Raw genomic sequence first — 140079 nt, forward strand, 5'->3', positions numbered from 1 at the left:
AGTTCTCAGGCCAGGGATCAAACTTGGGGCCTTGTGGTACCCGGTATGTGTTCTAGCCCTCTGAGCCATCTCCCCTGTCCAGTAACGAAAATCTTAAGAGACTCTCTTGAGAGTGCTGTGTTCAAAGAATACAGAATCTTGAAGTTGATTTCATCAAGTCTATTTATTAATGCATTTCAAGTTTCAAAAAACCTTACATCTTTGCACAATACTTTATTTTTTGCAATTTTTAGTAAAAATTTTCAAAGTGAACAAAAAGATACTGTATAAAACACAGTGGACATTAAACTGACAGTAGTATTAGATCTCATTTGTCTTGATCCATTGTTTAACCACACCTTGATTTGCAGTGGAAAGAGTTCAGTGCATGTATCTCTTTTCAGAAAACATTTAACTTAGACTCAAAATAAAATAAGGCAGTGTGTGACTGCCAAAACCCTACCACAGGATAACATTACAAGCAAAAAAATGTACATGGTTCAAAGTCTACCACACTCAAGAAGTTACTAAGAACTCTTGCGGAATAAAAGTCACCATTTTAGAAAGGCAAACCCACTTCCAACCTTTGCACAGTCCAAAAACAAAGGCATTAAAATGATTTAAAAGCAATTTACATACGTAGCTACCTACTTGTTTGTTTAGATTTATAGTCTATCTGGGATTTCATGTACAAAATTTGTCTTTAAATCATGTACAAAAAGCTGTATTTTGAAAAAAGTCACCACATACTGTACAAGTTTACAAGGAAGAGATCCCATTATTTTCTCTAGCATTTTTGGCCTTGCTGGCTTGCGTCACATTATGAGAATGATTGTGTAAACCTTATACTCTTTAAAAAAAATAAAGGAAAAAAAGTCAAAACACAAATCTAATCGGCTTTCCCTAAATTGCCTCCGATGTGAGGCCAGGAAAATCATAGCTGTTTATTTCTAATGTAAGTGATGTCATTGGAAAACAGAAGCAATAAATACATCATAAGCTTAAAAATGTTTCTATAATGCCCCATTCCATTCCTGCATAGCAATAAGCCTATTAATACATTAAATGCATTTGCTTTCTTTCTTTAAAATGCCAATTATTTACATCTGTTTAAAAAATAAATTTGGAATGGGACATTGTGCTGTTTCACCTTCGTTGCTGTTAAAATATTTTAGGGGAAAAATATCAGAAGGCCTACCTATAATGTTAACTACTAGTTGAGCAAATCACTCTTCTTTAGTGGTTACAAACGATCAGTGATGATACGGTGAAAGAAACTGCTTAAATTTTCATTTAAGTAAAAAAAGGACAAAGCTTTTCTTTCCATGTCAGACAGAAGGAAAACATAATTAGCAAACTTGAGATATATGGAGAACATGAATAAGGGGCTACAGGGACAAAGAATCACTTCAATGACATAATTCTACCAAAGCATAAATAGGAGTTCACCTATCAATTCAAACTGGAATTGAATGAGAAAATCTAAAATAAGTAAGCAAAATCCAGACACAGACGAAAGAGTGAACTCTAAAGTAGTATATGCTGCATATGTCCACAACACTGCCGTGTCCTTCAGCGCAGTCAACTCCTGTGCTCTTAGCAGCCATTGGATAAAGACAAAATGAAGATCAGAACCAACTCCATCTTAAGAAAAAGGTACATTGATTCTTGTTTCAAAACTGCCTGTGTAAAGCATTTTAGAATCCTGGACCACTGAATACCACCATTCTCTGTTATCCTGAGTATGTCAATTAAACAGTAATTTTTCATTAAGAGCGGAAAAAATTTTTATAATACAAAGAAACATCCATATTGCAATTTCTGTTTACAATTGCACACAGAAGTACAGTGTATGTAAGAAATACATGTCTGCATATAACAATGTATGTACATTGGCAAGTGATGTCTCCAATGTTGAGGTGGTTGCGCCTCCTAGCCTTGATTGGCAGTTGAAAAAAATATATATTTATATTTCAATTTATGATCAAAGTTTTTCGAGTTTGCCTGCATGTGAAGAAAATGCAGCAACAAAGAACAGGGAACACAGGGCACATAATATTCTAAGACTTTGTGCCATTAGGTTAAAAATATCTGTCCATAAGAAAATTGGGTTCCTTTTCCACCCCCACCCCCAAATTGGAATTTTCAGGCTTTAAAATTTAAGTAATTCCACCTGGTCTGAGGACATGATCTCTTGCCATTTTTGTCTTCGACAGTTGTCTGTGAGGGTTTAGTTTGGGGATGATGATTTGATAGGTTTCTCTTTGGAGTGAAGTTTTCCCATTGTAGGCACTAGGAAGAACCAAGGCAAAAGCTGCAATCAACGTCTCATGTGTCCCATCTGATAACTCTCCCGAGGCCTCTGCCGCTGCGGCTGCTGGATGGGCTGTGGAGGCCGCCTCCTCTTTAAAGTGCCTGCAAGTCACCAGCAAAAGAGAACATTTTACTAGGAGCTTTTCATTCATTTGTTATTTGGGGGTTCTATCTGCTAATGCTCAGGAGCCATCCTACCAGTGCCAGAGAAGGAACCTGGCCCTCCTGCATGCAAAGCAGCACTCCAGTCTGCTGACCTTACTCTTGGGCCTCACCAGAAACTGTTTAACCTTCAAAAACAAAACTGTTGTTTCTTTCTATCTGTTTTTTGGGCCACACACAGTGGTGCTCAGGTCTTACTCCTGACTCTGCATTCAGGTATCACTCCTGAGGGACTTAGGGTTCCATATGAGGTGCCATGTGCAAGGCAAATGCACTATGCACTGTATTATCACTCCAGCCTCAAAGCTGTTGTTTCAATAAGAAAGATTCTAGATGAAAAGTGTTAAACAGAAACACCATAGGTATCATTAAAAATTTTTGGTGGCCATACTAAGAAAAGTAAATAAAGAACTAGGCCATAGCATTTTAATAATTGGGGGTAGAGATGAGAGATGGCTCAAAGTGCCAGAGCATTTTTTGCATGCAGAAACTCTGAGATCAATCCCCAAGACGATATATATGTATGTTTTATTTCTCTTTACCCAATATAAACAAAGTGGCATTGTTAAAGATTTCTTTATTTAATACTAATTCTTCAAAGTCTGTATGTATTTCGTATTTGTAACACATCTCAACTGACACTTCACATTCAAAATGCTGAAGAATCTAATATTATGATTCTGAGAAAAATAATATGGGTTCCATGAAAAGACTCTATGATGAGAAAATTAGTGTCATTTAGCAAATGATTAACCAATCTAAAACTCATATACCTAGTTTATAAAACAAGGCTGATAACTAATTTAATAGACATGTAAAGGTGCATACCACTTTTTGAGAAGACTCAACAGATGCCAGCTTGGATTTCAAAAGGTTTTAAAGGTGAAATCATCGTAAAGTAAAAGCAATTTTACTAAGAAATTTACTAAGTATTTACTAAGAACTGGCCCCTCCCATGAGAACTGCCCCTTCCCAATGAGACCAGAATTTATAATGTACCTATAAAAAAAAAAAAACCTTAAGGCGTTTGAAAATTCCTAAAAGAGACAAATTCCAAGTGCTAACACTGTGAATTTATGAAAATCATTATGATATTAGATATCAAAATCAAGTTAGTTAGGATGTGCCCCAACATGCTATGTCCCAATCTAATTATAGGGCTTGGCCCAAAGAAACATAAAGGCAGAGGCAAAATACCTATGGGGAAACAGAAATTTCAAAAACATTCCTAGTTTTAGGTAACATGTAAAGGAGAGTTGACTTAGTTTGTAAAGAGGCTTCTGGATAAGTCTGTGAGAAATGGAAGAGGGAAAGAGGAAAAAAAAAAAAAAAAACCTCTCCCTGCCTTAGACAAAGCCACATATTAAGTCACAGAGGCTGTTCAGGGCATCCTGAGGGCAACACATACCACAGACAGGGAAGAAACTCCCTAAACTCTTGATATTCCAGGAGCTGGCTTAAAAAACGGCTCCACCCAGCAACCCTATCTCACAGAGAGGTACAAGCTGAGACTGCCTTGAGGAAATGTTTGTGGGGATGGAGAGTGGTGAGTTGGTGATTTCTCCACCCACCATAAGACTCTCACAGACTACAGTCTGCATTACCTGATAAACATTACCACACACACACACACACACACACACACACACACACACACACACACACACATACACGTGTAAAAAAAAAGCCTATTGAGAAAAAAAAATGAAAATGACAGAATGTAAAAGAAAAATGAGAAAATAAGTATCCAGTATTCTGGATAGATTTCACTTACACGGGCAGGCATTATTTTATTGGATTGATTTATATATTAAAAAAAGAATCAACTAAATATTCCATTCCAGTAATCCCAAACTCAACGAGAAAGTAACAAAATCGTTCACTAAAGGTTCACTTATACTTGAATCATACTTGAACAACTGTGAGTTAAAAGAACAAAGGCTTTATCTAAATTAGCTTACCTGGAAGAGGTTTAGGAGGAGGCAACTTTGGATTACTACTTGGAGTGTGAACACTGCATATCTTAATAAATCCAGCCATCAACATAATTAGGGCAATCCCCATCAGTAGTACTGCCCACCAGTGAGCCTAGAAATAAACAGACATTTCCACGGAAAGAACTGTGAAATATCACATGCTATAAAATTAGAGAATATATTTGTACTCTACTAAACAACACAGTTTCACGAATATTGCTTTAACTTTCAAAAATAATCATTAATACGCATTTGTATAGACATTACATTTCATTTCTTTAAATGTCAGAAAATGTAAATGAGTGAACAAAATTAAAAATACCCATAATTTTATATCTTAAAAAAGCATCTTATTTTCCTTTGTCACATTTGCGTATACATTTATAAAAACATAGAGGTAAAACTACATGCAATCTAGGACCATCATACCTAAAGTTGATATTTGCACTTATTATTATTATCATTCAATATTTTCTGGTCTAAGTACTACTCTCACTCTTCACTTTGTTACTCCTATTAAGAATGTGTGGTTTGGGGGCCGGGAAGGTGGCGCTAGAGGTAAGGTGTCTGCCTTGCAAGAGCTAGCATAGGACGAACCGCAGTTCGATCCCCCGGCGTCCCATATGGTACCCCCAAGCCAGGGGCGATTTCTGAGCACATAGCCAGGAGTAACCCCTCAGCGTCAAACAGGTGTGGCCCAAAAACCAAAAACCGAAAAAAAAAAAGAAGAAGAAGAAGAAGAAGAAGAGGAGGAGGAGGAGGAGGAGGAGGAGGAGGAGGAGGAGGAGGAGGAGGAGGAGGAGGAGGAGGAGGAGGAGGAGGAGGAGGAGGAGGAGGAGGAGGAGGAGGAGGAGGAGGAGGAGGAGGAGGAGGAGGAGGAGGAGGAGGAGGAGGAGGAGGAGGAGGAGGAGGAGGAGAAGAAGAAGAAGAAGAAGAAGAAGAAGAAGAAGAAGAAGAAGAAGAAGAAGAAGAAGAAGAAGAAGAAGAAGAAGAAGAAGAAGAAGAAGAAGAAGAAGAAGAAAAAGAATGTGTGGTTTGCTTTTATAGTCTGCAGTGGCTTAACTTGCATTAAATTCTACCACTGAAAAGGGTTTTAAATTACTCTTTAGCCTATATGTTTCTAATTATCAAAGTTAAACTGAATGTCTGAGGTCTTATTTCTTGTTCTTCCATACTTCATCTGAAATTTAAGATTCACAGTACAGCTTGAAATTATTTTATGTGACATATCTTAGTTCTGCAGGCAGATACATTTAAAGGTTAATTATCATCTTTAATATGGAAAATATACATATTCAAAAAATGGGCAAAGTTTACCTAATATTTAAAATGTTTCCTTCTGAGGCTGAAGTAATAAATAGTAAGTAGGGCATTGCCTTTCACTCAGCAGAATGGGGTTTAATTCCCAGCACCACTAAGAGTAAGCCCTGAGCATAGCCAAGTATGGCACCAAAGAAATTTTTAAAAAGTTTTACTTCTTCTGATTTAAATCATATTGATAAAATAAATTTATCACATGAAAAATACTTAAGAAATTGGGATGTGCCCTGTGAGCCAGAGTGTGTCATTACACAGTTTAGACCAGTACCTAGGAAAACAAAACAGAGGCGAGGTCCATACAATGCTGGGAATGACATTGGAAAATTCCCCCCAGGTCTCTGGGAGGGAAGAGACATGACACAACAAACAATAAATAAAAAAGTAACCAAGATGCCTGGCTTTATCTAACATCTGCTTTGCTTATATGTGCCTTGAATACGCAGGCTGAAAATGTATAAATTGTGTGTCTACCCCATGCTTGGGGCTCCAAGTCTCTGACTTGCAGCCCTTAGCACTGAGTCTTTTTTTTTTTTAATACCTTTATTTAAGCACCATGATTACAAACATGTTTTTAGTTGGGTTTCAGTCATAAGAAGAACACTCCCAGGCTGGAATGGTGGCACAGTACTAGTGGAAGTGGCACTAGTTGTGCACACTAGCCTAGGACCGATGGTGGTTCAATCACCCTGTGTCCCATATGGTCCCCCAAGCCAGGAGCAATTTCTGAGCGCATTGTCAGGAGTAACCCCTGAACGTCACGCTTGTGGACACCCCCCCAAAAAAGAAGAACACTCCCTTCACCAGTGCAACATTCTCACCACCAATAAATAACCCCCATTTCCCCCACCTCCTGCCTATATTCAAGGCAGGCATTCTATTTCTCTCTTACTACCATTATCATGACAGCACTGAGTCTTAATAAACCTGTCTCTGTCCCCTTCACTATGTCCTCTGTTCTACACAGTACTGGCTACCTAATATTCCAGTGGTGGAATGGAAACCATGCAGAGTGGAGGCCCATGTTTGAGCTTATATACATACATAAAAACAACCCTTTAGTATAATCTTGGGGGGGAAATATAATGTTCCTTATAGAAAAATAATAGTTTCCATTTTTATAAACTGTAAGTCTATTATGCAATTTAAACATAGATTTTCATTAAAATAGCATGATTAAAACATCAAATAATCTAGCAACATTTTCAAGTTACAAACATTAAATTAGCTACCACATTATTATAATATATGCAGTTATTGTTAATTATTACAAGTAAAACTCCCATTAACAAGACTTTCTATGATTTCATAACAAGGAGACCATTGGTTCAATGTTTTCTTGAAAACAGAACAGGAAGCATTTGAGAATACACCTGGGACTCCACAAGAAACCACACCAAGAACAGAATTAAATACAGGGCAACTGGGAACCAGAAAAATGACAGAAGGTACAACATTCTCGCTTGCACACACTGCCCCATTTGACCCCAGAAGCCCCAGTTCCCCAAGTCCACTCGGAGCGATCCCTGAGTACAGACTCAGGAATACTTCCTGAGCACCAGTGGGTGTGGCCCCAACAAACAAACAAACAAACAAGCAAACAAGAGGGCACGAGTCTCTCTTCTCTCCAGGAACTTCTCTGCTTTGGCACTACTCATAGGTGAAGTGAGAGTAGTACTTAAACCGAAAAATATTGAATAATATAAAAAATGCAATATAAACTTCAGGTAGGATGATCCTAGACTGCATGTATTTGTACTCTGCTAACCAACACAGTTACATGAATATTGTTGGCTGACTTGAAACTAAGAAGAGTCCCGCTGAATCACAGCAGAAAATGTCAGATCTCCACTCCTAGTGGAGTCAGCAGAAATGTCAGATCTCCAATCCTAGTTCTCTCATGGTAGCATCAGACATAATGAAGAAATGGAAGACTTCCCCCACACTGGTGGGGACAAAAGTCTAGAAACATCCAGACTTTCCTAAACACCCTAAGGAACATTTCCAAGCAAAATATAAGGTCAAAGAAATAAGGTCAGAGAAAGAGTGAAAAAAATCCAAACAGAAATAAAAATGTTAAAGAGGTAAAGAAGTTAAACTAGAGGCCAGAATATCTGATAGCAAAGGGGGCAGGGTATGCCTTGCACGAAGCTGACCTGGGTTAGATTTCCAGCATTCTATAGCATCCCCTGAGCCTGCCAGAAGTGATTTCAGAGCAGAGCCAGGAGTAAACCTGAGCATTGCCTCTGAATATGACTCAAAAACAAAACAAAAAAGTTTTACTATATTTTTGCACGACAGAAAAACCTTAAACACTTCATCAAAAACATCTAACAACAACAATAAAAACTACCATGTGGGCGGAGCAATAGCTAATCAGGTAGGGTATTTGCCTTGCTCATGGCTGACCAGGGTTCATTCCCCAGCATCCCATATGGTCCCTTGAGTGATTCCTGAGCACTGCTAGATATAGAACCCCCCCAAAAAAGACAATAAAGTAAAGCAACAGGCTACACAAAATACACAAATTATCTGTAGAATATTTTTAGAAAACCCATTTACAACTGTGTACAAAAGCATTATGTTCCTAGGTTTCCACTTAACAAGAGGTTACTTACAAAAAAAAAAAAAAGAGGTTACTTATATGTCAAATACTATTATGAAAAAGGAATAAGAGGGGCTGTAGCAGTGGTGCAAGCAGTAAGGGGTTTGCCTTGCCCACGCTAGCCTAGGACAGACTGTGGTTCAATTCCTCAGCGCCTCATATGGTTTCCCAAGCCAGGAGTGATTTCTGAACGCATAGCCAGGAGTAACCCCCAAGCATCACCAGATGTGGCCCAAAAACCACAAGGGGGGGGGGAATAAGCATAAAACTAGATTTGACGCATGGTCTGTAATTTTTTGTTTGTTTGTTTTTCGAGCCACACCGTTTGATGCTCAGGGGTTACTCCTGGCTAAGTGCTCAGAAATTGCCCCTGGCTTGGGGGGACCACATGGGGTGCCGGGGGATGGAACCACGGTCCTTCCTTGGCTAGCGCTTGCAAGGCAGACACCTTACCTCTAGCGCCACCGCACTGGCCCCTGGTGGTATGTAATTTTTGTGTTTTTTTTTTTGTTTTTTGTTTTTTGTTTTTTGTTTTTTGAGAGGAGGATCATACCCGGTAGCGCTCAGGGGTTACTCCTGGTTCTACGTTCAGAAATCGCTTCTGGCAGGCTCAGGGGACCATATGGGACACCGGAATTCGAACCACCCCCCTTCTGTATGCAAGACAAACGCCCTACCTCCATGCTATCTCTCCGGCCTCCATGGTCTGTAATTAAGCTATCCTTATCCTTATCATTTATTATTATTATTATTATTATTATTATTATTATTATTATTTTGGTTTTGGGTCACACCCCGCAGCGCTCAGGGGTTACTCCTGGCTCTACGCTCAGAAATCGCCCTTGGCAGGCCGGGGGACCATATGGGATGCCGGGATTCAAACCACCATCCTTCTGAATGGAAGGCAGACACCTTATCTCCAGGCTATCTCTCAGCCCCTATCCTTATTATTTTTGTTTGTTTGGATACCACACCCAATAGAACTGAATCCAGGTCCTCACACCTTCAATGTGTACGATCACCTATGCATTATCTAAAAGTAAATTAGATACAGGTTCAATTTTTATTATAATAATAGTAATATTAAAAAATCCTGAAAAATCTGAATGAAAAACAAAAAATAGGAGCAGGAGCGACAGCACAGTGGTAAGGCGTTTGCCTTGCACACAACTGACCCAGGACAGACCTAAGTTTAATCCCTGGAGTTTCATATGGTCCTCCCGAGCAGGAGCAATTTCTGAGCACATAGCCAGGAGTAACCTGTGATAATTACTGGATGTGACACAAAAACAAAACAAAACAAAATAATCATGCCAATCAATTACCATATATACTCGAATATAAGCTGAGTTTATATGGCTCAAAATTTGTGCCAAAAAAAAAACAAAACCCAAACTCAGCTTATACTCAGGTCATACAGGTTATTTCATTTGGTGGACACACACCAAATCAAATGCACGTAGTCTCCAATCACCTTCTGCCGTCTGCTGGAGGGAGCAGTGCTTCAGCTCAGTCCACAAGTCTCGGCTGAGCTGAAGCAGTAGGCGGCTGAACTGAACTGGATGCCACTGAACTATTTAACCCACAATATTCAATGGCACATTTAATTAAGTGAAAAACCCATTTAAAGCAGTAAAGTCATGTAAATAAATGTTTATAAATCCCAAATCCTTATAATCAGGGGTTTACTGGAGTATAAGGATTCACGATTTTTAACCATTGATTTACAATCCTTTACTGTCTTAAATGGTTTATTCACTTTATTCAAGTTGCCATTGAAGACGATAGGTAATGTGGTATGTTAATGATACAGTATATTAAACAATCGTGTATTGTAAATGTATTTATTAATTTACTTATTTTTTTTACTGATTCCTCAATTATTGTAATTTTTTTTATTTTTCAGTGGCTGCTGCATTTGCCACCTCGGCTTATACTAGAATCACTAAGTTTTCCCAGTTTTTAGGTTAAAATGGGGGGGGGGGGGGGCTGGCTTATACTCAAGTATATACAATATATGAGGAGGAATTTCAATACAGTACATTTGGGAAAGAAAAAGCATGCTTTTCTACTACCTCAAACCTAACATGAAAAAAGTAAAACATCAACATGGAAGAATATGAAACAGTTACTAATGCCTTTAGCCCTCACTCAAAAAAACAGGAAGAAGATAATGGTACATGGTCCTCAACAGATTCACTAGAATTCTCAAATGTTTCAAGAATTAAATGATAAATCAAACCTTTTTTTGTCCTTTTTTAGAGTGCCAGGTTTAAAGCCCAAGGCCTCACATATTTAAGGTCAAGTGCTCTACCACTGAGCCAGGTCAAACCATTTCTTTACAAATAAAAACTGTACTTACCACAATCCATTCAGCAATGTTTTCATAGAGTTCTGGACTAAATATTGCCTTTTTAAGTCTTGCAAGAGGACCATCAGCATCTACTAATCTACATCGCATGAAAACATCACAGTAGCCTCTAAAATCATTGCAAGGGGATCCAGGTTGCAGGGTGATAGTTCGGCCAATGAAGTGTTTGCTCCACTGTAGTGACCCAGTACTGGCACATGTGGATGGCTCCACTGAGAAAGAAATATCAAAGGTATATGGAGGTCAGACTAGCTGGGGGAAGAGGCAGGAAAGAAGGCACTACTTGAAATGAACATGACACGTATCAAATTTCATTACAATTAGGCTATTCTGTATACCACTAGTAATTTGTAACGTTAACTGTTACACATTAAGTACAAACAAACAAGAAATTCAACTTATGGCATACAACAGCTTTAAGCTCTTCTAATAATATTTATATTGATAACTGTCTAAAGTTGCAAGTTCTTTTATTTAGCACATCATTTTAAAGACACTGCAGGGACCAAATGATAGGAACACAATGTTAAGGTACTTCTAAATTTTTCTCAAGAAGATTAGACAAACTGGGAACAAAGTGTCCAATTTCTGCTAAAGTTCAGCAGAACTTTAGTGTCCAAACAAAAGTGTCCAAGTTCTGTTAAAGTTTCTGCTAAAGAAACTATGGTGCATGGAATATGCAGCTGTTAGGAAAAATGAAGTCATGAAACTTGCTTATACATGAATAGACATGGAGACTGTCATGCTGAGTGAGTGAAGTGAGCCAGTGGAAGAGGGAGATATATTTGCGAGATACATTTAAAAAATTACAGTGAAAATAAAACCCAAACACAACAGAAATTGGAGGGGGGTGCAGTTAGAATAGAGAAGGAATCACTACGAAAATAATAGTTGAAATGATCACTGTGGACAAGAACTCGGTGCTGAAAGGAGTTAAACTGATATGCAGAATACGCTTTCAGTAGCAGTACTACAGTGTCTAAAAGAGAAAGAGAGAAGAGGGATGAACACTGAGGCAACTGAGAACAGAAAATGAACACTAAAGAAGGGATGGGGGTGTTGGATTATTAAATGACTGAAACTCAACCATCAGCAGATTTTGAAGTGTACCTCAAGGTGATTCAATTAAAAAATTGTATTTTACGTTGAACACTCTGTATTTAGGAAGGAAATAGGTTTTTGAGATAGATTTTTTTTAAGTGAAACAAGACAGTTTTTATTGAAAACAATATTTAGATATAAGATGATAGGCTAAAAAAAAAAAGGCCAACTGGGATTCCATCCCTGGCATCCCATATGGTCTCCAAGAATCACTAGGATTAATTCCTGAGCACAGAGCCAGAAATAGTTTCTGACCATCACAGGTATGAAACCCACTCCCCCGCCTCTACCTCCGCCAAATTGCTGGGACTGAAGAGATAGTACAGTAGATAGGGCACTTGCCTTGCATGCAAATGAACCTGGCTCAAACCACAACACCCAATATGGTCTCCTGAGCCCTGCCAGGAGTAATTCCTGAGCACAGAAACAAGAGTAACCTCTAAGCATCACTAAGTACACCCCCCTCAAAAAAAAAAAGGGGGGGGGGGGAAAGAGACATGTGAGGTGAAAGAAACAGAATAATACATGTTCAAGAACAAAACACGGAGCTCCTGCCCACAGCTGCCACCTTCATGACAGAAAAAAGGTCTGGGAGTTGGAGAAATAGCATGGAGGTAAGGTGTTTGCTTTGCATGCAGAAGGACGGTGGTTCGAATCCCAGCATCCCATATGGTCCCCCATGCCTGCCAGGGGCGATTTCTGAGCGTAGAGCCAGGAAGTAACCCCTGAGCACTGTGACCCAAAAACCAAAAATAAATAAATAAAAAGAAAATAAAAAGAAAAAAGGTCTGGCTCCCCCATCAAAATCTAAAAGAAAATAATAGCCACCTACACTCCCCAAGTATTCTCATACCTCTGTGACATTCTCAGAAAATATATGTAAGGGGGAGGGGGCGCAGATTCCCTTTCTGCATGAATTACAACAGCCCAGCACCACACCTTACGCCTTCCAACAGAACAGGCCCAGCTCTGAGATGGAAATAAAATAATATGAGCAGCTAAATCGTCTCAGAAGAGATTAAACTACAGGACTGAAAACTGCGTCTTTCCTCGTGAAATGGGATCGGTCCAAGCTCTTCTGCACCTTATCCTGCCATGGGAAAAACCCAGCAGCCCTGCCCATAGCTGCTATCTCAACAGAAAATCACCCTGGCAATTTCACCAAGCTCCAACAGAAAATAATGGTTGCCAACACTTACTTCCCAGGTAGTTCGGTCCTGACTGATATCTCTGCAGCATTCTTAGAGATAAGGTGGGGGTAGGGTACATATATATCCCCCTTTCTGTATGAGTCATAGCAACCAAATGCCACCCCCCCACACACACACATCCTCCTACAGAAATGGTCCTGCTCCACAACTTAACCTTATCAAACTTCCAAGCCACCAAACTGGGTTTAGACCTATAAATCCTGGATACCTCAATATTTTATCAGAATGCCAGTCCAGTAGTATCATAGGAAATCAGATGGGAAAGTTACATAGTAAACTACCAATCTCAGTGCACTTAAACAGTAGCACAGAAAGCTCAAACAGACCAACCATAGTCCAGTAAATCTTTTGGTACTGACTTTAGTAACACCAAGGAGTGATAAAACAATTATTTCAAAATGACTCTTGTCCATCTAAGTTTTGCTGAGAGAGAGAGAGAGAGAGAGAGAGAGAGAGAGAGAGAGAGAAAACAATGAGTTGAGAGAGAGAGAGAGAGAGAGAGAGAGAGAGAGAGAGAGAGAGAGAGAGAGAGAGAGAGAGAGAGAGAGAGAGAGAGAGAGAGAACAATGAGTTCTCCAGAATAGAAAAAACTGAGAGCTACTCAAAGGGAGAATGGGGCTTGACAAAGCAAGCCTAGATTTTGGATTTGTAAAGACTTACTCTTCTTCATACAGCAAACATGGCATAATTCCTTATCATCTTTGCCGTCAGAGCTGGCACAGGTACATTCCTCTAAGCCATATTTCTCACATATAGAACCTGCACATTGCTAAAAGAGAAAAGAAAAATTAATCTCTACATAGGCAAGCCCATTACTCATAGTAATGCATAAATTTCCAATGTCGAACGTAACTAAGTAGAAATGGGAGGGGGCAATAAACAGAGATTAATAATAACTAGATCATATAAAATACATGTGAAAAAGAATAAACACAAATAAGATAGGAAATCTTATGTTTTGTCTTTGGACCACATCCAGCATGCTCAGGGCTTATTCCCGGCTCTATACAGAGGACCATATATGATGTCATGGAACAAACCCAGATTGGCCACATGCAAAGCAAGCACCCTACCCATTGTACATCACCCCAGCCCAAAACAGTACATGCCTGAAAAGGTATTCTTTTTTTTTTTTTTGGTTTTTTGGGCCACACCCGTTTGATGCTCAGGGGTTACTCCTGGCTAAGCATTCAGAAATTGCCACTGGCTTGGAGGGACCATATGGGATGCCGGAGGATCGAACCGCGGTCCTTCCTTGGCTAGCGCTTGCAAGGCAGACACCTTACCTCTAGCGCCACCTCGCCGGCCCCTGAAAAGGCATTCTTTTTTTTTTTTTTGGTTTTTGGGCCACACCCGTTTGACGCTCAGGGGTTACTCCTGGCTATGTGCTCAGAAATCGCCCCTGGCTTGGGGGGACCATATGGGACGCCGGGGGATCGAACCACGGTCCGTTCCTTGGTAGAGCTTACAAGGCAGACACCTTATCTCTAGCGCCACCTTCCCGGCCCCTGAAAAGGCATTCTTGATCTCACAGGGATGTGAGTTCAGAGCCCCAGGGTAATGTGTCCCTCATGTGCCAAGGGCAAACCTGGCAGCTCTGGTATGCAGCCAGCTGTGTACAAGCATTTCCCCAAAAAAAGAGAGAGAGGCCCATGGCAAGCATGACTAAAAAGATGTGGCCCAGTCAGATGATGCAACTGGCCAAAACAACTGTTAGCACCACAATTATGATTTCCTAATCTGTGCACCTTCATTAAGAGTGTGCCCCGCGGTGAAGTCAGGCACTGCACCAAAAAGGAGCACAGCGCATGGTGAGCATCGGCTGCTGAGTTCACACACTCTGCAACCTGCTGTGATTTGCTGTACAAGCTTCAGCAAGCTCTGCAGCTAGGCATGTGCATGGCCCCTAGTCATTACCACAATGATGAAGGGAAGGGGGTAAAAATTAAACAATGCATGAAAATAAAGCAGATGGCCCACAGTGTTAGACTATAGACTGTGTGTGCAGTGCTCAAGTTTAAACCCCAGCACTATGTGGTTCTCTGAGCACCATTAAGAGGAACCCTCAAGTCAGGAATAAGTAGCCCATGACTACTACTGGTGAGTCCCCAAAACTCAAAAGAAAAAAACAAACAAACTAACAGAAAAAAAGAGACTATACGGTTTTCTCTATTAGATTGGCTATTATGGCTCTTTTTTGTTGTTGTTTTGGTTTGGTTTTCGTAGGGCCACACCCAACGGTGCTCAAGAGTTACTCCTGAATCTAAACTCAAAGATCACTCCTAGAAGTGAAGTTCAGGGAGACATGTGGGATGCCTGGGATCAGCCACATGCAAGGCAAGCACCCTATCCCCAATACATCTCTCCAGCCCCTATAACAGTTCTTTAATGATATATTAAAAATGAAAATTGCCTTAGATAAGAAAGCTTTCAAAGCTTCAATTCACAAAAAAAGCTTCTATTCACATTTAGAGAAAATGGAAACAGAGAGCTCTTTTACCGAGATATGAATTTATAAAACTTAAAATCAGCATAAAGTCACATGTATCATTGTACAACTATTTTTTTCTAGAGAATATCAAACACATGGGCTGGCAAAATAAGACAAGCCAGTAACTACTCAAATGCTACCAGGCATGTATGCACATAATATAGTCACTGTTCTGAGGGGAGAAAGCTGGGTCAACTATTTTACAGTTTTAGGAGTCAGCAAACAATTAAAACAAAAAACAGCTTTATAAAGGGGCTGGAGTGATAGCACAGTAGGAGGGTGTTTGCCTTGCACATGACCAATCCAGGTTTGATCACCAGTACCCAAAACAGTTCCAGGAGCATTGCCAGGAATGACCCCAGAGCGCAGAGCCAGGAGTGACGACTCCTGATCACTGCCGGGGATGGTCCATTAACCAAAGTGAAACAGAAAAGGTTCCTGTAGAAAAAAGCAGCTTTACAAAATGAAGTGGGATACATACAACCTAAATGCTTACCCCATTAATGCACACTTGTGTATTCCTATTACAGTCTGTAAAGTTTGGCTTAGGGTCGGATGCTGGACAGAGTGCTGTGACTCCATTACATATTCCTTCCTTTGCACAGTCAGAATCATCGCGGCACTTCTCAGTTTTTGACTTGAATGTACACAGTGCTGTACAACAGGGTCCTTGACTTGGACTAGAAGAAACATTGAATGATTAAACTAAGTTGCAAGAGTATCTCTTATTTACTTAGACATGGTCCTGATTTTAAAATCCTAAATCTCATTTGATAAACAAGTATGTTATTGACATATAATTTGAAAAATGGAATTAAGAGGATACTGACTGTCAACATTCTAACAAGTGCAAAAAAAGACAAACAAACAAACAAAAAAAAAAAAAAAAAAAAAACTCGGGGCCGGGTAGGTGGCGCTGGAGGTAAGGTGTCTGCCTTGCAAGCGCTAGCCAAGGAAGGACCGCGGTTCGATCCCCCGGCGTCCCATATGGTCCCCCCAAGCCAGGGGCGATTTCTGAGCGCTTAGCCAGGAGTAACCCCTGAGCGTCACAGGGTGTGGCCCAAAAACCAAAAAAAAAAAAAAAAAAAAAAAACTCCCATTAGTGAAAGACTACTATGGAAAACAGATTTAATAAGAGGCAAGTTACCCATTTCTCAATTATATTATACATTTGTCAACTTATGTTTCTCTCATATTCATATACTAAAATCAAATAAGGGACACAAAATTAACATTGAAAAAGTATTACATTGAAAAATAAACTACTTTAGGGGCCGAAACAATAGCATAGCAGGTAAGAGTGTTTGCCTTGCACGCAGCCAATCAGGGTTCAATTCCCTTGCATACCATATGGTCCCCTGAGCCTGACAGGAATGATTTCTAAGTGCAGAGCCAGGAGTTACCCATGAGCATCACCAGATATGTCCCAAAAAACAAACTTAAAAAATACTAAAAAAATAAAATAAACTATTTAGTTATTATATCTGTCATTACCAAACTAATCAGACCAAGATCAAAAACTTATGTAATACTCAGAGAGATAGCACAACGGCGTTTGCCTTGCAAGCAGCCGTTCGAGAACCAAAGGTGGTTGGTTCGAATCCCGGTGTCCCATATGGTCCCCTGTGCCTGCCAGGAGCTATTTCTGAGCAGACAGCCAGGAGTAACCCCTGAGCACTGCGGGGTGTGGCCCAAAAACCAAAAAAAAAACAAAAAACAAAAACAAAAACAAACAAACAAACAAAAAACCTTATGTAATACTAATGCACAAGAGTGTGTGAACTCTATATTACCTAAATAGTTGAGGACTCTAAAAATATGGGAAAATAATAGCCATTTTAAAATATAGTAACTAGGGGCTGGAGAGATAGCACAGTGAGTAGAGCACTTGCCTTGCATGTGCTCAATCTCCAACATCCCAGCTGATCTCCAGAGTCTGCCAGGAGTAATTCCTGAGGGCAGAGCTAGGAGTAACCTCTGTGTAGCCCAAACCCCCCAAAAAATCAATAAGTAAATAAAATATAGCGAATAAATAATATGCATTTGACTGAATATCCTTTACATATCCTTTTATAAGACCCAGAGCAAAGATTAAAATAAATAATTCTAGCTCTCAACCACTATGTATTATAGAATATTATTCCAGACAAACAAACAGAACAAAAATAAAGTTTCAAAAACATTTGCATATCATAATCTCAGTTTTAAATAGGTTTGAACTGCACTTGGATGGCTTTATATGGAACATTAATGCTATTACTTGAAGTAGCATGGTACCTGCACTGTTTTCCAGGTTTCAGCTTGCATTTTTTCCCTTCTGGCTGGTTTGCATCGTAGCAACATTCATCTTTACACTGATCACTATAGCCACAATCACACTCTTCACCTTCCTCTACCATTCCATTTCCACAAATAGGTTGACCAGATTCTGCAAAAAATAAACCAGACAAAGTAAATACAGTATGCATACATTTCTTTTACTTAAAATTCACAAACTGCTGGATCAATAGTTGAGCAGGTAGGACACTTGCCTTCTACATAGTTGAATGGGGTTCGACCTCTGGCACCAACACATATGGTACCCTGAGCAAGGAGCTAGGAATAAACCCTAAGCACCACTGGGTATGGGCCCAAACCAAAATAATTTTTTTTTCAAAATAATTTTTGTTTTTATTTATTTTTTAAATTTTTATTTTATTATTTTATTTATTTGTTTGTGTTTTTGTTTTTGGGTCACACCTGGCTATGCTCAGGGGTTACTCCTGGCTATCTGCTCAGAAATAGCTCCTGGCAGGCACAGGGGACCATATGGGATGCCGGGATTCGAACCAACCACCTTGGGTCCTGGATCGGCTGCTTGCAAGGCAAACACCGCTGTGCTATCTCTCCAGCCCCACAAAATAATTTTTTAAATAAAACTCACAAATTCTTTTAAAACTCATAGCACAGGGAGAAAGGAAAACTAATGCATAAAAGAACAGAACAAACCAGGGATCTGAAAACTTTTTAAGTCTTTGATTTTTTTTCATCTACACATTAAGAGAATTAAAACTGATGTTCCTATCTAGAAGTGCTATTCTATTTAAGGTATGCCATATTAAGCATTATTAAGCAATGACTATAGTTTGGATATAATACAAAAACAAAGGGATTCATCAATTGGGGGGGAAAAATCCTTTTATGTCATATAAATTTCCTAGTGGGTCCTAGAAGAACAGCTCAATCCTGATTGCCCTACTTGCAAGCATATGGAATTCAAGTCCCCAGTAAGCACAATCCTGGCAGCTCTGCTGTCTGTGATCCCTGTAATGTATCAATTTCCATCACACTCAGAATGGCTGTGTATGTGTGAGAACCACAGAAAAGGAATACAACCCTTCAAGGGCACCTCAATTAAAAAAAAAACGCACAAAAATCACAGCCACTCTTGGTAATAAGCACAACTTGGGTGCCTTGATTAAATTCAAGACCTGGTCAAATCCAGCAACATTTAAAGAACACAACTTTGGTGAGCACCACAACCAAGTGTGCAAGTACCACAACCTGATGTGTGAACACAGCAAACATCATGGCTAAAAACATCCACACACCACATGTCTACAAACCAGACATATCAACTTTTTTTTTTTTTGGGCCACACCTGGCGGTGCTCAGGGGTTACTCCTGGCTGTCTGCTCAGAAATAGCTCCTGGCAGGCACGGGGTACCATATGGGACACCGGGATTTGAACCAACCACCTTAGGTCCTGGATCGGCTGCTTGCAAGGCAAACGCCGCTGTGCTATCTCTCCTGGCCCACATATCAACATTTAACAACAAAAAGAAAGGGATAAGAGAAAGTAATTGAAATTTGAACTACACAGAGAAGTAATAAAAGCGATGAATTCTCACAAAGGAATCACTTATTTAACTTTAAAACTATTAATGACGTAAAGAGCTCCATTAAGCATATTAAATAGTCCAGGTCAAATTTAAAAATTAAGAAATTTTCTTCTTAAAATCTAAACATAATACCATTATCACATCTAATAAAATCAACAATATGCCTAACAGTATCTAATAAATAATAGCATCTAAGAAACACATTTTTCTTTAAAATTGATTTATTTAAACCAAGCCAACTAAAGCTTCCCAAAGCTACTCCCAGGGCCCATCGTTGTTTGTTGGTAGATTTGTGTTTTTAAGTTCTTTTAATATACAACAGATTTCCTCTTCTTTATTTTGATACTATTTATTATAGAAATTGGGTCATTTTATCCTTAGAATTTCCCAAATTCTATTTGATTCATCTTAATCAATCAGTTTTTTTTTTATCTCAATCGATTTTTTTTTAAATGTACATTGGTTTTGCTCCTCCTCAAGATCAATTCCCTTAAGAGCCCATGTATTGTGTGTATCTTTTGTATTCCCACAAAGCTTATCCATGCTGGATAATTTTAGAATTAAAAAAAGAAGGGGGTGGGGGGGCGGTGAGGTGGCACTAGAGGTAAGGTGTCTGCCTTGCAAACGCTAGCCAAGGAAGGACCGAGGTTCGATCCCCCGGTGTCCCATATGGTCCCCCCAAGCCAGGGGCAATTTCTGAGCGCTTAGCCAGGAGCTGAGTATCAAACGGGTGTGACCCAAAAAAACAAAAACAAAAACAAACAAAAAAATACAAAGTACAAGCTGGAAAAAATCTATATAAAATGAAGGAAGTCAGATACTAAAGGACAAATACTGAATGATCCCATTTATATAAGGTACCTAGAATAAGTAAATTCCGAAATAGAAGATGAACTAGAGGCTATCAGAGGCTGTGAAAAGGAGAGCAAGAATTACTGCCTTAATACCTACAGGATTTGTTTGGAGTGATAAAAAAAGACTGGAAATACATAGGGATGATGGCAAAATATTGCCTATATACCATGTTACATATTTAAAATTATCTACAATATAAACTATGTTATATTTCTTTTACAAAAATAAGGAAAATATACCATAACAACTTTATTCATATTAGCATATACCTGAAAACCATGGCAATCACCAACAGCAGAGAGGCCCCACAAAGACATCCATAAATGGTATAATTGTGCAACATATACAATGTAATACACTACTCAGCAAGAAATAGGATCAAAACACCAATGATGAATCTCTAATTTTTATGCCTTCTACAAATCATATGATTCTATTTGTGTGTGGTTCAATAAAAACTTGAATAAAGTTTAAATAAATAAAAAACATTTTAAATAAAGGTGAAATAAATCATAATAGTGGTTGCCTCTGGGAACAAGTTGTGGGTAGTTTTGTTGGGAAGGGAACCAGAATTTTCTGGAGTTATATAAATACTCTATATCTTGATAAGTGTTTAAGTTAAAATTATAAATGTACTTGTGAAAGTTCATATGATTCATACATATTACATATGTAAATACATAATTCCTTTTATAATACGCACATTTGAACTGTTTAAGAATAATGTGTAGGGGCCGGGCGGTGGCGCTGGAGGTAAGGTGCCTGCCTTACCTGCGCTAGCCTAGGAGACGGACCGCGGTTCGATCCCCCAGCGTCCCATATGGTCCCCCAAGCCAGGAGCGACTTCTGAGCGCATAGCCAGGAGTAACCCCTGAGCGTTACCGGGTGTGGCCCAAAAACCAAAAAAAAAAAAAAAAAAAAAGAATAATGTGTAAATCCATATCATGTGAAATAAAAAATATATGTGAGGGACAGACATACAAATAAATATGTGATAAAACAAATATGTCAAAGTATTAACAATTATGAAACACAGATACATGATTTATTCACTACATAATTCTTTTAAACTTTCTGGATGTTTGATAATTTCCATAACATAATATGTTGGAAAGATATACATACCAACAAAACAGTTGTTTCTCTTCTTCTCAAGAACTTGACTTATATTTCTAATACTACAAAGTGAAAATTTATTGTTGTTAAGTTTGTCCCCAGATGTTGCTCTTGCATACATGATGTAATTGCCGTTTTCTTTTTGGCCTAAATTCTTAGATTCTCCTGGAGTGCACTCTGTTCCAGAATCATGCTGTCAAACAGAATTTAGAGTTATTTAAACAGGAAGGAAAATAAGGTTTTCAGGTCATCTGATTAAATATAATTTTCTCATCAAATGAACAATGGAAGTTTGTGAATTCTCCTGCAGAAAGGATATTTCAATTGAGGGGGAAAATAATTTGATGTTACAGCATGAAGAAAACCAATTTGCTCTATGAGTACCACTGTCTTTGAAGAAACAAAAAAATAAACATCAGTCACAACAATATTTTTTGCAAGTAGAAAGCAAAAGAAAACAAATAACCATGACAGTCTATTAAAAGTAAGCTCACTCACATGGGGAAAAGGGGCACATACCAGATGGCGCTCACAGGGGTTATTCCTCACTGTGCTCAGAAATCACTCTTGGCAGGCTCAGGGGACCATATGGAATACCAGGGATTGAACCCGGGTCAGCTAAATGCAAGGCAAACACTCTGCCCGTAATGCTATGGTTCTAACCTCACACCCACATGGGGGGTGAGGGGAATATGCCACACTCAACCAAACTCAGCCAAAGGAAGTCACACTCAGCCAACCTCAGTGCTCAGGGGCTACCTCATGTTCAGAATTTAGAACATAAGGTACAAGGGGTTGAACCTAGGCCTAATGCACAAAGAATATCAATAAATCCAAAGTCACATATACCTTGGAGGTGGATTGACAGCATAGCGGGTAGAGCATATTTGCCTTGCACGTGACCAACCTAGGGTCAATCCTCAGCATCCTAGGCATCCCATATGTTGCCCAGAGCCTGCCAAGAATAATTTCTGAGCATAGCTGGGTGTGACCCCCCAAAACAAAAAAAAAAACAAAATAAAAGGGGGGGGATTCTCAAAAGTGTACTTGGATAAATCATGTACCAGGCACTATTCTAGGATTAAGAAATTCAGAAGTGAATAAAATAGATAAAATTTCAAGCCTTTACAATTTCTGGCATTGTTGCCTATTTTTCTTTTCCAATCACAAACATTCTTTATCCATTTCACTGTGATCCAGTAATTACTGTATTTTCACATATAAAGCTAAATATTCAATACTATATGCCTGAAAATGTATTTATAAGCCCATATTCAATTAAAATTGTTTTCAACCATAATCATTTACTTTCATTACAGACAACGACAAAAAATGATGAAATTACACTACTTTTTTAAAAGCTAAAAGTTAGGCAATACTTACTGGTGATCCAAAATTATGTCCAACTTCATGAGCAAAAGTAATGTGAGAAACTTTCGGAGGTACATGAGACCCGTAGTTCTGAACAGTAATGATCCCAGTATTCAAGGACTTCCTTTTACCATCGGAATAGAGCTTACTTTTTTCACAGATTCCTCCAGAGCTTCCTAATTCAGAACAAAAGATGGCTAAGTTAACAACTACTTTCCTCCAAAATCAATATTCATCTTGTATTTAAAGTTCAAAATACAACAGGTATCCATATAAACCAAGCATTTTAAAATGACTTGGAATAAGATTTGGGAGTCACATAAAATAAAATGACTTTATTTTACACATACACATAAAGTTTCTTTTACAAATCAAAGTATCCCCTAATTTTCACTACAGCTAACTGAGCATAGTATTTAAATATGTTAAATTTTTACATACCAGTATTTCACTGAATAAATGTCTATCTACCTATAAATACACAGCCGTCAGTGTCTGGGAGGATAGTGATGAGGAAGGAAAAGGGGGAGGCGGACAAAAGGGCATAAACTTTCAGCTAGTAAAATAAATAAGGTCTGAGCATCTAGAATTTCCTGGAGGGTTATTCTGTTTAAAGAGAGATTTTAGACTTCACATCTAGAGTTTTTGAATTAGCAGATCTGGGATGGATTGGTGGTTACATTTCTATCAAATTTCGAGGTGATGCTGATACCTCTAGTCCAAAGAGCACACTCTGTGGACTCGCTATATTAATAGTACATATGTAGATATATGTATTTTTTAATCAAATGAACCCACCAGAAGAAGAAATGGGGCCAGAAAGTTAATAGAGTTAATACAAAGTGGGGTTAAAGAACATATATTGTAAACCACCAATCCGTTTGATCCCCAGTATCACATAGGGTCCCCCAAGCAACAATGTTGATTCCAGAGCACAGACCCAAAAGTTCTGAGTTGGAAGAAGAATATTATAAACATGTTTGAAAACCATCCAACTATTCAAAGGGGAAAGTTTTGTAATACAAAGTTATAAAATATGAACTATCAGAGAAGATAGATAATTCAATGGGATGAATGCAAGCTCTGCATAGGGGAAGCCCTGGCAGCACAAAGTCACCTGAGCAGTGCCAGGAATGACTCTCAAGCACAGAGCCAGGAATAGCCTGAGTTCTCCCACACGTGCTACCTCGCCATCCAAAAAAAGAAATATAAGAAAAGAAATCAAGGGACAAACGTGCCAAAATACTAAACTATGATATATTCAGCCCATTGTTGGATGCCCTCTGTGATGCTGTTCTGAACTGCCTGGCAGACAGCACTCCAATAGAACCATCTGTTCCGAGCTGCCCTATACAGTGATTGCACCAGGGATTCCCCTTGAGGCCAAAAGCTTTAAAGACACCCAACACACCAGAGTTGCCATGGGGGCAAGATGGCATAAAGAGAGGCCTCATCTTTCCTCACCCAGGATCAAGATTCTTAATGGTGCTTGACCTTGGGCCATCCCTCTTCCCTCAGAGATTTCTGGTTATAATACCTATCAATACTGCCTTGCTTCAGGGCACTCTTAAGCCCCATTGTTCAGACAGAGCTTCTCCCCAGTGCCTCACCTACCCCCACCATGTCCAGTTACTCTTCAGATTTTCCAGTTCCTCTTTTGGTCTTATATAACCACTGTTATAAGAGAATAAACTGTCTCAGATCATCAGTCTGGGACCCGTTCTCTACCAGGCATGAGATGGGGAAGCATCCTCGGTCCTTGAATGCATCCTGAACACACCAGGAGGAAGAAGTTGACCCTTGTGGCCAACAGGGTCAGCACAGCCCATGACATAAAACATGCACATTAAGAATACCAGGAAATTAAACCCAACCACAAACATGTTTGTAATCATGGTGCTTAAATTTTGTTTGTTTGGTTTTTTGGCCACACCCTGTGATGCTCAGGGGTTACTCCTGGCTATGCGCTCAGAAATCACTCCTGGTTTGGGGGACCATATAGGACTCTGGGGGATAGAACCATAGTCTGTCTTAGGCTAGTGCGCACAAGACAGATGCCTTACCGCTTACGCCACTGCTCCAGCCCCTAAAGATATTATTTTTTTTAAAGAGAAAAAATAAAACATGAAAGAAAAACGTTTTGGGTACTGTAAAATAGATACTGTTGGGATTTTAATGGGGAAACTCCCAAAAGGTGGTCAGGGTACCTGAGGACCACACCTGGCAGTACTTTCACTAAGACCCAAAGAACTAACTCTGTGGTGCTGGGAACCACTAGGGTCAATCCCACAAGGGGTAGAACCTAGGCCAGGTGTCTTAACCCTTTTCTAACTCCCTGGTTCATATATTCAAGGTAAGTGTTTTTTTTGGTAGTGAAATTGCACCCCTTACACTCCTACTATTGATTATTAAAAGAAAACAAGTCATTGAGGATGTGGCTCAAGTGGTGGGAGTACATGCCAGGTAGGTGTAAAACCCTGGACTTGATCTCCCTATTAGGCAAAACAAGGTGTGACCGTAGAGGCCTTAAGCAGGCCTTATGACAAAATAAAAAGAAAGGAGAGGGGGAGAGAAACACCACAAAAAAACATGAAACACAGAAGCGCACAATCAAGTACAGTACAATTAATGTCAAAGTGTACAGAGAAAGCCAAAGAATAAATGGGTACCAGAAACAGAAACACCTATCTCACCTTGGATAAAGCAGAAACTAATTATTATAAAGACAGAAATAATGCCAAAGAAGAAATTACTGCATGTAGCTCAAATGAAAGACTAGACCACCAAACTCTGTGACAAATTTTAAAGTCAAAGAACCTGGTTTTCACAATTCAAACAGTAGGCTTCTATTTCTCTAACCAGGCTATTATCCATTTCTCACCCCCTTGCTATAATGAAAAGGGTATCAGCCTATCCCAGTTACCCAAGATAGCTCAGGACCAAGATTGATACTCCAGCAGGGAATAGGCACAGGCAATATAATCAATGAAGCTTTGGGCTGGGCTACTTCACTTCCTTCCCACTGCTGCTCCAGTGCAGGTTTCCTTGGCTCTTTTTCTTACTTAATCTTACTTCATAACAAAAGCAAGACACAAGTCTCCCACCAGCAAGACTATCTTTAAATTTTTATTTTAATTGATGTTTACTTTTTGCGTAAAATATTTGGTGTTTGGGGTTCGGAGAGATAGCACAGTGGTAGGGTGTTTGCCTTGCACGCCAGGAGACCTGACATCCCATAAGGTCCCCGAGCCTGCCAGGGGCAATTTCTGAACACCAAGTCAAGTGTAACTCCTGAATGCAGCCAGATGTGACACCCCCCTCCAAAAAAAAATGGTGTTTTAGGTTTAAAACAAGTACCAGATTTGTCACAAATATTTCAGCTACAAAATAAAAAAAAAATTTTTTTTTGGTTTTTGGGCCACACCCGTTTGATGCTCAGGGGTTGCTCCTGGCTATGCACTCAGAAATCGCTCCTGGCTTGGGGGAGCATATGGGACTCCGGGATATAGAACCAAGGTCCGTCCTAGGCTAGCACAGACAAGGTAGATGCCTTACCCCTTGCACCACCACTCCGGCCCCTCAGCTACAAAATTTAAAAAATTTTTAAATGTAAAATTTTAATTTTAATTTTAAAAAATTTTAAAATGTAGAAATATATGGCTATCTCTCCATTAGCACTCATCTATTTTCCCAGTTATGTTATGATCCAAATCTTGCCTAATCCTGATCATATAAATTAAGATAGTGTACATTTATCGCTCTCTCCTGTGTTTTATAAAAGTCTCTCTGCCCTGAAAATTACTTGTATTTCAAATGCTTGGTCAAGATATAGTTAGTTAAGCTAGCTACCTGAAGGTGCTCCAACCCATGCCAGACCAAGAACACCATCATCAAAATCTCGGTCTGTGAAGACATAGGCCAAACAGTAGTCATCATGATTCTGTTCTGAATTCAATTCCAGAAACTTCTCCACACCAATGTTTGGGAAACGAAAGGGATTTGTAGAGTCCTTCTCATCAGCAGTTGTGTTGATCTAAAATCCAAACAATAATTTAAATAAGTTAGCATCTTAATATTAAGCTTCTGCTGATCTTCATCTGTCAAAATGTTTGAGTCCAAAGGAAATGATGCCTGAGTTAAGGTTTCTTTCTAGTATTGTTCTCACTACCCCATTCCTTAGTTGATCACAAGAAAGGGGAAGAGAGGGGAAAGAAGGATGAAAGACGGGGAGGGAGGAAAATAAGAGGGAAAGGAAACTTCATGTTAAATTTCAGAGCAAGTGTTCTTTGAATTCACAAACACTGAATGCTTGGGAAAGAAAAACATGTTCTTTCAAAACTTCTAATAAAGTAGTTTCTTAAATTTAATTATCTAAGCAAGTCTTCTTTAGAGCAAGTCTCCACATATGGTAACAATTATAAATGCTATAAATGCTAGATTTTTGCAATTAAAGAACATAAACTAGATAATGAACACAAAACTATCAGTTGAGCAAACAAATAATTTCCTTGATTCTCTTGCCTAAAGAAAGAGTCACAAGTTAAGCCAAAAAAAAAAAATTCAAGATCAAATTTCTTTCCCTGGATAAAGCACAAATTTTATTTTCTTTTAACAGCCAATTTATGTCTCTTACTTTCAAGTTGAGTTCCTCTAAAATATTTCTTTGGCTACTTAGCTACTATGCTCCTGGTACAAGTTCCTACTTCATAATATAAAAAATAATCAGCTTTGAGATTAAATTTATACTAAACAAAAAAACTCTTTTATTAACCCTATCTCTCCTTTCAGAGATATTCTATCCTTTGAGACCCCAGGACAATTTGATTCTCCCTAAGTAAGACAAAATGACATACAAGACTGCTGATTTTCTTAGAAGAGAGTTTTTATAAGCATCAGCAATCTTCATTCTATTGGTTAAAAGGAGAGGGTATAAATGTTGATAAAATGAAAGCTACAGATCTTGGGATCTACATCCTTCAGTAAAATCAAGGGGCTTAAGTAAAACCCCAAATTATTGTTAAGGAGCAACTGCCTATGGCCAGATTTCACAACTAACTTATTCATTAACAATCTGTCCAAAATATCTTAGTTATAGTTATCTAACAAGCATCGTATATACTATAATCTCTGAGATACACCAAACATAAAACTCCCTGACACTTACGTAATATTGCCTACAAGTAAAATTAAACTTTTAGTTACCTATGTTAAAAATAAGATGGTTAATGTTTAAATATTTTGCTGATATAACTAAAATTTCAAATCATTTAGTTGATCACAATCTCCAACAAATACTGAATTTTTAATCTCAGTTAAAAACCTAAAAACAACTCTACATACATTTCTTTATAATGCAAATAAACTACTCAAAACACTGCTTTCACTATCATAAATTTACTACTTTCGCCACTTTACCTTTTACTGTTCTGCCTACTAAACAGCAACACTGACATCACTAACAACTTCTACATGCCCTTTTAGATAAAGGCTTATATTACTCTTAAGATACAGGAACATAAATGATTATGAGTTACAAACAGTATTTCACCTGAAAACACATATTCCTTCATACTTCTAAAAGTAAGAGACGCCATTTCAGCTGTGTAATTAAATATATGTGCTAAATTGTAGTCAATAATATTTTAAGAATAAAATAGGAACACAAGTTTCAAACTCCTAAAAGCTAATATATACTAAAAATTCACATTTAGAAAATGTTTCAATTAGTCCTATTTTGTAGGTAGGACAATTTACACCATTAAAATGAAACTGTGGGTCTGGAACACACAAAACGCAATCTAAAGTTCTCTGAAGTTTCAGTTGATAGTAATACATGTAATAAAGATTTCAAGGTGGGCCCGGAGAGATAGCACAGTGGCGTTTGCTTTGCAAGCAGCCGATCCAGGACCAAAGATGGTTGGTTCGAATCCCGGTGTCCCATATGGTCCCCCGTGCCTGCCAGGAGCTATTTCTGAGCAGACAGCCAGGAGTGACCCCTGAGCATTGCCGGGTGTGGCCCAAAAACCAAAAAAAAAAAACAAAAGATTTCAAGGTCAAATTAGTTTTTTAAATTATGAGTTCTCTCCTGAAGAACTTTCAAAGCTAGAGATGTTAGTATACACTATGAATTTTCAGGAGCTTTTCTAAATTCTTATTTTATGTAAAAACTATCAACTCCTCCCAATCCTAAAACACTAAACAGAGCACATCCTGGCATGAGAAAAATCTTAAGAAATAGAAAAGTAATAGCAAGGTGGTTGAGATGTCAAGCAGGGAAGATGTAGTGTTACTGAAAATAAGGGCTTTTCTACTGGCACGTGAATCAAATCCATACTAAGTAGTACTACTCTGCCTCTCTACTTTACAGTTCAGTCAAATGGACTTAAGAGTTCATTCCCCAACACCATCACACCATTTTTAAATCATCAAATATACATGTTCATGTGTAAAAGAGTTAAAGATAACTAGACCAGTTTAATTTAATGTAACCTATGCATATTTTAATGTAAACAACTTGATTTCTTTAAAATGAAGTATATGAAATGCAAACATTTTTCTTTGGTAAATATGATGCTTATTGTCCCTTCCCCCCTTTATAACTTCAATCATTCAAATTCCTTACTCTTATGCGTTTCACCATAAAACTGATGTTACGAATTCCAGAGAAGTCTGTGGTCTGGTAAATTGTGTCAATCGCTTTAACATGACTGGAAATCTATCGATTTAAAAAGAGAAGAACATTTTAGAGGCAATGTTGAAATGCAAAAGAAAAAAAAAACTAAAAAAAGGTTTTGCTGTTTTCCAAATCAAGAACTTATCATCTTCCACCACTTCAAACTTAAAAATGTTTATGTCATAAACCAGAAACAAGTATGAAAAAGATGAGCATACTGGAGCTGAACAGAGACTCTATATAACTTTTCCACACTCTTTTCTGACAGAAACCAAACATGCAGAGTGTTCTATCATATAAAACTTGACTCAATCCATCCTACAATATCATACATTATATCACACTCTATTTATCCTGTGACTTCTCTAAGAGTTTCCCTGACTGTTCCTAGAAGAACAGTGCAGTGCCTGCAAGTATGTGGCCATGTGACTTAATTTCCAGTGTTGCCAAATGTTCCACATGTGATCCTGCAGCGCTGCTATTTAAGCCTACTATGTCTGCAATCCTTGCAGTACAAAGGATTCTGGCAACAGTATATCTAGGTTTGGATGAGCATCACAAAGGAGGACAACCCCTGGCAAGCACAACTAAAAAAAGATGCACGAGTGACAAAGCCAGGAAGTATGGCACTTTGTGAGCACATTTGTGAGCTCTTCAGCAAGGAGGACCAAGCAGGACAGTCAGAACACACATGTGTCAACTGAAGAGTAACCTTCAGTGAGACTTGCAGTGCAAGCATCACAACTAAAGGAGTGCAGGTGTTAGGGAGCAGTCGCAAGGTCCAGTATGTGAGCACCACAACTTTGACCCCCAGCAAACACATCTTTAAAAAAAAAAAAAAATGTGTGAGCATCCACAGTAATATCCACAACAAGAAAGTGGGAGGGGAAGGTGGCGCTAGAGGTAAGGTGTCTGCCTTGCAAGCCCTAGCCCGGAGTCCCATATGCCCCCCACCCCAAGCCAGGAGCAATTTCTGAGCACATAGCCAGGAGTAATCCCTGAGCGTCAAACGGTGTGGCCCCCCCCCCCAAAAAAAAAGTGGGAGGGAATGAAACTAAAAATAAGGCTGGGAGAGAGCTCCATGGATTAATTCACATGCTTTGTGTGTGGGAAGCCCAAACCTGGCACTGCAAGGAAACTAGAGAGCCCCTAGAGTGGCATATAGGGAGCCAATGTTGATACAGGGAGTGAGTGGCCACTGAGCACCACCTAGGTGGTGGTCAAAAACAAACCAAAATGTCCTGAAACGTTTAAAAATAATTTCCCTCATAATATGATAAAACTCATTCTCCAATTTCTTCTGCTGTACTAGTAAACATCTGCAAGTTTTGCTGAACACTTGTTACATACTATTTTAGGTGCTAGGGAAATGGCAGTAAGATAGAAAAGTTACCTATAAGTTTACAGATTTATTCTTGAGGAGAAAGGAGAAATATTGATATTAATAAAATGTTTCATTTTTGTTGGATTCTAGGAGATAAACATAATGCCAAAATACAAAACACTTTTTACCTCACTGACTCCCAATTAAACTATGCTTCTAAATCATTAAACAGAATAGAACCTTTCTAACTTTTAATATACAAGACTCCTGAAACCAATTATGGGAATACATATATATGTTTTAAAAAAGTACTTTCAAAGAAACTACACACATATAAAAATAATAATTATGATCTCAAAAGTAAACCTCAACCTTCCTTCCTTCCTTTCCCTCCCCTCCTCTCCTCTCCTTTTCCTTTCCCACATCCAGCTGTACTCAGTAAAAGAAGGAAAAAAAAAAAAAGTAAACCTCAAAAGTAAAAGTAAATATCAAAATTGACAAACACTAGCAAATAAAGTTCAAATAGTGCTGATTAGATCCATCATAAGAATACGAGGTCTAATCCCAGGCTGGCCTAGAATTCTTAATTAATCCTCATTGCTTCTACTACATGCTAAATGGTTTACATATTTTCCCTCAGGTGATTATCTTTGTACTCAGTGTTCACCTTGACTTTGCTCTCTCTTTACCTCTTTTATATCTTTACCCATTTTTACCTTCCTCAAGTTTTAGGTCTTCTTTAAACTTTAAAGTTTAAAGGCATCTCTTCTTTACTCCTGACTGGATCTTTAAGAACACTACTTCTTACCAATTTTTCTTTACCTTATACCAAATTGCTACTCATTTTCCTCTTCACATCAACTTAAATTTATTTTATATAATATTTTAATCTCCAAATACATTATGTTGTTTTGTTTGTCATCGTCCCCCCCCCCATATCCCCTGGGACCACATCCAGCAGGGCTAAGGGCTGACTCCTGGTTCTGTGCTCAGCAATCATTCTAGGGCTGAACTGATAGCACAACAGGTAGGGCATTTGCCTTGCACACAGCCAACCGGGGTTCAATCCCCAGCATCCCATATGTGCCCCATAAGCCTGCCAGGCATAACTACTGAGCACAGAGCCAGAAGTAACCTGAGCACCACCAGATGTGGCCCCAAAATTAAATCATTCTAGGCAGTGCTTGGGGGACCACATGTGGTGCTGAACATTCAGCGAAGATCAGTCATGCACAAGACAAACACTTCACTTGCTTTACTATCTCTCTCTAGCCCCCCTCTATATTATTTCTAAGTTGAATCCCATCCCATTCCCCCATCTCTTAAAACACATTCTGCTTCTGTCAATCTAGTCAATGTTTTAACCCTTATAAAACTATTCAAAGCTTGCTGAAAGATTATAAAATGTGGAGCCTAATACAGGAATTAAGGCATTTGCCTTGCATGCAGTTGACCCTACTTTGTACCTCAATACTCTACATAGTCCCTGAGCACCTCCAGGAGTGCTCCCTGAGCACAGAGCCATGAGTAGCTCCTAAGTACGGTCTAAACACTGTTCCAGTACCCACCTGGCCAAATAAATAATATGTATTATCAAATGTTCTAATAACTAAAAATCAACTATGCTTTGTGGTCTTTTTTTTTTTTCTTCCAGAACTGAGGCATAACTGACATTCTAAATGGCATTATTCTAGTAAAAATCAATACTTTTCATGGTCCTTTTTTCTACAATTAGGCATAATTGAAGAAAGGTATTTTAAATGTACATTATGACAATCTGATATACAGACACCATGAAAGGATTTCTCTCATCTGCTTAATTTCTTGTAGTCATACTCCTTGATAACTTTGTTTTTTTTTTTGTTTTTTGGGCCACACCCGTTTGACGCTCAGGGGTTACTCCTGGCTATGTGCTCAGAAATCGCCCCTGGCTTGGGGGGACCATATGGGACGCCGGGGGATCGAACCGCGGTCCCTTCCTTGGCTAGCGCTTGTAAGGCAGACACCTTACCTCTAGCGCCACCTTCCCGGCCCCCCTTGATAACTTTGTAACATAACTATTAGCTACACATTTTTTTCTTTTCTTTTTTTTTTTTGGGGGGGGGGTCCACACCCGGCAGTGCTCAGGGGTTACTCCTGGCTCTACGCTTCAGACATTTTTCTTTAAAACATGTTTTTTCCTCGGTTAATCCTCTATTAACTTTTCTTATACCTTGGTAACTGTTTTTTCCCCCCATTCTCCTCACTAGGAAGTAATAGTATTCCCTAATATTTTAGGGAGGGAGAACTTTTTTGGGTCACATCCAATGACACTCAGGTCTTTTTTTTTTTTTTTTTTTTTTGGGTTTTTGGGCCACACCCGGTAACGCTCAGGGGTTACTCCTGGCTATGTGCTCAGAAGTTGCTCCTGGCTTGGGGGACCATATGGGACACCAGGGGATCGAACCGCGGTCCGTCCAAGGCTAGCGCAGGCAAGGCAGGCACCTTACCTTTAGCGCCACCGCCCGGCCCCGACACTCAGGTCTTATTCCTGGCTCTGTATTCAGGAATCATTCCTGGTGGGGGCCCAAAGGACCATGAGTTGCCAGAGATTAAAACCAGGTCACCCAAGAAATAGGCAAGCACCCTGATCACTATAGTATCTCTCCAGCCTCTGTTATTCCCCAATTTATTCCACTTTGATTTCCTTCTCTTCCTTTATTCTCTTCTCTGATTTTGACTATGTTTCTTCTACCTTTCATTTCCATGGAAAGTCAAAGACTAACCTCTCATAAATTCCTGTTCTATACTTTCAATAGCCCAAAGGAATGACCATCTCATATATGTCTAAAAGTATGCTTCCACACCACCATCAAAATGAGCTCATCATTTATACTAGCGGAACCGCCAATACTTTTATTCTCATCCTTTAAATCAAACTCTCACATGTTATCTTCAATGTGACAAACATTTTGAAAATGCAGACTTTAAAAAGGGTTGAGAAGATAAAATGCAGTAATTAAGTGACTTAGAAAGTGCTAACTAAAATGGTAATACAGAATAAGAAATACTTCTTGAAGAAAGAATCAACTATTCATCTCTCCTTAAATTAACAAGTGTTGGGTTACTGATCCTACCCTAATCAATAATTGTGCCCTACCCTAGGGTGTGACCTGGTAATAGTGTATTGAATTATTTCTTACTTGGCATTCTGCTCCCACCCTAGGGTGGTACCTGATTCTTGTGTATAAAAGCAAGGGTTTGTGGAAGGCTAGGGCTTTTTCTGGGGTTGATTTTGGGGCTTTTGCTTCAGCCTTATCCACTGAATAAAGCTAATATCTCCTGAAGCCTGACTGCCTGTGAGTTTTCTACCTGCCGCTATCACCTCAGAACCGCTGGCTGAACAGGGTGACAGACGCGTGGTCCGAGCTAGAGAAGAAAGACCTCATCCTCCATCCCACCATCATCCAGCCCCATCCAGGGCTGACTTGTAACATAAGTAAAATTTTTAATTAAGAAAAATAAATTGGGGCCGGGCGGTGGCGCTAAAGGTAAGGTGACTGCCTTGCCTGCGCTAACCTTGGACGGACCGCGGTTCGATCCCCCGGTATCCCATATGGTCCCCCAAGCCAGGAGCAACTTCTGAGCACATAGCCAGGAGTAACCCCTGAGCATTACTGGGTGTGGCCCAAAAACCAAAAAAAAAAAAAAAAGAAAAAGAAAAAAAAAGAAAAAGAAATTAAAGAAATTAACAAGTAAAATTAACCCCTATTTCAAAGCTATAGCACCATTCATTCTTTCACGAAATTATTTCCTTTGCATGTTATGAATGACAATAACCTAATATTACATTTTTATCAGATCACAATTCAAAATACGCATTCCTTCCAAAAAGAAAGATATGTACTAACTTTATAGATTTTAAAAGAAAATAGAGCTTACATATTTCAGTGCATGAGAATTATTAAAATGGTAGAAAATTAAAAATACCTGAGCAATCACAGCTTCTCGTGTTCCGTAGTACTTATAAAACAGGTGATCAGTCTGAATATATAGTTGGCAAGTATTCTTTTCAGCTAAAGTGGTACGTTTTTTCCTCAGGAGTTCAGGGCCATTACTGGCATTTTCTTCTTGTGATTTCTATATGTCAAAAATAAATTCATTTCTGATCATTGCCGTATTTCATTAATAGAATTTTTATAGTTAAACTATATATTATAGACAATTTCATGTCCTGCTTTATTATGCAACATCATACAGTAAAAAATATTTGTCTTCAGAGATTGGAGAAGTTGTACAATGTGTACTTGCCTTGTAAACAGTCTGGTGTACCATAGGCCAAGTTGGTCCTAACACACACACACACACACACACACACACACACACACACACACACACACACACACACACACACACACTTCAAAAAGCTCATATTTAGTCTTTTAAAATTTTACCAGACAGATGAGTATGCGGTGAGGTGGGCAGGAGGAATGCCTGATGGAATTAAGGAACCACAACTACCAGGGATTGAACCTGGAAATCCCATATATGCATTTCAGAGCACTGTCTTATCTCCCTGGCCCCAGATCTTTTTTAATTCAAACAATTCTTAAACTTTTAAACATTTTTAAAACATATCTTTCAATAAGAAAATATTCCATAATAGTTTAATTATTTTTACACCTTATCTCTAATAGATAAATACTTACCCAAAATTTATCTCTGAATTTGGAGCCTGGCAGACATGTCAGCAACCCCCCAGTAAGCAGACCCAGCCCACAGGAAAGAGCCAGAGGAGCGTGCCACAACTGAGCACTCTACCTAGTCAATGAATCCCAGCAAGAAATGTAGAAAATACCACACTGCAACCATGACAATGGTAAAACAATGCAGTCCTCCACCATGCTTAGACAATAAAGATGGTAGCACCGATGACCAAAATAATACCAACTACGTATTAGCCTCTCAGATAAGGACTTTAGAGAAGAAATATGGAGGATGTTCAAAGAACTCAAAGAAAACATAGAACAAAATGAACGTGCTGGGCCCGGAGAGATAGCACAGCGGCGTTTGCCTTGCAAGCAGCCGATCCAGGACCAAAGGTGGTTGGTTCGAATCCCGGTGTCCCATATGGTCCCCGTGCCTGCCAGGAGTTATTTCTGAGCAGACAGCCAGGAGTAACCCCTGAGCACCACCGAGTGTGGCCCAAAAACCAAAAAAAAAAAAAAAAAAAAAAAAAAATGAACGTGCCACAAATAAAAATCAAGAGGACATGAAAGTAGAAATGAGAAAACTTCAAACTAAAAGAATAGGGCTGAAAAACTTGGTATGTGAAAATCTCACTGGAAATCCTCTCCAACAGTCACAAGGGTGGGAACAGAAGAATCAGTGAGCTGAAAGATGAGATGCATAACAACTCCATATAACAGAAGAAGTTGGAAAAGGAACCTCAAATTAAATGAGCAAACAATAGAACCATCCTCAAAGAATGTGAACAGACAAAAATAGAAGTCTTTGATGAACTCAATAGAAACAATATAAGAATAATTGGAGTCCCAAAGACACAGGAAGAAACCCCCCATGAAGTATCAACAGTCGAGGACATCATTGCAGAGAAACTCCCAAAGCTAATGAGTGCATTCAACCAAATCCTGCATGCCTGAAGAGTACCAGCCAAGGGATCAAAGGAAAGCAGCCCAAGACACATCTTAGTCATAATGACAACCCTAGAGATAGGAATACTGAGAGCAGCAAGATCAATACAGGAAGTTATATTCAAAAAGGCATCACTAAGATTTACAGCAGAGGGCCTGGAGAGATAGCACAGCGGTGTTTGCCTTACAAACAGCTGATCCAGGACCAAAGGTGGTTGGTTCAAATCCCGGTGTCCCATATGGTCCCCCGTGCCTGCCAGGAGCTATTTCTGAGCAGACAGCCAGGAGTAACCCCTGAGCAAAGCCGGGTGTGGCCCAAAAACCAAAAAAAAAAAAAAAAAAAAAAAAGATTTACAGCAGAGGGGCCGGAGAGAGAGCAGAGTGGTAGGGTGTTTGCCTTGCACATAGCTGACCCAGGACAGACCTTGGTTCAATTCCCAGTGTCCCATATGTTCCCCAAAGCCAGGAGTGATTTCTGAGCGCATAGCCAGGAACGTCACCAGGTATGGTCAAAAAAAAAAAACAAAAACAAAACAAACAAACAAACAAAAAAAAAAGACAGCAGATTTGTCACAAGAAATCCTCACGGCCTGAAGGCACTGGTGGGATATAGTGGCAAAACTCTTTTCTTTTCTTTTCTTTTTTATTTTTTTAGTGACGAATCTCAATGAAATTAATGCATCGCCAAGAATACTTCACCCAGCCAGACATAGATTAAGGTTTGAAGAAAGAATAGTTTCATGAAAAAACAACAGCTCAGAAACTTTACAGACTCAAAACCAGCCTTAAAGGACAAACTAAAAGGTCTACTTTAAGCCAAAACAGAGTAACAGACACACTAAACTCCTACTAAAGGGATAATACTAACATCCATGGCAATTATCTCTATCAACATCAATGGACTAAATGCACCAGTTAAGAGACACAGAGTAGGAGCTGGAGTGGGGCACAGCAGTAGGTCCTTTGCCTTGCATGCGGCTGACCCAGGAAAGACCGCAGTTCAATCACCCATCATCTCATATGGTTCCCCAAGCCAGGAGTGATTTCTGAGTGCACAGCCAGGAGTAACCCCTGAGCATCACCGAATATAGCCAAAAAAAAATCAAGAGAAAAAGACAGAGAGACAGAGAGACAAAAAGAGAGAGAGAGACAGAGACAGGGTCAGAGATAGAGTGGCAAAATGGATTGCTGTCTACAAGAAACACATCTGAATAGTCAGGACAAACATAGACTCAAAGTCAAAAGTTGGAGGACAATTATTCAAGCAAACAACTCCCTTAAAAAGGCTGGAGTGGCCATACTTATTTCAGAAAACACAAACTATAGACTTTAAAAAAAGTTATAAGGGGGGCCAGAGAGGTGGCGCTAGAGGTAAGGTGTCTGCCTTGCAAGCAATAGCGTAGGACGGACCGTGGTTCAATTTCCCGGCGTCCCATATGGTACCCCCAAGCCAGGAGCAATTTCTGAGCACATAGCCAGGAGTAACCCCTGAGTGTCAAACGGGTGTGGTCCAAAAACCAAAAAAAAAAAAAGTTATAAGGGACAGAATGGACATTTCTTTTTTGTTTTTTTGTTTGTTTGTTTTGGGGTCACACCCAATGACGCTTAGGGGTTACTCCTGGCTAGCACTCAGAATTCACTCCTGGCTTGGGGACCATATGGGCACTGGGGGATCAAACCACAGTCTGTCCTAGGTTAGCGCATGCAAAGCAAACACCCTACCACTTGCACCACCGCTCCAGCCCCAGAAATAAACATTTTTAATAATCAAAGGATATGTACAGCATTAAGAAGTCATATTCCTAAACATATATGTACCCAATGAGGGACCAGAAAAATATAGGAAGGAAAACATCAATAGCAACAGAATAATAGTGAGAGACATCAACACTACCATTTGACCCCTTGATAGGACAACGAGAATAAAACCTAACAAGAATATATTAGCTCTGAAAGAAGCAATGAAAGAAAATGGACCTATGGGGCTGGAGTGGTGGCGCTAGAGGTAAGGCGTCTGCCTTGCAAGCGCTAGCCTAGGACAGACCGCAATTCAATCCCCCAGCATCCCATATGGCCCCACCAAGCAAGGACCGATTTCTGAGCGCATAGCCAGGAATAACCCCTGAGCGTCAATAGGTGTGGCCCAAAATCAAAAACAAATAAACAACAACAACAAAGAAAATGGGGCTCTAAATCCCCAGAAAAATGAATATGCATTCTTCTCCAATGCGCATGGACCATTCTTCAAAATAGACCACATGCCATCCCATAAAAAATATCTCTATAAAATAAAGAGGATGGAAATTGTACGAACTACCTTCTCCAATCATAATGCACTTTAATTAGAAGTGAATAAAAAACAGAAAGAGGAAAAAAATTAACACCTGGAAATTAAACAGCTCACTACTGAACACTGGTGGATCAAAGACAAAATCAAAGAGAAAAATCAAAAGATTACTGGAAACAAACAAGAATAAAATACAAATTAGCAAAATTTGTGGGACACAGCTAAAGCAGTATTAAGAGTTAAATTTATAGCTTCACAAGCATCCATCAAGAAGGGGCGTACATAAAAAATTTAGTGGCAGAGCTCATAAAATTGGAAAGTGAATGACAAAATGAACCAAAAATAGAAAGACAGTATGAAATAATAAAGCTTAGAGCAGAAATTAATTAATTGGGGCTGGAGAGATAGCGTGGAGGTAAGGCATTTGCCTTTCATGCAGGAGGTCATCGGTTCGAATCCCAGCGTCCCATATGGTCCCCCGTGCCTGCCGGGAGCAATTTCTGAGCCTGGAGCCAGGCATAACCCCTGAGCACTGCCGGGTATGACCCAAAAACCACACACACACACACACACACACACACAAAATGAAGTGAAAATCCAAAAATATCTGAAAGATCAATGAAAGCAAGAGTTGGTTCTTTGAGAGGTAAACAAGACTGATAAACCACTAGCCAAACTCACAAAGAAAGGAAAAGAGAGAAACATAATAAACTGAATAGGAAATAAAAAGGGAAAAATCATTAAGATACTACAGGAATTCAAGGGTAATCAAAGACTACTTTGAAAAACTTTATGCCACAAAACAAGAGAACTTGAAAGTAATAGATAAATTATTGAACTCTTATACCCTACCAAGGTTAAAACAAGACCCATCACTATTGAGGAAATTAAAATGGTAATCAAGGGGTCAGAGCAGTGGCGCAGCGGTAAAGCATCTTTCTTGCCCGCGCTAGCCTAGGACAGACCGCGGTTCAATCCCCCAGTGTTCCATATGATCCCCCAAGCCAGGAACTATTTCTGAGCACATAGCAAGGAGTAACCCATGTGTCACCGGGTGTGGCCCAAAAGACAAACAAAAAAAATATATGGTAATCACCGTCTTACCAAAAACAAAAGCCTAAACTCAGATGGATTCACTAATGAATTCTTTCAAACCTTTCAAGAGGCTCTTCCAGGAAACTGAAGAAACGAAAAAACTCCCAAATAGTTTTTATGAAGCTAACATGGATACCAAGAACAGACAAAGATGCCACCAAAAATTAGAATTACAAGCATATATCACTGATGAATACAGATGCAAAGATACTCAACAAAATCCTAGCAAATAAGATCCAACACCTCATCAAGAAGGTCATAAACCATGACCAAGTAGGATTCATTCCAGAGATGCAAGGACAATTTAATATATACAAGTCAATCAACTAGTTATACACCATATCAACAAAAGTAAAATTAAAAACCACAAATATGGGGGCCAGAGAGATAGCATGGAGGTAGGGCAATTGCCTCCCATGCAGAAGGACGCATCCCATATGGTCCCCCGAGCCTGCCAGGAGCGATTTCTGAGCACAGAGCCAGGAGTAACTCCTGAGCACTGCCGGGTGTGACCCAAAAACCAAAACCAAAACAAACGAAGGAACAAAACCACAAACATATCAATAGATGCAGAGAAAGCATTTGATAAAGTCCAACACCCATTATGATAAAAACACTGAACAACATTGGAATGGACAGAACTTTTCTCAATATAGTCAAAACCATTTACCACAAGCCCATGGCAAATATACTCAATGGAGAAAAACTGAAAGTCTTTTCCCTAAGATCTGGCACAATATAAGACTGTACCCTCTCACCACTCCAAATCAATATAGTATTGGAAGTACTTGCCATAGCAATTAGGCAAGAAAAAGATACAAGGGAATCCAGAAACGAAAGAAAAAAGGCAAGCTCTCATTGTTTACAGATGACATGATACTGTATTCAGAAAATCCTAACGACTCTACCAAAAAGCTTCTAGAAACAATAGATTCATACAGCAAAGTGGCAGACTACAAAATTAACACGCAAAAATCAATGGCCTTCTTATACACTAATAATAATGAGAAGAGATATTTAAAATTCCAATCACAAAAGTCCTACAAAAATTCAAATGTCTTTCAGTCAACTTAACTTTTAAAAAGGTGAAGGACCTAAACAAAGAAAACTACAAAACACTTCTTCAAGAAATAAAAGAGGACACAAGAAAATGTAGACATAAACCCCTGGGTTGGGAGGATTAAAATCATTAAAATGCCAATACTCCCCAAAGCATTATACAGATTTAATGCATGCCCTCCAGAAATATCCATGACATTCTTCAAATAAATAGATCAAACACTCCTGAAATTCATTTGAAACAATAAATGCCCACAAATAAATAAGCAACCCTTAGGAAAAAGATGGGAGTCATCACTTTCTTTAATTTTATATTGCAATACTAAGCAATAGTCATTAAACCACATAGTATTGGAATAAAGACAGACCCACAGATCAATGGAATAAACTTGAGTATTCAGAGAATGACCCCAGACATACAATCAACTGATATAGGGGCAAGAAACGAAAAATGGAGTAAGGAAAGCCTCTTCAACAGTGGTGTTGGGACAACTGGTGTCAGCCACGTGCAAAAAAAGTGAACTCAGATCTCTATCAACACCATGCACAAAGATCAAATCACAATGGATTAAAGATTTTGATATCAGACATGAAACTATTAGGTAAATAAAAGAAAACGTAGGCAAAACATCCCAAAACATTGAGATGAAAGGGATCTTCAAGGAGGAAACACCACTGTCTAAAAAAAGGGGAAGCAGAGCTAAACAAATGGGACTACATTAAACTGAGAAGCTTCTGCTATTCAAAGAAAACAGTGACTAGGGGCCAGAGTAGGTTATTTGCCTTGCATGCTGAACCAGGACGGACCTGGGTTCGATCCAGTATCCCAAATGGTCCACTGAACCTTCCAGGAGCAATTCCTGAGTGCAGGGCCCCTGTGGCCCAAAAAGGAAAAAGAAAACAGCAACTAGGTTTCTCCCACAGAATGGGAGAAACTTTTCACCCAATACTCATCAGATAAGGGGCTAATCTAAGATATACAAGTTACTTAACAACAGCACACAAAAAAAAAAACAAAACAAACAAAAAAAAAAAAACCACCAACATCTAACCCCATCCAAAAAATGGGAAGAAATGAATAGACATTTCCTCAAAGAAGAAATATAGATGGCCAAAAGACACATGAAAAATGTTCCACATCACTAATAATCAGGAAAAGGGAAATCAAAACAGCAATGAGATATTATCTCATGCCACATATCACAAAATCAAGAACAACCAGTGCTGGCATGGATGTGGTGAGAAAGGAAAACAATATGGATATTCCTCAAAAACTGGAAATTGAGCTCCTGTATCATCCAGGCAGACCACTCTTAGGAATAAACCCTAGGAACACAATAAACACAGTACAAAGATGTCCTCTGCATTTCTATGTTCATTTCAGCGCTGTTTACAGTGACCAGAGTCTGGAAGCAACCTGGATGACTTACAACAGCTGGGAAAGTGATGCACCTATATACAGTGGAGTGCAGCACAACTGTTGATGCCATGTGGTTGGATGGATATGAATAGACATGGAGACTATCGTTCTGAGTGAGTGAGTCAGAGGAAGAGGGATGGATGTGGAATGGTCTCACTCATCTGTGGGAATTAAGAGAAGTAAGGGAAGGTATGGTAGTAATACCCAGAGATGGTGGAGATGCAGGCCAGAAAAACCAAGCCATAATATTAAGACTTCCATTAAGAGTGGTGAGACAGTTAGAGAAATAACTACACTAACAACTGCCATGACAATAATAGTGAGAGAGAAATAGAAATGCTTATCCTTAAAGCAGGCAGGGTGGGAGAGGAAGGAAATAGGAACACTGGTGCTGGGAGGGTTACACTGGTGAAGGGTGGTATACGTTCAATGACTATGAAACTATGAACATTTTTGCAACCATATTGCTTAAATAAAGAAATTACAAAAAAATAAAATAGTATCTCGAAATACCTAGGTAATCTGTGTAATGTTCCCGGTTAAACCAAGTCTGGGTTCACCTAAGTTACTATCACTTATAACCTCAATAAGCTCAATATAGTCTTAGTTCATTATAGATCAACAATCTGTTTTCCATACCACAACCTTTAAAATGCAAATCAGAAAATATCTACCTTCCTGAACAATATTTTCAAGTAACTTCTTACTGTCTAAAAATAAAGCCCTAATTCTATATATTCACCACCAAATGAGCTTGATGGCCTCAACCTATCTGTTTGTTCAATTTCCTGTCATTCTGCATTACTTACTAGACCAACTCTATATCTTTGTGTGATTTGTGTGACAGCTACCCACACCTTCTTTTAATACTCCACCAGTTTCTTCTGTCTCTTCTAACCTACTTAACTACTGTATTTTTCGCTCTATAAGACACACCTGACCAGAAGATGCAGTTTTTAGATGCTCTCCTCCCCTGCACTCAGGCTTCAGCTCCAGGCAGCATTCGCTCCATAAGAAACTTTTAGGGAAAAAGAAGTGCATCTTATGGTATAAAAAATACAGTACTTCCTACATATTTGGCAAAGATTAATTAAAACCATTATACCATATCACAAAATCATGGACCCATTTTCCTTTTATCATCTAATTTTGCAATTTCTTCTTATAGTTATTTGTTTCACCTACATTACTTTACTACAGTATAAACTCAAAAAGAAAAACTATTTCTGTGCTTGCTTCTCATGATAGCTATCACAGATGTGTCAGGCACTCTACATTTTATAAAACAATATTTTACATTTTAATATTTTAAAAATTACCACTGCAGTTGAATCCAAGAAAATAAATATTTTTGACATCTAAAAGTACCATTTTACAGGCCTGAGTTGGGGCACAAGCTGTAGGGTGTTCGCCTTGCCCACGCTAGCCTAGGAGGGACTGTGGTTCAATCCCCCTGCATCCCTTATGGTCCCCCCAGCCAGGAGTCATTTCTGAGCACACAGCCAGAAGTAATCCCTGAGCATCACAGGGTGTTGCCCAAAAAGCAAAAAAAAAAAAAAAAAAAAAAAGCACCATTTTATGTGAATTCTGATAACACAGTATTAAATTTATAAACCTGAATAGATTATACAATAAAATGTAAAGGGCAGGAGAGGTGGCACTAGAGTAAGATGTCTCTGCCTTGCAAGTGCTAGCCAAGGAAGGACCAAGGTTCGATCCCCCAGCATCCCATATGGTCCCCCCAAGCCAGGGGCAATTTCTAAGCGCTTAGCCAGGAGTAACCCCTGAGCATCAAATGGGTGTGGCCCGAAAAAAAAAATAACTTAAAGCTACAGGCCGGAGAGATAGCACAGCGGTCAGGTGTTTTCCTTGCACACAAACGGCCCAGGACCGACAGTGGTTAGATCCTGAGCCTACCAGGGACAATTTCTGAGTGCAGAGATAGGTGTAACCCCTGAGCATTGCAGGTATGACCCAAAAACAAAACAAACAAACAAACAAACAAAAAACCTTAAAGCCACAATTTCAAATTTTCACATATAGTTTATAGTTTCCTTTCTCCCTAATAACCATCATGTTTTATTGCTGGTTTATCTATTTATTTCATTCCATTTTTCTAATTATTTTTAGCAGAAAGAAAGTAATTTCAATACCAGTTACTCCATCACTGGATGGAAAAGGTAATCTCCACTACTGGTTTTTTTGGGGGGTGGGGCTCATTGTTGTTGTCTGTTTTGGGGCCACACACAGTGGTGTTCTGCCCCCAGGAATCACTACTATCAAGTTCAGGGGACTATTTGGGTTGACAGGAATCAAATCCAGGTTGGCTGTATACAAAGCAAGTGCCTTATCTACTATACTATAACTCCAGCCCCTCCACTTAAATTTTTTATTAAAGTTTCAAATTTTCTGTTTTGAACATGTAATACTTTAAATCCATCTAAGTTTGTTGAAGTATGTGTGAGATTGAGCTATAGCTTTATCTACTTCTAAACTAATGGGGCCATCAAACTCCACACCCAACCAAACTCCTCTACCCCTGCAGACAGGCACATTTAAGTTTAGTGGTTGCAGCTTAGATCTCATGTTTTTAGTGTTGCTGAGTCTATTCTTTCAGTTTGTCATTATCTCTCTCCTACATCACCAATATAACAGAAGCCCAGGCCCCTCTTTACCCAGTCTTCCTTTTCTCATCTTCTTTCCCGTCTTGATTTATTTTCTTCTCTGTCCTTTTCATTCCTAGGCTCTAGGGTCAAGGATGACAGAGGCATCCCCCGTTTATGACATTACCTCTCCTAATATAATCATTTAATATACCACAGATAAGGAAGATCATCCTGTGTTTGTCTTTCTTCTGGCCTATTTCCTGCATAGCTTCCAGTTCCAAACAAATTACAGCAAATTGTATGATTTCTTTTTTTTTTTGGGGGGGGGGGGCCACACCCAGCAGTGCTCAGGGGTTACTCCTGGCTGTCTGCTCAGAAATAGCTCCTGGCAGGCACGGGGGACCATATGGGACACCGGGATTCGAACCAACCACCTCTGGTCCTGGATTGGCTGCTTGCAAGGCAAACACCGCTATGCTATCTCTCCGGGCCCAAATTGCATGATTTCATCGTTCCTTGCAGCTGCATAGTATTCTGTTATGTATATGTACCATGTCTTCCTAATTCATTCATCTGTTGTTGGACACCTAAGTTGATTCTATATCTTAGCCAAGGTAAGATAAGAATTCTATCTTGGGGGCCGGGCGGTGGCGCTCGAGGTAAGGTGCCTGCCTTACCTGCGCTAGCCTAGGAGACGGACCGCGGTTCGATCCCCCGGCGTCCCATATGGTCCCCCAAGCCAGGAGCGACTTCTGAGCGCATAGCCAGGAGTAACCCCTGAGCGTCACCGGGTGTGGCCCAAAAACCAAAAAAAAAAACAAAAAAAAAAAAAAGAATTCTATCTTGTGATAGGATTTTTGAAATTTGTTTTATCTTTGCTAATAATAAACATATAACCTGGATAGAAGCCCCTTATCTAAGTGTACACCTTGAGGTCCAAATCTTGGAGCTTTGTAATTATATTTTCTTCAGTGTATTTTATAGTTTCTGGTCAGATCACTAGATCTTTAAACTGATTTCTGCATAAGGTCTAAGATATGGCTCAAGTTTTAATTTCTTATATGTAGTTATCCAGTTTTCCCAACATAATTTGTTGAAGAGCCTATCTTTATTCCCTATCATGTTCTCAGCTTTTTTTTTTTTTGGGGGGGGGGTCATACCCAGTGGCACTCAGGAGTTACTCCTGGCAGGTTCATCATACGGGATGCCAAGATTCGAAACGGGTCTGTCCTGTGTTAGCCGTGTGCAAGGCAAACGCCTTACTGCTGTGCTATTACTCCGGCCCCTGTTCTCCACTCTTTAATCAAAAATTAATTGTTTTATATATAAGGTTAAAAGCTTTTTATATTTTTCCTTATATATATCTTACATCTCTGCTATATTTATTCTCCATTGTATTTGTTCTCTTTTCTTTTCTTTTTTTTTTTTTTTTTTTTTTTGAGAGAGGCCTGATTGGGGGGGGGGGGCGCACAACTAGTATTGCTCTGAATTTACTTTTGTGTAAGTGATCAGGGGTCATTCCTGAAGGTTTGAAGGGACCATATGGAGTATCAGGGGTCAAATCTGGGTTGGTACAAGGCAATACCTCTGCTGTGTTATTGCTCTGGTCCCTCTGATGCAATTCTTAATATTATTAATGTTCTTATTTCTCACTATGTTTCCTTTTTTATGGAGGTGTTGAGGCCCCACATCTAGCTGTACTCCTGGCTCTACACTCAGAAAACACTCCTGGTAGGACCAAAGGACCATATGGGATGCCAAGGATTAAACTTTGGCCAGCTACAGGCAAGGCAAGCGCCTTACCTGCTATAACTATCACTCTGGCCCATATCACATTTCTGAATAACTGCTGAGATAAGAAACAAAACCTACTTGTGTCTAAATATTATATCTAGTCACTATTAAATTCTATTATATATAGCTATCTAAATGCTACTGCATCAGCAATCTGTGTTATTGATACCTTAGTATAACTATTACTTCATGCTAGAATAACCATATCAATGGTTTTCCTTTTGCTGTGGTGGTAATAATGCTGGTGGAGTGGTGCTTGGGGACTAGAGTTATGTCCAATATTCTATGCCCAATGCATTATGGTTTTATGGCCCTAAGGAGCTGGAGATCAAACTCAAGGATCAAACATATGCAAAGCATGTTCTCTACCGTTGTGTCAAATCCCAGGACCCACAACAACTTCTAATTTGTCCCCCATTCTCTGTGTGTGTAACTTAGCAAAGGTTGTAAGAAAGATAAAAATGCTTGCTCTCAGGGCCAGAGCAATAGCACAGCAGCAGGGCATTTGCCTTGCACACAACACAGCTACCCAGGATGGACCTGAGTCCCATATGGTCCCACAAAGCAGGAGCGATTTCTGAGTGTAGAGTCAGGAATAACCCCTGAGTGTCACTGGGTGTGGGCTCCACCCACAAAAAAAAAAAAACAAAAAAACCTTGCTCTCTCTTTTTCTAGCCTTCGTATATATTAACCCTCTTGTCCTTTTTATCAACCTAATGACTGCTCATTCTTTCCATTTCTTTTCTTTATTTTTTTTTGGGGGGGGAAGGGTTAGAGTCACACCCAGCAGTGCTCAGGGGTTACTCCTGGCTCAATGCTCAGAAATCACCCCTGGCAGGCACAGGGGACCATATGGGATGCTGGGATTCGAACCACCATCCTTCCACATGAAAGGCAAATGCCTTACCTCAGTGCTATCTCTCCGGCCCCTATTCTTTCTATTTCTAATTACTATTTTAACTACTACTCAGAGTGCTAAATCCTCCCTATCTCATACTACGCTCAACTGTTTTTCTCAATTTATATAATTTTTATTAGTTTTAATATTATGGGCCACATATTTCCAGACCCTAACAAGGTATCTGACATTAGCAAAAAATCATGAATATAAGTACCCAGTCTCATTAACATTGAGTCACTATTTTTCAGATCAAGGAACATACAAAACTCTACCTGCGGTTGAATAAATGCAAGACACCCACCCACCACCACCACTACCCACTACCACCACCACCACCACCACCACCACCACCATAAAGAAGAAAAAAAAAAAAGAAATGCAAGACACATTACTCGCCCATGCTATTTTTTAGAAGACAACCAAAATACATACTTATAGTTTAACGTTTTGTTTTTATAAGCATTTTGAATAACTATAAGCCTATAAAAAAAAGGAAAAATACAAAGCATAATAGAAATATAAAGTACTATGATTTTTATTCAAATGAATGATAAACTATCTTCTTTTGCCAAAGAACTTGGAAAAGTCTCAGGAAAGTCAAGCAATTTGGTCAATTTAATGTTTATATTTATATTATAAATACTTGCATTTATTCAAAGCACATGTTCACACTAAAGTTTTTTTATCATGTTTATACTGAAATTTTATTTTAGTGAGATGGGGGCCTCCAAAGCAGTGTTCAGAAAGCCCTTCAGGATTCTGAGTCAACCAGGCCTACAATGCAATGAAAATGTCGGGAGTGCAGTACTGCCTTGCAGTGCCAAAAATCACTCAGATCACTTAATGGTGCCCTGGAACCTCTAGAGCTACACCCATCAATGCCTGGAGACTAATGTGTACTGGAGATCAAACTGGAATCGACCACGTGTGTGTTATGCCTTAAACACTCTGCGATCTCTTCAGGCCTCTTAAATTAACTTTTTGTTTTTCCTATGAAGCAGGAAAACAGTATATTTGGGACATAAACTGTTTTATTGAGTCATGTAGGTATGTTCCGATCTCAGCACCATATTTAAAGACAAACCACCAAGCACCTTTCAGAATTAAAAAAAAAAAAAAAAGAATGCTGGGACCAGAGCACTAGCACATCAAGTAGGGCATTTGCCTTGCACACAGAAGACCTAAGTTAGTTCCCCAGCATCCTATATGGTACCTGAGCCTGCCAAGAGTAATTTCTCAGCACAGAGCCCTGAGCGCCAGCTGGATATGACCCAAAAACAAAAAAACAAAAAACAAAAAACTTTTTTTTTGTTTGTTTGTTTTTGGGCCACACCCAGCGGTGCTCAGGGGTTTCTCCTGGCTGTTCGCTCAAAAATAGCCCCTGGCAGGCACGGGGGACCATATGGGACACCGGGGTTCGAACCAACCACCTTTGGTCCTGGATCGGCTGCTTGCAAGGCAAACGCCGCTGTGCTATCTCTCCAGGCCCCAAAAAACTTTTTTTAAAAAAGGAATGTTGGGGCCAGAGAGAGAGAGCACAGTGATAAGGCGTTTGCCTTAGACGCAGAAGGACGGTGGTTCGAATCCCGGCATCCCATATGGTCCCCTGAGCCTGCCAGGAGCGATTTCTGAGCATGGAGCCAGGAGTGACCCAAGCGCTGCCAGGTATGACCCAAAACAAAACAAAATAAATAAAAATAAAAAAGGAATGTTACCCACAGTAGTATATATCTTTTGGCAATTCTAGAGCAGCCATTTTTAATGCAACAACTTCTGAGTGCACAGAACAAAAAACAGATAATGAAACCCTTACCTGTGTTGTCTCCTGTACCCCAGTCATTTGGTATCTCCTCATCCTTTCAAATACCGAGTGATCTGCACAGCCTCCCTGTGGCCCATATTTGTGGGGATAGTCTAAAACACAAAAGACAAAATACCACCGCTGTCACATATTTAGATATTTAAAAGACCTTCTAAATAAAATGTTAGCTGTCATAACTAATGAGCACCATCAGAAAGGCAATTATGCTATGTACTATAATTTTAAAACATGGTCGGCTCCTAAATTCTTCCTCAATAAAACATCACTAATCTCTAGATTTTGTCATAGAGATGATTTGTGGATTCTAAAAATGGACAATCAGCATTCTTTATTCCAAGTTTAACTTTACCAACCAGTTCTGCTTGAAATTATAAAGCATCTAACACTGCAATTTACTTCATTTTGTAATTAAGAACTTTCACTTCTAACACATTAAATATCCTATGCTACTAATGCACAAATCTACCCCTTAAGTTAAGCTAGCAGAGTAAGGAATTTGGCTTTCGTTCCTTTCAATGAACATCAGTTGCACTGAAGAAAATGTGCCCTAGAAACATGTTCTATGGAACAATGAAAATCAAATAAGTTTAGATTTAGTCAATGATAATTCAAGTGAATGCTTTCAACCAATAACTATTTCATTATCATTTGTTTTTATAATAAAAGAAATTTCTTATCCTTAACTAAATTATATTTCCAGATAGCTATTCAATTTAGTCAATAAAAAGTTCATTCTGCTCTGAGTTTACATACGTCTCTCTTGTTAAGACCTTCCTTATTTTGTGAACATATTCTAGAATTCAATCAAGTAATCATAATTAAGAGAACTCTGAAAATAAAAAATTGAGAAATAGGGGCCGGCGAGGTGACGCTAGAGGTAAGGTGTCTGCCTTGCAAGCGCTAGCCAAGGAAGGACGGAGGTCCCCCCAAGCCAGGGGCGATTTCTGAGTGCTTAGCCAGGAGTAATCCCTGAGCATCAAACGGGTGTGGCCTGAAAAAAAAATTGAGACATAGCTGGGAAGCACTGAAATATCCCTTTTATTTATGGATATAAAACAAAGAATTAGGGCTGGAGTGGTGGCGCAAGCGGTAAGGCATCTATCTGCCTTGCATGCACTAATCTACGACGGACCATGGTTCGCTCCCCCAGCTTCACATATGATCCACCAACCCAGGAGCAATTTCTGAGACCATAGCTAGGAGTAACCCCTGAGCATCACCGGGTGTGACCCAAAAAACAAAAAACAAACAAAAAGACATAGAATTAGAAATCAAAGAGATAGCACAGCAGGTATGGTGTCTGCCTTGCACACAGCCGACCTAGGTTCAATCCCTGATACCACATTTGTCTCCTGAACCGAACCAGGAGTGATCCCTGAGAGCAGAGTAGTCAGGAGTAAACCCTGAGCACTGCTGGGTGTGGAACCACAAATTAACAATACACAAATAAAATTAAATAAACCAAATTGTCAAAAATTCTACTTGCAGTTTTTTGTTTGTTTTGTTTTAGGGCGACACTCGGCAGTGCTTAGGGGTTACTCCTGGCTCTGCAAACAAGAATCACTCCCAGCAGGCTCAGGGAACCATATGGGATGCTAGGGACCGAAAATGGGTCAATTGCCTACAAGACAAATGCCCTACCCAGCGTGCTATCTGCTCAGGCCTCTACAGTTTCTTTAGATAATATAGAACCAAGGGTCCAGAGATAGATCAGCAGGTAACCACCTGAGTTACAAGTATGAGGTCATGAGCACAAGACCCAATATACCACAACTAGTGTATATGAGAATTGTAGCTCCTGGAAAGCGGAAAGCACTGCAGCCAAAATGTGCATGAGCAGCGCAAGTGTGCCAATCTGATACAAAGAAAAACAAGAGAAAAAACTATTTTTAATCAAGAATATAAATCTAAATAGGCTAGGGGGTGTAAGCAATCAATCTATACTGATACCTTTAAAGGTTTTTTCCTTATTTTTTTGTGAGAATTTTTTCTTATTTTTTGTGAGGACCATACAGTGCTTGGAGGAACATGTGATGCCTATAACCAAATGCCTGGTCTCTTCCATGCAAGGTACTTGAGTCAAAATCCCAATCTCTGTGTTAAATTAGTTTTTCTCAGAGTTCAAGATTACAAAAACTTGGGCCCGGAGAGATAGCACAGCGGCATTTGTCTTGCAAGCAGCCGATCCAGGACCAAAGGTGGTTGGTTCGAATCCCGGTGTCCCATATGGTCCCCCATGCCTGCCAGGAGCTGTTTCTGAGCAGACAGCCAGGAGTAACCCCTGAGCACCGCTGGGTGTGGCCCAAAAACCAAAAACAAAAAAAAAAAAAAAAAAAAAAAAAGATTACAAAAACTTGGAGCCAGAGCAGTGGCACAAGTGGTAGGGCATTTGCCTTGCATGAGTTAACCTAGGATGGACTGCAGTTTGTCATTCTCCCCCCCCCCCGAGTCCCATATGGCCCCCCAAGCCAGGAGTGATTTCTAAGCACATAGCCAGGAGTAACCCTGAGCGTCACTGAGTGTGGCCCAAAAAAATAAATAAAAGATTACCAAAATTGTAAAATTTCAATCAATAAAGGATGGCTTAAGTTTTGCGTGTATACATTTATTTAGGCAATTAGCAGTCAAGCATTATTACTAAGTAGGACAACCTTGCATAAGTGATTTCTGTTGTAATATAACAATAAAACACAATGCATTATTCTTTTCAAAATATTCTTTTCATAAATAATGAGACATACTAAAAAAGTGAGAAATTCCACAAGTTACTTGACCTAGATATGTGGTTAAAAAAAAAAAAGAGAGAGAAAGGCCAAGAGATAATACAGTGGTTAAAGTACATGCCAGGCACACACCAACCAAAGTTCAATTTCCGTCACTACCTAACACTAAAATGAGCATCTCAAAGTATTCAGGAATAAAACAAAAATATTTGTGTAATAAATAAAAGTACCACTTCTTGTAATCTAGTGAGGAAAGCCAAAACAGAATAGATATCTCTTTCATATATTTGAGCAACTCTAGAATAGATATCTCTTTCATATATTTGAGCAATTCCTATTGCATAACACCTGAATAAAATATATTTTCCAAATATTCATAATACTACACATGTCCTTTATTGCATCAATGCATTGGTACTGATGCTAGGCATGTGATTACTGATATTAAGGCTCCATACAAATAAGCACTGAATAACAAGCATCTCATCTACCTAATAAAATATAGAGCTGATATATTTATAAAAATAAACAAACACAAATAAACATACATATATTTTTGCTATATATATGTGTAATTTATATTAGATCTCTACCTTTTCTCTATAAGATTAACAGCTACACAAGCACATGTATACATACCAAGCAACTACTACTGAAAAGAAACCACCATCTAACAGACCTCTACTGGGAAAATAATGGCCTATCAAGAATACTGAATATGGGCCGGGTGGTGGCGCTGGAGGTAAGTGCCTGCCTTGCCTGCGCTAGCCTAGGACGGACCGCGGTTCGATCCCCCGGCGCCCCATATGGTCCCCCAAGAAGCCAGGAGCAACTTCTGAGCGCATAGCCAGGAGTAACCCCTGAGCGTCACAGGGTGTGGCCCAAAAACCAAAAAAAAAAAAAAAAGAATACTGAATATACTCTCCCACCCTCTGGTTACTTTGGCTTGAATCATGGGTCCAATATCAGTAGCTATGTTTCAGGTAACTACCTCTTTTAATACATTATCTGGAGAGATCACAAGACTCTTTCTATTGTGTTCCTCATCTCCACCAGAAGGATGTAGCAGGAATCAGAGCACTTCTTATTCATAGGAAGACAGTTCCTTGCCCCTCACTCATCAAACATTATAAATTTACCACTTTCTGCCTTGGATCCATCAAGACTATTTCCATTATGGTAAAGTTTTACATTCCTAAGTTTATGTCATCAAACAGTCTAAACTTCAGGCAGTTGCTATACTCAAAAATAAAGAAATACTCTCTATTTCTTTATTCTTAGATTCCAGCTTACTGTCACTCTCTCTGACACTACCCTATAATAATTCTTAATGATTGTAACATGGAGATTGATAACTTATCACAGCACTCTTTTTTTCCTAACAATCTTCTACCTCATAGCTCCATGATTGTGAATCTATAATAGCTGATCACAAATCTTTTCATCATCTCAACTTTCACATCATACTTTCTTTCTACCACTCCTCCTTTTTGAACATTTCCTCTAGTCTCCAATCCAATTTAAGTTTCTTTCTCTCCGTTTCTTTGTGAGTTTTGCTAGTGGTTTATCAATCTTGTTTATTATTTCAAAGAACCAACTTTTGCTTTCATTGATTTTTCAGATTGATTGATTTCCACTTCATTGATTTCTGTTCTAAGCATTGTTATTTCCTCTGTCTATCTATTTATGGCTCCTTTTATTGATCATTTTCTAATTTTATAAGCTGTGTCTCCTCTAGTCTCCAATAATCATTTCAACACAACCAGTAAGAGACTTCAGTTCCCCAATGCTACCAATTACTTTTCTACTCTCTCACTAATTACACTTACTCCCCTCCTTATTCATCTTATTATTATAATAATTATTTTTTATAATATATATAATTATTATTTATAATAATAATCAATTATTATTATAATTACTCCACTTCATTTGCCTTGTCCTCTCCTTGCCACCTCCTCCCAACTCCAGCCTGCACTCTATTTAAATTTAACTCTCCATCTGCAGTTGAAAGTAACTTTGAGGAAAACTTCTGATTGACTAGTCTCATTCAAAAAATCAATCATGCAATTCTTTAAATAAATTTTAGAAATAATCCATCATGTCCTAACATGGTTGCTTGATATCACCAGGCAATATTATTATACTTACAGTCCTATTTCAATCAAACATAATCACATTGGGAAGGGCAGTAAATGTGACATATGAAACTATGAAAAGTAAAAAGTGATCCTACAAAGCAATTGGGAGGACTACAATTCTTCCTGGTCATTTAAATATTATTCAAATGTCTAGAAAAGATAACTCAATAGGATGGATATACACTTTGTATGCAAAAGGCCCAGGTTTGATCCCTGTAACACATGGTGTCCTGAGAACAGAGCCAGGAGTAGTGTCCAAATACCACCAATTGTGTGATCAAAACAACAACAAATATTGGTCAAAATATTATTTTATTAACCGGCCAGACAGATAGTACAATATTGATAGTGCTGGCTAAAGGTACCTGACATACATCTGACCAGTTTGGTGCCCAGCATTGTATGGTCCTGAGCATCAACACAGACAGCACTGGGAGGGAGATTCACATAATTGCAGCCCCATAAGGCAAGTATGGTATCATATCCATGTCGATGCATTGAAACACCAGTTTGGTTGGCCAATTGGCTCTCGGGTTAACTCTAGGGGGCTCCTGAGCTTAACTTGAACAGGCTCCCTGACACTCAAATAAATAGTAGCAAGACCTGATTATTTGTAAAACATTAGAAATAACAAAATTATAATATTTTAAATCATACGTTTTCCTTTATAAATTATATTTCACATATGATAAATTAAAGACACACATTCTTGGGACCGGGGCAGTGTCTCAAAGGGCTGGAGCACACCTGGAAGCTCAGGGGATCCCAGTACTTCAAGGCTTCCCTGTACCCAAGGGTATAAGTTCCCTACTTCCTAACACATACTGTTTCTTCTAGAAAGCTCCAGATTTAGGGTTTAAAAAGAAATTTCCCAAAGACACAAAATAATATTGACATATACATCGAATTATGCCAATGCATGACTCTTTCAAAACAAAAGTATAAATTTTCCTGTATTATATTTTTCAAAACTTCTAAAAGAATTGATTACCCAGGTCACCTAGTAATGAAGAAAATGAACATTTTCTCTCCAAAATTACCAACGATATTAAGCCCCATTTCTAGAAAATGTCTTTGTTCTTCTAATGAATAAGCCCTCATTGAGATGCTAAATCATAGGCCACACTGTAGCTGCCCTGAAAAGGCCAAACAACATATTCTTTCACAAAGAATGACTCATTGCTGTAAAGACTCAGACCATTGAAAACAAAGATCAGCTTTAAAGCCATTGCCTTTCTTCCAGTTCCTCTGCATGCCAAACTCCAGCTTTTGTTGTAGAAGGCAACAAATATAAATTATGCATATACTGTGATACCACCTCAGACAGGAAATAGCTCTCAATTCTCCATTCCAAGAAAGGGGAATATTTTCAGTTGAGATTCCCTGTCCTATAGAACCAGGAATGAAACACTTCTCACACAGAAATGATAGCCCACTAAGGCTCACTACTCCCAGTAAAGTATTCCTCCTGTAATTGGCAGATTAGAAAAATTTGCCTTAGCTATGACAAGACTATGAAGTCTAAACTTGGTATAACTGCTCCAATAACATGTCACCAAACACTAATTTCAGACTGTCTCTCTTTTAGTATATCAATTGTACTCACAAAGTATAACTGGTTTAGTAAATATCTAAAGGAAAGACACACAATGAACATGGAGGTAGAAAAAAAGAATGTGCTTCCCCTTTGTTACTCCCACATCATTTTTCTCTAGTACTCCCTACTTCATCTCTTATTCAAATGTCTATTTCTGTTGGAAATGTCTATTTCTGGGGCCGGTGAGGTGGCGCTAGAGGTAAGGTATCTGTCTTGCAAGCGCTAGCTAAGGAAGGACCAAGGTTCAATCCCCCGGTGTCCCATATGGTCCCCCAAGCCAGGGGCAATTTCTGAGCACTTAGTCAGGAGTAACCCCTGAGCATCAAACGGGTGTGGCCTGAAAAACCAAAAAAAAAAAAAATGTCTATTTTTATTTCTTGTAAAGTGGGGAATATAGTTTAATGGTCCTTGGAAAGGAGTGTGGTCTCCTACAAACCAGAGATAAGAAAATAGCCAGTCATGGTCCTTCCTAATCATGGTTTTTAAATGAAAGTGCAAGTGCGTGCGTGTGTGTGTGTGTGTGTGTGTGTGTGTGTGTGTGTGTGTGAGAGAGAGAGAGAGAGAGAGAGAGAGAGAGAGAGAGAGAGAGAGAGAGAGAGAGAGAGAGAAGTAGAACATGAGATCATTAGCTCAATAGGAAATATGTTGTCCTATTATTCTGATCAATTAAAATATAATCTCTATACTCTAAAGTGCACTGAAATAGAACCTTTGTGGAGACAAGATGGCTCCATTCACAAGCCCAGAAGTTCAGTAGAAGGTATGAAGGACAGCTGTCTCATAAAAGAAAATACCCTTATTTGCTAGCTGGGTACAAAGAAACAATGTTCCATGTCCCCTACTGCCAATCCTCCTTTTGAAATGCTCAAGTTTGATTATGACTGTTCAAATTCTGGCTAAGGAGAAAGTTCAGTGATAGAACAGCCGTCACATGTATTAGGTATGCATTTCCAGCACTACAAAATAAAAAAAATTTTCTTCACATTCTTTTTTTGGCAGGGAGACACACGGCAGCGCTCAGGGGTTACTCCTGGCTCTGTACTCAGAAACTGCTCTTAGCAGGCTTAGGAGGGACCATATGGAATGCCAGAAACTGAACCCAGGTTTGTACCAGGTCCACTGCGTGCAAGGCAAACACTTCTGAAATAATGGTCATGTAGCTAAAATATTATATTATATTATATATATATTATATTATATTATATATATATTATATATATTATATTATATATATATTATATATATTATATATATATATTATATTCCTAAATTTATTCATTTATTTGGCGGGTTAGTCACACTCAGTATGCTCAGGTAACACCTGAGCATACTGAGTGTGACTAACCCGCCAAATAAATGAATAAATTTAGGAATAAACCTGAGCACTGACAGGTGTGACTCAAATAAATAAATAAATAAATAAATACTTTAAAAATTAATGCTCAGTGACGAACTTAGGAGCTAATCATGACACTGCATTTCAAAATACTCAACAATTTAGTCCTTAACAGCACTAAACTACAGTGCTAGTTGTTTCATTTGTTTTGTTTTGTTTTGTTTCTGGGCCACATCCTGTAGCGCTCAGGGGCTCTGTGCTCAGAAATCGATCCTGGCAGACTTGGAGGACCAGGGTTCGAAACCAGGTCTGACCCAGTTCTGCCGCGTGCAAATAAATAAATATATATATGCAATATACATATATATAAGTATGTGTGATCACCAATTTATAAGATCTTGATATATCAATTTGACAACTTTCTTTTTCAGGAACTTCCACAGGTGGAAGGTCTAGGAGGAGAAGGAGTTCTGGAGAGTGGTGCAGTGTCCACAATCTAACCAGGTCTTGCACATGCAAGGCATAAACCAGTAATCTCTGCTCTAACTACCCAGCTCCTAATCAGAATTTATATAAATAACAATAAGGCTTCTTACTAAGGAATGGGAAAATACTAAAAATAGTTTCTCTAAATACTGCCCAAAAAATAAGTCCTTCTCTGGCGGGGATGTGGAGAGAAAGGAACTCTTTTTCACTGCTGGTGGGAATGCCGTCTAGTACAACCTTTATGGAAAGCGATATGGAGATTCCTTCACAAACTGGAAATTGAGCTTCCATATGATCCAGCTATACCACTCCTAGGAATATACCCAAGAAACACAAAAATACAATACAAAAATCCATTCCTTACTCCTATATTCATTGCAGCGCTATTTACAATAGCCAGACTCTGGAAACAACCAAGATGCCCTTCAACAGATGAGTGGCTGAAGAAACTGTGGTACATATACACAATGGAATACTATGCAGCCATCAGGAGAGATGAAGTCATGAAATTTTCCTATACATGGATGTACATGGAATCTATTATGCTGAGTGAAGTCAGAGGGAGAGAGAAAGACGCAGAATGGTTTCACTCATCTATGGGCTTTAAGAAAAATGAAGGACATTTTTAACAGTATCTCAGAGACAAGAGAGATGAGGGCTGGTAGGTGCAGCTCAGGACATGCAGCTCATCACATAGAGTGATGAGTGCAGTTGCAGAGATGACTACACTGAAAACTATCATAACAATGTGAATGAATGAGGGAAGTAGAAAGCCTGTCTCGAGTACAGGTGTAGGGGGGTGGGGAGGAGGGAGATCTGGGAAATTGGTGGTGGGAATGTTGCACCGGTGAAGGGGGGTGCTCTTTACATGACTGTAATCATACAACTATAATCATGTTTGTAATCACGGTGTTTAAATAAAGATAAAGGGGGCCCGGAGAGATAGCACAGCGGTGTTTGCCTTGCAAGCAGCCGATCCAGGACCAAAGGTGGTTGGTTCGAATCCCGGTGTCCCATATGGTCCCCCGTGCCTGCCAGGAGCTATTTCTGAGCAGACAGCCAGGAGTATCCCCTGAGCACCGCCGGGTGTGGCCCAAAAACAAAAAAAAACAAACAAACAAAATAAATAAAGATAAAGGAAAAAAAAAATAAGTCCTTCTCTCCTTGAGCTGATATTGTTCATTTGTTTCAGTTTCGTACCATGGGACACCCCACAGTGCTCAGAGTTTATAACTGGCTCTGTGTCAGATTAGTATTCAATTTTTCAATCCACCAGTATTTGTCACAACTTTGGTCTCTCAAAAGTAAGAGACTCTGGACAGTGCTTGGGGGAACCTGTTAGGCAGGGGTCTCAAACTCGCGGCCTGCAGGCCATTTGTGGCCCTCCATACAACATTTTGTGGCCCGCAGCCAGCCTTCAAATATCGCAGTATTCGCGATTATTCACTTACCGAATAATCGCAATAAAAATCGCATTAAATATTCGCATACCCCAAGCAGTTCCGTTCGGGGTATGCGAATGTTTAATGCGATTTTTTTCTTACTAATGCAATTTTTATTGCGAATATTTGGTAAGGGAATAATTGTGAATACTTTGTGCCTAGCGCAAACGTCATTTCCACTGCTCCTGTCCCTTGCATTATCAGAGGCCGAAGGGAGAGAAGTTTATTACAGAATTAGATTTTGTCATACCTTCATCATGACTTCATCAAAGCCTGCAGTGAAGAGAAAGATTGATGACAAGCACAGACAATTTCAGGAAAAGTGGGAGATGCAGTATTTCTTTGTTGAGCACAGGAGCATCCCCACATGTCTTATTTGCTCAGAGAAAGTTGCAGTGCACAAGATATACAACTTGAAATGTCATTATTCAACTAAACATGCTGAAGAATGTGCAAAATATCAAGGAAATGAAAGAGCCAAGCGAGTTGCCAGTCTTAAAGCATGTCTAATGAGGCAACAAGATTTCTTCAAGAAAGCAACCACAGAGAATGTTGCATCAGTCGAAGCTAATTACATGTAATTAGCTTCGACTGATGCAACATCCTCTTTGATTGCTAAGGCAGGGAAACCATTCACAGAAGGAGAGTTTGTTAAAAAATGCATGTTACAGGCTGCAAGTATTATCTGTCCAGAAAAGAAAGGTCAGTTTAGCAAAATCAGCCTTTCTGCCAACACTGTGGCAGAGCGCATTTCTGACATATCAAGTGACATTTATCACCAACTGTGTGAGAAAGCCAAATGTTTTGATGCATACTCAGTTGCTCTTGATGAGGGCACAGATATAACAGACACTGCGCAGCTCACAATTTATGTCCGTGGTGTTGATTGCAATTATGAATTGACAGAGGAGCTGCTCACAATAATTCCAATGCATGGCCAGACCACCGCTAATGAGATATTTCGGCATCCGTGTGATGCCATTGAGAATGCAGGTTTGCCATGGAAGAGGTTTGTTGGAATAATAACCAATGGAGCGCCATCGATGACAGGGAGGAAAAACGGACTGGTGGCACTTGTTCAAAAAAAATTTGAAGAGGAGGGTGTAGAGAAGGCCATTGCTCTTCACCGCATTATCCATCAAGCAGGCCCTTTGCAGTAAATGCCTGCCGTGTGACAATGTGATGTCTGTTGTTTTGAAATGCTTCAACTAAATCAGATCCAGGGGCTTAAAGCACAGGAAGTTCCGTGCTTTTTTAGAGGAAATGGAGTCAAAATATGGACATGTGCTCTATTTCACCGAGGTACATTGGCTCAGCAGGGGAAATGTCCTGAAAAGATTTTTTGAGTTGAGAGAAATGAAAGCTTTCATGGAGAAGGATGGGAATGCTGTTTCTGAGTTGAGTGATTAAATGGCTCATGGATTTAGCTTTTCTTGTTGACATCACACATAAGCTGAATGTACTAAACAAGATGTTACCAGGCCCAGGGCAGCTTATCAGTGCTGCCTATGACAATGTGAGAGCATTCTCCACAAAACTTGTGTGATGGAAAACCCAGCTCTCTCAGACAAACCTTTGCCATTTCCCAGCATGCAAGGAACTTGTGGATGCAGGCATACCATTCAGTGGTGAGAAATATGTTGATGCTATTTTTAAGCTAGAGAAAAAATTTGATCACAGATTTGCAGACTTTAAAGAGCACAGAGCCACTTTCCAAATTTTTGTGGACCCCTTTTCCTTTGATGTGCAAGATGCCCCTCCTGTGCTTCAAATGGAGCTCATTGACCTGCAATGCAACTCTGATCTCAAAGCCAAGTTCAGGGAGATTAGTGGAAAAGCAGACATGCATGGGCAATTTTTAAGAGAATTGCCCCCCAGCTTCCCTGATCTTTCCCGAATGTTCAAGCGCACCATGTGCCTTTTTGGGAGCATATATTTGTGTGAAAAGTTATTCTCCACGTTGAACTTCAATAAGTCAAAGACAGGTCTAGACCTTTTTTTTGGGGGGGGGGGCCACACCCAGCGGTGCTCAGGGGTTACTCCTGGCTGTATGCTCAGAAATAGCTCCTGGCAGGCTTGGGGGACCATATGGGACACCGGGATTCAAACCGATCACCTTGGATCCACTGTGCTATCTCTCCGGGCCCACAGGTCTAGACTTAATGATGATTATCTTCAAGCCATATTGAGGGTCTCAACTGCTTCCTCTCTAAAGCCAAATATGGTTCAGATTTGTGAGAAGAAGCACTGTCAAGTCTCTGATAGTACGGAATAGGCAAAAGATGCCATGTTCAGAAGAACTGTTCATGATCTTCCCTCAATGTTCTATTCATGTTCAAAAGAAATAATTACAACTGTTAATAATGACGTTTGAGGACGCGTTTTTTTATGAAATCCCTTATGTGGCCCTGCCTCACCCCAACTTTGCCTCCTACGGCCCCCAGGTAAATTGAGTTTGAGACCCCTGCTGTAAGGGATAGGGAAACAAACAGGGGCCAGCCTTATGCAAGACAAAGGGCCTAGATTCTTAGTTATCTCTCTGGACCTTTATCTGATTTTAAAAATACATATTCCCAATTTAGTATCTTATACTTCTAATCAAATTATTATTTTAAATAGTTATTATTTTCATAGTCTCAATATATCAGCATTCATGACTAAGAATTAAAGAAATCAATTTATATTTTCCTAAAGATTAACTGGGGTGCAAAAACAGAGTCAATTATATGTTTAAATTTTGATGTTTCTTCCAAATACATTTTAGTTAGAGAATGCAATAGTAAAGATCAATGCTAAGTATGAAAGCAAAACAGTGAAGAGATCAACCAACACTTGACTATACCATAGGACCTCAAATTTATAGGCCTTTTAAATCATACTCTCAAACCATTCTGCAACTCAATTAAGTAAAGATGAGAGCATTCCATTTCTTGAGTTTTCCAATTATCTACCAGCATTATCATAACTCATTATGCATAGGAACATTTCCAAGCTCCACTCTTTCAAAAGCTAGAACATTGAAACAGAATTTACTGTTGAAAAAAGTCATTATCAGATTTCTTTAAACCACAAACTTTTCCAAGTATTCAACTAAACCACAAACACAAATTTGAATAATGCTAGCTATTATCAATACTTTCTGGTTCAATTCTTTGCCTTTTTTCCTTTGTTTCAACCTCTCACTACTAGTGACAGAAAAATGTTGGAAATCTTAAGTGCCTATTACAAAATTTTTCTATGTCAACTTCAAAAACCTAAGGAGGTGAAAAAGAGTAGAGCATATGTTGTACATGAAAACAGCCGAAATCAATCCCCAGAACTACATAGTCCTCAAGAATCACCAGGAGCAACTCATCCACCCAGCACTAAATCCAAAATAGCCTCAGAGTACCACCAGGTGTGATCCAAAAATAAAAATAAAGAATTAACAGTCTACAATAAGTAACTAATTTCTCTTTTTTGTTTTTTGGGGCCACACCCGGTGATGCTTAGGGATGACTCCTGGCTGTGCGTTCAGAAATCGCCCCTGGCTTGGGGGACCATATGGGATGCCTGGGGATCGAACCACGGTCCATCCTAGATTAGCTCAAGTAAGGCAAATGCCTTACCACTTGTGCCACCACTCCGACCCCTAATTTGGTTTTGTTTTGTTTTGTTTTGGGGTCACACCCAGAGGTGCTACTCTTGGCAGGCAAGAGGGACTATATGGGATGCCAGGATCCAAACCACCATCTGTTCAAATCAGCTGCGTACAAGGCAAACACCCTACCACTGTGCTTCTCTCTGGCCCCAAGTAATTAATTTTTTTATGTGTTAGAAAAAAATGATTGGGCACCAAACCCATAGTCAACGACAACAGAATCGATACCCAATTTACAACAAGCTGTACAAGTGGGGAACGGTTACACTAGCACTATGGGGGGTAAGGAGGGAAATATGGGATGCATGCTGGGTACAGGGGTGGAGGGAAAACAATGCTGGGGGGGGGTGGGAATGGCCTTCATTCATTGTCACTATGTACCTTAAATATTTCTGTCAAACAATTGTAATTCACCTTGACCACAATAAAAATTTAAAAAAAGAGAAAAAAGAAAAAGTGATTGGGCTCAGAATGATAGTATAATGGTAAGGCATTTGAACCATACATCGTTGACCTGGGTTTGATACCCAACATCCCACATGGTCCCCAATGCACCAGCAGAAGTAATTTCTGAGAGCAGAGCCAAGAGTGACCTTCTGAGCACTGCCAGGTGTGGTAAGAAAATGAGGAAGGCATTTTTAAAATCACTGAGTCCTTCACCTTCAAAGGGTCAAATATAACGCTTAATAATCTCAGTGAATAGAAATAAGGGGTCTTTCTCAATGAAGCAACAAAGTGAGTTATAGCTAACATACAGAAACTAGAAGGACCTGAGAAACTGCCAAGTTTAAGCTCACTGGACTTTGCCTTTCCTTTATCAGACATAGGGTGAAGCTCTGAAAACAATCCAGACCCTGATATTCTGGAGTTCATATAATTACACAAAAGTTTCTGAGCCCAGGTTCAGTCCCCAGCATCCCATATGGTCTCCGACACCATCAAGAGTAATCTCTGGGGCCCGGAGAGATAGCACAGCGGCGTTTGCCTTGCAAGCAGCTGATCCAGGACCAAAGGTGGTTGGTTCGAATCCCGGTGTCCCATATGGTCCCCCGTGCTTGCCAGGAGCTATTTCTGAGCAGACAGCCAGGAGTAACCCCTGAGCACCGCCGGATGTGGCCCAAAAACAAAAAAAAAAAAAAAAAAAGAGTAATCTCTGAGCTCAGGTCAAGAGTAACCCCAAATAAAGTTTCTGATACAGAGAGAGATAGTACAGGGATATGGTGCTTTCCTTACATGTGGCTGTCGGCACAGCATATGATTCACAGAACACACTGCTAAGGGTCATGCTCGAGCACAGAATAGTCCTGAACACCACCAAGTGTCACCCAAATCATTCCATACCCTCTCCAATGAAACGTTTAATTCAAATGAAATCCCTGCCCACTATGAAAATTTTACATAGACCTTTGCTTCTTGGAGCAAATACCCTTATACACTAAAGAGTATAAGGGTGTGGGGAGAGGGCAGGTAGAGAGGGGGGCACATTAGCAATTAATTATTTCAAACAACCAGATAATCAAACAAACATGGCTAATTTAGTAACATTGAGGTTATAGTTTACAGGACAATGGCTACCCTACACTCTTTAAATTATGACATTGTAGGGTTGGGGAGCAAGTTCAATGGTTTGGATCATACACTTTGCATTTCAGAGGCCTGGAATCCCTCACTATGAAGCACTTGCTGGGAAGGGCCTGAGTATCACCAGGCATGGCCCCAAAGTAAATACAGACAAACGGACGGACGGACAACAGACAAGAGAGCAGGCGGGCAGGCAGGCAAGAATGCACGCACATACATACAAGAGGACAAATAACATTCCTATCTGACATAAATTTTAACACTTCTATATCCATTGCTTTCTTACTATGTACAGAAATGAACAAGTATGAAGCTTAAACTGCTTGGTATATATAATTATCATCAAAGCCTAAAGATATCATTAAATATTTTCCCTGAAAACTGTTTCTGACCTGATAAAATTTTAAAAGACATTCCCTAAGGTTCTTCAGAAGAGCAATAGTTTTTCCATAGTTGTTTCATACATTCATACCTATAGTTGCAACATTAGCATTGAAAGCAGGATAGCCAAATTATCATCAGAACTTCTACTCAAATTGGGTGTGCTTTGATGCATTTGCTTTTACTGAAAATAGCACACAGTACAACAAATTCACTCAAGCACGTATGCAGTGATCTAAGCAATCATGGAGTGCTTTCGTTATGTAAATGAATTACTGACATTTTAGCAAAATGTAAAAGATTTGTTTGAATTAAAGGCAACATCTATCACTCCCTTTTAATTACAAAATATTCGTTATTGGCAGGCTATGGGGGTAGGATGGGACTTGGGAACACTGATTGAGCAGACGAATCTGCTATCATTAAGAACCTATGAAGAACATTCACCAAAAAACATTAAAGAAATAAAAGATACAGAATTTACAGTTGGAGAGTTGATATATCCTGACAGGAAAAATAAACCTGCACAACCATTTTAAACTACCAAGAAAATGGAGGGAGGGAGGGAGGGAGGGAGGGAGGGAGGGAGGGAGGGAGGGAGGGAGGGAGGGAGGGAGGGAGGGTTAGTTATTCTAATTTGTAAAGGAATGTGGCTGCATGAAATTTGGAGTACCAGGAAGAATAATCAAATAGATAAATAAGGGCAAATTGCATTTATGAAAATATGATTGACCCATATGTCTGAAATCATAAGCATATCAAATCTAAAATAATTATGCCCTTGTTGGGGGTAGAAAGAGAGCCACATCAGGCAGTCCTCGGGGGTTATTTATAGCTCTGTATCCAGAAATCACTCATAGTACACTCAGGGAACTATATGGGATGCCGGGCATTGAGCCCAGGTATGATGCATATAAGTCATTCCCTGCCTACTATACTATTTCATTGGCCCCATTATGCTATTTTCTATACTACAGAATCTGTAGTAGGATCTTTAATACAGAAACATGATACCAACAACAGAGACTGTGTGAAAAGTGTGTTGGTACTACGGACAATGTCTTGGATTGGACAATCTAACTTGCCTGGAGCCTAGAGTTGGTCTTATGCCAGGAAACTTCAGGGGTAGGGTCTCTTTGTATTTAGGCCAAGGTTATTCCTTTCCATGCCCCTCATATTTTAGTGGGCCTATGCAAACAACAATTGCCACTCTAACATCGTTTTTACTGTGCTCCTTTGACTCTAATCCTTTAAAAAAAAAAAAACCCACTTAAAATTTGAGGTTAACTTAAGCTAATATGCATGTACATGGAAATGTAAAAAATACTATTCCGGGCCCGGAGAGATAGCACAGCAGCGTTTGCCTTGCAAGCCGCCAATCCAGGACCAAAAGTGGTTGGTTCGAATCCTGGTGTCCCATATGGTCCCCCGTGCCTGCCAGGAGCTATTTCTGAGCAGACAGCCAGGAGTAACCCCTAAGCACCGCCGGGTGTGGCCCAAAAAACAAAAAACAAACAAACAAAAAAAAAAACTATGCCTCTAATGTTTAAGGAGTTACGAAACTTTTATGGTTTTAGATTGCCTTGTGTGCTGTTAAGAAATATTATAATGTGTTACAATCTGGGGACTTGAGGGACAAAGTAATTGTACATGGATTCTGTTTTATTTATCTTAATGTTCTTTGGCTGAAAGTTCAAACTTAAGATATCAGCAAGGGGACTTCTTCTGAGAATTATGTTATGAGTGATTGTCCGTCCACTGTAACTTTACCTTGTCCTCTTTCTTTGCATCTTTGTTCTCATAAATAAAAATAAAAACTAAAAAATTTTTAAAGAATCTATAGTAATCCAAATTGAATATAACAAGCTCTGGGACAAATTAAGTATACAAAAACAGAGCTAATGAAGAAAAAAAGTCAGAATGGTTAAGGTTTTTCAGTAAATTACTAGGGCTAAGAAAGAAATTACTGACAATATATGTCTAGCTATACAAAGAAAATTGAAGCCAGGAGGAAGCTGTAAACTTGGGCGAAATGGCAAAAATTGAGGTAGATTTTTTTGGGTCACACCCGGCAGTGCTCAGGGGTTATTTCTGGCTCCAGGCTCAGAAATTGCTCCTGGCAGGCACAGGGGACTATATGGGGCGCCGGGATTCGAACCAAAGACCTCCTGCATGAAAGGCAAACGCCTTACCTCCATGCTATCTCTCCGGCCCCGAGGTAGATTTCTTTTTTTTTTTTTTTGGTTTTTGGTTTTTGGTTTTTGGGTCACACCCAGCGGTGCTCAGGGGTTACTCCTGGCTGTCTGCTCAGAAATAGCTCCTGGCAGGCACAGGGGACCATATGGGACACCGGGATTTGAACCAACCACCTTTGGTCCTGGATCAGCTGCTTGCAAGGCAAACACCGCTGTGCTATCTCTCTGGGCCCCCGAGGTAGATTTCTTATAGCCATAAATAAAATATTAGTCAAGCAATATAGTATATAAATTAAAGAAATGTATTTCTATATTTAAGTAAAGCATCTGTGATTATAATACTATGGATATTTAGACGATCACAGAATTTAAAAATGAGGTCTGAATACACTTTCTACCTTTACAACACAGAAAAAGAATTCTGCAACCAAATCGCCAACATATAGACACCAGTAAAGACAAAATTCATAGTAAACTGTCAGTCTTACCAAGTAAAAGTCATTGCTTCAAAACTAACACAGGACGAACCCCAATTCAAATGCCGGCATCCCCTATGCTCCCCTACCCTGCCCCGAGCCTGCCAGGAGCAACTTCTAAACACAGAGCCAGGAGTAACTCCTGAGCATCATCAGGTGTGGACCACCACACACACCACCACCACACCCTCCACACCCCCGGCAAAAAAAGACTAGCTAGTACAAGAATACAGATTTTTCCAGTTCAATTGGTTAACCCACAGTTCAAATAAAAGTGGCTATACTACTTTAACAAAGTAGGACTGGCATGGATTAACAGAAAATTGCCTCACTCTACAGATCTATTCACCAAATGAAGACTTGAAATTAAATGTAATTCAAACTATTTTCTAGCCAGCTTAATAACTTAGGAAACAAACCAGTTAAGCTTAGTTTCATTTATCTCCACAAAGTTTTATTTTGAATGCCTTTTTATAAAAATTTACTTGACAACTTTTAAATACTTACTAATATCATCTTCATGATAAATAACTGAGTGAAAGGGAAGAACTCGATCTTTGATATATCTTTCTGCTGGTTCAACATAAAATGTGCCACCACGAGTCCGAATGAATCCTTCAAATCTTCCATCAATAACAGATCCATGGCTGAAAGTTCCTTCTTCACCTATTAATGAAAGCAACAAACTTTAAAATTTAATTTGCACATAAATGTTAAATTCGTTCTCCTTTAAAACCCCTTTTAGTTTTTTTTTCCTGAATATACAAATGTGCTAGGGAAATTAATTCTCACACAATATATGGCAAGCTGAATTTGTGAACAGCAACTAGTACTTAGCTTAGACACGTAAGATTACTAGTAACAGTGAAAAACTGAACTTCTGTTCTCACTAAGAGAATGCTAGAATTTGGGGTGCTGCAATAGTGATTCAATAAATAACTGTTAGGCCAGAGAGAGAATACAGCAGAGAAGGTGCTTGCTTTCCATGCAGCCAGTCTGGGTTTGATACCTGGCCCCATTATTGGCCCCTGGAGCACCACCAGAAGTGAATCTGAGCACTGTTGGGTATGACTCCCCAAAAATCAATCAACAAATAGTTCTAATAAACTTTTTGTCTTTTTTTGTTTTGGGGTCACACCCAGTGGCTTTCAGGAGTTATTCCTGGCTCTGTGCTTAGAAATCACTCCTGGCAGGCTCAGGGGTGCCATATGGGATGCCAGGAAACGAACCCAGATCTGTCCTGAGCTGGCTGCATGCAAGGCAAATGCCCTACCACTGTGCTATATCGCTCCAGCCCCTAGTTCTATTAACTTAGAAAGGACTGGAGAGACAGCTCAATGGGCTAGAGTACATGCTTAGGAAGCAAGAGTCTTGGATTTGATGCCAAAACTTTATGGTCTCCAGAGCATCTCTGAAATCCCTGAGCATAGTGTCAGGAATAGCAAGCACCACAAGTGTGACAAAAGCCAAAAAATAAACCACCTTAGGTGGGACTAATAGGACAATGAGTTGCACCTGGCCAACCAGGTTCAATTAGAGACCCCAAATGGTCCCCTAAGCCAACCAGAAATGATTCCTGACTGCAAAGCCAGGAGTAATTCCTGAGCACCAACCACCAGGTGTGGCCCAAAAACAAACAAAAACAAAAACAAAAAATCAAAACAAAAACATAAAAAGGGGCCGGAGCAATAGTCTTACACATGGCAAGCCTGGGTTAAATTCCTGGCATCCCATATGGTCCCAAACCTGCCAGGAAAGATTCCTGAACACAGAGCCAGGGGTAACCCCTGAGTGCTGCCAGGTGTGGCCCAAAAACAAACAAAAAAGTTAGAAGCAAATAGATCCATTGATAAAAATACATATTTTCAAACAAAAGACTTAAAGAATCTTCTGAAATTTTGCTCTAGAAGACAAATGTGCTTTAATAGTAGATCCAAACCTTCTTGCTGTGAGAGATTGACTCAATACCCCCCCCCTTAACAAACATACACAAAAAATTTTTTTTGCTTTAATAACTGTTAAAAGTTCATTTCACAAGGCTGGAGCAATAGCACAGCGGTATGACGTTTGCTTTGCATGCGGCCAATACAGGACGGACACCAGTTCAAATCCCAGCATCCCATATGGTTCCCTGAGCCTGCCAGGAGTGACTTCTGAGCGCAGAGCCATAAGTGACCCCTGAGCACCACCAGGTGTGACCAAAACAAAAAACAAAAAAAGAAAAGTTCATTTCACATCTGACATTCTAGATAAACTCTATGGGTACCTTACCACTGCTATGTTTTAAGTGTCAAATATTTCAAAAACAATTAGAATAAAAATATACCAACAAGCCTTTTAAATAGAAGCCAGCAATATGCAGCAACAGAGCACTCACCTTATATGTGTGAAGCCCTGAGTTCAGGTTCTGTCACCATAAAAAGAAAACCAAACAAAACAAAACAAAACAAAACAAAAAAAACACAAACAGGGAGATAGCTCAAAAATAGGAGTGCATGATTTAAGTGTACGAAGTATGGGAGCCCCAGATTCAATTCCTGGACCATACTTTGATCCCAAGCACCACCAAAAGTGGTTCCACCCAAGAGAAGTTTCTGGTGGAATGATAAAAAAAATTATTTTTAATTATATATATAGATATAAAGATAGAAATATGCAGTAATGCTCTAGCAATTGTAGTTCTCCAAGACCAACAAACATTCTTAACATTCTTAGCAGGAATGTACTTTGATACAACCTCTATGGAAAATAGTAACAATTCATTTAAAAAAAAGAAGAACAATATCGTATGATCCCTCAATACCACTTCCAGTAGGCATTTATCCAAAGGACATAAAAGCATTAATTCAAAAAGCTATTTGTATCACTATGTTCACAGCAGCCTATCCACATTAGCCAAAACATAAAAATCATACTGCATCCCCATAGACAGAGGGCTGAATAAAGAGGCGGTGGTGTGCATATACCCAATGGAATTCTATTCTGTCCTTAAAGGAGTAAAATAGGGTTCAGAGCAATAGTACAGAAGAGGATGGGACTGCCTTCCACATAACCAATTTGAGTTGGATCTCTGGCATCCCATAAGGTTCCTCAATCCTGCCAGGAGTGATCCCTGAGCACAGAGCCAGGAGTAAGCCCTAAGTATTGCTGAATGTGACCCAGAAAACAAAGCAAAACTAAAAGAAAGGGCCAGGGATGAAATAGTACCATTAGAGCCTACATGGATGAAAGCAGAGGTGGTTATAACTAAGGGAAGTAGGGAAGTAAAGGATAATTGTGGAAGCTGTTATTCATATGTCAAACATTAGTAACAACTGGAAAAATGCAAAATTAATTCCTACATTAAATAAAAACTAAAGTAAGTAAACTCCTTATTAAGTAACAGTGGTTACCAGCAAAATGGGTCTGATGAGAGTATGGGGTATCTTTCTTTCTGTTGAGAATGGTGCTAGATTTTTGTGGCAGGAACAGTGAACCCCATACACATACAGAGATGTTAAGCTATACACCTGAGAGTCTACAATACTACAATCAAAAGAAAAAGGGGCAAATATGAAGAAAAGTGGGAAATTATACTTCTCCAACGAAAATAACAAAAAAGGAGGGCAATATTCTGGGAAATAGTACAGCAACAGGTCACTTTCTTACACACAGCTGACCCAGGTCCAACCTCCAGCCTGCCACATGGTCCGCCGAACCTGCCAGGAACAATTCATGAGTGCAGAGCCAGTAGTAAGCTCTGCACAATCAGAGGCACAATCAGTGTAGCCCCAAAACCAAAAAACATACAAAATAAAAAAGAGGAAGAAACAAAAGAGATATTGATTCTTAGTATAAACACAAAGAAAAGATAAGCACCAAATATGAAAAAATAGGAAGATTCAGCAAGTATGAGAAACTTTCAAAGTTCAATTTACCTGCAAAAACATTACTTTTCAAAATAAAAATCTCAAGGTCAAGAGGTATGCTGTGCTATTGCCAACCACTACTCTGGTGTTCTGTTGTCTATGATCAGCATCACAGCAATTGCAGGATAACCTGCAACTGATGTTTGCAAGCACCTCAAATAGAAGTCTATGGCTCTTTTCAGAACCAAAGTCAACTGTATGAGTAAGCATCATAACAAGTATGAATGCAACCCCCCATGATCAAAGGATCATCAAGAGTTGAAAAGGAAGAGGGGGATAAAACCAGTCTTTCAGTATCTCTCAGATGTATATTAACATTAACTGGCTATGTTTGAATGAATCATGGACTGTTATGCAATACTTTAAATAACAATATTTATTTGTAGATTTTCTTTGCCTTATACTTTCCTTAGCATTGCCTAGCCAGGAAGGACGGAAGGAAGGAAGGACGGAAGGAAGGACGGAAGGAAGGGAGGGAGGGAGGAAGGGAGGGAGGGAGGTAGGAAGGGAGGGAGGGAGGAAGGAAGAGAGGAGTAAGGGCGGGTGGGAGGGAGGGAGGAAGGAAGGAAGGAAGGAAGGAAGGAAGGAAGGAAGGAAGGAAGGAAGGAAGGAAGGAAGGAAGGAAGGAAGGAAGGAAGGAAGGAAGGAAGGAAGGAAGGAAGGAAGGAAGGAAGGAAGGAAGGAAGGAAGGAAGGAAGGAAGGAAGGAAGGAAGGGAGAAAGAGAAAAAAGAAAGAGAAAGAAAGAGAGAAAGAGAAAAAGAAAGTAGATAAAGATAGGGGGCTGGGTCAGCAATATGCCCAAAAAGCTAGATCAAGAAGATAATATGGAGGAGCTGGGTAGTTTAGCAGATAGGGCACGTACCTTGCACACAGCCAACCACAGTCTAATTATTGGCATCACATACAGTCCCCCAAGCCATACCAAGAGTGATCCCTGAACACAGAGCCAGGAATAAGCTCTGAGCTTATTCTGTTAGATATGCCCTCAAATTTCAAAAAAAAAAAAAAAAAGAAAGAAAGAAAATGAGGATGTGGAGATAGCTCAAAAGGCAAATGTGCAGTAAAAGCATCTTTTTCTTTGCATAAAGAAAGCCCAGGTTTAATCCCCAGCACCCTGAGCATTAACAGATCTATCCTTGTGCACGGAGCCAGGAATAGCCACTAAAAACCCCCAGGTGTGGCATTAAACAAACAACTAAGAGGGCTGCAGAGATAGTACAGAGGTTAAGGCACTCAACTTGCATGCCACCCTCCCTGGCTCAATCCCTAATATACAAGAAGATTCTCTTGAGTACCACCATGATGAGCACCAAGTGGGCCAAGTACCAAAAAAAAAGAAAAAAAGAAAAATATGTAACAACAAAAAGCAAAAATAATTAAATAAAATAACATGAAACTATAGTTCGATATTAAAAGTCCAGTCCTTGGGCACAGCGCGATAGCACAGTGGTAAGGCAGTTTGCCTTGCACATGGCCAACCCAGGACAGACCCCAGTTTAATTCCTGGCATCCCATATGGTCCCCCAATCCTGCCAGGAGTGATTTCTGGGCACAGAGCCAGGAGTAATCCCTGAGCGCCACCAGGTAGGACCAATAAATAAATAAAGTCCAGTTAGATTATGAGATAATTCAAAGGGCTGGGTACATGCCTAGCTAGCAGGGCCCCAAATTCAATCCCTAGATGCCACTTGCTGTCCTATACCACCTGCTACCCTCTGTCAAACACTGCCAGGTGTAGCCCTAGAGGCTCCTGAACATTACTGGAGTCGAGCCTGCCAGGCCCCTGCTCTAATGGATCTTGAGAGAAGACAATCCAAGGCAAAGCACAAAGGATGGAGCAGTAAGGGTACATACATGTCTAGTATGTATCTGACTCAAGTTCAGTCCTAACCCCCAGCATTGCAAAGGATAGCACTAAAGACCCTGGAATAGTGCTGGATTGGCCCAGAGGATCCCAACCAAAGTCCCAAGCAACACAACATCATCAGTCCTTGTACTAAACCACTCACTCAACAGAGAATTCACACTGGGAGTCCCTGGTACTTAACAGGCAAGGGGGAAAGGGAAGGGAGAGGTATAAAAATAAAATAAACTGGGGCTGGAGAGATAGCATGGAGGTAGGGCGTTTGCCTTTCATGCAGAAAGAGAGTGGTTCGAATTCTGACGCCCCTTATGGTCTCCTGAGCCTGCTAGGAGTGATTTCTAAGTGCAGAGCCAGGAGCTGCTGGATGTGACACAAAAACCAAAATAAATAAATTAAATTAAATTAAAATAAAATAAAATAAAATAAACTTACAAGAACCAAGCTTAATATATAGATGAAAAACTTAATTTTGTGTCTGTTTTTTTGTTTTGGTTTATTGGGCTTCAGTGCTCAGGGGTTACTCCTAGCTCTGCCTTACAAATCACCTCTGGCAGGCGAGGGGGACCATATGGGATGCTAGGAATGGGAATCAAATCCAGGTCATGTGTGTGCACGGCAAATGAACTGCCCTATTGCTGTGTTATTGTTCCGGCACCTATGAATGAGAATTTTTTTTTTTTTTTTGGTTTTGGGTCATACCCGGCAGCTCTCAGGGGTTACTCCTGGCTACACGCTCAGAAATCGCTCCTGGCAGGCTCGGGGGACCATATGGGATGCTGAGATTCGACCAATGACCTACTGCATGAAAGGCAAACACATTACCTCCATGCTATCTCTCCGGCCCCTGAATGCGAAATTTTTAACGTAGCAATTCTATCATATATTTGATGAAGGAGAAATAAAAAAGAGCATTCCTAGGTTGGGAAGTAGTATGGAGGGCACAAGACATGCTGAATCCAGCACTGCAGACTCCTGGAGAAGCACTACTGCAGAAGTGGTGTGGCCTGCAAACAAACATAAGCACACAACTCTCTCTTCAAGTGGACCATGGCCAGTGGAACCACGGTTGAGTGTAGCCTATAGCTATTCACCAGCCTAAGTGTAGGCCAGATGCTCAATCCCAGTGGCACTCTATGGCATCATGCTGTGCTGCGGTTTGAAATCAGAGCTTCACACATGCTAAGCATGTGCTCTTACTTAACTATCTCAACTTAGCTATCTCTCGGGCCCATAATTATTTCTTCAAACATTTAATTTTTCAGGGCTGTGGATGTAGCTCAGCAATAGAGCACTTGCCTTGCTATGGGAAGCTGTGGAACTACACACACACACACACACACACACACACACACACACACACACACACACACACACACACACAAAAGACACTTGATTTTGTTTTTACTAAGTTAAGATACCAAGTCATTCATATAAAACTGAAATTTCAGGGGGATGGAGTGATAGCACAGTGATAAGATGTTTGCCTTGCACACAGCCAACACAGGACAGACCCCAATTCGAATCCTGGCATCCCATATGGTTCCACAAGCCTGCCTGAGCACAGGCTCTGAGCACAGAGCCAGGAGTAACTCCTGAGCACTGCCAGGTGTGACCCAAAAACCAAAAAAAAAGAAATTTCAATGTATACCTGGCATAATAACTCATCTAATTATGCACAGGAAGACAGAGACAGTACAGCACATAGGGTACTTGGCTTATACAGAGCCAACCTTGGTTCATCCCCAGCATTCCATATGGCTCCCCCAACTGTAAAGTGATACCTAGCTATTAACCCGAAACAAAGGCATTCCCCCATCTTCTTCTTCACCTGGGGTTGAAAATATGATGGTAGGGGTGATTTCACAATACATGGGAATATATTTTACAGCTTGCACTCAAATAGTGACCTGAAGATCCAAGAAGATCCCAACAATGGTGAGTGACTTGATCTTTTTGTGGATAATCACCATAATGGCCTCCTTGAACTGGACATTGTGCAGAGTCCTTCACCAGAACATTAGTGCATAAGGCCTCTGTTCTGAATGTGGGCGAAGCCCCCTCAGGCTGGACAGAAGCAGGCAGTGAAGGGGAGAGAGATGAAGACTCTGAGCAGCATCCCAGAGGCCAATGCCCTCCACCTTTCTTCTACCAAAGGTACTTTGTACAAGGACCTTAGCCTCCAACCTACAGCAATTTTTCGAGGTCACTAATGGGGTAAAAGCCAAAGAAAAAGCCCCACTGGAGGGGGACCAATAGTAGGGAGATGAGCGAGTCGCCCCACCCAGATTCCAAACCAGGTACTGAAGGCCTTTCCCTCCCAGAAGACCAAAGCAGTCTACCACAGAAGGAGAATTCAAGCCCAGGAGAAGCCCAACTAAGAAGAAGCTACTTTCAGAAAGAACCTCCTCCAACTTTCTTCTAGGTTACTCTCTTGATCCTATTTGAATTGGTCACTATATTGCTGGTTAAACTGTGTTCTACCTGTATAGATTTTAATAACTACTCTTTGGTTCTTTGCCCCACTGCAAACAGAAAATTCTGTATCCAATTCTAGTGGTTTAATATGAGTTTGCACAATTTCAGGGAAATGCATAATGTTGTTAGGTTTCTAATAGTTCTCAGCTATCCTAGTGAATACTTCCCTATTGCTATGATGCTTGACTGTATATTATTTAGCAACTTATTCTCAAATTATATCTGCAAAATTGTTCTAACGTCTTTGTCCACAGACGTTGATGGAGAAGGAACTTGGATACTATACTCCTATTCAAGTGCTCACTATGTTTTAAAAACTTGTTTTCAGGGGCTGAAGAGATAGCACAGTGGTAGAGCATTTGTCTTGCACGCAGCCAACACAGGAAGAACGGTGGTTCAAACCCCGGCATCCCATATGGTCCCCCGAGCCTGCCAGGAGCGATTTCTGAGCATAGAGCCAGGAGTAACCCCTGAGCACCGCCGAGTGCAATCCAAACCTCCCCCCCCCAAAATAAGAAAAAGAAACTTGGTTTCAAACTATATATATATATATATATATATATATATATATATATATATACACACACACACACACACACACACACACACACACACACAGAAATGTTTTTTGTTTGTTTGTTTGTTTTTGGGCCACACCCGGCGGTGCTCAGGGGTTACTCCTGGCTGCCTGCTCAGAAAAAAATGTTTTTTATGATTTTGTTTAGAGAAGTTTATGAAAAACTCAGATGTTTTAGAATATTATTATAGTGCTCAGTGTTAGAATGTTTAAGGATTTTCAAATTAAGTATATCTGTAGAATGTTCTAACGTTTATGTTCTGAGAAGTCTATGATCAAATTTGTGGTATATATGAGAAAAAATCTGATTGTTTTGAAAATAATATATGCACAAATGAACCTTGGACACTTTACTACAGCTAACTTTTACTGTTCCTATGCAAAATAATAATCACTATTATAAGTTCTGATCTGGGGTTCCTGCCTCTTGTGGAGAACAAAACTTTTGTAGCCTTTCTCAATTTTTGTTGTTTTGTTTTAACAGGGTGAAATTGTAAAATGGCGCCCAGCTATTAGCACAAAACAAAGGCATTCCATCTTCCTCTTCCCTTTAAATGTATCCTTTTGATGTCTAAAAGACCTAGATCTCACTCTACCCTCCCCCCATACTAAATTGGTGCTGGTTTAATAAAGAACGTTCTATCTGCCTTGGCATGCAGACAGAGTCACTTGGTGAGAAGCCAGTGACTTCATGACTCTTCTCCTGATTGGGTTGGTTTATTAATTTTTCTTTTTTTTTTTTTTTTTTTTTTGTGGTTTTTGGGTCACACCCGGCAGTGCTCAGGGGTTATTCCTGGCTTCACGCTCAGAAATTGCTCCTGGCAGGCACGGGGGACCATATGGGACGCCGGGATTCGAACTGATGACCTCCTGCATGAAAGGCAAACACCTTACCTCCATGCTATCTCTCCGGCCCCGGTTTATTAATTTTTCACTGCTACCCTGCTTCAGACCCATTCACCTGGGGTTGGAAATACAGTGGTTGGGGTAATTCCAAACGTGGGGATTTATTCTACACCCAACCACTGCCACAAGTGATTCCTGAGTGAGGAGTTAAGAGTAAGCCCTGGACACCATCACTGTAGCCCCTAAACCAAAAAATATACAATAAAAGAGATGGGGACAAAAGAGATACTGATTCTTAGTATAGTTACTAAGATCACTGGATAAACAAAAACAAAACAAGAAAGTTTAAGGCTTTGGGATTAGAGCACTAATACAGTGGGTAGGGTGCTTGCATTGCACATAGTCAAGATATGGTACCTGGAGCACCACCAAAAATGACCCTTGATCACTGCTGAGCACATCTGTGTGTGAACCAAACCCCCCCCCATAAGTAATAAAGTTATAGCATAATATTTTGCAGGACACCTCTCCAAAACCTACAAAGATTTTGTTTGTTTTGTTTTGGGTCCACAGCCAGCTATTCTTAGGGGATACTACTGGCTTTGCACTCAGAAATTAGTATTGGTGCTGCCTGGCAGACCATATGAGATGCTAGGTACAGAACCAGGTTCAACAGAATGTAAGGCAAGCACCCTGCCCACTGACTGTACTATCACACCAACCCAAGAAAATTATTCTTAAAGCATTTTTAAAATTTCTGCAATTGTTCTAATATTCTAACACAATTAAACAGCCAAATATAACCATGTATTGAGTAAAGTGTGCCCCCAAGATGCCTAGCAGCATTTTTAGGCTTTTTTTTAGGGGGGGGCACACCCAGTGACACGCAGGGGTTACTCCTGGCTATGTGCTCAGAAACTGCTCCTGGCTTGGGGGACCGGGTGATCGAACCTCATTCTGTCCTGGGTCAGCCTCGTGCTAGGAAGCGTCCTACTGTTCCGCCATCGCTCCAGCTCCCCAAATAGCATTTTTATCTGCTGTACTAAAACATTATAGATAGCATAGCGGCATTTGCCTTGCAAACAGCCAATCCAGAACCAAAGGTGGTTGGTTCAAATCCCGGTGTCCCATATGGTCCCCCCGTGCCTGCCAGGAGCTATTTCTGAGCAGACAGCCAGGAGTAACCCCTGAGCACCACCGGGTGTGGCCCAAAACACCAAAAAAACACATTATAGCATGGAGGTAAGACATTTGCCTTGCATGCAGAAGGATAGTGGTTCAAATCCCAGCATCCCATATAGTCCCCCGAGCCTGCCAGGAGCAACTTCTGAGCAGAGAGCCAGGAGTATCCTCTGAGTGTTGCCGGATGTGACCAAAAAAAAAAAAAAAAAAAAAAAAGACAAAAAAAAATTATACTGTAAAGCAAAGTATATAAATTTACTGAGGAAAAAAAAGCCATAGAATTTTCCTATGAATGATTTCTGTCACATTACTGTACCTGTTAAGATGATCTTTACTTCTTTCTTTTAGTCACTCTTTTCAAATAAAATGTAGCAGTTACCAATTTATTATTTGGAATATCAGAACACTATAGAAGTCATTAATTTTTTTGTTGTTGTTACTATTGTTTATGAGTCAGACCTGGTGGCGCTCAGGGGATACTCCTGGCTCTGCACCTAGAAATCACCCCTGGAAGGCTCAGGGGACAATATGGGATGCTGGAAATTGAACCACCATCTCCTGGGTTGGCCACGTGCAAGGCAAATGCCCTACCGATGTGCTATCTCTCTGGCCCACCATTTTATTTTATTTTATTTTATTTTATTTTTTGTTTTGTTTTGTTTTGGGGTCATACCCAGCAGCGCTCAAGGGTTCCTCCTGACTCTACACTCAGAAATCACTCCTGGCAGGCTCAGGGAACCATATGGGATGCCAGGATTCGAACCACTGATCTTCTGCATGTAAGGCAAATGCCTTGCCTCCATGCTATCTTTCCAGCCCCACCATTAATTTTTTTAAGTCGAACAATTTCGAAGTATTACATCAAAACTGCATATTTTTTAAAAACTATAGATACTTCATACTCATAATTTATAAACTAGACTCATAATTTATACACTATTTTAACACGCTTAAAGATAGGTACAAATTGAATAGGGAAATTGGTGGTGGGAATGTTGCACTGGTGAAGGGGGGTGTTCTTTACATGACTGTAATCATACAACTATAATCATGTTTGTAATCACGGTGTTTAAATAAAGATAATTATTAAAAAAAAATAGGTACAAAGATCACTCAATTCTTTCTCCATAATATATCAAATCTCCTAAGAGTTTTTTATCCAACCTTTAAACACTCTTCAAATATAACCAAATTTTGTTTTTAATGGTTCAACTTACCATAAATATGCCCAGTGTAAATATGAGAGGTATCATAATCAAGTACTTTATTTGATGTTTCTACTTTAAAATCATCACTAAAAAGGGAAGTGTCCCTCTTCATTCGCAGGTTGAAATGTCTGTAAAACAGGATGGGAAAAGAGGAAGGTGAAATTTTAAAGATCCAAATTTTAAATCATTTTTTAAATCAACAATGAAAAACATGGACTATTTCATACAATTTATCTATTTGAAATAGACTGACCACGATTTTCCTATAAAATGTCTGCTCTCAAATTAAATGTAGGAGCTATGATACAATTCTAAATTATAGACAACAAATCAGTAACTGTGACATATTTAAAAAATCAATGTCTATAGTCTGATTACCACATGGAAAATAAAAGATCATTATAATAGCAACCAAGATGCTTGAAAATTAAAAACAAACTTTTTAACTATTATGATGCAACACTGTCTGCAGCAACACTGTTTTTTCTTTTTTGGTGATACTGGCCAACTACATGATGGTTCAGGCAGGACCCTGGATGCAGTGTTGTTCAGTGCCTTCCTGCAGTACTGGGGACCACCAGGGTCATTCCCCTGAGTGGCTCAGGGGGGCAGGTGGTGTCGAGAATCACAGCACATCAGGTACTCTGGCATACGCCAGGTAGATATCCTAACTGCTCCACTATCTCTCAGACCAGAATTGACATTTTCCTACTTTTCATCACTCAAAGATGAAAGTGATCACTCATTAAATTTTCTATCTCCCCTCATCTAAATAAGCTATTTTCTTATATGCTCACAACCTTTCCAATTCTTTGTGTCTCTTGTGAGCTTCTACTTCTTCTAATTTTCTATGAACCTTCTCTGTTCATCTCAGAGCCTCAAAAAGAAAAAAAGAAATAAAACACGGACTGGAGCAATAGCAATGCAGTAGGGTGTTTGCCTTACATGCAGCCGACCGGAATAGACCTGGGTTCAAACCCCTGCATCCTATATGACCCTGCCACGAGCTTTTTATTTATTTTTTTTTAAATCTCAGAGCCAGAAGCAACCTCTGAGTGCTGCCAAGTGTGGCCCAAAAAATCACTCACACACACACACAAACACAAAACGAACATTATACTGGGCCTAGGGATGTGACACAGTAGCAGAACACTTGCCTCAGATAAAGGAAGCCCAGGGCTTGCACACACACATGTGCACAATCACACACAGAACTAACCAGAATCATACTCATTCTATCATCTATTTTTTTTTCTAGCTTTTATAAAGGAGGGGGAAAGACTAAATTATTTAGGTAACTAAGTTAAAAAATTTTAAAAAGGCTTAAGATTTAAACTCAACCTTGGAAATTAAATTTTTGTAGGGCAAGGGGAATCCTAATGGATCAGGGGTTGTCAGGGATGCTGTGCCCAGCAGTTCTGAGGATGGAATTTATGATCCCATGTAAATCCAGCCCATCGCACCCTCTCACCAGCAACCGGCTATCTCCTCCCCATACCTACTGCTATGTGCCAGAGATTAAACCCAGGGATTCACTCATATAAAGCAAGGACTCTATCAATGAGCTATATTCCCAGCCCCTCAAATCAAATTTAAGTCTAAAATTTATACAGTCAGAATTCCTTTTTGGGAGAGAAGATAAATAGCGCACTTTACAGAGTCATTTTAAGATCAGATAATATAATACATATTTTTAAAAAGGCATTAAAATAATACCTGGTATAACAAATGACAGCTGTTAGTAATATATGGAATATATTAGAAATATATGAAGAAGGGGCTGGAGAGATAGTATGGAGGTAGGGCATTTGCCTTGCATGCAAAAGGACAGTGGTTCAAATCCTGGCATCCCATATGGTCCCACAAGCCTGCCAGGAGCGATTTCTGAGTGTAGAGCCAGAAGTACCGGAGCGCTGCCGGGTGTGACCCAAAAACCAAAAACCAAAAGTCTTAAAAAAGACAGTCCCCAAATGTTAATGGGAAATAGAGTAACCAAAAGAATCACCCATTGATATTGAAGGTATAATATGGCACAATCACTTTAGAAATTTATAAATGGGGGGGCAGAGATAGCACAGCGGTAGGGCCTTTGCCTTACATGCAGCCAATCCAGGACAACAGTGGTTCGAATCCTGGCATCCCATATGGTCCCCCGTGCTTGCCAGGAGCAATTTCTGAGTGCATAGCCAAGAGTAACCTATGAGCGCCGCCAGGTGTGACCCAAAAAACAATGAATGAATAAATAAAAAAAATTTTAATAATAATTTTAAAAATTTCCTTCCTATTTTTTTCTATTTTAGAATTTTTAGTTTTGTTTTTGAGTCATACCCAGTGGAGCCTATATAAGGATCACTCTCCTGGTAAAGCTCAGAACTATATGCAGTGCTAAGAACCAAGTCGAGATGGGACACATGCAAAGCAAGTCTATTAGACCTATACTATCTTATACTGCTGGTCCCAAAATAATTGGCAATTTTGGGAGGTGTTTTTTGTTTGGTTGGTTGGTTGATTGGTTTTTGGGTCATACCCGGTGGTGCTTAGGGATTACTCCTGGCTCTGCACTCAGAAATCGCTCCCAGAAGGCACGGGGGACCATATGTAATGCCAGGATTCAAACCAGGATCAGCTGCGTGCAAGGCAAAGACCCTACTGCTGTGCTATCTCTCTGGCCTCAAAACTGGCGATTTTTATATAGCTATGATATAGAAACCATTTAATCAATTTCTGCCAGAAAGAGAAATGAAAACATAAAACTTATGTCACACAGTGAAGACAAATGTCCACTTCTGCTTTATTTATAATAGCCCAAAACTAAGAATATCTGAAATTTGGGCCCGGAGAGATAGCACAGTTTGCCTTGCAAGCAGCTGATCCAGGACCAAAAGGTGGTTGATTCGAATCCCAGTGTCCCATATGGTCCCCCGTGCCTGCCAGGAGCTATTTCTGAGCAGCCAGCCAGGAGTAACCCCTGCGCAATGCCGGGTGTGGCCAAAAAAAAAAAAAAAAAAAAAGAATATCTGAAATATCAACAATCAAAGAAATTATTCAAAAAATAGAAAGATTGTGGCTTATATCATGGAAAACTACTCAGCAATAAAAGAGTAAAAAAATACTAAGCTACTAAAAACACAAAGTTTTATAAAAACAAAATGAATACGTACAGTAAAATTCCACAGTAATGTAATTCTAGAATAGTCAAAAATCTATCAGCTGTGATTGCAAGCAGGTCAACTACTTCCAGCATGAGAAAGACTAGGAACAAAGAGGCATGACTGCTTTTTTTGATGTCGTAGAAATGTCTCACGTTTAGCCTAAATGGTGATACTACTATTCCCTCAATGACTTGGAAAAGGTACAAATAAACCCTAGTTTATATTTTCTGTAAGTTTGCTTCAATAAACTTTGAGTTTGAAGAAAAAACAACATTTTTCTTTTTAAATGGATTTTGGGGAGTTGGGAGCTTGGGAAGCCACAGCAGCGGCACTCAGAGGTACTCAGGGATTACCCTGCACTCAGAAATCACCCTGGTAGGCTATGGGGACCATATGGAATGCCAGGGATTGAACCTGGTTGGCTGCAATGCAAGGCAAATGTCATATTCACTGTGCATCACTCCAGCCCCAAAAAACATCATTTTTTCAAGTGAATAGGAGTGAAGCAGCTACAAAAATTGGCTTCAGAAAACATGGGGCCGGAGAGAGAGCATGAAGGTAAGGCGTTTGCCTTGCATGCAGAAGGACGGTGGTTCAAATCCCAGCATCCCATATGCTCCCCCAAGCCTGCCAGGAGGAATTTCTGAGCACAGAGCCAGGAGTAACCCCTGAGCGCTGCCGGATTTGACCCAAAAAAAAAAAAAAAAAGGCAAAGAAAAGGGCCCGGAGAGATAGCACAGCGGCGTTTGCCTTGCAAGCAGCCGATCCAGGACCTAAGGTGGTTGGTTCGAATCCTGGTGTCCCTTATGGTCCCCCGTGCCTGCCAGGAGCTATTTCTGAGCAGACAGCCAGGAGTAACCCCTGAGCACCGCTGGGTGTGGCCCAAAAAACAAAAAAAAGGGCAAAAAAAATGTCCCTTTTTTATTTTTTTTAACTGAATCGCCAAGAGATACAGTTACAATGTTGTTCATGACTGAGCTTCAGTCATACAATGTTCCAACACCCAGGTCGGAGAGATAGCACAGCAGCACAGCAGCGTTTGCCTTGCAAGCAGCCGATCCAGGACCTAAGGTGGCTGGTTCGAATCCCAGCATCCCATATGGTCCCCCGTGTCTACCAGGAGCTATTTCTGAGCAGATAGCCAGGAGTAAACCCTGAGAACTGCCAGGTATGGCCCAAAAACCCAAAATTAATTAATTAATTAATTAATTAAATAAAAAAAGAGAGACAAATCATGTTTCTCCCCCATCTTGCCAGAGAGATAGCATGGAGGTAAGGCATTTGCCTTGCATGTAGAAGGACGGTGGTTCAAATCCCGGCATCCCATATGGTCCCCTGAGCCTGCCAGGAGGGATTTCTGAGCGTAGAACCAGGAGTAAACCCCTGAGTGCTGCCGGGTGTGACCCCCCCCCCAAAAAAAAAAAAAAACAATGTTCCAATACCATCCCTTCACCAGTACACATTTCCCACCACCAAAATCCTCAATTTCCCTCAAGGGAGCCCAGCCTGCCTCAATGACACATCTTTTCTTCTCTTCCTCTCTCCCTTTGACTCCCCATCCATCTCCCTTTTAGGCACTATAGTTTGCAATGCACTGAATGAAAATCAAAAGCATGTCCCTCTTGAGCATACTAGTATACTTTTTTGTTTTTGGTTTTAGGGTCACACCCAGCTACTTTCTTTCTTTTTTAACTCGATTGATTGATTGATTGATTGGTTTCTGGGCTACACTCAGCAGTGCTCAGGGGTTACTCCTGGCTCTGCACTCAGAAATCACCCCTGGCAGGCTGGACAACCATGTGGAATGCCAGGAATCGAACCAGGTCCCTCCAGTTGGCTCATGCAATGCAAACACAAGCCCCACCACTAAGCCATCTCTCCGCCCCACTCAGCTACTTTCTAGCTCTGGGCTCTGTGATCACTCCTGGCAGGCTTGGAGACCAAATGGGATGCCAGTGATTAAACCTGGGTCAGTGTGTGCAAGGCAAAAAGCTCTACCCACTGTACTAACACTCCAACCCCTTATCCATACTTCTTTTCCTTCTTTTTTTTTTTTTTTTTTTTTTTTGGTTCTTGGTTTTTGGGTCACACCAGGCCACACTCAGGGGTTACTCCTGGCTTTACACTCAGAAATCGCCCCCCCCCCCCCCCCGCAGGCACGGGGAACCATATGGAATGCCGGGATTCGAACCACCGTCCTTCTACATGAAAGGCAAACGCCTTACCTCCATGCTATCTCTCTGGCCCCCTTTTCTTTAATTTCTGCCAATTCTGGCATCCTCTGATTTTGAGACTGGAGGGGGGGGGTGATTCATGGTTTGGGGGCCACACCCAGCTACTTTCTTTTTACTTGATTGATTGGTTGATTGATTGGTTTCTGAGCCACATTCAGCAGTGCTCAGGAGTTATTCTTGGTTCTACACTCAGGAATTACTCCTGGGGGTGCTCAAGGGACCATATGAGATGCTGGGGTCAAACCTGGGTTGGCCGCAAAAAAGGACATGCCCTACCAACTGTCCTATGGCTCCAGTCCCTGTATTCATCTGCTAACTAGGGCTCCTGTGGTACTATTAAGAGGAATATGGGCTAGGAAAGACCACCAAGATTTTTAAAGCTTTTTTTTTTTTTTCATTTCTTTATTTTGGGTTTTTGGGCCACACTCAGCAGCAGCGCTCAGAGATTACTCCTGGCTCAGAAGTTGCTCCTGGCAGGCTTAGGGGACCATATGGGATGCTGGGAACAAACCCAGGTCCACCTGGGCCCCCAGGGTGCAAGGCAAAAGCCCTACCGCTGTGCAATCACCTCGGCCCCAAAACTCAATTTCTTTTAAAGCTTTTTAAAGTTCCCCAATTAAATAATACACAAATTAAGAAACATCCCTAAATGGGAATCCACAAAGTTAAAAATAGGCTACAGTGACCAAACAGGAAGCCTACTGAATTCTTGCTGTACATCCTGACTTTTCATAAAAGTCACATTAGTCAATTAATAGGCAGGAAATTCTTGATTATAAATGCAGTATAATTTCATACATTATTCTTTTAAAATGACAATATTCTAAATTTTCTTTTTTATGTATTTCATGTATTTTTATTTCTGGTTAATACCTCTAAAAATCATTTTTGTTAAAAAGAATAAGCAATAACTCCAAGTACTTTATCTATAACTCAGGATACTTAAAGTACTCTGTATTCCACCTGCCCCCCAAAAAAAAATCTTATACAAAAATAAACAGAACCATTTATATATAGGAGAGGGAAGGAGAGGGAAAAGGGGAGGAGATCTATGGTAAAAGAAAGGGGGGAGAAAGGGTGGGGAGGGAAGGGCAATAGAAAAGAAGAGAAGGGGGAGGAAAGAGAGTAAGGGAAGAATCAAGATTCAAGATCTTCTTTTGCACACCACAAGCTAGTGTGAGCCCCAAAGCCAAGTTAGCACAATCTCTGGTCATCATGGCAGCAGCAACAAGGAAGAGAATTTTATTTTAATCTTTTAACAAAATAAAAGATCAGAGAGAGGGGAAATGACTAAATAGGCTGGAATGCTTGTTTCACATGAAGGAGCCCTGAATTCAATTCCCCAGCTGCAAGGTCCCCAGAGAACCAAAAGGAATAACTCACACTCATAATACTAAGGCAGAAATAGCTCCCAAGTATCACTGGGAATGCTGCCTCTCCCTCCAAAAAAGGTCCAAAAATAATAACAAAATGATTGTTCAAAGCTATTTATTAAAAAGGTACATAGGACAAGATTTTAAAGTTCATGCATAAACCCAAACAAAAAAAAGGAAAAACATGTAACAGTATTTATTTTCATGTATTATTTCTACTATTTTTTTCAAATGCCACTATGAAGCAGTATTTAAGAAAATCTATGCCTCTCTTCAATGACAATCACCAAGAAAAGAAATAAATGAAAACAATACAAACTTTCATTATTATACACACAGAAGAATCTCACTAGGTGGCGGGACACAGGCTCTGCATGCTAGAGGCATGGAGTCAATTCCTAACACCACAGAGCAAGCACCACTGACATGTCACCTCCTCCCACAAAAAAAAAAAAAACAGAACAATAGCTAGGGGCTGGAGATAGTGCAACAATAGCTAGGGGGTGGGGATAGTGCAGCAGGTAGGATGCTTGCCTTGCATTAGGCTAACCTGGGAAGGATTCCCACTACCCATATAGTCCCCACAACACACACCACCAGGAGTAATTCCTGAGCACAGAGCCAGAAGTTACCCCTGAATGAACACCTACAGGTGTGATCCAAACACATTCCCTTCTCCCCTCAAAAAAATGTGCTAAAGTTAAATAGAATATTCCGGACTATTCAATATTTAAGCTGAAAACTATATTCCTAATAGTTTAGTATACTGCATTATCTAACAAGTTATTGTTAGATAACAAATAACAGGCAAATAATTTTTTTCTGACAACCTGATTAGGGACAATCCTATACAGAAGTATTAATTATTGGGCGGAAGGAAAAATACATGACACTGCTAAACACACACACTTTCACATCCCAACCTAGCACAGAATAAAGATTAGCACCTAGAGACTGTGGGAATATGACCGAAACACCCTCCCACAAAAAAAAAAAAAAAAGTAAAAGTACAAATTACATATTTCACCTGGCAACTCTTTAATCCTATAATGTTGTGTGTCCTTTGTAATGCTTCGTTCATTCATTCAACATAATTTAAATGACCTCCATCTGTGTGAAACATGAATGAACTCAGGCTTAGCCCTTCATGCTCACAGAGAGCAAAGGACATGTGCATGTAAGCACAGTAACAATAAGATGTTATGACAAATGCTATGATTCACATATGCAGAGCTAAGTGAGCTGAGAGGGAAAAGTAGTATTCTAGGGGCCTATCACTAAGGCATCTTATTGATCAGAAGTTTCCAAGTGAAAGCAATGTTTAAAATCATGAAAATTCTTAAATTTCAAATTAAAGCACAGAGATGTACTTTATCCTACTATTTATTATCCGAAAACAAAATGTTAGAGGCGGGTAGTGGGGCCACATCCACTCAGGGGCAGTGTCTACTGCTCTGGTATTGGGAATCAGTTCTGGCTGTTTGATAATATGGTTCCAGGCTCCTTCATGTAAGCTTCCACTCCAGCCTTTCAAGGTATCTCTGAGACTACAAGTATATCAACAGTCAATGAATATGCTAAAAGGTGTTTCAAAGCATGTCTTTCCTTAACAACCAGCTCAATAGTTTGGATAACACTTGGGGGGGGGGGGGTTGGGTTTTCTTGTTGTTGTTTTTTCCCCCAACCCTCCAACACTTTTGTTTTGAAAGAACTTTATTTCAAGGGCAATAGTTTAGGGTTCAAGAATCTTGGCATTTGGGGGCTGAAGTGATGACACAGCGGTAGGGCATTTACCTTGCACACAGCAGACCCAGGATGGACCTGGGTTCTATCTCCAGCGTTCCATAAGGTCCCCCAAGTCAGGAGCAATTTCTGAGTGCATAGCCAGGAGTAACCCCTGAGCAGCACCGGTACCATACCAAAAAAAAGAGGCGCCAGAGCAGTGGCACGGAGCAGTAAGGTGTTCGCCTTGCCAGCACTAGCCTAGGACGGACTGCAGTTCAATCCCCCAGCATCCCATAGGTTCCCCTAACCAGGAGCAATTTCTGAGTGCATAGCCAGGAGTAACCCCTGAGAATCACTGGGTGTGCCAAAAAAATAATAATAATCTTGGCATTTCTTCATTTAACATGGAATGCAATTTTAAAATGGAATCCATTTTATTAGAAAAATCAGATATCAGTTGAATGTTCATGAGCAGATATATATATTTTTAAAAAAAGCAGGTCTGGGAGATAAAGCTTGATGAAAATGCACATGATCTCATTCCATACCCAGCACCACAGTATCTTCCAAGGTCTCCCAGATGTGACCTTGGAGGGCTCCATAATCGATTACTGGAGTGGTCTGGGTAACCCCAGCACTATAGAACCTTTTCCAGCCCTTGCACTGACACACTATTCTACACAACAAAACAATACTCCTAGTCAAGCTGGATCTTTCAGTCAATGCAATGCTGCCTTTTCAAAATCACCTTTATTCTCAACTGTATTAAACTATCGTTAACTGGGGACAGAGAGATAGCACAGAGAGATAGTGGTAAGACATTTGCCTTGCATGTGGCTGACCCAGACGAACCTGGTTTGATTTCTGGCATCCCATATGGTTCCCCACACTGCCATGGGAAATTTCTTTTTTTTTTTTTTAAATAATCCTTTAATTTGCTAGAAAGTATACTAATTTTTTAATATATTTTATTTAAACACCTTAATACATACATGATTGTGTTTGGGTTTCAGTCATGTAAAGAATTCCACCCATCACCAGTGCAACATTCACATAACCAATGTCCCAAATCTCCCTCCTTAACACCCAAACCCCGCCTGTACTCTAGACATGCTTTTCATTTCCCTCATACATTCTCATTATTAGGACAGTTCAGAATGTAGTTATTTCTCTAACTAAACTTATCACTCTTTGTGGTGAGCTTCATGAGGTGAGCTGGAACTTCCAGCTCTTTTTTCTTTTGTGTCTGAAAATTATTATTGCAAGAATATCTTTCATTTTCCTTAAAACCCATAGATGAGTGAGACCATTCTGCGTTTTTCTCTCTCTGACTTATTTCATTCAGCATAATAAATTCCATGTACATCCATGTATAGGAAAATTTCATGACTTCATCTCTCCTGACAGCTGCATAATATTCCATTGTGTATATGTACCACAGTTTCTTTAGCCATTCGTCTGTTGAAGGGTATCTTGGTTGTTTCCAGAGTCTTGCTATGGTAAATAGTGCTGCTATGAATATAGGTGTAAGGAAGGGATTTTTGTATTGTATTTTTGTGTTCCTAGGGTATACTCCTAGGAGTGGTATAGCTAGATCGTATGGGAGCTCGATTTCCAATATCATGTCATCTGCAAACAGCGAGAGCTTGACGTCTCCCTTTCCTATCTGGATTCCCTTGGTATCTTTTTCTTGCCTAATCGCTATAGCGAGTACTTCCAGTGCTATGTTGAATAGAAGTGGTGAGAGAGGACAGCCTTGTCTTGTGCCAGAATTTAGAGGGAAGGCTTTTAGTTTTTCTCCATTGAGGATAATATTTGCCACTGGCTTGTGGTAGACGGCCTTAACTATATTGAGAAAGGTTCCTTTCATTCCCATTTTGCTGAGAGTTTTGATCAAGAATGGGTGTTGGGCCTTATCAAATTCTTTCTCTGCATCTATTGATTTGGCCACACACATCATTTAGCCAATGAATACCACCACAACACATAGAAAAACCCACAATACAAGTGTGACAATGGGGAAACAACGCAGGCCAGCATCAAACATAGAGAATGAAGATGACAATTCTGATGACCAGAAAACGACCAACCAACTAATCAATCTCTCAGATAAGGAGTTTAGACAAGAAATATGAAAGATGCTCAAAGAACTCAAAGAAACCATGGATCGAGTTGAACAAAACACTAATAAGAACCAAGAAAACATGAAGACAGAAATCACAAAATTCCAAACTAAAATAACAGGTCAAATAACAGGCCTGAAAAACTCAGGAAACGAATTGAATAACAAAATGGATAAGCTCTACACCAGGGTAACAGAAGCTGAGAATAGAATTGGTGCTGTGGAAGATGAGATAAATAACAACTCCATACAGCAAGAGAGATTGGAAAAAATACTTAAAGCAAATGAACAATGGAAAAATTAGTCAAAGAATGGGAACAGATGAAAATAGAAGTTTATGATAAGCTCAACAGAAACAACTTAAGAATCATTGGAGGGACCGGGCGGTGGCGCTAAAGGTAAGGTGCCTGCCTTGCCAGCGCTAGCCTTGGACGGACCGCGGTTCGATCCCCCGGTGTCCCATATGGTCCCCCAAGCCAGGAGCAACTTCTGAGCGCATAGCCAGGAGTAACCCCTGAGCGTTACTGGGTGTGGCCCAAAAACCAAAAAAAAAAAAAAAAAAAAAAAAGAATCATTGGAGTCCCAGAAACCCAGGAAGAAAATTTCCAGGAAGAATCAATGGTCAAGAACATCATTAAAGGGCCCGGAGAGATAGCATAGCGGTGTTTGCCTTGCAAGCAGCTGATCCAGGACCAAAGGTGGTTGGTTAGAATCCTGGTGTCCCATATGGTCCCCAGTGCCTGCCAGGAGCTATTTCTGAGCAGACAGCCAGGAGTAACCCCTGAGCACCGCTGGGTGTGGCCCAAAAAAAAAAAATCATTAAAGAGAAACTTCCAGAGCTAAAGAATATATGCAATCAAATCCTGCATGCCCCAAGAGTACCAACCAAAAGAGAATCCAGAAAAAATACCCCAAGACACATCCTAGTCACAATGACGAATCCCACAGATAAAGACAGAATTCTGAAAACAGCAAGTTCAAAATGGGAAATTATATTCAAGGGAGCATCCTTGAGATTTATAGCAGACCTGTCACCAGAAACACTCAAGACCAGAAAGCAGTGGTGGGACATAGTGACAAAACTCAATTAAATGAATGCTTCACCTAGAATACTGTACCCAGCAAAACTCACTTTCTGGTTTGACGGAAGAATACATGGTTTCACAGACAAAAAACAGCTCAGAAACTTTACAAACTCAAAACTAGTCTTAAGAGAAAAACTGAAAGACCTTATTTAAGACAAGACTGACCAAAAGACACACCAAATTTAGATATAAAGATGACATTAAATCCCAGGACAATTCTTTCTCTCAATGTCAATGGACTAAATGTACCAGTTAAGAGACACAGAGTGGCTAAATGAATCAAAAAAACTCAGTCCAACCTTCTGCTGCCTACAAGAAACACACCTGAATAGTCAGAACAAACATAGACTCAAAATAAAAGGCTGGAGGAAAATTATCCAAGCAAACAACACCCATAAAAAAGCTGGAGTGGCCATACTAATATCAGATAATGCAAACTTTATACTCAGGAAGGTTGTAAGGGACAAAGATGGACATTTTATATTAATCAAGGGGTATGTAGAGCAGGAAGAAATCACTCTCCTAAACATATGTGCACCGAATGAGGGTCCAGCAAAATATTCAATACAATTGTTGACAAATCTGAAAAATAGTATCAATAACAACACAATAATTGTGGGGACTTCAACACGGCTTTGTCAACACTGGATAGGTCAACCAGACTGAAACCCAACAAGAATATACTAGACCTGAAAAGAGAAATGGAAGAAAGAGGCCTAGTAGATATATATAGGACACTCCACCCCCAGAAACCTGGATATACATTCTTCTCCAATGTACATGGGACATTCTCCAGGATAGACTACATGCTGGCACATAAAACATACCTCCATAATATCAAGAGGTTAGAAATCTTGCAGGCTACCTTCGCTGACCACAAGGCTATGAAATTATATGTGAATTCTAAAGGGACACAGAAGAAAAACTTTAACACCTGGAAGTTAAACAGCCTCATACTGAATAACCAGTGGGTCCGAGAGGAAATCAAAACTTTCCTGGAAACAAATGATAATAAAGACACAAACTATCAGAACTCATGGGACACAGCAAAAGCAGTACTGAGAGGAAAATTTATAGCTTTGCAAGCACACATCAGGAAGGAAGAAGGGACTTACCTGAGTAGCTTAAGGATGCAGCTCATAGAACTAGAAAGTGCTCAACCAAAGGATCCAAAAATAGGGAGACAGAAGGAAATAACAAAGCTGAGAGCAGAAATCAACGAAGTGGAAACCCAAAAAACAATCCGAAAGATCAACGAAAGCAGAAGTTGATTCTTTGAAAAGATAAACAAGATTGATAGACCACTGGCAAAACTAACAGAGAGAGAGAGAGAGAGAGAGAGAGAGAGAGAGAGAGAGAGAGAGAGAGAGAGAGAGAGAGAGAAACTTGATAACGCGTATTAGGAATGAAAAAGGAAAGATCACTACTGATATGGCAGAGATTCAAAGGGTAATCAGGGGAGATTTCTGAGCCAGGAGTAACCCCTGAGCATACCAGGTGTCATTCAAATAAATAATAAATAATAAACAACAAATAAATAATAAATAAATAATAAACAAACAAACAAGCTGCTTTTAAAAATCTATCATTGAGGCCGGAGAGATAGCACAGTGGTAGGGCATTTGCCTTGCATGCAGTAGATCTGGGATAGGTGGTGGTTCAAATCCTGGCATCCCATATGTCCCTATGCCAGAAGTGATTTCTGAGCACAGAGCCAGGAGTAACCCCTGAGTGCACTGGTACGACCCAAAACAAACAAACAAACAAACAAACAAAACTATCATTAATCAAGTTTGAATACAAATGAAAAATACCATTAGGGGTCTGAGAGGTCATACAACAGGCAGGGTGCTTGCCTTCAATGCAGCAGATCTGGGTTCATCCCTGGCATTCCTTATGGTCATGACCCCCACACCCAAGTCCACTGAGAGTGATTCTTGAGCATAAAGTCGGAGTAAATCCTGAGCAAGTATGCCACTTTAAAAAAGGGGGGAGGGTTGGATTTTGGGATTGGTTTGAGTTTTTGTTTGGTTTTGGAGCCACACCTGGTGGTGTTCAGGGCTTATCCTAATTCTGCCCTTAGGGATCACTGCCATCAGGACTTGGGAGACCAAATAGGATACCAAGGATCAAACACAGGCTGGCTCCATGCAAGAGTTTTGCCCTAATATCTGTACTATTGCTCTGGCTGCTACCCTTTGGTAGTTTTAACAGAAAATCTATTATACTATACAGGTCATTTGTAGACCTATGGTATTTCAAGGAAAGAAAAATAAAATATCGAATCATTTTATGCAAAGCTTATCAAAAGTTGTTACAATGACTGTATTTGGGGGGCACAAGTTCTCATATAATGTGAGTATGTTAATATTAAGACTTACACAACAGGGGCTACAGAGGAGTACAGGTAGGGTCCTTGCTTTGCATGCAGCTTACCTATGTTCCATCCCCAGCACTGCATATGGTCTCCTGAGGTGATCCCAGAGCAGAATCAGGAGTAAGCCCTGAGTATTTGAATTTAGATATACTCTAAAAATGTAATTTTTATTCAGTTGTTTAAACAGTCTCTTGGGGGCTGGAGAGATAGTACAATGGCTAGGGCACTTGCTCTGCACATGGCCAACCCAAGTTCAATACCCGGCATCCCATATGGTCCTCTGAGCCTGCTGGGAGTAATTCCTGAGCGCAGAATTAGGAGTAAGCCCTGGCATTCTCAGATGTGACCAAAATAAAAAGAGTTTCTATTATAAGCAGCTTTATGACTACTTATGAACCTGGTTCTAAATCTTTGGTGAGATTCTCTACCAGATAAATTCTGAGTATCACGTCTTATTACCTCCTGTGAATATCAATATCACTTTATAAATATGGAGCTCTCTAAGGCCACATCTGGGAGAGCTTGGAGGATACTGTGGTGCTAGGTATGGAATGAGGTCATGTGCACTTTCATCAAGCACTCTCTCCCAGCCCTGCTTTTTTTTAATATATCCGCTCATGTACATCTTGCTATCCCAGTTAGTTATATTTGATTTACATTTTTATTACACAAGCCTAAAGAAAGGAACTTTATAACTCATTGCCTAATATCTTTGCAATACCTAAATAGTAGCTAAATTACTAAATACAAGAATAGCATGTAAAGTCTCTTTCTCCTCCCTCACATACGTCCCTCAATTATACACACATGCTCACAAGCAAATATGAAAGGTGCTAGGTGTTTGCTTTTGAGATATACTCAACAGAAATCATGTGACAGGTGTAATAAAAATCTAATGATGTAATGAGAATGTAAAGATTAAAACCAAAGGCAACTTTAAAAATCTCAACTTTGGTGGGCCAGAGAGATAGCATGGAGGTAGGGCATTTGCCTTGCATGCAGAAGGACGATGGTTCCTAGTCCCGAATCCAGGCATCCCATATGATCCCCCCAGCCTGCCAGGGGCGATTTCTGAGCCCTGAATGTTGCCGGGTGTGACTCAAAAAAAACCAACCAAACAAAAAAATTCTCAATTTTGCCTTCTGGTAATCTCCCTCTCTAGTCTCTCCTCTCCTTCCCTCTTCCCTTCTTTTTCCCCCATTCTTCCTCCTCTTTCCTGTTTCCTCTCATTCTTCTCTCTCTCTCATTGAAAATATTCTAACTTAAAGGCAATTTCTCCCTACAATCACTCCTTTATAACATGGAAAATTAGGTAATACATTTATTTCATATGCCAAATACTGTAAGTTTCATTGCACTCCTGAGTGTTATTTTTATCCATTAAAATCTTTCTTAATCATCTGATGACATTCTAAGTAGTCAATCTGACTGCCTATGAGAGAGAAAAAAGTCATAGAAAAATCAAGAAAACATATTTTTAAAAAAAGAGAAAACATAAGGGTCGGAGCTATAGCATAGCAGGTAGGGCATATGTCTTGCACACAGATGACCTGGGTTCATTCCCAGGTATCAATATGGTCACCAGAGCCTGTCAGTAGTAATTTCTGAGTGCAGAGCCAGAAGTAGTCCCTAAGCATGACAGGGCATGGCCCAAAGAAAAAAATAAGAAAAGAGAAGAGGAAACATAAAGGCTGGAGCTATAACACAGTGAGTAGGGCATCTGCCTTACATATGCTGACCTGGGGTCAATCTCCAGCATCCTGCAGGATCCTCTGAGCCAACAGGAGGTATTCTTGAGAGCAGAGCCAGGACTCAGGACTAAGCCCTGAGTGCTGCAGGGTGTAGCCCAAAAACAAGCCCCCCCCCCAAAAAAAGGGAGGGTGAGAACAAACAAATCAAGTGCCATAATACAGATAAGCAATTTCAACTTCAGAGGAAATTGCAGGATCTACTTCAATGGTCCTCAAACTACGGCCCGCAGACCACATATTGTATTTATTCCCATTTTGTTTCTTCACTTTTTTTTTTTTTTTGGGGGGGGGGCCACACCCGGCGGTGCTCAGGGGTTACTACTGGCTGTCTGCTCTGAAATAGCTCCTGGCAGGCACGGGGGACCATATGGGACATCGGGATTCGAACCAACCACCTTTGGTCCTAGATCGACTGCTTGCAAGGTAAACACCGCTGTGCTATCTCTCCGGGCCCTGTTTCTTCACTTCTAAATAATACATATGCAGTGTGCATAGAAATTTGTTCATAATTTTTGTTTTTACTATAATCTGGCCCTCCAACAGTCTGAAGGACAGTGAACTGGCCCCCTGTTTAAAAAGTTTGAGGACCCCTGATTCTACTTCAAAGACAAAATTTGAATTGTACAATAAAAATGATCAGGATTTAAGATAAATGACACAGAAACCATACAAGGTATAGTCAGCAACTGGAAGTTTATTAAAAGTGAAAATAGACACAATATTAGACAGTAGAGTAAGTAATTTTAGAAAAGGTTATAATTAATTTATAGAGAACACTGAAAGTCTAACAATCACTAATTGAAGTTTTTTAAGCAATCAGATGACCTGAAAAAGGAAGCATTTAAGAAAGAATCATATGGTATTGGACTATAGGATGATAGAGCATGAAAATGGGAAACCAATTAGGAAGTAAAGAAATCAATATTATGCAAATAGAAAAAGTACAATAGGAAAAGACTTATAAATTACCACAGAAAATACAGAGTCTAACAAAAAATACTCAAATGATTTTATACCTATATACACATAACAGACTGAAGAAAAAATAAATACAAGGTTCCTAAGTCTGGAACATAAAGGTTCCGTAACTTCTCTGAGCCTTCTTTCCCCAGCAATAAAACTATAACTTTATGAGGCTAAAGAGATGGCTCAAAGGGTTACAGTGCACGCTTTGCATTGTAGGCTCACCAAAAGTTTTTCAGTAGTACACAAGATATAGATCCCAAGCATTCCTGCTTGGATATGGCCCTAAAAATTAATTATAATTATTTATGGAGGATCAGAAAGATTAAACAATAAATTCCAATAAAGCATATTAAACGTATCTAGAGCACCACAAGATTAAACATAAGATGATTTTTCCCTCTTTCCCTTGGCTTCATTTCTTTACCCTTTAATAATGTCAACACGAGCCGCACCAATGATAGGGCATTTGTCTTGTTTAAAGCCAAACCAGGTTCAATCCTCAGCACCACAAATGTTCCCCTGAACCCTGGCCAGGAGTGATTTCAGTGATTTCAGGCCAAAAATAAGCTCTGAGCATTGCCAGGTGTGGCCCAAATATAAAATACCGACAACTGAGCAGAACAGGATATAACCTATCTCCAAGTTGTCATTTCAGAGACAACATTAAGTTAATAAGTTAATGACTTTTCCAGGACATACAATCAACTAACTTCCTGGCTGATACCAATGCAAATAAATTGACCATAAAACACATAAGAGGAGGAAGAAATTATGAACACAGAATCTTCGGCATTTGCCTTGCATGCGGCCCACCCAGGTTCAATCCCTGAGACACACACACACACACCATATTTTCATATTTTCATATTTTTCGCTCTATAAGCATCTGACCATAAGACACAAATATTTTTAAGATGCTCTCCTCCCTGCACTCAGGCTTCAGCTCCAGGCGGTATTCACTCCATAAGAAACACTTGGGGGAGAAGGGAGTGTGTCTGATGGTATGAAAAATACAGTGTATACACACACACACACACACATACAATGGAAAATCTGATTTTAAAACAGCTAAATCTAACTACCCTTAATATAAGGAATATATAAAGTATCTCTTAACATAAAAAAAAGGTGAATCTAGTTTTTTGTTTTTTGTTTTTTGTTTTTGTTTTTGTTTTTGTTTTTGGAACACACCGGCGTTGCTCAGAGGTTACTCCTGGCTGTCTGCTCAGAAATAGCTCCTGGCAGGCACAGGGGACCATATGGGACACCGGGATTCGAACCAACCACCTTTGGTCCTGGATCGGCTGCTTGCAAGGCAAATACCGCTGAGCTATCTCTCCGGGCCCATGAATCTAGTTTTAAAGACATTTTTGGTACATAACAAATGTTAACACATACTGAATTTTCAAAAGGAGACCTTTACGTTTAAGAAGGAAAATTAGGAATATAAATTTCTTCTCAAGTTAAGCTGAATATATATGAACTTCAGACACAGCAAAGAATTTACTCACCTTCCATGTGCATGGAAATCTAGACGTAAAAACTGGTCCTCATGTGAAACTGCTCTTTTGGCACGCTGGTGTTTTTGGTGTAATGAATCCACATCGTAAGATAATCCTTCATAATGTCTAATATATTTATTTAATGGATTTCCATATTGACCTATAAAAATATAAACAGTTCAAATTTAGCATTATTTTGAAAGCCCATCCTAGTTCTAATATAATTCCATGATTCTTCAAATACCTACAAATGCACATGAAACAATTTTCTCACTAATCCTAATATTTATTTATATATAGATTATTTTGAAACTTAATGTAATAAATAGGGGTTGGTTGGGAAGACAACTCAGTGGCCAAGGGCTCATGGTCATCATCCACTGTAACCAAACAGATAGCACTGGAGGCTAGCAAGCACTGTCATGTGTGGCCCTGCGGCACCAGCACCAGTGGGTCTGAGCAGCAACTAATACTAGAGCAAGCATTGAACCATCTGGGGAGGAAGGGAGGGAGGAATTTTAAAAGTTATGACTTCAATTTTCCTGGAAGGATTTATGAAAAAGTAGCATTTTTCACCAATGAAGTCACTTTGCAATGGATTTTTCTTTAAGCAATGCTGAACTACAACGTGCATTTCTTTTTTATTTCCTTTTGTAGAAGTAATTTCACACTCAACAGTGCGTGGTGCTCATGGCTTAGGAGACTATATACAGACAGTACTATGGTATTGTATAGAGGCTTTCACAGCAAGAAAATTACTCCATTCTTTTAATCCATCTAACTGGTCCTCCCATTTCTTTATCTTTCGTGTGTGTGTGTGTGTGTGTGTGTGTGTGTGTGTGTGTGTGTGTGTGTGTGTGTGTGTCCCCTCCCATTTCTTTATCTTTCGAGTGTGTGTGTGTGTGGTTTTTAGTTTTTGGGTCACATCCAGCAGTACGCAGGGGCCACTCCTGGCTCTAAGCTCAGAAATCACTCCTGGCAGGATCGGGGACTATATGGGATGCCGGGATTCAAACCACTGTCCTTCTGCATACAAGGCAAATACCCTACCTCCGTGCTATCTCTCTGGCCCCTAAAGAAATTTCTTGACTGAGAGTTTGTAGAAATTTACTCCAATCAGTTAAAGGCAAAGACCCAATATTATAACATAACAATATTATAAGTTCCTTATAACTTAGAAATGTACCAAGATTTTAGGAGTTCTGTCAAATATCAAGGAGAATTTTTAAAATCAAGCCCAATACACAATTATTATAAATTACAGTAACACAATGTTGTTCAAGTCTCTATCCTTTCTGATTTCCTATCTCCTGTTCTATATATTATAGTGAGGGATACTGAAATTATAATCGTGACTTTGCCTATTTTTCTCTGCAGCTTTTTTGCTTCAGTGATTTCTGAAGCTCTGATATGAAATGCATAAAATGCTAACAATTATTATGTCTAGATAATTCAATCATTTTATCATTATAATATTCTATATTCTAAATTTTACTTTGCCTGAAATCAACAGGAGATCTGATCCATACAACTGAGTTTGGGAAATAGGGTTAGAAAGGGAAGAGTATTGGATCCTCAAGGGGAGAGAAGTTGATGTATCAGTGATGACTATGGTGTTGGAAGAATTTCGATCAGTATGAAAGGTTTGGAGCTGGAGAGATCGTACAGTGGGTAGGGCTTTGCCTCTCACTTGGTGACCCAGATTCAATCCACGCACCCCATATGGTACCCTGAATCCACCAGGAATGCAGAGCCAGGAGTAAACCCTAAACATTACCACATGTGGCCCAAACACAAAATTCAAAAAAATTATTTTGTTTGGGCCGGGGCAGTGGCGCAGATGGAAAGCGTTTGCCTTGCATGCGCTAACCTAGGACGGACCTCAGTTTGATCCCCCCGGCATCCCATATGGTCCCCCAAGCCAGAGGCAATTTCTGAGCTCATAGCCAGGAGTAACCCCACCGGGTGTGGCCAAAAACCAAAAGAAAAAAAAAATTCCTTTTGTTTCACTTTGCCTGACATTAGCCCTTCCATCTTTTTTTATTAGATGTGAGCATGCATAAGTATATCACATATTTTTATACAACAGATATATATGAATTCATATAAGTCGTGAGAATAATAGACCATGAAAATGAGCTCATTTGGGATCAAATCTAGGCATTGACATATATAGGTCATCTATTCAACAAATTGAACCACATCCGTAGCCTCCTCTTCCTCTTTTCTTGTCTTTTTTCTTCTTTTTTCTTCCTCCTCCTCTTCTCCCTCTTCTTTTTCTTCTTTCTATTCTTCCCCTTCTTACTCTTCTTTGCCTTCTTCTTACTCTTCTTCCTCCTCTTTTTCTTTCTCTTCATCTTCCCCTTCTTACTCTCCTTCACCTTATTCTTCTTACTCTTCTTCACTTTATTCTTCTTACTCTTCCTCCAATTCTTATTATTCTCTTCCTGGGTCTCTGGGACTTCAATAATTCCTATGTGATTTCTGTTGAGTTTATCAAAGACTTCTATTTTCATCTGTTCACATTCTTTGAGTAGTTTATCCATTGTCTGATCAGTTGGTTTGAGGTTCTCTTCCAATTCTTCTGCTGTATGGAGTTGTTCTGCAACTCATCCTCTGGCTCACTGACCCTGTTTGCAGCCGCCATTACTCCAGGGGAGAGTCTTTCCATTGAGGTTTTCAATTCATAAACCGAGTTTTTCAGACCTGTTATTTCAGTATAAAGTTTACTAATTTCAATCTTCATATCCTCTTGATTCTTATTTGTGTTCCATTCACATCTATACATGCTTTCTTTTAGCTCCATGAACATCCTCCATAATTCTTCACTAAACACTCTATCTGAGAGGATACTTTTCGAGCCATCAGAGCAGCCATCTTCATTCTCTATACATGGGGTTGTCCTGATTGTTTCCTCACTGTGACGCTTGTGTGGTTTTTACTATGTGCTGAAGTGGGGTTCAGGTGTCACTCCTAGTAAATTAAATCAGTAACTTTATAATTCTGGTAAAGCACATGTGATAAAAGCTCAATTACTTTCACAGAGAGAACACAACTGGGAGTTATTAAACAAAGCCATTTGTTTTCTGTCCCAGGCAGAAAGAAATTTTAGGAAAAACACAGTGCTTTCTAGCAAAGAACCTGGGCAATGGTTTTCTAGATCTTTAAAAATTGAGATACAGGGGCCGGAGAGATAGCATGGAGGTAAGGCGTTTGTCTTTCACACAGACGTCATTGGTTCAAATCCCAGCATCCCATATGGTCCCCCGCGCCTGCCAGAAGGGATTTCTGAGCATGGAGCCAGGAGTAACCCCTGAGTGCTGCTGGGTATGACCCAAAATACCAAAAAAAAAAAAAAAAAAAAAAAAATTTGAGATACAACATGACTCATGGCTTTTAGTTAGGAAATGCTACCTCTGGACACAGTTATTAAGACAACTATCACCTTCTACATAATACTTTCCTTACTGTGCTAATTATGCTAGAAGATTCATTATATATGATCTTAGTATGCTAAAAGAAAAAAAAATCACTGGTTAAGATATCTTTGTGCCAGGAGCTATTTCTGAGCAGACAGCCAGGAGTAACCCCTGAGCACCACCGAGTGTGCCCCAAAAACCAAAAAAAAAAAAAAAAAAAAAGATATCTTTCTTCCTTCCATCATTCCTTTCTTCTTTCCTGCCTTCCTTCTTTCTTTTTTCTTTTTTTCTTTCTTTTTTTCTTTTTTCCTTCCTTCCTTCCTTCCTTCTTTTCTCTCTCCTCATCTCTCTCTTTTTTCCCTTCTCTACCTCTCCCCCTTTTTCCCCTTTTAGACACCTGTTTGTACCCAGGGGCATCCTGCATAACACTTTTTGTTTTGTTTTGGGGTCACACCCGGCAGCACTCAGAAGTTACTCCTGGCTCTAGGCTCAGAAATCGCTCCTGGCAGGCTCGGGGGACCGTATGGGGTGCCGGGATTCAAACCACTGTCCTTCTGCATGCAAGGCAATGCCTTACCTCCATGCTATCTCTCCATAACCTGCATAACACTTTTATCACCTTTCAACACACAATTAGTGGTGGAAATTGTGCACTGATGAAAAATGTTAGAAAATAAGCAAATAATTGAAATTCTTCCAATTTCTCTCCACCAAGACCTACTGAAACAGAAGGAGTCACAAAAACAAAAATAACTAGGAAAGCAGCCCACTCCGATGGCCTGAGATATGACTTCAAGAGTCCTGAGTCACTGCCCACACTATGCTCTCTGCAGCACACTAGGTCCCTGTAACAATATTACCCCAAAAATACCTTTCTGTAAAGTTTACTAAAATCAAATCACCTCACTTCAACAATAGGATTATAAACTGGAGCTTCTTCAGGGTAGCCAATTGCAGATTCTTCCCAACACTAACCATATAACCATATTCTGCTACTAAGATTAGAAAGGCTAACCAGAAGATTCTAACACCACAAAGCCAGGCATAACTTCATGGCACAATCTTTCAAACAGGCAGTCAAGTAAGTAAACAGAATACTCTGATGAGAAAATGAAAAGTTATAGCACACTAAAATCTGTACATTTCCCCAAACCCTAAAAGACATACAATTTACTTTATTTTAATCTCAAGAGAACAATCTCAGAATTCCAAATTTTAGATAGATTATATATGATCAAAATCCCATTACTGCATAAAAACTGATAAAACATAAATAATTATGAAACTATGAATTAAAAAGAGACTAGAGGGGCCAGAGTGGTGGCACAGCAAGCATTTGCCTCCACGCGGCTGACCTAGGAAGAACCACAGTTCAATCCCCCGGTGTCCCATATGGTCCCCCAAGACAAGAGCAATTTCTGAGTGCAAAACCAGGAGTAACACCTGAGCATCACCGGGTGTAGGCCAAAAAACAAAAATAAAAAAGAGACCAGAAAGGGGGCCGGAGAGATAGCATGGAGGTAAGGCATTTGCCTTTCATGCAGGAGGTCATCGGTTCGAATCCCGGCGCCCCATATGGTCCCCTGTGCCTGCCAGAAGCAATTTCTGAGCCTGGAGCCAGGAATAACCCCTGAGCACTTCCGGGTGTGACCCAAAAACCACAAAAAAAAAAAAAAAAAGAAAGAAAGAAAAAAAAACATAGTCTTAAAAGGGCCCGGAGAGATAGCACAGCGGTGTTTGCCTTCCAAGCAGCCGATCCAGGACCAAAGGTGGTTGGTTCGAATCCTGGTGTCCCATATGGTCCCCCCCACCCATGCCTGCCAGGAGCTATTTCTGAGCAGACAGCCAGGAGTAACCCCTGAGCAATGCCGGGTGTGGCCCAAAAAAGAACAAAAAAAAAAAAAAAGAGACCAGAAAGATAGTAAGCAGGTAAAGTATCTATCTGCTTTGCGTGTAGCCCACCCAATTTAAAGGTCAGCCCTTTGAGCCCTCACAGGAATGATCCCTGAGCACTGCTGGGCCTGGCTCTAAAATCAAGAGAGAAAGATAAGCAAAAGCACTGTTCAAAGAAAACAGATACCCACATATCACACAAAAAGAGCAAGACAAAGAACAGTCACATAATAATGTACATCACACACTAGGAAAAAATAGTAAAACAAAAAAATTAAAATATTAATAAAACACAATTAAGGAAACAAAAAAATAAAAAAAAAAACATTTGGGGGGGCCGGCACGCTGGCGCTAGAGGTAAGGTGTCTGCCTTGCTAGTGCTAGCCTAGGATGAACCAAGGTTCGATCCCCCAGTGTCCCATATGGTCCCCCAAACCAGGGGCGACTTCTGAGCACCCAGGAGTAACCCCTGAGTGTCACCGGGTGTGGCCAAAAAAAAAAAAAAGGAAAACATTTGGAAGACTAAAGAGATAGGGGTGGGACCGGGCGGTGGCGCTAGAGGTAAGGTGCCTGCCTTGCGTGCGCCAGCCTTGGAAGGACCGCAGTTCGATCCCCCGGCATCCCATATGGTCCCCCAAGCCAGGAGCAACTTCTGAGCGCATAGCCAGGAGTAGCCCCTGAGCGTTACCGGGTGTGGCCCAAAAACCAAAAAAAAAAAAAAAGAGATAGGGGTTGGAGAGTAAGGAATTGGCCTGCAGGCAGCCAGAGCTAGATCAATTCCCAGAATCAAATATGGGTCCCTTGGGGGCTGGAGGTAAGGCATTTGCCTTGCATGTAGAAGGACGGTGGTCCGAATCCCGGCATCCCATATGGTCCCCTGAGCCTGCCAGGAGCGATTTCTAAGTGTAGAGCCAGGAGGAACCCCTGAGTGCTTCTGGGTGTGACCCAAAAACAAAAACAAAAAGAACAAATATGGTCCCTAGAGCACCACCAGCAACAATTCCTTAGTGCAAAACCAAGAGTAAGTACTGAGCACAGCAGGGTGGGCAAAACAAAAATAAAAATTTGAAGCATGGGCCTGGAAAGATAGCATGGAGGTAAGGCGTTTTGCCTTGCATGCAGAAGGTCGGTGGTTCAAATTCCGGCATCCCATATGATCCCATGAGCATGCCAGGAGCAATTTCTGAGCAGGAGTAACCCCTGAGCACTGCTGGGTATGACCCAAAAACAAACAAAAAAAATTGGAGTGATCCTGGACAAAATGAATACATGAATCTGGGGCCAGAGTGGTGGCACAGGCAGTAGGGCATTTGCCTTGCATGCAATTCAATCCCCCAGCATCCCATATAGTCCACCAAGCCAGGAGCAATTTCTGAGCACATAGCCAGGAATAACCCGAGTGTCATCGGGTGTTGCCAAAAAAAAAAAAAAGAACTGAACTGAACTGAAATAAACCTACTATCAAAGGCAACTTAAGGGCGGGAGTGATAGCGGAGTGATAGCACAGCAGGTAGAGCACTTTCCTTGCACTTGGCAGACCAGGGTTTTATCCCCAGCATCTCATATGGTCCCTAGAGCCTGCCAGGAATGATTCTTAGCAACAAGAAGAAAAGAAAGGAAGGAGAAATATAATTTTAAAATAAAGTTTCAGAGGAAGCTCTGAAACCTACAGGGGTTATCATGGGTTCTTAAGTGTCGGGATGAGTCATCAGATCATCTGAGACAATCAATTATATCAAATCTCAGATATAGGTCACTAAAAAATATCAGCAGGCCAGTCTTTAGCAATTTCTCTAAGAACTAGGAAGTATTCATACTCCTTGACCAAAAGAAATAAAGAATGAAAAATAAGGTATATGGCTAGTTCTAATACCTAAGTATAAGGTATAAGAGAGGGCTCACAGGGCTGGATTGTATGTTTTGCATGCAGAATTCGAGTTCAATCCCTCTACTCTATGATACTCACTGTGCCAGGCATGGGCCCCAAGCAAAAATAATTTACTCGATATAACCCTCAGAAAAATATTATCATGGAGCTGGAGCAATATTGTACAGCAGGTAGGGAGCTTACCTTACATACAAATAGCCTGGGCTTATAGCCCTACGTGCAGAGCCAGGAATAAGACCTGAACACAGTAAGTATAGCCCAAAAACAAGAATGAATAAAGAAAATATTATCTTACACATGGGAAGTTAAAATTAGCCATAGACAGAACTAGATACAGTACAGCATGGCAACTAACTCAGGTTCAATCCCTGTAATCCCATAAGGTCCTAAAAGAGTTTGCAACTGGTAACTCCTGAGTAGAGCCAAAGCTCTATGGTCCTTGAGGACCACCAGATGTGGCCCCAAAACAAGCAAACAAATTAACCAAAGACTATAGGCTGTCAGGGCCTACCTTAACAAAACTGCAAAGGCAGTCTTCCTAAATATTAAACTGACTCTACACAAAAATGCCAGGCAGTATTTAATGGAGACATTAGAAACCAACAAAAAGTAAAAATCAGAATTATCTGTGGTCAATTAAAAAGTAGTATTATGGAGGCCATAGAGATAGCATGGAGGTAAGGCGTTTCCCTCGTATGCAGAAGGATGGTGGTTCAAATCCCAGCATCCCAAATGGTCCCCCGAGCCTGCCAGGAACAATTTCTGAGTGAGTGTAGAGCCAGGAGCAACCCCTGAGGGTTGCCGGGTGTGACCCCCCCCCCAAATAAAGTAGTAGTATGTAAAAAAAAAAATGAGGAAGTGTTTTTTTTCCTCCAACTGGGAAATAAAAGCAGATGATGGAAACAGAAACTTTTCTTTTTTTTTTTGTTTTTTGGGTCACACCCGGCGTGCACAGGGGTTACTCCTGGCTGTCTGCTCAGAAATAGCTCCTGGCAGGCACAGGGGACCATATGGGACACCAGGATTTGAACCAACCATCTTTGGTCCTGGATCGGCTGCTTGCAAGGCAAACACCGCTGTGCTATCTTTCTGGGTCCAACAGAAACTTTTCTAATACCTGTTTGCATGCCTTGCATGCACCCCAGCTCCACATATGGTCCGCTTATTCCATCAGGAGTGCTCCCAGAGCACAGAGCCAGGAGTAAGTCCTGAGCACAACCAGGTATGCAAGGTAAAAAGAGAAAGAAGAGAGGAAGAGAAGAGAGGGTGAGGAAGGAGGGAAGGGGAAGTGTGAGGAAAGAATATTTTTACAACAAATTCAGTAGCATGTTACTTGAAGACATACAAGATCTATTGTACAACATCTACAATTCTTCTACAAAACTGTAATAGGCACAACACATAAGCCAATAGCAGTGATAAAATAGAGCCATCTTTTAAAAGAAACTCATCCCAACGACTGCAGAGCAAATTGGGAGTGGGGAAGACACTAATATCAAGCAACAGAAAATAATTAAGATAGTATATTAGGGGCTGGAGCAACAGCACAGCAGCAGGGCATTTGCCTTGTACATGCCCAACCAGGGACAAACCTAGGTTGAAGTTTCCAGCATCCCATCTGGTCCTCGGAGATTGTCAGGAGCAGTTTCTGAGCACAGAGCCAGAAGTAACCACTGACTGCCACTAGGTGTGAGGCCCCCCCACAAAAAAGGATAGTCATGTTAATCGTAACCATGGTTATATTAAGTGATTTAAACACAACAATAAAAGACAGAAACTGGGCTGGGAAGTGTCTCAAAGAGCTAAAACATATGTTTTGCATATAGAGGCCAGAATTCCATTCCCAGCAGGTAACACCTAATGTTACCCCCAACAAATAGTTTTTTTTAAAAAAATACAGATATAGGGGTCATAAGGAGATAATGTAGGGGTTCAATCCCCAGCACCACACACCCCAAGCAACATCAGTAGAGTGCTGGATCTCTAGAAGGTATGACTGAGGTAGCCCTTGCCTCCAAAAAAGATATAAATGAACACTCACTGTCTAAAAGGTACTTTTTTTGTTTTGTTTTGTTTTGTTTTTTGTTTTTGGGCCACACCCGGCGGTGCTCAGGAGTTACTCCTGGCTGTCTGCTCAGAAATAGCTCCTGGCAGGCACAGGGGACCATATGGGACACCTGGATTCGAACCAACCACCTTAGGTCCTGGATCGGCTGCTTGCAAGGCAAACACCACTGTGCTATCTCTCTGGGCCCTAAAAGGTACTTTGAAGACAAAGACAAAGATAAGCTAAAAAAGAATGGAGATGGGGCCCAAGTGTAGGCCCCACAGCCGTAGGACATTTGCCTTACAAAGAAACCTAGGACTGACCTGGGTTCGATTCCTGGCATCCCATATGGTCCCCCAAACCTGCCAGGAGCGATTTCTGAGCACAGTGCCAGGAGTCACCTGAGTGCCTCCAGGTATGGCCCAAATAAATAAATAAATAAATAAATAAATAAATAAATAAATAAATAAATAAATAAATAAATAATGGGGTTGAGGAGCCAGAGAGAAGCATAGCAGGTAGGGTGTTTGCCTTGCACACAGCCAACCCGGGTTCGATCTCTGGAATCCCATATGGTCCCCCCAGCCTACTCAGTGATTTCTGAAGTGCAGAGCCAGGAGAAACCCCTGAATGCAGCCAGCCAGGTGTGGCCCAAAACCTAAATAAACATAATATAAAATAAAAAGAATGAAAGAACCAGAGGAAAACTCTGTTTTTAGAGTTATGAGTGTGCACCGTAGGCCGGAGCAGTGGCACAGAGCGATAAGGCATCTGTCTAGCCAGTGCTAGGCTAGGACGAACCATAGTTCGATCCTCCAGCATCATATTGTCCCCCAAGCCAAGAGCAATTTCTAAGCGCATAGCCAGGAATGACCCCTGAGCATCATTGGGTGTGGCCCCCCCAAAAAATAGTGTACATCTTGGGATTGAAGAGGTAGTACATCAAATACAATATGGTACTTCCCCCAAGCTTTACCAAGAATGATCAATGAATGTGAAGCCATGAGTAAGCCCTGAGCACAGCTGGGTTTAGTCCAAAGACCTGAATGAAAAAGAAAAAAAGGGTGAATGTGTTGAATGTATGAGAACCCAGGTATGATTTCCTAGGACTTCCAGTACTGCAGGGAAGGATAAGGGTAAACTGTAAGAAAATAAAGGGCCGGAGTGATAGCACAGCGGAAGGGAGTTTGCCTTGCTCTCAGCCAACTCTGGACCGGATTCAATTCCCGGCATCTCACATGGCCCCCAGAGTCTGCCAGGAGCGATTTCTGAGTGCAGAGCCAGGAGTAATCCCTGAGCACCACTGAGTGTGACCCAAAAGCCCAAAAAAACAAATAAACAAACCTTTAAGAAGGAAGGAAGGAAGGAAGGGAGGGAGGGAGGGAGGGAGGGAGGGAGGGAGGGAGGGAGGGAGGGAGGGAGGGAGGGAGGGAGGGAGGGAGGGAGGGAGGGAGGGAGGGAGGGAGGGATCACGAAAGACAAAGATTTAATAATCCATCAAGAAGGCCAAATGCAATATGTATACACATGGCACTTGCAAAGTACTTGAAGAAAAAAAAACCTCATAGAAATGAAAGAAGCAGACAATTCTTTAAGTATACTTGGAAATCATGACCTCTCAGAAAAGTACACAAAATATAAGGACATTAGAAAACAAAATACAGGGGCTGGAGAGATAGCACAGTGGCGGACCCAAGGTGGTTGGTTCAAATCCCAGCGTCCCATATGGTCCCCTGTACCTGCCAGGACCTATTTCTGAGCAGACAGCCAGGAGTAACCCCTGAGCACCGCCGGGTGTGGCCCAAAAACCAAAATAAAATAAAATAAAATAAAATAAAATAAAATAAAATAAAATAAAATAAATAATTAAAAAATAAAGAAAACAAAATACAATACTGTTTGATGAAACTACCTGACCAAGGACTGGCCTTGTGGCTCAGTGGTAGAGCACCTGTCCTGCATTTGTGAAGTGCTGGGCTCCATCCCCAGTACTGCAGAGACCCTGACAACTACAGGCTCAGCCCTATGCCCTCCACATCAGGTGGGGAGCAGCCACTACACAACATCAAGTATAGTCTAAAGTACAGGAACAAAAGAAATCCTAAAATAAGCTCCCATGCATTTTTAACGGTTGAAATCAGATAATATTCCGTAACTATTTTGCAAAAAAATCAGTGACATATTTTTGTAAAACCTCCAAATACTGGAACTCAACGTTTTTTTTTGTTTTTTTTTTTTTTTTTTGTTGTTTTTTTGGTTTTTGGTTTTTGGGCCACACCTGGTGATGCTCAGGGGTTACTCCTGGCTATGCGCTCAGAAGTCGCTCCTGGCTTGGGGGACCATATGGGACACCGGGGGATCAAACCGCGGTCCGTCCTAGGCTAGCGCAGGCAAGGCAGGCATCTTACCTCTAGTGCTACCGCCCGGCCCCTCAACGTATTTCTAAAGCAGTCTGTGGTAGAGTGCATGCCTCTTGTGTGAGGCCCCAAACTGGATCTTTGACACCACCTCACATCCTTAGTGTAAAGCCAAGAGTAATCCTGGAGATTTAGTGCCAGAGAGATAGCATGGAGATGGGGCATTTGCTTTTCATGCAGAAGCGGTTGGAATCCCAGCATCCCATATGGTCCCCTGTGCCTGCCAGGGGCGATTTCTGAGCATAGAGCCAGGAGTAACCCAAGAGTGCTGCCGGGTGTGACCCAAAAACCAAAAAAAGAAAAAAAAAATCCTGGAGATTCAACAGGTGTGGCACCCCCCAAAAAAAATTTTTAATCAGTGTCAATGAATGACTGAATAAAGAAAATATGTCCTAATAATATGTATGAAATATGAAATGGAATATCATTTATCTATCATCAAAAACTATTACATATTCATAATAATTCATTATATTTGCTTTATTTTGGTTTTGGGCCACAACTAGCTGTGCTCAGCACTTACTCCTGGCTCTGCACTCAGGAGTCACGCCTGACAGTGCTTAGGGGACCATATACCATGCTGGAGACTGAACAGGGATGGGCTCAAGCACTCCTTGAGCTGCTCCTGGCTCAGTGTTCAGGGAACCATGCAGTGCCAAGAACAGAGAGAGGCTCCTCATACATATAACATGGGCTCAAGCCCTCTGAGCTAACTCTCCAGACACCCATGAATCCATTCATTAATTTACTACAAAGAGTAGAATTTTCTAGGAACTGAAGGCTTTACCCAATTACAGTTTTTTCTGTCTGTAGTACTCTTCATTTTCCTGATACACAAAACCATGTAATTCAATTTATATTTCAGAAATATTCCAGAATGACGTCTAGTAATGTATAACTTGGGCTTCCCCAACCCCTATTGTTGCTCCTAGTGACACCAGCTATATCCAAAGTGAGATGTCAATTCAAGTATAAGAACATCTTGGAACCAGAGCGGTAGTGCAATGGGTAGGACATTTGTCTTACAGACAGCAAACTCAGGTTTGATCTCCAGAATCCCATATGATCTCTCAAGCCTGCCAGAAGTTAACTCCCCTGAGCACTACCAAGTGTGGTCCAAACACCCTAACCCCAAAATAAAACCTCTACACACAGGAATTCCTGTTCTTCCACTAACAGTTACACCTTTTTCTACTTACTTCAATTTAAGCTTTAAACAGTGTATTAATAAAAAGAACTGGGCCCGGAGAGATAGCACAGCGGCGTTTGCCTTGCAAGCAGCTGATCCAGGACCAAAGGTGGTTGGTTCGAATCCCGGCGTCCCATATGGTCCCCTGTGCCTGCCAGGAGCTATTTCTGAGCAGACAGCCAGGAGTAACCCCTGAGCACCGCTGGGTGTGGCAAAAACTAAAAAAAATAAATAAATAAAAAATAAATAAAAAGAACTGAGTACCAAGAGCTATCATCTAAACAAAAAATATCTTACCTGACAGCACAGATAAGTTACTGATTTTTAAAAGTTCCCCAATAATATAAAGCAGGGGTAGATAAACTATGAGCTGAAAATGGCCTTTTTCTTCAACACAGCTAGCTCTTTGCTCATTCATTTATGTATCTTTATACTATAATGGCAGAGTTGAAGAAGCAGAGTGTCACAAAATAGATATCAAATCTGCAGAAAGTCACTGAAGCTCTAAGTTTCATTAGTGTTGACAAGTTATAACATATCTTTTTCCCCTATTACAGAAATTCTAACCTGAGATTCCTATGTCTCTGAAAGGGACTCATGAACCCCTTGATTTCTACATGCAAAATTCTAAAAATAATTTTCTTTTTTATTGAGACTCTATTGACTGCTTTTCACAAATCTTATATTTATCTATAATTCTCTTAACATGTAATAAAATAACTAGGACCACTAACTTAACAGCAAGTAAGGGCATTTTTATTTTATGCCTGGCCATACCTGGTGACACTCAGGGGTTATTCCTGGCTATGCACTCAGAAATCACTCCTGGTTTGGGGAACCATATGAGATGCCGGGGTCCATCCTGGGTCAGCTGCGTGCAAGACAAATGCTCTACCACTATGCCGTCGCTCTGGCCCCTATGTTTGACTTTTATAAGACAATCTTTAGTTTTTCATCATATAATATACTTGTAATATTATATTTACGCCATTTCTTCCATTCCTATTTTAGAAGTCTAGCTTTTGTAAATGTATCTAAAAAATCAAAATATTTTTAAATTTCACGTTTCACATGTTTAAAAAAATATTAATAATCCAAAGTCACATAAACCGTAGTGCCAGAGAGATAGCATAGCAGGTAGAACATTTGCCTTTTACATGGCTGACCCGGGTTTGATCCCCTGCATCCCATATGGTCACCTTGAGCCTTCTAGGAGTGATTTCTTAGTATAGAACCTGGAGTAACTCCTGAACACCAGCAAGTGTGTCCCAAAAAAAAAAAAATTACATATACCTATTTATTTATTTATTCGTTTTGGGGTCACACCCGGCAGCGCTCAGGGGTTACTCTTTTTTTTTGGGGGGGGGGTTTTGGGCCACACCCGTTTGACGCTCAGGGGTTACTCCTGGCTATGCGCTCAGAAGTTGCTCCTGGCTTGGGGGACCATATGGGACACCGGGGGATCGAACCGCGGTCCGTCCTAGGCTAGTGCTGGCAAGGCAGGCACCTTACCTTTAGCGCCACCGCCCGGCCCCTCAGGGGTTACTCTTGGCTCTACACTATGAAATCACTCCTGGCAGGCTCAGGAGACCATATGGGATGCCAGGATTCAAACCACCATCCTTCTGCATGTAAGGCAAACGCCCTACCTCCATGCTATCTCTCTGGCCCACACCTATTTATTTTTAAAATACATCCATGTTGGGGTCCAGAAAAAAGGACTGAAACTATGTATGAGATCCCAAGTTACAACCACAGGACTACATGCAATGTGCCCCCAAAATCTAGACCATAGGGGAGCATGGCCTCATATGGCCCTCAAGCCATAGACCTAGGGGAGCGTAAAACCATCAGATAGCAGCTAAGTCTGCAGGTACCTGCATGGCAGGCCAAAAGTTACAGATAGATTTAATAAAATATATTTTAATTAAATATATTCTTTTTTTTTTTTTTTTTTTTTTTGGTTTTTGGGTCACACCTGGCAGTGCTCAGGGGTTATTCCTGGCTCCAGGCTCAGAAATTGCTCCTGGCAGGCACAGGGGACCATATGGGGCGCCGGGATTCGAACCAATGACCTCCTGCATGAAAGGCAAACGCCTTACTTCCATGCTATCTCTCTGGCCCCCAAATATATTCTTTTTTAATATAAATAGCTTACAACAACTGCACACAAGAAAAAATATCTACCTAGAACTTGCCAGAGGATTTCCAAACTTATTTGGCATACTGCCCCTTTTCAGAAAAGAAACACACACAAAAGAATTCCGTGAACCACTGGAAATCTTTCTTTAAGCAAACTAAAGAAAACATGTCCTGGGCTGGAGAGATAGCACAGAGGTAGGGAGTTTGCCTTGCACACAGCTGTCCAGGACAGAGGGTAGTTCAAATCGCGGCATCCCATCGGGTCCCCGGGCCTACCAGAAACAATATCTGAGAGCAAAATCAGGAGTAACTCCTGAGTGCTGCCAGGTGTGACCCAAAAAAGAAAAAAAAGGAAAAAGGGAAAACATGTCCCAGTTGCACCAGTGGGTACCACCACCCCTTGTATCCAGTGTTCTCCAGGGCAAACCACCCACAGTTTAAAACAATGGCTTTAATTTGCACATGATGATTACTAAGAGTTATAAAAATCTATCATCATATCCTATGGAATTCTACACTATTTTATATAACCCACCCAAAAAGAACTACAAAGATTTATCATCCCATTGTAAACAATGCTAATACTGAAGTACTAAGTAACAAGTCCAGGATTATACAGCAAATAGGAGCTTTTCCAGAACACTCTCATTTCAATATGCTGTTCCATTTATCTTCAAATTACTTTTCTTGAGATTCTATTCCTGTACCAGTCAACTATAAGTTCCATGAAAGCAATGATTTTGTTGATCACTGATATACACTTTCAGATAGAAAATAAGTGCTCAAAATAAGTTTATAAAATTAATAAATCCAATGTTTGATAAGAACTTCCATTTCCATCCATAATTACTAAGAAAGCAGCCTGTACCTTATTTATAAAAAAGCTACAAATCAAAAAAATAAAAAGCTACAGATCATCAGAAAATATGTAAGCCTGCTACTCATCAAAAAAGTATCAGTTTTTAAAGTAACTTTTGAAAAGGGTAATTTATCCAAAAAATGAAATTACTATAGATTTATTCAACAAGTGACAAAATTAACAACTGTTGTGCATGTCAGGTATTTATTTCTGCAATTACCTGAACAGCTCTCATCACCATCTTGCAGTACTATCTGGACAGAGTTATTACTCACATATTCCTGTTACAACTAAGTTATTCAAGAAACTTGCAGGTTTGGGGCCAGCGAAGTGGCGCTAGAGGTAAGGTGTCTGCATTGCAAGCATTAACCAAGGAAGGACCGAGGTTCGATCCCCCGACGTCCCATATGGTCCCCCCAAGCCAGGGGCAATTTCTGAGCGCTTAGCCAAGAGCTTAGCCTGAGCATCAAATGGGTGTGGCCCGAAAAACCAAAAAAAAAAGAAAAAAAGAAAAGAAAAGAAAAGAAAAGAAAAGAGGGGCCGGGCGGTGGCGCTAGAGGTAAGGTGCCTGCCTTGCCTGCGCTAGCCTTGGACAGACCTCGGTTCGATCCCCCAGTGTCCCATATGGTCCCCCAAGCCAGGAGCGACTTCTGAGTGCATATCCAAGAGTAACCCCTGAGCATTACCGGGTGTGGCCCAAAAACCAAAAAAAAAAAAAGAAAAGAAAAGAAAAGAAATTGCAGGTTCATGGCCAGCATCAGACATGGCCAATTTTATGTCTCAATACCCTTTTTTTTTTTTTTGCTTTTTGGGCCACACCCAGTGATGCTCAGGGGTTACTCCTGGCTATGCACTCAGAAATCGCTCTGGCTCAGGGGACCATTTGGGACACCGGGAATCAAACCCAGGCCTGTCCTGGGTTAGACGCATGCAAGGCAAATGCCTTACTGCTGTGCCAACATTCCAGCCTCTGTCTCAATACCTTTTAAAAATTAACTTTTGGGACCGGTGAGGTGGCGCTAGAGGTAAGGTGTCTGCCTTGCAAGCGCTAGCCAAGGATCAGGACCACAGTTCGATCCCCCGCTGTCCCATATGGTCCCCCCAAGCCAGGGGTAATTTCTGAGCGCTTAGCCAGGAATAACCCCTGAGCACCAAACGGGTGTGGCCTGAAGAAACAAAAAAAAATAATAAATAAATAAATAAATAAAAATTAACTTGTAGGGGCTGAAGAGATAGCATGGAGGTAAGGCATTTGCCTTGCATGCAGAAGGTCAGAAGTTCGAATCCCGACATCCCATATGGTCTCCCGAGTCTGCCAGGAGCAATTTCTGAGCATAGAGCCAGGAGTAACCCCTGAGTGCTGCCGGGTGTGACCTAACAAACAAAAAAACAAAACCAAAAGAAAATTGACTTTTAGGGGCCAGAGCAGTGGCACAAGCAGTAGGGCATTTGTCTTGCACATGCTAACCTAGAACGAAATAGGGTTTGATTCCCTGGTGTCCCATATGGTCCCCTAAGCCAGGAGCAATTTCTGAGCGCATAGCCAGAAGTAACCCCTGAGCATCACTGGGTGTGGTTAAAATAAAGCAAAAAAAAAATAATAATAACGTATACTAGTTGAGTTTTAGTATGTACAGAGCTGTATTTTTTTATTTGGAGGGTAGGGTAGTACCAAGAATCAAAACCAGGGCCTCACATATACAAAGCAAATTATTTAAGCACTGAACCTAGGCCATAAAATTCATGTGCCATAATTTCTGGCTGGCCAAAATTCACCAACAGGGTGTCCAGGCCTCATGTTACCACTGGGAAAGCTATCCCCCACACATGAAGAAAAATAAATAATAAGCAAGGACAGCCACTTAAATAACATGTGACTTGTAATTCATAACACTCTTCTCTTCCTCTAATTTATATCCTTCATTTGCATGAAGTAGATTTATACAAAAGAAAACAAAGCATTCAAATCTAAGAGTTAAAAACAAAACAACAACAAAGTAATGTTCTACTTGTCTCTGAATAGAGACCTTTTCCCAGACCTGTTAAAAGCACTGGATCGGGACCTGAGAGATAGCATGGAGGTAAAGCGTTTGCCTTGCATGCAGAAGGACAGTGGTTCGAATCCCAGCATTCCATATGGTCCCCCGTGCTTGCCAGGGGCAATTTCTGAGCATAGAGCCAGGAGTAACCCCTGAGCACTGCCGGGTGTGACCCAAAAACTAAAAAAAAAAAGAAAGAAAAAGAAAAACTGGATCATCATCACATTGCTGTATTACCCATGCAAGGCAAAATGACCCACTCAGGGCAGAAGAAACAGTGCAAGAAGTAAGGTCATGCATACAGTTAGCCCCAGTCCAACTTTACAGCACGTATAGTCCCCCAAACATAGCCATGAGTGAGCCCTAATTATAAGGTTCCCAAACACCACCAGATGTATATATAATATATATTATATATAACATATATAATTTTATGAACAAGAAAACCTACTCAAAGAATTGCAACTTCTTTTATCCCTCTGATACAAAACTCAAGACAGTCACTAAATGTCTCAATAAAGTCCTTTACCATGAGAAAACCAACCCAACAATGAATCTATAACCCAACCTATCTATAACAAAAATGATAAAATAAAATACACTTAACCTAAAGAACAATCGGACAGTAATAATGTGAGGTTGGAATAATAATATGGGGGTAAAGTAACAGTCTTGCATGCAGCTGACCCAGTTTCAATCTTTTTTCTTTGTTTTTGGGCCACACATGGTGATGCTCAGGGGTTACTCCTGGCTAGGCGCTCAGAAATAACCCCTGGCTTGGGGGACCATATGGGACACTGGGGGATCAAACCACGGTCTGTCCTAGATTAGTATGTGCAAGGCAAACGCCCTACCGCCTGTGCCACTTCTCTAGCCCCAGCTTCAATCTTCAGCACAATATCTGATCCTTAAGGAGTGATCCCTAAACACATTGTGAGGAGTGAGCCTGAGAACCATAGGTATGGCCCATCCCCCAAATCTAAGAAGAAGATAGCAATAATATGAAACCAATAGAAAAAGGACAGCCTCCATTGAAAAATGTACTAGTTTATAGTTATCTATGCATGAAGTATCCTTCCATTATTTGTGAATCATTATTGATATTCTCCTCTCCTTTCTTCTCTCTCCCCCCTCTAACACCTTCTTGAGTCAAGCTCATCCTTATTAACATCTTATCTCTAAGACATAATATTGTTTCTCTAAGAAAACCTGATAACTAGGGGCCAGAAAAAAAGCACAATGGTGGGACATTTGCCTTGCACGCTGCTGATCCAGGAGGACCCAGGTTCAATCCCCAGCATCCCATAGGGTCCCCCAAGCCTGCCAGGAGTAATCCCTGAGTGACACCAGGTGTGGCTCAAAAAAAAAAACAAGGGGCCGGAGAGATAGCATGGAGGTAATGTGTTTGCCTTGCATACAGAAGGTCAGTGATTCAAATCTCGGTATCCCATATGGTCCCCTGAGCCTGCCGGGGGCAATTTCTGAGTAGAGTCGAGTGACCCCTGAACGCTGCCGGGTGTGACCCAAAAACTTAAAAAAAAAAAAAAAAGAAAAGAAAAGAAAAGCTGAACTAAACTATTATATTTTCGCTCCATTTCACCTCCATAAAATTTCACCATCTTGTGGAACTATTCTGATAATATCTCCCTTCTCTAATGTTGTATGATTAAACATATACACAAAAGAAGTTGCCAACAGTTTCTGTTGTTGTTTGATTTTTTTTTACTTTCTGGTACTTAGTTGCAGTTAACCACAAAAAGCATGATCTAAATCCTCAAAGTATCTAGAATTTAGGAAATTCTTAGGAAATTTGAATAATCCATAGTTCAAGAGATAATAATCTTGGTTATGTGCAATAATGTTCTAATTATTGTGAAATATAATTAGATAAATAACAAATAATGCACACAAAAGTTTTACTTTACTAAAAAACTTTATACTGTGTAAAAGCTGTTTGATTCCTAATTCCCTGAGCCCCACCAGGAGTAAGTCTTGGTTGGGCCGGAGAGATAGCATGGAGGTAAGGCGTTTGCCTTTGCATGCAGAAGGACAGTGGTTCGAATCCCGGCATCCCATATGGTCCCCCGAGCCTACCAGGGGTAATTTTTGAGTGTAGAGCCAGGAGGAACCCCTGAGTGCTGCTGGGTGTGACCCAAAACCAAAAAAAAAAAAAAAAAATGAGAGAGTAAGTCCTGGTCACCACTACATGGGGAGGATTTTTAGTTAAAGATGCCTTACATTAATTATGAGGCTCTGGGTTCAATTTTTGGTACCATAAGGCCAGAGAAACGGTGTAGAAGTAAGGCATTGAGCTTGCAAGAAGTTAACCAAGGTATTTTAATCCCTGGCACTGTATATGGTCCTACAAACACTCTCAGGGTCACTCCTGAGCACAGAAACAGGAATAATCCTGAGTACCACTGTGTATGGCCCAACTTCCTCCCCACAAAAAAAAAAAAAAAAAAACCTCAGTTTTTAACTTTCAAAATAAGTAGCATATCAGGTCCGAAGAGATAGCATGGAGGTAGGGTGTTTGCCTTGCACGCAGGACAGTGGTTCGAATCCCAGCATACCATATGGTCCCCGAGCCTGCCAGGAGTGATTTCTGGGTGTAGAGCCAGGAGTAACCCCTGAGTGCTGCCGGGTGTGACCCAAAAACCAAATAAAAAATAATAATAATAATTAGCATATCAAGTAAATTGTTAGGCATTAAACTGATAGAGGAAAAGTGGATTGGGTCTATAAGATGAGGCAATTAAATTCCATAACTAAAAAGCTGGGGGAGAATAAAACAGTAACTAAATGACGCCAAGTTACATGCAAGTACAGTAGGGAAAAAAAAAAAAAAACAAGGATGGGAAGTGACAGAATCCAAGACAAAGAGCCAGTAGAGCCACGTGCTCCTCCTAGTCAGGTAATGCCAGCATGGACATAGAAAACACCACTCTGGGCCTGGAGAGATAGCACAGTGGCATTTGCCTTTCAAGCAGCCCATCGAGGACCAAAGGTGGTTGGTTCGAATCCCGGTGTCCCATATGGTCCCCCCCCACCCATCCCGTGCCTGCCAGGAGCTATTTCTGAGCTGACAGCCAGGAGAAACCCCTGAGCACCACTGGGTGGGCCAAAAAAAAAAAAAAAAAGAAAATACCACTCTATAACCGTGACAATGGGGAAACAACAAAAACCTACACCATGCTTAGAGAACAAAAAACGATAGCTCTGATGACCAGAAAAGTATGAATCATCTATTTAGCCTCTCAGATAAGGACTTTAGAGAAGAAATATGGAGGTTGTTCATAGATCTCGAAGAAAGCATGGAACTGAACGTGCCACAAGTAAGAATCAAGATATGTGAATAAAAATTAGAAAACATCAGGGGCCGGGCGGTGGCGCTGGAGGTAAGGTGCCTGCCTTGCCTGCGCTAGCCTAGGACGGACCGCGGTTCGATCCCCCGGCATCCCATATGGTCCCCCAAGAAGCCAGGAGCAACTTCTGAGCGCATAGCCAGGAGTAACCCCTGAGCGTCACAGGGTGTGGCCCAAAAACCAAAAAAAAAAAAAAAAAAAAAAGAAAACATCAGGGGCCGGGAAGGTGGCACTAGAGGTAAGGTGTCTGCCTTACAAGCGCTAGCCAAGGAACGGACCGCGGTTCGATCCCCCAGCGTCCCATATGGTCCCCCCAAGCCAGGGGCGATTTCTGAGCACATAGCCAGGAGTAACCCCTGAGCGTCAAACGGGTGTGGCCCAAAACCCAAAAAAAAAAAAAAATTAGAAAACATCAAACTGGGGCCAGAGAGACAGCATAATGGCAGGACATTTGCCTTGCATGCAGCTGACCTAGGAGGGACCCAGCTCCATTCCCGGCCTCCCCCCCAGCCTGTCAGGGGTGATTTCTGCATGCAGAGCCAGGAATAATCCCTGAGCTCCATGAGGTGTGGCCCAGAAACCAATCAATCAATAAATAAAGGGTTTTTGTTTTTTGTTTTGTTTTGTTTTGTTTTTTTGGTTTTTTTTTGTTTTTGGGCCACACCCGTTTGACGCTCAGGGGTTACTCCTGGCTATGTGCTCAGAAATCGCCCCTGGCTTGGGGGGACCATATGGGACGCCGGGGGATTGAACCACGGTCCTTCCTTGGCTAGCACTTGCAAGGCAGACACCTTACCTCCAGCGCCACCTACCCGGCCCCGGGTTTTTGTTTTTTTGTTTGTTTGTTTGTTTTTGGTTTTTGGGTCACACATGGCACTGCTCAGGGGTTATTCCTGGCTCCATGCTCAGAAATTGCTCCTGGCAGGCACGGGGGACCATATGGGATGCCGGTTTTCGAACTGATGACCTCCTGCATGAAAGGCAAATGCCTTACCTCCATGCTATCTCTCCGGCCCCAAATAAAGGGTTTTTTTTAAAGAAGAAGGAAGAGGGAAGAAAGAAGAAGAAAGGAAGAAAAACAACAACAACAACAACAACAACAAGAAAGCATCAAACTGAAATAACAGGGCTGAAAAACTTGGCAGGCAAAATGAAAACCTCACTGGAAAGACAATTCAACAGAGTAACAGCAGCTGAAGACAGAATCAGTGGCCTGGAAGATCAGATGCATAACAACTCCACACAATAGAAGAGGTTGGTAAAGAGCCTCAAAATAATTGGTCAGACAATGGGAACTGTCCTAAAGAGATGATGAATAGAAAGCTTTGATAAAAACTTAACAGAATTTGTGGGACACAGCTAAAGTGGTACTAAGAGGAAAATGTATAGCTTTGGAAGTAGTCATCAGATGGAAAGGGCCTACATAAATAACTTAATGGCACAGTTTATATCATTGGAAAGAGATCAACAAAATGAACCAAAAATAGGAAGACAGAGGAAAATAAGAAAGCTTAGAGCAAAAATCAAAGCATGGAGGCAGGGTGTTTGCCTTGCATGTAAAAGGATGATAGTTCAAATTTCAGCATCCCATATGGTCCCCTGAGCCTGCCATGAGCAATTTCTGATGATAGAGCCAGGAGTAACCCCTGTGTGCTGCCAGGCATGACCCAAAAACAAAAAAAAAAAAAAAAAACAAAAAAAAAATCAATTAATGGGAAATCAAAAAAACAATCCAGAAGATCAATGAAAGCAAGAGATGGTTCTTTGATAAAAGTAAACAAGATCAATAAACCACTAGCAAAACTCACAAAGGAAGAGAAACTTAAAAACCAAATTAGAAATAAAAAGGAGGGCCCAGAGAGATAGCACGGCAGCGTTTGCCTTGCAAGCAGCCGATCCAGGACCAAAGGTGGTTGGTTCGAATCCCGGTGTCCCACATGGTCCCCCATGCCTGCCAGGAGTTATTTCTGAGCAGACAGCCAGGAGTAACCCCTGAGCACCACCAGGTGTGGCCCAAAAACCAATAAATAAATAAATAAATAAATAAATAAATAAATAAATAAATAAATAGGAGATTACTACAGAGTGCACACCCAAAAACAAACAAAAAAAACTCTAAAAATGACAATAGTTTCTTAGAGTTCAGGCTGTGTCTCCAAAGTGTCCCGTGCTTGGTATGTTCTCACTCTAACCTTGAAGTACTGAATACATTTGACTTTTGTTGGCTTTTTGGTTTTTTTTTTTTTAGCCTCATCCAGTGATTCTCAGGGCTTACTCCTGGTTTTGTGTTCAAAGGTCACTCCTGGCAGGATTCAGGGGAATATACGCAGCACAGGATATCTGAACCTGGGTGGAGTCAAGTACAAGTACTTTAAACCTGATACTATCTTTCCATCACTTCCTTTCTTTTTTTAATTTTGCCTTATGCAAAAAAGACTTTCAAGAACTAATATGTCCTAAATTTCAGCAATATACTTCAGTGCCTTTATACACACACACACACACACACACACACACACACACACACACACACACACACATAAATCTTTATTTAAGTACCATGACTACAAACATGTTTGCAGTTAGGTTTCAGTCATAAACAGAACACCCCTTCACCAGTGCAATATTCCCACCACCAATGCCCCTACCCTGCCTGTATTCACAACAGGCATTCTACTTCTCTCATTCTTTAACATTGTCATGCTAGTTGTTAGTTATTTCCCTAACAGCATTCACCACTCTTTGTGGTGAGTTTCAAATTGTGAGCCAGTCCTTCTGGCCCTTCCAGCCTTTAATTCTATTGTCTCTATGTCTTATTATAGTAATGTCTTTAATTTTTCTTAAAATCAATAGATGAAAGAAAAAGATAGATGAGTGAGACTATTCTGTGTCTATCTCTCTACCTCTGACTTATTTCACTAGCATAATAGATTCCATATGCATCCACATATAGGAAAATTCCATGACTTCACCTCTCCTGATGGCTGCATAATATTACATTGTGTATATGTACCACATTTTCTTCAGCCATTCATTTGTTGAAGGGCATCTTGATTGTTTCCAGAGTCTGGCTATTATAAATAGTGCTGCAATGAATACGGGTGTGAGGAAGGGATTTTTGAATTGTGTTTTTGTGTTTCTAGAATATATTCCTAAGAGTGGTATAGCTTGGTCATATGGGAATTCAATTTCCAGTTTTTTGAGGAATCTCCATATTGTTTTCCATAAAGGCTAGACTAGACGACATTCCCATCAGTAGTGAATAAGTTCCTTTCTAGGGCCAGAGATAGCATGGAGGTAGGGTATGCAGAAGCACGGTAGAGGAACCCCTGAGCGCTGCCAGGTGTCACCCAAAAACCAAAAAAAAAAAAAAAAAAAAAGAATTCCTTTTTCTCCATATCCCCACCAGCACTGATTGTTCTTGTTCTTTGTGCTGTGTGCCAGTCTCTGTGGTGTGAGATGGTACCTCACTGTAGTTTTGATTTGCATCTCCCTGATGATTAGTGATGTGGAGAGCTTTTTTTCATGTGTCTTCTGGCCATTTGTAACTTCAGAGCCTTTAATGCACATTAAAAAAAAACGTCTACAGGGGCTGAACCCAGAGCACAGCAGGTGTGGCGTTTGTCATGCATGCAGCTGACCTGGGTTCAATCCTTGGCATCCCAGGGGATGGTTCCCTGAGACTGCCATATGATCCCCCGAGCCTGCCAGGAGCAAATTCTGAGCGTAGAGGCAGGAGTAACCCCTGAACCCTGCCAGGTGTAACCCAAAAACCAAAAATAAATAAATAAATAAATAAATAAATAAATAAATAAATAAATAAATAAAAAGGTAACTTCAAACTTACAGCACAATATCCATTTCTTTTTTTTGGGGGGGGGTCGGACTACACCCCTTTAATGCTCAGGGGTTACATCTGGCTAAGCGCTCAGAAATCACCCCTGGCTTCAGGGGACCATATGGGACGCCGGGGGGATCGAACTGTGTGATCCTTCCTTGGCTAGCGCTTGTAAGGCAGACACCTTGCCTCTAGCGCCACCTCGCTGGCCCCACAATATCCATTTCTATACTAGAATCCAGTCAAATAATTTTCTTTAGGGGGACCACACCCAGTGGCACTCAGGGGTTACTTTGGTGCCACTCAAGGATTACTCACCACAGCCTGGCTCAGGGGACCATATGGGATACCATGAATAGAACCTGGGTTGACTGGGTGCTAGAGAAATGGCTCCCCAATGTGCTATCACTCTAGCCTCAACTCATTTTCTGTAAGCATTTATCTGTATCTAACGAAAGTGAAAGCCGAAAATAAGAGGGTGTGCCCATACTTACAAGCATATTTCAACATCATTTTTAGGGAGGTTTTGGGCCACACCCGACCGCACTCAGGGGTTACTCCCGGCTCTGAGCTCAGAAATCACTCTTGGCAGGTTCGGGGAACAATATGGAATGCAGGGGATTGAACCCGGGTTTGTCCAGGGTCAGCAACTTGCAAGGCAAACACCTTGTCGCTGTGCTATCACACCAGCCCTCAACAAACTTTTTAAAAAATATGCTAGTCCTGAGTCCAGAGGTATGGCACTTGACTTGCACACAGCCAACCTGGGTTTGATCCCCGGCACCCCATATGGATAGTTCCCCAGCCTACCATGAGTTATTGCTGAGTGCAGAGAAAAAGTAACCACCTAAGCACCCACTAGGTGTGGCCCCAAAATTAAAAAAAATAAAATAAGCTGGTCTCTTAAAATTAAAAATAAAACCAGTTGGCTAAAAAGTGATTCCATCTAAAATGATAAAAATTATAGACTGAGGGCCCAGAGAGATAGCACAGCGGTGTTTGCCTTGCAAGCAGCCGATCCAGGACCAAAGGTGGTTGGTTCGAATATGTCCCATATGGTCCCCCGTGCCTGCCAGGAGATATTTCTGAGCAGACAACCAGGAGTAACTCCTGAGCACTGCCAGGTGTGGCCCAAAAACAAAAACAAAACAAAAAAATTATAGACTGAGTATTAATCATCAATGACTAAAACCTACAGCTATGCTATCTCTCCGACCCCCCAGATACAATTTAATCTTTTAAAAATGGTGGGATTGAAGAGAATACACTGGGTAGGGGACTTGCCTTGTATGTGGCCAACCTAGGTTCAATCCCCAGAATGCCATATGGTCATCCTAATAATAATAATAATAATAATAACAACAACAACAACAGGGGCTAGAACAATAGCACAGTGGTAGGGCATTTGTGTGCCTTTGCCTTGCACGCAGACCAGGGACAAACCCAGGTTCAATCCCCAGTATCCCATATGGTCCCCTGAGCCTGCCAGGAGCGATTTCTATGCATAGAACCAGGAGTAATCCCTGAGCGCTGCCAAGTGTGACCCAAAAACCAAAAATAAATAAATAAATAAATAAATAAATAAATAAATAAATAAATAAATAAATAAATAATAGTAATTTAGACCTACATGCTAATCTAAAATGAAATGTCTGCGTCATTTCAAATTACATGCAGTGGTGGAAGAGATGGCTCAAATAGCTGAGCACATGTAAAGCATGTAGTAGGCTCCAGTTGAATCCCCAGCATCACATGATCCCCTAATCACAGAACTGGAAGTAGCCCTCGAGTACTGCTACTTGTGTGCTCACCTTCCCCACAAAATACCCAGACACACACATACCACACCACACACACACATACACACACGCACAATTAAGGGATCCAAGAAATAGTACAGAGTTAAGGCCTTGCAGGCCCTCACCATTACATAGGGCACAGCATATAACCAACTCTGGTTCAATCCCTGAAATAGCACATGGTCCACTGAACACTACCAGGAGTGAGCTCCAAGAAGTCAGGAATGGCTACTCAGACAGTAATACACATAGAGGACTGTCACTGTCAACCTACTCAATTAGCATACACTCTCAAATAAATGACTCCAGCCAGCACCCTACTATTGATAAACGTATACCCTACACCCTCAATTTGATCCTAACTCCCTATCACTACCAATCACATCCTTTTCCCATGTCAAATCCCAAACCATCTGCCACTGCCTCCTTTCAGAAAATCTGAATATGCAAATACAGCCTCTCTACTAAGGGTGTCAACACTAATGGAAATGGGGGGAGAAATGAAAAGGACTATTAATTCTGAATACTTAACAATTTGGGATTTTTATGTTTTATCTTTCTGGGTTTTTTGTGGTGCTGGGATTAAACCCAGAACCTCTCACAAAGGCACAGTAAGTGATCTAATGCTATAATATCAACAGCCTCAAATTAAAATTTTGAAGGAAACTGAAAAAATCTGAAATTGAATAGAATTAATCTTGAAGATTTACCAAATAAGTGCTAGTATTTTTCCATCATTAGGCTAGAGCAATAGTCCAGAGAGTAAAGCACTTGCCTTGCACATGGCTGAGCCTTATTCAATGCCCAGCATTCAATATCGTCCACAGAGCCCATCAGGAATGATCCTGAGCAGAAGGCCTGGAGAAAGCCCAGAGCATAGCTGGGTGTGGAGATACATACATACATGCATATATACATACAAACATATATATACATGTATATGTGTATATATATACATATATGTATATATCCTACCCCTTTGGACCTGAGAGATAATATAGTGTGCAAAGCACTTGCCTTGCATACAGCCAACTGGGGTTTAATCCCCAGGACTCCATAAAGTTCTCCAAGCACCACCAGGCATGATCTCTGAATAAGCCCTGAGGAACCACTGTGTGCCACCCCCCCAAAAAATATATATTTTCCCCCCATGGAAACTAAAATCCAGGCTAGGGAAATAGTACAAGTGGCAATCCCCAGAACTCCATATAGCCTCTGAACACTATTGGTGTTCATTGTTGGTATCACATGCCTCCCCCAACCCAGCACTATAGGTGTAGGCCTGAAAAACCCTAGCACTCCAACTAGCCTGAGTCCCTGGAGCCAGCACCTCCTGGTCTGACTCCTACCTTTATAGTTCCAATTAGTTACAGACATGTCACCAACATGTCGTGACTGAAGAGCAATACTCTCACTGTGTGCTGGAATTGTAAGGAGTGATCCTAGAGCACAGAACCAGGAGTAAGATCTGAGCACCATCGGATGTGGCCCTCCAAAAAAACGAAAGTCCCATGAATTCAAACAAATCTCTTATAAGTTAAGAGACAAACTGATAGTTTGGTTTTAAATAATCCTCCTGAGCTACTCATTCATAAATTAAAAATTAACAGAACATGATTTCCCCCACCCTCAACTGAAAGAAAAGAATGGGGTAATAAATGGCAACGGTAAATTTTTAATGACTATAGTACACAGAACACTAGGAGAAATGTTTGACCAGAATATGGAAAGTATAAGCAGAACATAGACTAAGAACTTGAATGATTAACTAGCACAGTAAACTCTCAGAAATAATGGGGGAGGGGGAATAGGACAGAGGTTAAGGCACTGGACGTGTGTGCCCCATCCCCTTACATCCATGGTAACTCAGCCAGGAAATGCCTCAGAGCTGGACCCCAACACCCCACACAGAAAAAAAAAAGGGAAACAGGAAGAGAAGGAGGAAGGGAGGGAGGGAGGAGGGAGGGAGGGAGGGAGGGAGGGAGGGAGGGAGGGAGGGAGGGAGGGAAGGAGGGAGGGAGGGAGAAAAAACAATGAGTAGGGTTCTTGTCTTGCACACAACTGACCCCAGCATCCCATATGGTACCCTGAGCACTACTGCAGGGAGTCACTTCTGAGCACAGACAGGAGTTATCCCTAAGCATTGCCATATGTGGCCCAAAACCAAACAAACAAACAAACAAAAAAAGTTAAATTCAAATTTTTTCTAGAGCAGGGATTCTCAATTTACTAGCTACTGACATTTCAGCCAAATAGTTCTTTCCTGCGGGGGCTATCCTGTCAATAAGTTTTATTGGCTTCACATTAAATATCTGTCAAGTTTATAAGTTTTTCTTCTGTGGCATTTCTTGTTTTATGTTTTTTTTTATCTCTACAACAACCCTAATCCAGGACTCAACCATCCATTTTATCAAGTAGTCTATTTAATCTCTAACCAATTTTCAACATAGACAGCCAACTCTGTGTAGCACTTGCCACTTAACATGGTCTCAAATATGAATAATTGAATGAATAAGTCCAGGTTAGTTCTTCCTACCAGGTATGTGCTATTCCTTCCACATCAGAAACTATTCCCAAAACAGGTGTTACCCAACTTAACAAATCTTCATTTCAACTACAACTCACGTATATATCACTGGAACCATATTAATCATAGCATTTCTTTCTACAGTAATAAACAAGCTTTTAATATATTTCTCATTCCTCTTCTTTTTTTTTTTTTTTGTTTTTGAGTCAAGCCCAGCAGCACTCAGGGGTTACTCCTGGCTCTATGCTCAGAAATCGCTCCTGGCAGGCACTGTCCTTCTGCATGCAAAGCAAACGTCTACCTCCATGCTATCTCTCCGGGCCCTCATTCCTCTTCTAATCCAAGACTACAGCTTCAGGGTCTGCCTTGCATGTCTGAGGGGGTTAGTCCCCAGTATCACATGTCCTCCCAGCTAGCATCATAAGTGGGGCTAAAAGCTCCTAAGCACTCCTACTAGCCTGAGACTCTGACCTGGTCTGGCTCTCACTTCTGTGATTCTAACTAGCCACAGACAAGTCATCAACATATCGTGATTAAACAGCAATATTCTCGTTATATGCATTCTCACATTACTTTCTCACATAATTGTAATAAATTCGGAATGAATTCATTCAGCATCAGAGAAAGACTACATTTCCTGAGAGCTGTTTTCAGTACTGCCATTTCCTACAACCTAGCCCTGATAGAAATGTGCACTGTAGAAAGGAAAACCTTTTCTTTTGGAGGGGGGAAGGGTCACACTTGGCAGCACTAAGGGGTTACTCCTGGCTCTGTGCTCAGAAATCGCTCCTGGCAGGGACGGGGGAGGAGGGGACCATATGGGACACCGAAATTCGAACCAACATTGGTCCTGAGTCTGGTGTGGGGGGATCTCGGTCCCTGGACTAAGTGGTCAGCCTTACTGTTTGCTGTGCTATCTCTCTGGCCCCAAGAAAACCCTTGATGCCAGCAATGTTACTACCTTCATAGGAATCTAACCTAACTGCTAGAATTAAGTTTTTCAAACTGCCTATGATAAAATCTGACAACTACAAAGCCTTGCATGTGGTCAATCCACATGAGTCATGATTCATGACTGATCCAGATTCAATTCCCAGCACCCTATATAGTTCCCCAAATCTGACCAGAAGTGATGCCTTAGTGCAAAGCAAGGAGTAAATCCTAAAACCAACCAGGTGTGGCAGAAAACCAAAAGAAAAAAAATTGATAGCTACTGTTAGGGGCAAGCAAAGCCTTGGGCTCAATCCCCATGTATCATGTCCTCCTCCCCACAATACAAGGTGTGTGTCCCCCAAAAAAAGTTTTTGTTTAATAATATAAAATATTAATAAAATGTCTTATTTAGGGCCGGGCGGTGGCGCAAGAGGTAAGGTGCCTGCCTTGCCTGCGCTAGCCTAGGATGGACCACGTTTCGATCCCCCGGCGTCCCATATGGTCCCCCAAGCCAGGAGCGACTTCTGAGTGCATAGCCAGGAGTAACCCCTGAGCATCACCGGGTGTGGCCCAAAAACCAAAATAAATAAATAAATAAATAAATAAATAAATAAATAAATAAATAAATAAATAAATAAATAAAAAAATAAAATGTCTTATTTAAGCAAATAAGTATTTACTGATAATTTAAATAAAACTAACTGAAAAGTTTACCATTACTGGATTCTAATTTAGACACAAGCAGACTTTTAAAGAATTGTTTGGAAGATTCACTATTAATTAAATCAATTCTTCCTTTAGAAAAACAATAAACCTGGGGCTCTTTCTTTTTTTTTTTTTGTTTTGTTTTTGTTTTTGTTTTTGTTTTTTGGGTCACACCTGGCAGTGCTCAGGGGTTATTCCTGGCTCCAGGCTCAGAAATTGCTCCTGGCAGGCACAGGGGACCATATGGGGCGCCGGGATTCGAACCGATGACCTCCTGCATGAAAGGCAAATGCCTTACCTCCATGCTATCTCTCCGGCCCCGGGGGCTCTTTCTTTTTTAAACTTTATTGATTGATTGGTTTTTGGGCCACACACCCCACAGCACTCAGGGGTCACTCTGGGCTTGCACTCAGAAATCACCCCTGTCAGAGCCAAACTGAGTCCCTCACAGGTCCCTCCCAGACCCTCTGCAGGCAGAACAAACGCCCTAATGCTGGGCTATCTCTCAGGCCCTGGGGCTCTGTATCCAAGTCTAACACCAGAAACACCCATGCAAAAGTAAGCAAATGAAAATCCTCCAAAGTGGAGTAAAAGTTCCTGAGACAAGGGGGACAAAGTTGAAATCACAGTTTGTTTCTCTGTTTTTCTTTTTGTCTATGATTTGTAGTGGTCATACAGGACTCTCATATTAGCAGTTATTTACAATGACCAAAGTTATTCTTGCCCAAACATCTCTAAACAAAAAAACTTCTATTTTTTATATTTTATGTATTTTGTATATTAGGCTATTACAAAAATATACTTCCAACTTCAGCAAAATTTTTCTAAAACATTAGAATATCACATTCAAAGAAATTGAGCTTCACAGATATCTAAAAAAATTACCAAAACTGAAACATAAAATAACTACTTTCAAAAAATTAACTATTGGGCCCGGAGAGATAGCACAGCGGTGTTTGCCTTGCAAGCAGCCGATCCAGGACCAAAGGTGGTTGGTTCGAATCCCGGTGTCCCATATGGTCCCCCGTGCCTGCCAGGAGCTATTTCTGAGCAGACAGCCACCCCTGAGCACCGCTGGGTGTGGCCCAAAAACCAAAAAAAAAAAAAAAAAAAAATACCGAGAGGCCAGAGCAATATTAGGGTGAATAGGGTGCTTGTCTTCCATATGAATAACCCAGATTAAACCCCCAGCACCGCATATGGTTCTCAGGAGTGATTCCTGAACACAGAGAGCCAGGAGTCACCCTTAATTGTCACCACATATGGCAAATATATATATATATTTATATATATATGCTTTCAGTATTATATATACACATTTATGTATATACACACTGAAAGGCTTCATGGTAGAAAATAGACCAAGTTTAATCTATGGTACCACAAAAATAAATAAATAAATAAATAAAATGGCTGGAAACCTCTGACATCTCCCCAAAAGGGCTAAAGCCTACTCTCTGTTTTAAATACAGATTACATATTTTCTTACAATTTACAATCATGCAGAGAATTATAACTAAATCTTTGAAAGCATACTTGGTACATATACATCCAAAGCATTCATGATCCATATCTAGGAAATAATCTACTTGCAACCAAGTAATTATGTATTTTCTTTGATGCTGTTCTGGATATTCATCAGTTTCTTCTCTCCATTCTATCCTGTTTTACTTTAGTGAAAGAAAGTAAGCTTTAAGATGATACATAGCGGGCCCGGAGAGATAGCACAGCGGTGTTTGCCTTGCAAGCAGCCGATCCAGGACCAAAGGTGGTTGGTTCGAATCCCGGTGTCCCATATGGTCCCCCGTGCCTGCCAGGAGCTATTCCTGAGCAGACAGCCAGGAGTAACCCATGAGCACCGCCGGGTGTGGCCCAAAAACCAAAAAAAAAAAAGATGATACATAGCTAAAATATACACTATAGAAAAGGAAAACCACATGAATTAGTGTACTTTATTCCAAAAAGTCTCAGGAGAAAGTGAGAGCACAGCAAGTGATCACTTGCCTTGCATGCAGCTGACCTGGGTTTGATTCCCCAGCATCCCATACGGTCCCAAGAAAGATCCCTGAGTGCAAGCCAGGAGGTAACCCCTGGTGTGACCCCCCAAAAAAAAGTCTCAGAACTTCTATCTGCAAACCAATTACCTTTACCAATGAGCTACATCTCCAACTTAGACCACAATGGGGGTGGGGGGGAACAAATGGCGGCACTCTGCTCAGAAACTGTTCCTGGCAGGCTCATATGAGATCCCAAGGATTAAACCCAGGCCAAGGGTGTGCAAGGCACATGCCCTACCCAGTGAGCTCGGCCCCAATTTAGACCAATTTTTTTTCTTTTTTTTTTTTCTTTTTTTTTTTTGGTTTTTGGATCACACCCGGCAGCGCTCAGGGGTTACTCCTGGCTCTATGCTCAGAAATTGCCCCTGGCAGGCACAGGGGGCCATATGGGATGTTGGGATTCGAACCACCATCCTTCTGCATGAAAGGCAAACGCCTTACCTCCATGCTACCTCTCCAGCCCCAATTTAGACCAAATTTTAAGAAAGTTTCCAGAGGAGCCAGAGCTACAGCACAGTGGTAGGGCGTTTTGCCTTGTACACTGCTATACCACGTCTGCATTTGGTCAGCTCCACACTCAGTCTTTTCTTAAAATGGAGGTATACCAGGCCATGAAAAATCATAGGTAAAGGGGCCAGAGAGATATAGCACAGCGGTAGGGCGTTTGCCTTGCACACAGACAACCCCAGATGAACCCAGGTTCAATCCCCAGCATATCATATGGTCCCCCAAGCCTGCCAGGAGCAATTTTTGAGTGCAGAGCCAGGAGAAAACTCTGAGCACCGCCAGGTGTAGCCCCCAAAAAAATAAAAATATAAAAAAAAATTTTAAAAAAGGGGCCGGGGGGCCGGGCGTTGGCGCTGGAGGTAAGGTGCCTGCCTTGCCTGCGCTAGCTTAGGATGGACCGCGGTTCGATCCCCCGGAGTCCCATATGGTCCCCCAAGAAGCCAGGAGCAACTTCTGAGCGCATAGCCAGGAGCAACCCCTGAGCGTCACAGGGTGTGGCCCAAAAAAAAAACCAAAAAAAAAAAAAAAGGGGCCGGAGAGATAGCATGGAGGTAAGGCGTTTGCCTTTCATGCAGAAGGTCATCGGTTCGAATCCCGACGTCCCATATGGTCCCCCATGCCTGCCAGGAGCAATTTCTGAGCATGGAGCCAGGAATAACCCCTGAGCACTGCCAGGTGTGACCCAAAAACCACACACACAAAAAAAAAAATTTTTTTTTAAAGACAAAGAGAGAGAGGCTGGAGAGATAGCATATCGGTAGGATATTTGTTTTAGAGTCTGATCCAAACTCCAGGTATGCGGAATTTGAGCTGACATCACCAGGACTTTTTTTGGAGTGAGCACCCTCTCCCAACCCTCTCGTACTTCCGCAAGACCTGGCAGCCAAAAAAGCATACCCCACAAAAGCCACAGTATCAGCAATAATAGTGCTTGGAATTCCTGAACTGTGCTAACTCCTATTTTTTTAATACATCACCCTCGTAGGAACACAAAGTTAGACACCAATGTTTATCTGAAGCCACCTAATGTTCAGAAACAAAAGAAGTAACAGAATGAACAACAAGAGCTTACTAAAATTCTGACAATGACTTAATGACCTCATTGCAAGACACAACAATTTTCACAAATTTTCTTGTTACTGTGCTCTTATTTCTTTTTCGATTTTTTCTTTTAATAATTTCACTCCCACTTACTTGCAAACAAATGTATAATCAACTATGTGATACATGGTCTTTAAATAAAGTAATTTATATTTTTTTTTAAATGATGGGTTCAGGGGCCAAAGAGATAGCACAGCGGTAGGGCGTTTACCAGGTCAAGGACAGACCTGGGTTCAATTCCCAGCATCCCATATGGTCCCCCAAGCCTGCCAGGAGCGATTTCTGAGGGCAGAGCCAGGAGTAAACCCTGAGCACTGTGGGTGACCCAAAAACAAAACAAAACAAAAGATGTGTTCAAACCCAAGTAGGGCCACATGCAAGGTAAGTACCTTTTTTTTTTTGTTTTGTTTTTTGTTTTTGTTTTTGGGCCACACCCAGTGACGCTCAGAGGTTACTCCTGGCTATGCGCTCAGAAGTCCCTCCTGGCTTGGGGGACCATATGGGACACGGGGGATCGAACCGCAGTCCGTCCAAGGCTAGCGCAGGCAAGGCAGGCACCTTACCTCTAGCGCCACCGCCCGGCCCCAAGGTAAGTACCTTATCCCAACTATATTATCTCTCTGGCCCCATCCAGCCCTATTAAGTGTTAAGAACTCCACACTGTTACTATTATCAATTTTAAAAGATTTTTAATTAATTCGAAATACTGTGTGCCACAACTGTTCTTTTTGTTTGTTGTTGTTTTTTGTTTTTGTGCCACATCCGGCAACATTCAGGAATTACTCCTGGCTCTGTATTCAGAAGTTTCACCTGGCAGGCTTGGGGGACCATCTGAGAAGTTAGGGACTGAACCCAGGTCAGCCACTTGCAAGGCAAATGTCCTATCTGTTGTACTATCTGGTCCTGTCACAACTGTTCTTAACAAAGTTTTAAGAGTTTTGAAAAAGTGAAAAAATGACCCAAAATCAAAGTTTGAAAAGTAGTCACAGTAGTCAACTAAAAATAAAAAAGAACCATTTTCCCCACTTTGAGTCATCTATACAGAAACAAAACAGAGACAGAGATGTAGAAAACATACTAAAAATCTAGTGAAGGAGGCCAAGAACATTATCAACAAAAACAATGAGAAACTGCTCTTATCAGAAAGTACAAGCAGTCTAAGGAACAGATGATGGCTGGGAGACAACTCTGAGGGCTGGAGCAGTAGCTGCATGCGCCACACCCAGAGTCTGATCCCACAAGGTCTGTATCACACCACCACCCAACAGCCCTCAAGTCCTCCAGCAGTACACTGCCAGCATAGCACTTAACAATCACCCTCCAACCCAAGTTTGGGAGGCCTAAAAAATGAAGTGGGCACCCAACCACTAAGGTACCCTGGGTAAATTGCAGGCCCTGGCAACCAGTGACCAAATCGGTAAAGAATTACCAGGCTAGGGACAACCACCGTCCCTTCCAGAAAACTTATTTCTATAAAATTTATGGTACAAACCAAGTATTTACGGTAGGTTTTTAGAAATAAAATAATGCATTATATCCCAGAATTTGTTATATACATAAGTGAATTTACTACTTTAACTAAATATCTTTAATCCTGAACTACACCAACTGATTATAAGACAAAAATTCTGCAAGACATGTGAATAAGTCACAAATATATATTCTTCTTATTGTATTTAATCAAGATAGTCCAGCCCATTTCCAAGAAGCATTTAAATGTATGTTTTAGCACATATCTATCAGACAGATACATGCTAAACTCTCAAAACTTTAAGGCATCTTCCTAAAATACAACATACAAGGGGATATGTACTAGAAATGGACATTTTATGGAAACTTTATTCTAAACAATTTAAGTTTTTCCCTTCCAACTAAGTATACTTAGTGTGATGTGCAAATAAAATCAATGCGAATCAACAGAGATGGACAAATTAACTGTAATGGGGAAAGAAATTGAGTTTATTAAATTCAAAAAAAGGGTTTCTTCATTAAAGTCCACCTTTTTAACCACAATTTCCATCTACACAAGCATGTACACTACATCTGCTAAAACAAATATGTTAAGTAGAATGTGTTCTACTGTACAAGTCAGGGCCACTCAACTTACAAAGTTGACCATAAATAGCTGAAAAAGATCAATATGGAACAAGAAAATTAATTACAAAAGTTCCATTCTTGATGCTATTTTAAATGATTGTCTTTTCCATCTTCTAACCAGTCAGTGCCCAATGCAAAATGACCCTTTATAAAGATCTCAAGAATCCTAAACTTAGGACCCTCGCATAGCTAGTCTTTACCCACTAGAAAGACTGTGCTTCAACCTCTGCCTACGTACACTTTCTGTCCTTAACCTTCGATTCATTAAACAACAAAAGGGCCTTTTAGCTACTACCAATCAGTAATTTCAAGTGTGACTGTGTGCATCTGACTTCTTACTCCCTCATAGAAGTCGGTCTAACTCCAGACTATAAAAAGTGAAAACAGAAATGCGATTAGGGAGGGGAGTAACTACAAACACTGTTGCAAATGTAACTGAAACAACAGCACACAGACGGCACTTGTTCAACCCCCATCAGCACCACTTAATCTGAGAAAATGTCTCACAAATCAACACAAGCTACAACAAAGTAGCATCCTCGGAACCAAAGCGAACCGAAAGAAAGGGGGGGGAGGGCTCGTCTCTGAAAAAGTCCAAGTGACGAAGGCAAAATAAAAAAATAAAAAATAAAAAAAAAATAAAGGAAATCGAACAAAACACAAGCTACAGAAATCAAGCGACACGAAAAGTCGCCTCTATTCCAAAAGACCAGATGAGGAGGAGGTTACACTCAAAACAGGTCAAAACATGACAGGATGTCCCCCCCTAAGCCAATGCTTGTTTTCAAACATCAGGTTTGAAACCGCATGCATACCTAGGGGTCCAAAAATAAAAAATAAAAAAAAAAAAAAACAAAGTTTTCCAAAAATGAGAAATGTTCATTGGCAAGACACCAACACCAAGCACAGCAAAGCTTGATGAGAGCAGGGACAGCAACAGAAAGAGACAGGAAGGAAAAAGCTGCTTCCAACCCGGGTCGTAAAAAAAATGGGGAGTCCCCGGGAGAAGAGTTGGGGGGCGGGGGGGTTCTGCCAAGCCCACTTAAGACATCCGGACCAGCCGAGAGAGTTCCCCCCCCCAAAAAAAAACTTGAGCTCGGAGCCCTGAGAGCATTCCTCGGCGGGTCCGAGCTAAGCCACGCGCCCAGCACCCGGGTGCACGGCCCGGCACCAGGGCGGGGTGGAGATGGGTCGCTCCTCGGTCCCTCTGCACGGCGCCACGGCCTCGTCGTCGCCGCGATCGCGGGTGCGAGGGCCGCCGCCGGCACCGCCGCGCAGCCAAGCCGGGGCAGCGAACCACCAGGCCCGGCCGGCGGCAACTTGTGCCGCGAGTGTGCGTGGAGCGAGCCTCGCTCGCGGTGGCTCCGGATGCGGGCGCGCCCGGGCAGGGGCAGCGCGATCGCGGAGGCAGCGAGCGAATGATCGAGTGCCCGGCCTGGGCTCCCGCCGCTCCGGCACGCCGCGGGCCACTCGCTCCGTCCCTCGGGCCCTCGAGGCCACCCCGGCCCGGCGCGGCGCGGCGCGGCGCGGCTCGGCTTCCTCCGGCGTGCGGGGCCACGGGGTTCCACGAAGGCCGCGCCGGGGCCGCCGCGGAAGGGGACAATGGGGCGCTCGCCGGGGGGGATCCGCCGCTCGCCTCACCTGCCAGCCCCGCCGCCCAGGACAGGAGCAGGAGCAAGACTCGCAGCAACACCATCTTCCGCCGCCGCCGCCGCCTCACTGGGAGCAGCAGCAGCAGCAGCAGCAGCAGCAGCGCATAGAGCCCAGCTCGTCCCCTGCGCGCCGGCTCGCGGGGCTGCGGTGGGTCCGAAGCCGGGACCGCCCGCGGCGGGGAGCAGCGCGGCGAAGCACCTCCCTCTCCTCTCGCGCCGCCACTTCAGGAACCGGCGGACACACAAAACACACACACACACACACACACACACACAGAGGAGACCTCCCTCTTCCTCCTCCCTGGCTCCCCCTCCTCCTCTCCGCTCGCTTCCTTCCTTCCTTCCTTCCCCGCTTAGCTCGCTCGCTTTTTTTTTTTTTTTCCTTCCCTCTACTCCTCCTCCGAGGGCCCGAGCTCCGCCCCCTTTCCCCGTCACATGACGCGCGGCGCCCAATAGGAGCGCCGCTTTGCGCTCTCGGCTTCCTCTTTCCCCCGCCCTCCTCCGGCGGGCTGAGGGCGCGCGCATGCGCACGGTGAAGGGGGAAAAAAAAAAAAAAAGGGCCGCTTCCCGGGCTGTCGCGACCGCCGCCGCTTCCTGTCCGCCGGGGCAGAGCTGGGATTGGATTGGATCGGAGCGGGGAGGCGGGGTCCGGATTAGTCCCGCCCCTCCGCCGGTTGGAGGCGCGAGGCGAGCGCTTTCTGGGCTGGTTGTGGTGGTGTGCAACTGGCGGCTTTGGCGTTTCTGGCAGCTTGTGGGAAGGCTTAGCGGGGAAGCAGAGCGGAGTGTGGAAGGTTTTAACACAGGCTTTGGCTTCGTGCTGGAGAGCTGCCACGAAGGAGGAACGAGGGTTTTGTTGTGGCTTTAATTGAGCGTCTCAGCTGTCAGTTAAATAAATGCAAGTGAAGATGATCGCAGAGAAGGCCAATGATGACCGTCTGGAACTCATGTCCACCAGGAGCCACAGGCTGAACGGGAAAGGAAGCCTCAAGGCATATTTTTTTTTTTTTGCAGTGTTGCACTCAGCTGTGTTTACTGCACCACCAGCCCTAGCAGTTTGCCAGAGCTAAATAGGACTCGGACAATTCTGGGGGAAAAAGGAGCCCGAAAATGTCTTTTTTTTTTTTTTCCACCACACACCGGACCTTTTTTCCCAAAGAACCAGCCCCACCAGCATCATCAGACTTGGCTGGTTTCGCTTGGTTTCTCAGTTGCTCATTTTCAGTTCTCTCAACTTGTTTCGTGTATAAGAACCGAAAAGTGTAAAAAAAAACCTCCTAGGAGAAGAAGGGAAAAAAGTAAACTCCTTGTTGACCTTTGCCTTCACAAGATTTTTTTTTTTTTTTTTTTTTTTTTTGGTTTTTGGGCCACACCCTGTGACGCTCAGGGGTTACTCCTGGCTATGCGCTCAGAAGTTGCTCCTGGCTTCTTGGGGGACCAAAGATTTTTTTTTTAATATGGCACCAGAAGTACAAACAACAAAAATTAAATAAGCAAAACTGGAAGGTTGCTGCCTAGAAAAAGAGACTATAGGGAAAACGGAAAGGCAATTTTTAGAATGAGAGAAAATATTTGCAACTCATATATCTAATAGGCAATAGCAAGAGGACAAAAACTTTTATTTGTAAAATGGCTAAACAGGAGCCAAGAGATATGGTTAAAGACGTAAAAGCACCCCAAAGCCTTGTTCATTCCCAGGGTATAATGCTCCTGGTCTACGAGGAGTAGAACTCTACTAGGGGTTGCATCAAAGAAAAAAATAGAAGTGAATAGACTTTTATAAAGTACCAAAAGGTATATGAAAAGTTCACTAATCATCAAGGAAATGTAAATCAAAATCCCAGTGACAGCACCTCTCACCCCTACTAGAACTACTTTTTTTTTTTTTTTTTTTTTTTTTGGTTTTTGGGTCACACCCAGTAGCGCTCGGGTTACTCCTGGCTCTATGCTCAGAAATCGCTCCTGGCAGGCTTGGGGGACCATATGGGATGCTGGGATTCGAACCACCGACCTTCTGCATGCAAGGCAAACACCTTACCTCCATGCTATCTCTCCGGCCCCTACTAGAACTACTATTATCAAAAATAGGAGACAATGTTAACAGGGACGCTGAGAAAAGCAAACCACTGAATACTATTGAGGTGACTGTAAACTGATAACAACAGTAGAAGCCCTCAACATAAAGTTTAAAATGGGTGACTAGCTTTAGGTAATAATAGACTATACACTTTTCAAGTAAAAACCTGAATCTTATTCATAACCAAAAAATTAGAAACCAAACTATTGAACTGGGGAGACAGTGCAGGTGGTAGGGCACCTCCAACAATTGAATCCCCGAGTTGGCTGCCCAGCACCAGCACTTGTGACCCTGGTAGCCTCCTACCCTGCTGAACCTGAGCACCCATCTATCATACCCACACTGCACCAAACATTACCAGGAACGACTCTACCAGTTCAGCTATTTAAAAAATTAGAATTACTCAATGGTCCAGCAACTCCCAGAGAAAATGAAAAAATGGTGATTAAGTAATACCAATACATTCTCGTGTTCATCGTGACATTAATTTTTTTCCTCATGCTTTCACTGTTATTGCGTATCATATTCACTCTTGGTTTTCATTTTTGGGTTTTGTATACTCTTTGGCACTCTGACACACAGGAGACCCAGACTGAGCTGCAGGGCCAGCTTGGTCCATGTGAGCCATACCACAAAACAACTACAGAAAGGTAATCTTAATGAGAGAGAGAGAGAGAGAGAGAGAGAGAGATAGAGAGAGAGAGAGAGAGAGAGAGAGAGAGAGAGAGAGAGAGAGAGAGAGAGAGAGAGAGAGAACTGAATGGATGGGAATGTAGGCCATGCATGTATGAGACCTCATTTAATCCTCCACATCACAACAGTGTTTTCTTTGGGGGGAGTCCACACCTGGTGGTGCGCAGGGGTTACTTCTGACTCAGTGCTCAGAAATCACTCCTGGAGGGGCCAGAGTGATAACACAGTGGTAAGGCATTTGCCTTGCATGCAGTCGACCCAGAACAGACCCAGTTCAATCCCTGGCATCCCATATGTTCCCCCAAGCCTGCCAGGAGCGATTTCTAAATGCCGAGCCACGAGTAACCCAGAGCACTGCCAGGTGTGGCCGAGAGAGAGAGAGAGAGAGAGAGAGAGAGAGAGAGAGAGAGAGAGAGAGAGAGAGAGAGAGAGAGAGAGAAGAAATAGAGCTTTAGAGAATTTCGTAAATATATTTCAATAAGCATTTATTGAATGTTAGTGCTAGAATAGACTTTGTTTTACTAATTCATTTCAAACTTAGGGGTGGATGGTACCTGAGGAGGATAGTGCAGCAGGTAGGACACTTGCCTTGCACAAAGGCCAACCAGGGCTCAATCCCTGGTAGCCCACATGGTTCCACAACCCCCATGAGAAGATCGATTGCAGAACCAGGAAAAAACCGTGAATACTGCTGGGTGAGGCCAATAAGCAAATAAGCAAACAAAAACTTGCGTAGTAGTCTGTGTCACAACTTCTCTTGCTCCAGTGCAAGGTGGGAGGGGGGACAGTCTAGGGGTGTTTCCCCAACAGAAGACCAGGAAGGAAAGGGTCTGGTCTGTGGCTGATAATCAGAGTTTATTTCCTTTTAACAATTCTTATATAGCATAAAAAGAGGAACTGGGATATCTGAATAATAGGACATAGTCCAACGGGTAAATGAGGTGCTAGGGAGAAAAAAAACATGAACAATGGGGCTGAGGAATGCCTCTGGAGAAAAACAATGTTGACAAGTATTATCTCCTTTAACCAGAGCTCTCTGTGAGGGAGGAAGGGATGGTTCCAAGGTTAAGCCCGATAATGAGTCACTAATCATAGGGGAATGACACCACTCTCTGTGTTGCCCTTTCCC

The 140079-nt window shown here is 40.9% G+C and overlaps 1 protein-coding gene across 1 annotated transcript; it reads right to left on the reverse strand.

Moving 5' to 3' along the window:
* Positions 1-1719: 1719 nt before the first annotated feature.
* ADAM10 (ADAM metallopeptidase domain 10) lies at positions 1720-97865 on the reverse strand. Its single transcript, XM_049773656.1, has 15 exons — positions 97719-97865; positions 79432-79550; positions 67869-68027; positions 49355-49455; positions 34716-34865; positions 29372-29464; positions 26599-26782; positions 22762-22925; positions 21388-21571; positions 17804-17954; positions 16023-16206; positions 13696-13804; positions 10715-10935; positions 4416-4542; positions 1720-2394 (listed from the first exon to the last, which is right to left on the reverse strand). Exons 2-15 carry the CDS (start codon positions 79532-79534, stop codon positions 2300-2302), a joined length of 2025 nt encoding a protein of 674 aa, XP_049629613.1. The 5' UTR covers positions 79535-79550; positions 97719-97865; the 3' UTR covers positions 1720-2299.
* Positions 97866-140079: the final 42214 nt, after the last annotated feature.

This window comes from Suncus etruscus, chromosome 5 (genome assembly GCF_024139225.1).
Source record: "Suncus etruscus isolate mSunEtr1 chromosome 5, mSunEtr1.pri.cur, whole genome shotgun sequence".
Taxonomy (NCBI): domain Eukaryota; kingdom Metazoa; phylum Chordata; class Mammalia; order Eulipotyphla; family Soricidae; genus Suncus; species Suncus etruscus.

What these genes read in the sequence shown, in the direction of transcription:
- ADAM10 (XM_049773656.1), bottom strand. Translation starts at nt 79,534, where the DNA reads ATGAAGAGGGACACTTCCCTTTTTAGTGATGATTTTAAAGTAGAAACA. An exon ending in TTATCATGAAGATGATATTA is followed by an intron (nt 49,456 to 67,868) that starts GTAAGTATTTAA and finishes TTTGTGTTTTAG; the next exon opens with ACTATCCCCACAAATATGGG. An exon ending in AAACCTGGAAAACAGTGCAG is followed by an intron (nt 16,207 to 17,803) that starts GTACCATGCTAC and finishes TGTTTCTTCTAG; the next exon opens with TCCAAGTCAAGGACCCTGTT.